This window comes from Spermophilus citellus, assembly GCF_964194105.1.
Source record: "Spermophilus citellus genome assembly, chromosome: 11".
NCBI classification, from domain to species: domain Eukaryota; kingdom Metazoa; phylum Chordata; class Mammalia; order Rodentia; family Sciuridae; genus Spermophilus; species Spermophilus citellus.
Window position 1 is genome coordinate 118470912 of NC_138192.1, and position 137067 is coordinate 118607978.

The 137067-nt window shown below is 46.9% G+C and overlaps 11 protein-coding genes and 1 pseudogene across 34 annotated transcripts in view; 6 read left to right on the forward strand and 6 right to left on the reverse strand.

Moving 5' to 3' along the window:
* Positions 1 to 3326: 3326 nt before the first annotated feature.
* LOC308630541 (histone deacetylase complex subunit SAP18-like) lies at positions 3327 to 3843 on the forward strand (annotated as a pseudogene). Its single transcript has one exon. The product of its transcript is annotated as a histone deacetylase complex subunit SAP18-like (transcript).
* Positions 3844 to 11645: 7802 nt separating this feature from the next.
* On the forward strand, positions 11646 to 14487 carry ZFAND2B (zinc finger AN1-type containing 2B). Of its 3 annotated transcripts, none has more exons than XM_081262332.1 (10): positions 11646 to 11739; positions 11866 to 11938; positions 12217 to 12311; positions 12538 to 12669; positions 12800 to 12951; positions 13139 to 13216; positions 13293 to 13353; positions 13440 to 13507; positions 13796 to 13868; positions 14185 to 14487. In XM_081262332.1, exons 1-10 carry the CDS (start codon positions 11671 to 11673, stop codon positions 14239 to 14241), a joined length of 858 nt encoding a protein of 285 aa, XP_081118458.1. In that variant the 5' UTR covers positions 11646 to 11670; the 3' UTR covers positions 14242 to 14487. The 3 variants fall into 3 exon arrangements, with proteins under 3 accessions (XP_081118458.1, XP_081118457.1, XP_081118456.1); XM_081262331.1 differs by having other exon boundaries at positions 11656 to 11739; positions 13121 to 13216; positions 14081 to 14487; XM_081262330.1 differs by having other exon boundaries at positions 11656 to 11739; positions 13121 to 13216.
* Positions 14488 to 14607: 120 nt separating this feature from the next.
* On the reverse strand, positions 14608 to 21793 carry ABCB6 (ATP binding cassette subfamily B member 6 (LAN blood group)). Its single transcript, XM_081262305.1, has 19 exons — positions 20709 to 21793; positions 20282 to 20419; positions 19744 to 19924; positions 19452 to 19553; positions 19087 to 19270; positions 18438 to 18559; positions 17832 to 17941; positions 17599 to 17664; positions 17313 to 17438; positions 17078 to 17154; positions 16929 to 16992; positions 16750 to 16835; positions 16495 to 16552; positions 16185 to 16289; positions 15724 to 15898; positions 15491 to 15603; positions 15167 to 15261; positions 15016 to 15084; positions 14608 to 14883 (listed from the first exon to the last, which is right to left on the reverse strand). The coding sequence occupies exons 1-19, from the start codon at positions 21255 to 21257 to the stop codon at positions 14772 to 14774; spliced, it is 2532 nt and encodes an 843-aa protein (XP_081118431.1). The 5' UTR covers positions 21258 to 21793; the 3' UTR covers positions 14608 to 14771.
* A 150-nt stretch (positions 21794 to 21943) lies between these two features.
* ATG9A (autophagy related 9A) lies at positions 21944 to 31778 on the reverse strand. Of its 12 annotated transcripts, none has more exons than XM_081262306.1 (16): positions 31614 to 31778; positions 30617 to 30671; positions 30093 to 30224; positions 29929 to 29972; positions 29346 to 29410; positions 28433 to 28594; positions 28096 to 28237; positions 26521 to 27269; positions 26285 to 26438; positions 26001 to 26180; positions 25351 to 25599; positions 24832 to 25010; positions 24502 to 24619; positions 23569 to 23791; positions 23264 to 23409; positions 21944 to 22997 (listed from the first exon to the last, which is right to left on the reverse strand). In XM_081262306.1, exons 3-16 carry the CDS (start codon positions 30193 to 30195, stop codon positions 22992 to 22994), a joined length of 2520 nt encoding a protein of 839 aa, XP_081118432.1. In that variant the 5' UTR covers positions 30196 to 30224; positions 30617 to 30671; positions 31614 to 31778; the 3' UTR covers positions 21944 to 22991. The 12 variants fall into 12 exon arrangements, with proteins under 12 accessions (XP_081118432.1, XP_081118433.1, XP_081118436.1 ...); XM_081262307.1 differs by having other exon boundaries at positions 29929 to 30003; XM_081262310.1 differs by having other exon boundaries at positions 30617 to 30674.
* Positions 31779 to 31933: 155 nt separating this feature from the next.
* On the forward strand, positions 31934 to 53585 carry ANKZF1 (ankyrin repeat and zinc finger peptidyl tRNA hydrolase 1). Of its 3 annotated transcripts, none has more exons than XM_081262319.1 (14): positions 31934 to 32058; positions 32393 to 32576; positions 48797 to 48909; positions 49145 to 49247; positions 49357 to 49544; positions 50105 to 50217; positions 50309 to 50456; positions 50703 to 50931; positions 51119 to 51274; positions 51787 to 52270; positions 52431 to 52542; positions 52675 to 52842; positions 52972 to 53057; positions 53258 to 53585. In XM_081262319.1, exons 2-14 carry the CDS (start codon positions 32423 to 32425, stop codon positions 53379 to 53381), a joined length of 2178 nt encoding a protein of 725 aa, XP_081118445.1. In that variant the 5' UTR covers positions 31934 to 32058; positions 32393 to 32422; the 3' UTR covers positions 53382 to 53585. The 3 variants fall into 3 exon arrangements, with proteins under 3 accessions (XP_081118445.1, XP_081118446.1, XP_081118447.1); XM_081262321.1 differs by having other exon boundaries at positions 32045 to 32058; positions 52988 to 53057; XM_081262320.1 differs by lacking the exon at positions 52972 to 53057.
* Positions 53548 to 64541, reverse strand: GLB1L (galactosidase beta 1 like). 4 transcript variants are annotated; one of them, XM_081262325.1, is made up of 18 exons: positions 64425 to 64541; positions 63664 to 63759; positions 62968 to 63094; positions 62663 to 62829; positions 62256 to 62406; positions 62018 to 62078; positions 56926 to 57020; positions 56660 to 56834; positions 56513 to 56571; positions 56289 to 56410; positions 56157 to 56197; positions 55839 to 55957; positions 55474 to 55548; positions 55267 to 55356; positions 55019 to 55132; positions 54582 to 54713; positions 54138 to 54353; positions 53548 to 53954 (listed from the first exon to the last, which is right to left on the reverse strand). In XM_081262325.1, the coding sequence occupies exons 3-18, from the start codon at positions 63034 to 63036 to the stop codon at positions 53691 to 53693; spliced, it is 1950 nt and encodes a 649-aa protein (XP_081118451.1). In that variant the 5' UTR covers positions 63037 to 63094; positions 63664 to 63759; positions 64425 to 64541; the 3' UTR covers positions 53548 to 53690. The 4 variants fall into 4 exon arrangements, with proteins under 4 accessions (XP_081118451.1, XP_081118449.1, XP_081118450.1 ...); XM_081262323.1 differs by having other exon boundaries at positions 62968 to 63106; XM_081262324.1 differs by having other exon boundaries at positions 64309 to 64462.
* Positions 64504 to 67937, forward strand: STK16 (serine/threonine kinase 16). Of its 3 annotated transcripts, none has more exons than XM_081262327.1 (8): positions 64504 to 64602; positions 64915 to 65154; positions 65705 to 65924; positions 66183 to 66316; positions 66487 to 66607; positions 66731 to 66826; positions 67245 to 67366; positions 67479 to 67937. In XM_081262327.1, exons 2-8 carry the CDS (start codon positions 65069 to 65071, stop codon positions 67615 to 67617), a joined length of 918 nt encoding a protein of 305 aa, XP_081118453.1. In that variant the 5' UTR covers positions 64504 to 64602; positions 64915 to 65068; the 3' UTR covers positions 67618 to 67937. The 3 variants fall into 3 exon arrangements, with proteins under 3 accessions (XP_081118453.1, XP_081118455.1, XP_081118454.1); XM_081262328.1 differs by lacking the exon at positions 64504 to 64602 and adding an exon at positions 64609 to 64752; XM_081262329.1 differs by lacking the exon at positions 66731 to 66826.
* A 1485-nt stretch (positions 67938 to 69422) lies between these two features.
* On the reverse strand, positions 69423 to 73136 carry LOC308631358 (tubulin alpha-4A chain). Its single transcript, XM_081262524.1, has 4 exons — positions 72981 to 73136; positions 71113 to 71335; positions 70668 to 70816; positions 69423 to 70465 (listed from the first exon to the last, which is right to left on the reverse strand). The coding sequence occupies exons 1-4, from the start codon at positions 72981 to 72983 to the stop codon at positions 69494 to 69496; spliced, it is 1347 nt and encodes a 448-aa protein (XP_081118650.1). The 5' UTR covers positions 72984 to 73136; the 3' UTR covers positions 69423 to 69493.
* An 8554-nt stretch (positions 73137 to 81690) lies between these two features.
* LOC308631011 (tubulin alpha-1D chain-like) lies at positions 81691 to 83966 on the forward strand (the record flags this gene model as incomplete). The annotated part of the gene is made up of 3 exons (XM_081261855.1): positions 81691 to 81811; positions 82121 to 82269; positions 82983 to 83966. The coding sequence occupies 3 exons, from the start codon at positions 81691 to 81693 to the stop codon at positions 83964 to 83966; spliced, it is 1254 nt and encodes a 417-aa protein (XP_081117981.1).
* Positions 83967 to 91060: 7094 nt separating this feature from the next.
* Positions 91061 to 98300, forward strand: DNAJB2 (DnaJ heat shock protein family (Hsp40) member B2). Of its 2 annotated transcripts, XM_081260566.1 has the most exons (10): positions 91061 to 91169; positions 91519 to 91618; positions 92165 to 92274; positions 93402 to 93455; positions 93620 to 93742; positions 94606 to 94698; positions 94912 to 95014; positions 95154 to 95224; positions 96071 to 96280; positions 97412 to 98300. In XM_081260566.1, the coding sequence occupies exons 2-10, from the start codon at positions 91554 to 91556 to the stop codon at positions 97420 to 97422; spliced, it is 840 nt and encodes a 279-aa protein (XP_081116692.1). In that variant the 5' UTR covers positions 91061 to 91169; positions 91519 to 91553; the 3' UTR covers positions 97423 to 98300. The 2 variants fall into 2 exon arrangements, with proteins under 2 accessions (XP_081116692.1, XP_081116691.1); XM_081260565.1 differs by lacking the exon at positions 97412 to 98300 and having other exon boundaries at positions 96071 to 97405.
* A 1694-nt stretch (positions 98301 to 99994) lies between these two features.
* Positions 99995 to 119637, reverse strand: PTPRN (protein tyrosine phosphatase receptor type N). Of its 2 annotated transcripts, XM_081262024.1 has the most exons (23): positions 119513 to 119637; positions 118033 to 118083; positions 117707 to 117820; positions 113395 to 113491; positions 112172 to 112430; positions 111732 to 112086; positions 111203 to 111337; positions 110589 to 110623; positions 109655 to 109929; positions 109373 to 109459; positions 108952 to 109031; positions 108675 to 108739; positions 106980 to 107198; positions 106339 to 106539; positions 106092 to 106239; positions 105862 to 105935; positions 105555 to 105632; positions 105326 to 105445; positions 104148 to 104314; positions 101705 to 101758; positions 101036 to 101100; positions 100749 to 100822; positions 99995 to 100520 (listed from the first exon to the last, which is right to left on the reverse strand). In XM_081262024.1, exons 1-23 carry the CDS (start codon positions 119625 to 119627, stop codon positions 100449 to 100451), a joined length of 2940 nt encoding a protein of 979 aa, XP_081118150.1. In that variant the 5' UTR covers positions 119628 to 119637; the 3' UTR covers positions 99995 to 100448. The 2 variants fall into 2 exon arrangements, with proteins under 2 accessions (XP_081118150.1, XP_081118151.1); XM_081262025.1 differs by lacking the exon at positions 109373 to 109459.
* Positions 119638 to 135819: 16182 nt separating this feature from the next.
* The window catches only part of RESP18 (regulated endocrine specific protein 18), a gene marked incomplete at both ends in the record, with an annotated part of 4045 nt that continues 2797 nt past the window's right edge, over positions 135820 to 137067 (reverse strand). The window contains 3 exons of the mRNA XM_081261749.1: positions 135820 to 135843; positions 136015 to 136104; positions 136492 to 136619. Coding sequence (XP_081117875.1) covers positions 135820 to 135843; positions 136015 to 136104; positions 136492 to 136619 — 242 coding nt within the window. The remainder of the gene's footprint in view (positions 135844 to 136014; positions 136105 to 136491; positions 136620 to 137067) is intronic.

Below are 137067 nucleotides of genomic sequence, written 5' to 3' on the forward strand. Positions count from 1 at the left end.
TCTAGCTCTACTTTCTCAGATTCCCAGATGAACCCATTGGGGCTCTCATCAGTACAAGGCCTGAAGCTTCCAGAAACACAATGCCTCATCTTTTTGGAGGGAGAAGGTTGTGAAAAGAAAGCAAAGAACCGGGAGATAGGCGAGCAACAAATGAAAGACGGAAATCAGGTAGAGATACACACGAGAGATTATTTGTCAGACAAATAAAGGCACATCTCTCCATAGACAGAAAGAGACCAAACAGGCTTGGGATTCAGGACTTTCAGGGGGCAGGCTCAGAGATTAGAGCTGGGCGGGTCCCAATGCGGGAGGTGAAGGGTTGGGTAAACTTGAGGGAGTAGTGAGCCTTTCTCAGAAATGCCCTTGGGTTGGAAAGCGAAAATTTTCTTAAAATGGTGGCTGTCACTTAAGATGGCAATCTAGATGCTAAGCAAGGACCATACAGGTGGGAATACTCAGATATTAAAGTTTCATGTCACAGAACATAAAAAAACCCAAGCCAGGTACAGTGGTGGCATACCTCCATAATCCCATTGTTCCGGGAAGCTGAAAAGGAGAATCTCAAATTCAAGACCAGCCTGGGCAATTGAGCAAGACCCTGTTTCAAAATCAAATAAAATAAATTCTAATTAGAATAAGTTATATTCCATGCATTTATAATATAACATTCAAAATAATGCTATTGTTGTGTATATCTAAAAGAACAAATAAAAATAAATATTATAAAATATTTTTAAAAGGTTGGAAATATAGCTCAGAGGTAGAGTACCCTTGAATCCAATACCCAGTACTGGGAGGAAAAACTAAAGAAAAAAATGTCTGGATGTCCCTCACTGCGGGACTTCTCTCTTCTGTTAGTAGCTCTCCTTATGGTTTTCTAGATTCTGTGTGTGTTTTTTTTTTAATATTTCTCTCTCATCCATTTTCTTTCTGCCATTACTATTGACAAAATTTTGAAATCCATGGACCAATAATCTAGTTTTCTGATATATATTTTCCCATTCCTTTGTATTTTTGTTCTATTTTCTAAAATATTTTCTCAGATTTACATTGCAGGGACCGGGGTTGTGACTCAGAGGTAGAGCACTTGTCTAGCACCTGTGAAGCACTGGGTTTGATCCTCAGCACCATATAAAAATAAATAAATAAAATAAAGGTATGGTGTCCATCTACAACTAAAAAATAATTTAACATAAAATTTACATTGCAACCATTCTTCTGAATTTTTCATTGATAAGAGCTTTCCTTATCTTCTGAGTATCCCTTTTTATAGTTTCTTGATCCTGGGTATTAGGTGAAAAATCTGCTCTCTGAAGACATTATGTCAATTATTGATGTTATATTTATCATCATTATTATAATAGTTATATTTTAGCATTTCCTGCATTTTGCTGGTCCCCTCCCCCATTTGTTTCTTGACTTTTTTTAAATATATTTTTTAGTTGGAATTGATTTTTTTGTTTTCTTTATTTATATGTGGTACTGAGGCTCAAACCCAGGCCTCACACATACCAGGCAAGAACTCTACCTATGAACCACAACTCCAGCCCCTGTTTCTTGACTTTGATCTCTTTCACAGTAGATTTACCTCAAACCCTGGTTTCCTCCTTTATACTTAAGCAGAGGCACTTCTTTAAAGGACAACTGAGGGCTGGGGATGTAGGTCAGTGACAGAATGCTTACTGCATTTGAACCCTGGGCTTGATCCCCAGCACCCCAAAGAGAAAAGAAGGAAGGAAGAAAGAAGGAAGAAAAAGGAAAAAAACCACCACCAACAACAACTAAAGGCCAACTGAATGTTCTCTCCAACTTGTTTTTTCGGCATCTTCCCTGCAGGGAGATCCGATAGAGACGACCATTTTGCTGAGAACCCCCAATGCCAGTATCCATGAATCTTTTCTCTTTGTCTGGCAGCTCCCCAGAGAAGAATTCCCCAGTCTCCAGCTTGGGTGGCAGTGCTCTGAAGCCAGGTGAAAGGACCCCCGTCTGGTTTACTCTCTGCAGAGAGTATGCCTCCTGCCTTCTTTGGGGGTAGGAGGGAGAAATAACCTGTTTTCTAAGCTAGAGGAGGGAATCTGAGAATCTAAGTGCTCATTAGACAGACTATACTACAGTCTGAATATGGTTTGTCCCTTCTGAAACTTATGCTGAAATTAAATCCTTATTGGTGGTACAAGTGGTAAATCACCTGCCTAAATGGGCAAGGCCCTGGGCTTGGTTCCCAGCAAGAGAGAGAAAGGGGTGGGGAAGAAATTTAATCCCTATTATGAAATACTATGAGTAGGGCCAAGTAGGATCCTTACCAGCTGATTAGGGCTCTCTCATGGTTGGATATAAGCTCCCAAAACTCCTGTGTTAATGCAGGAATACTCAGAGATGAAATGATCACATTCTGAAATCTGTAACCTAATCAGTCCATCCATTTGAATGGACTGATTGGGTGGTAACTCTTATAAGGTTGGGCATGGTTGGAGGAAGTGGGTCTCTGGATAGATACCTTGAAAGGATGCCCTCTTTCTCTGTTTCCCTGAACCCAACATAAGTGGAACATCTTTACTCTCCTGGGCTCCTTCCCCATGATGTGCTACATCTTGGGTAGAGCAATGGAGTGGGTCATCTATGGACTGAGACCTCTGAAAATGTCAGCCTGATATGAATACCAGAAATATTAAAGGATTATTGACTGTTGATTCTATTAATTAGTGCGTGTGTGTGTGTGTGTGTGTGTGTGTGTGTTGGATAAAAGACTATAAGCAATGTGCCCATGATATAAGGTGAACCGCAAAACTTAGATAAACTGCAGAATTTAGACTTAAGTTAGTGATGTAAGAGTCTACACCCAGGGTGTACACCCCAGACCTCACCCAGTTATCAGCTGCAAGCACAAGTGAACTAGGACTTAAAAACCTAGACTTCTGGGGGGGTGGGAGGGCGACAGGACTAACAGAACCTAGACTGAGAAAGAAGGCCTGTACAGACCCCTTCAGCCCAGATTGAGTTCCAGAGACCCAGACCTATGACACGTCACAAGTGAGCATCTGGGACCCTTGGGTGTAGACTCAGTTAGGACTTAGAATTAGGATGTGTCTTAAGTGTGATGAGTATCAATAAAATGGGTTTGATTAAATCTAACTGCATCTCAGACTGAATCAATAATAAGCGCTGGTGTCACAGCTCCAAATAAACTTTTCCTCCTTTTAGTTGTTCTTGTTGGCTATTTTGGTCAAGGCACACAAAATTGACTAAAACAGGCTCTGTTCTCCTGAATAGATAAATCCATCCATTCATTAAATGGGAATATCTCAAGAGTGGGTCTGCTGGTACTCATGCTGTCTGCCAGAGTCGGAGGCCAGGGCGAGCGTCTCGCAGGCCCTTCAGCCTTCGGAAGATGGAGAATCACGCTTTACCCAGGAGGAAATTAAGAAATAGCCAGAGAAGCCAAGTGACCCAGAGAAGACATGCCCGCTGCTACTTTGAGTCTTTACCACCAGTAACGAGGCTGCCACCACCGAATGGATGAATTCTCCCGCAGAAACGTACCCTCCAGCGAGCTGCAGATTTATACTTGGACGGATGCAACTTTGAAAGAACTGACTTGAGTAGTAAAAGAAGTCTACCCAGAAGCTAAAAAGAAGGGAACACACTTCAATTTTGCAATTGTTTTTATGGATCTTAAAAGACCTGGCTATTAAGGAGAGTGGCAGCACCATGTCAGGCAGGAAGAGGACTGACAATTTCATGACGTTGCAGTTGCATAAGTTCCAAATAGGAGATTATGTGGGCATAATGATTACCCCTCCCAGTCGGGCACCACCTTCTTCAGGGCATATGAGACCATATTAAATTTTATTTACTATCTCTCAAATTTATTTTTCAGCCAGTTATGTAAAATAAATTTATATATTCTTTCCTCCTCTGAGTTTTGCCATTAAGCCTTTAAATTCTAAGCAAATTGTAATGCATCTATTTAGGAGTTAGATTTGGATGTACTGTGGGTATGAATATTAATAGAAAGTCTGTATTTTTCACGCCTCTGTGAGGTATGAAGAAAAATGCTCTTAGCATTCTGTGTAAACCTATTATTAAATATATGTGTACAATAAAAAAAATAAGAGGAGGCCTGTATAAAAGCCAGTTTGGTCTTTCCTGTGCTTCCTGTCTCTCACAGCCTCGGGACTCTGCCAGCAAGAAGGACATTACCACACTGAGTTCATTCCTCAGCACCACATATTGTAAAATGAAGATATTGTGTCCACTTAAAACTAAAAATTAAATATTTTTTTAAAAAGGGCATTATCAGATGTGGGTCCCTCAAATTTGAGCCAGAAATATAAACCAAAATAAACCTCTCCATAATTTACCCAGTGTATTGTGTTATTAGAACTCAAGACTAAGACAAACTTTAAACACCCTTCCTCCCAGCCTACCTTCACAGGTGTTATATTCCCAGTTCCTGAGACTTCCCACCACTCCAATTCCTCAGTCTACACTGGCTTGATACTTAGGGTTCAGTGTCCTTAGATTCCCCAATCAGTTATCCCTCTTTGATTAGCTTTCCAGCTTCTAAAAATGGACTTGTCATACTTCCCTGGATTGTTTCATTTCTGTTCTTCTTACTCCTTTCCTAACATTTTGGTGTGGACTGGGGAGGAAGCACACATAAAATATCTACATTCAATTGGCCATATTTATCAGAATATTTATCTGCCACCTTCGTGGACCAGGTTTCTCTCTGCTCTATATGTGAGGATGAGCTATAACATTTGGAAAGCTCTTGCATCCCCTTCCTCCTGCCAGAATACTTTTTTCATCTTGTCTTCATGCAGAACACTCACTGTGTTCTCCCATCCTCATTTTGGGGCATTACTTGCTCCCATTTATGTCCCATAACCTTCTGCATATCTATTAGAGTATAGTTTTCACACTGGGGGTCATGAAATCAGTGGGTCATAAATTAATTCAGTATACATTAAGCAACATTTATATTTATATTGGTAGGACATATAAACTATTTATCTTACTGTGGGTCAAGGTTGAAAACAGTTTTTTTGTTTTTGGCAGCACTGGGCATTAAACCTGGGAGCATTTTACTTCTGAGCTACCTCCCAGCCCTTTTTTATTTTATTTTGAGATGTTATCACTAAATTGCCCAGGCTGGCCTTGAACCTGTGATTCTCTTGCCTCAGCTTCTCAAGTATCTGGGATTACAGGTGTGTCATCCTAGCTAAGGTTGAAAACGTTTGAAAACCACTGTATTATGCATGTCTCACTTTTTTCTCCCCAGTACTGGGAACTGAACTCAGGGCCCTGCACATCCTAAGCAAGTGCTACATCCCTAGCTCTTTTTAAAAATTTTTAATTTTGAGACAGGGTCTTACTAAGTAGCAGAGGCTAGCCTTGAACTTGTGATTCTCAGGCTTCAGCCTCCCTAATAATTAGGATGACAGACACAGGACCTCCTCACTTTGAATTAGTTGTTTCTGTGTCTTTATTAACAAAAGCTGAATGACTTGGAGCCAAGGATCATAAATTATCTGCTTTCCCTATGCCCAAGGCCTAATATAACATTTGGGTTGAACATTCAAAATCACTTTGTAGCCTGTAAAGTCAGATGAATTTGAACTATTTGCTTAAAGTAGGAGTCTAAATTAATTCCCTAGAGAGCTAGGGCACCTGAGGACAAATGACTGAATATTGTCACAAAGACTGTATACCACACTCCAGAAAGCAAGGCAGACCTAAGCAGAGGCACAGCCATGCTGCCCTACTAATCTCCTGGGACCTGAAGTCAGCTCCAATCAAAGAGCTTCCCCATCCTGGTTATCTCACTTAGATATTTAAGTACCTTCTGCTGGTAGGTGTTTGATTATTGATAACCCATGAAGTGATTTTCTACACTTTAGGAAAATCATAACTTATATGTCCTCTTCCAGTTGTTCAGAAAGTTAAAAGAATAGATTTTCGGGAGATGATGTTGTATAATGGAAAGGCCATAGGGTTTATGTCAATACAAAAACTTGGGTTCAGATCCTAATTCCAGAAGCAAGTAACCTAATCTCAAGCTCAGTATGTGTAGGACTGGGGCCAAGACAACCTTGTTGGCCATCCTCATGTTGACCTTGTCTACTTTAAACCTGCTGAGGCTGAAATAAGAGATGTTTGGCCATGACTGCACCTGCTGATTTATAGAGAAGCTGATGTCTGTTGTTCCAGAGAGAGACTGCAGCTCAGTTATCCAGAACTAGTGCACAAAGCTGCTTAACAGGTCTGGGTATGCTTTGTTGATCTACAATAAAAGAGACTTAAGCACTGTTCAATTGTTAATTGATATCTTTTGGAACAGCTGCACAAATTGCAAAATGTTATTGGATTTCCCTCAGTGTCCTCCTTTATTCCTTTCTTCAGGAGGCAAGGAAATGAAATGTAAACTATGTATTGGGAAATGGAGACTTTGGTTTGTGCATCATTCTTCTTAAATCTGGGGAAGTCAGTAACATCCAGTGAGAAAGCCTTGGAGTTTTTGTTTGTTTTTTGGTACTAGGGATTGAACCTAGGGATGCTTTACCACTGAGCCACACCCCCACAAACACTTTTCCCTTTTTATTTTGAGACAAGCTCTTGTTAAGTTGCTTGGGTTCTTGCTAAGTTTCTGAGGCTGGCCTTGAACTTGAGATCCTGCTGCCTCAGCCTCCAGAGCCGATGGGATTACAGGTGAGCACCCTGGGCTCTCGGTCAACGCAAATAGCTATCTGGACTACAACCCATTAGTCAGAAAAGGTTTTGCAGAGAAGAGATATGTGAGACCTTCACTCTCTTTGGTGGTCGTGGGGTCTCTGAGGTGAGGTAAATTATGGCAGATAAAATATTCTGGCTCCAGAGAAGGGAATGTAGCTCAGTAGCAGAGTGCTTAGAGTGCTTGCCTAGAATGTGTGAGGCCCTCAGTTGATCCCCAGCACTGGGAAAAAAAAATTCTGGCTTATACTCAAGAGAGAGCTGCAAACAATTTTGTTTTCAAGTTCTCCAAGCCTTTGGTTATCTGTGCATTGGTAGCCTGGAGCAGGGAGAGGGGGCAGTGTTTGACTTTATTATGTCTGCTCCATTCCAAGGTCCCCCAACGGGAAGCCTTCAGTTCTAAAGCTGCTGACAAATGTTAAGATAAACAAATGAAGAAGTGCAATTCTTGAATCCAGCTGATCACAGTTTGACTTGAAAATAATTATTTAAAATCTAATATTTGTTTATTAAAACAAAGGACTGGGTGTATGGCTCAGTGGTACAGCATGTGGGTGATTCCTAGCACCTGAGGGGGGTGGGAGGGGGGGGGAGAGAGAGAGAGAGAGAGAGAGAGAGAGAGAGAGAGAGAGAGAGAAAGTTTGCAGTATTTTTTTCTTTCATACCCATATTGTTATATGTTTTACCCATGGGGAATGAGGGCAGTTTTGGCTTAGAACATTTTTTTTCTTCAAACTACAGGTTGCAACTCATTAATGGGAAGGTGAGATGGGAAGTCAACAGTGTATAGCAACCAGCATTTTTATCAAACATAAGGTCAAGTACTAATTTCATGACCATGTGTGTGTGTGTGTGTGTGTGTGTGTGTGTGTTGGAAATAAAATGCAATTTCTAATATGGGTAATGGTTTAAAAAGCTTAAACAACACTAACTTAAATCATTTAAAGACATCCCTGGGGCTGTAAAGAGAGTTGCAAAACATCACTGCTTGGTGTATGATGATTAAAATCAGTGTTTTGTCCTTAGGGGAGGGAGCTGGGAAGTGGTTGCTGGGTTCACAGTGTGCCACAGCAGGATATTGACAAAGTGGCACTGAATCCTGTTGTTCTTATCCTCAAAAACCATGAGCTAACATAAATGCCTTTCACAATTTTGGCTGCTGTGTGACTTTACATGACCTAACACCTTTCTTATTATTTCAAATTTAGGATGGTCTACGTAGCATAAGAGTCATTCTTTAGATGCCTTTATGACACTAGTTGTCTCCCAACTCTGTTTTCCTTCACTGACATAATCATTGAAATTTTACCTGGGCATGAGGCCACTTAGTTAAAGACTCTATTTCCTACTTCCCTGGAGCCAGGTAGATCATATCGACTAAACACTGGCCAGTGCAAAATGTGCAGAAGCGATTAATGCAGACTTAGGGTCAGGCCCTTAAATGAAAGAAGTGTGTCCTCCCTGCACCCCCCCCCCTGCCCATTCTGCTTCCTTATCTGGAACCACAGGTACAAAGACAATCATAGGGATGGAGAAGTAACAAAATAGGAGGCACCTGGGTTCCTGACAGGTATTGTCATACCAGCCCTGGATTATTACACAAGCAAGAAATTAAACTTGTTTGTTGTTAAGCTCTTGTTATTTTGAGTTTCTTTTATAGCAGTTTAACATATATCCTACCTAGTACCCTCTTCTTTTGCCCTATTAGTTAAATAACAGTGGACGTCTGAGGATAAAGTACATAGACACTTAGTATATCTGATTTTTATTTATTTATTTTACAGTACTGGGAATTGAACCCAGGGCTTTATGCATGCTAGGCAAGCGCTCTGACACTGAGCTACATCCCCAACCCCGTGGTGCACGGACTTTTTTTTAATATTTATTTTTTTTAGGTGTAGATGGACACAACACAATGCCTTTATTTTTATGTGGTGCTGAGGATCGAACCCGGGCCCCACCCATGCTAGGCGAGCGCTTTACGGCTGAGCCACAATCCCAGCCCCATTGGACTTTAAATCACACTTCCACACAGAGAGTGTTTTCTTTTATGTCTGCACTCTGATACCCGCAGGCTGAAGATTAGATAGGTCAGAAAAAATAATTCTTGCCAGTAACATATGCTGCTTAGATTAGTTAAACCACATTGGGAAAACAATTTAAGTATAAAAATGGTCAAATATTACCAATTTCATGTTTTAATCTAAAAGAATGGATGCTGAATTTCATATATGAAATATATTTTAAAATGCAGATTCTGGGGCCCAGAGCTTCTGAATCAGGAGGAAGCATGTGAAATAATTCATTTTATTTTTTGGTACTGGAGATTGAACCTAGGGGCACTCAACCACTGAGCCACATCCTAAACCCTTTTTATTTTTTTATTTTGAGACAGGGTCTTGCTAAGTTGCTTAGGGCCTCACTAAATTGCTGAGGCTGGCTTAGTACTTGGGATCTTCCTGCTTCAACCTCTGGAGCCACTGGGATTACTGGCTTTGGCCACCACGGCCAGCACCTGAAGGAGTTCTGACACAGATTACCCATGCACCATATTTGGAAAACACTAGCTAGAATATTCTTAATGTATCTGGAATGTTTCTTGAATGAAGTGTGGGCATATTAGATTGGTTGCTGCTTTATTTTAGGAGCCCCAGTTTGAGTCTTTCCAACCTCAGCATACTTTGCTGTTTAACTGCCTCCGACTCCTCCTGTATGGGGTAGTTGTTTCTCTCCCTCTTAGTTATTATTATTATTATTATTTTGGTAGTTCGAGGAATTGAGCCCAGGGCCTCACACATGCTAAGCAAGCACGCTACTACTGAGAGCTATATCCTCTTCTTTTGAGTTGGTGACTCTATCCCCCCATAAATCTAGGCATGGGGATAAGTTAACAGAGGAAATAAGCTCAAGAGTTCAATTGCCCTCCAGAATGGAGAGATAAGTTAGGCTACAATTGAAAGTGAGGGCAAGGCCAGGTGGCGAATGCTTGTAATCCTGGTGGCTTGGGAGGCTGAGGCAGGAGGATCTCGAGTATAAAAGCCAGCCTCAGCAACCAGCAAGGTACTAAGCAATTCATTGAGAGCCTGTCTCTAAAATAAAATACAAAATAGGGCTGGGGATGTGGCTCAATGGTCGAGTGCCTTTGGGGCTTAGCATAACACACTTGCCTGGCATGTGTGAGGCACTCAGTTTGATTCTCAGCACCACATATAAATAAATAAAATAAAGGTCTATCAGCAACTAAAAAAAAGAAAGAAAAGAAAAAGAAAATGAGAAGCCAGTCTCTTAGTCTTTCAGAAAAGCTGAAGCTGTGCTTTGAAGTGGACTCATGGCCCCTGTCCACTGTAGCAGCAACTGAAGTCAGAAATGGGTCTGGCAGATATGACTGCTGCATCTAGCCAATGAGATTCATAAAGATATGACAACTACAACTAAAAAATAAATACTTAAAAAAAAAAGATTGAACCTGTAACATAAGAGCCATCTGCCATTTAACCACACTGTCATAGGAACCAAGAACCAGGAAAAAAGACTTTTTTTGAGGTGGGTACCAGGGATTGAACTCAGGCACTTGACCCCTGTGCCACATTCCCAGCCCTACATTGTATTTTATTTAGAGAGAGGGTCTCACTGAGTTGCTTAGTGCCTTGCTTTTGCTGAGGCTGGGTTTGACCTCAGATCCTCCTGTCTCAGCCTCCCATGCCGATGGGATTACAGGCGTTTGCCACTGTGCCCAGCTGGAAAAGAGACTCTTATCTACAATACCTCTGACTAATGGGACACTTGAGCTCCATTAAAAAAAAAAAGTTGATATTGTAGCTTACACCCATGGATTTAAGTCATGTAATTATGTGACTCTTTTTTCTCCTCTCAAAGTCTATGAACAAAGCTATGGCTAATCGCCTTCACTCACTGATTTCACTTGTCTCTTTTAAGATTGTTACAAGTCATTTCACTAGATTAATCCTATTGCTCAAGATTTGTCGGAATCTCTGGTCACAACTTGAAGTCAAAGCTAATGACATGCTGGAGACTCTATCTAGGTGTGCACTTAAGGGTCCTCTGCCATGGGGATTCAGCTTTCACACAGGCCCCTTAAAAGGACAATTTCTGGGCTGGGGTTGTCACTCAGTGGTAAAATGCTTGCCTAGCATGTGTGAGGCACTGGGTTAGATCCTTAGCACCACATAAAAATAAATAAATAAAATAAAGGTATTGTGCTCATCTACAACTACAAAATATTTTTTTTTTTAAAAAAGAGAACAATTACTAAAGAGCTCAGTGTTCATAAATTCTGAGATTTCACATACAAGTCTGAAATCTCTTACAGACACTGTTAGGTGTTGGGACCTGACAGAGAATAGACATGGTCCCCAACTCCCAAGTATATTTATGTGTTCAGGGGTTGCAGAGCTGATTACAGTGAGGTGCTATGGGTGCTGGAAGAGAGATGGCATAGAAGGTGCGCCTCGCTCAGAATGAGAAGAGTCAGAGAAGTCTCAGAGGAAGGCATCAAAGCTGAGACCTGGAGGAGGGATCTGTAGTTCTGGAGAGGGATCTGCACTGCAAAGAATTATGAGAGCTGTCAGCTCCTGAAGAGTAGGTAAACCTTGGACATGAATGAAATGGCCAGCGGGAGGGCGTGGAATGAGAATCTGGCCAGAGACCAAATTGTGAAAAGCCTGATTCCAGACTATCCCAGCCAGCCCTTGTCCCCAAAAGAGCATTTGTCCTCGCCGTCACCGTTCCTTCCGCTCATCCCTGAGGACTGAGAAAGACCCTTCCCGGAGTTACAGCAGAGCTCAGGATTCCAGACCGGTGCGCGGCAACCCACGGACCTCAGACTAGTACCCAACTCCTGGACCTGCAGGGCGAGAGGCGGGGCTCTGATGGGTCTCTCCCGACTCTGCCCTGAGACTGCGCGGGCCGCCCTGCGTGATGACGTCATCGCGCCCGCGCGCGCCCAAGGAAGAGTGGGAGCGGTGGACCGGCAGCCCAGAGGCTCTGGTAACGCCGGCTGGGAGGGGGAGAGAAGGGGGCGGGACCGGGAGCCCCCTCCTGAGTGCAGGGTGGTGGTCCGGATCCGGAGTGAGGGTCCTAGGGAAGCTCAGCCCTCGCTTCTTACCCCGGCAGGCTCCGCCCGGCCCGGCAATGGAGTTCCCGGACCTTGGGGCTCACTGTTCCGAGCCAAGCTGTCAGCGCTTGGGTGAGAGGCGGAGCGCGCGGGGAGGCGGGCGGAGCAGAAAAGGGCTTGGGACCGCTGGTGGGATGAGAAGGGAGGGGTACGGGGCTGGCAAAGTCAGAGAAGGGCGGAGCTCGAAGTTGGGGGCGGTGGCGACGGGGCGTGGCAAAAGGTATTGGACTAGGGAAGGGGTGCAGTGTGTTGCCAATAGGGTGGCGTTTTTCTTCCCGAGTGGCAGCCTTGAGTGAGAAGAAAGGACAGCCAGGTCCTGCTAGACCTACAATCCGATCCACTTCCTGCAGATTTTTTGCCGCTCAAGTGCGATGCCTGCTCAGGCATCTTTTGTGCAGACCACGTGGCCTACGCCCAGCATCACTGTGGATCCGCTTACCAAAAGGTGAGGGGGCGATCGTGAGGGTGAGAGGGGGCAGATGGTGAATGCATTCAGAATCTCCAGAATCTGCCCTACATTTTCCCTGTTATTGTCTTTTTGAGGCTCAATACTGGGGAACATTGGGTTTTCTTGTGCACTAGTGGGGGGGGGGATATCAAAGTTATTTCAGGATCAGAGATTTGTTGCACTGGGAGTGGGCCACAGACTGACTCCTGCCCTTTGACTATAGGATATCCAGGTACCCGTGTGTCCCCTGTGTAATGTACCTGTGCCTGTGGCCAGAGGGGAGCCCCCTGACCGGGCTGTGGGAGAGCACATCGACAGAGACTGTCGCTCTGATCCAGCACAGCAAAAACGCAAGGTCAGTGATTGAAGGGTTAATCGTGATCCAGCTGGGATTACCAGTGCCTGCAAATCTAAACAGTGAACTCCAGTGTTGGGGCTGGAGAAGGGGTAGAATCTCAGACTTAAACTTTTCCAACTCACCTCAGATCTTCACCAACAAGTGTGAACGCTCTGGCTGCCGGCAGCGCGAGATGATGAAACTGACCTGTGAGCGCTGTGGCCGAAACTTCTGCATCAAGCACCGACACCCACTGGACCATGATTGCTCTGGGGAGGGGCACCCAACCAGCAAGGCAGGGTAATTGTTCAACTGATTCGATCTCTATTACTACAAATTGGGAAGCTTCAACCCTGTCCTCAATGGCCAAGGGAATCTTTTAGCTCTTTTTCAAACTAGAGTTACTCATTTTCTGATTTCCTGGGTAAGGCATGTTCTTAAAGGCCTGCCAAGACTGTCTTCCCTACAGACTTGCTGCCATTTCCAGATCACAAGGTCTGGCTTCTTCTGCAAGCACCATTCCTAGCCCAAGTCGGACCTTACCTTCCTCTACTTCTCCCAGCAGGTAGGCTTGTCCATTTCTCCCCTCCCCTTTTCCCCCTTCACATCTCTAATCTCAGCCTCTTATCTGTCTGCCATAGAGCCACAACCCAATCTCTGTCCCGGACAGTCCCTCCAGTGATTACTTTGCAGAATGGCTTGGTGAGTTGGGCAAGGTTGGATGGACAGAAGCAAACCCAGGTAGAGAGTAATGTCCAAGGAAACTTGTCTTATATCTTCCTTTGTAGAGTGAGGATGAGGCTCTGCAACGTGCCCTGGAACTATCTCTGGCAGAGACCAAACCCCAAATCCCAAGGTATCTATCTACTCTGGTGAGAGAGAGAGAGTAGGACATAGGCAAGGGTTCAGTCTGGAGGGAGGGGAGACCACTCTGACCCAATACAAGATAATAAGAACTTGGGCTCAAGATAACTTTTGACCAGTTCTTTCATTGCCTTTATATAATGGGGACAATACTGGCATCCATCCTGGATTGCTATGAAGACTGCAGTAATACCTAGAGGTGCTCAGCACCATGATGCCTAGCAGACTGGATGACTGAAATCTAAAATTACTGTCATCCAACTCAAGTTGTTTCTCTTAGTTCTCAGGAGGAAGAAGACTTGGCTTTAGCTCAAGCATTATCTGCCAGTGAGGCAGAATACCAACGGCAGCAGGTATGATAGTGTGATAAATATGAGGCCCTGAGCTAGTAGGGAGTAAGAAGCTGTGTATAGGGGGTATTCCTCCACGTGCTGGGATGATGGTTATCCTTTTGCTTTCAGTGTGACCCCAGCCGGTGCTAAGTTCTGAAATGAGGCCTTTCCTCTTTTTTCCTTGACTTTTGTACCCTCTCTCCTCCTCCTCCTCCTCCCCCTCCTTGCTCCAGGCGCAGAGCCGCAGCTTGAAGCCGTCCAACTGCAGCCTGTGCTAGGGTCCTGGGCTTGGGGAGGGAGGCTCAGCTGAGAAGGACTGTGGCCCTCACACCTCCAGGGTACACAGAGAGAAGAGGCGCACAGCAACCTGGAGTGCAGAGAGAAGCAGAAGTGAGGCGGAGGCCGCTCCCAGGAGCACCAGAAGGCTTGCCGAGCTGAGCCTATGAAAGGTCCTGCTAGCTCTTCTGCTGCAGGAAGAAAGTAACTGAGAACCATTTTCTGGTTGGGCCCTTGGTGGGTGCTAGCCAAGCCCCACTCTCAGCCCCTTTCATCATGTCATCCCTTTGCGTGGGGGCTGCCCCACATAGGTAGTGGGCAGGGAGGGGCCTGGAAGGAATAAAGACCTTGGCAGTTAATAAGATATCCAAGTGATGTGTTTCTTTTCCTTCTCTAACCAAGACAGTAAATGTCAGAAATGCTCTGTTGACTTAAGAACATAGGTCCCTCACAATGCCCCATAGACAAAGCCACAGTGATCTCGCACATTCCACACATTTATTTTCCCAAAAAATACTTTTCTAAAAGGCCCTTTTCCCTCATAACAGCTAGCACCAAACCCCTGACCAGGATGAAATAAGCCAGGGAAAAGGGACACATCTTATTCCCCTGAGTTAGTGTGTGAGAGGGAAGAAACCACAACTTTTGTCACTGAGCCATGGTCTGGGGCTTAGTGTCTTCAGAGGCTTCTTCTTGTCCCTGTTGCTGCAGCTGCCACATATCAGCATATACCCCGCCTCGGGACAATAGTGCCTCATGCCTGGGGTGAGGAAGCAAGTGTGAGCACCAACCATAAGTTTCACTGTAGAGAAAGTGAGATAAGAGAACAAAGGGGACAGCAAGGGACCCCCCCCTCTAGAAGCCCCTCCCCTGTTCATCCTGTGTGTCTCACCGTCCTCTCTCCACAATGTAGCCATCTTTAATTACAAGGATCTGATCAGCATTGACCACAGTGGAAAGCCTAAAAAGTCAGAGATCAGTTATCTGCCACTGTACCAGAAGTGGCCCACACTGCCAGCCACCCAGGTCTGGTAGTCCTGTACCTGTGTGCCACCACGATGGTGGTGCGGTTGGCGCACACTTTGGCCAGAGAAGCCTGGATGGCCCTCTCATTAGATGTATCCAGGGCTGAAGTTGCCTACAGGGAGGGTCTGGGTAAAATGTCCTTGCCACCCAAAGATCCCAATGGGAGGAGGATGCAGGCTGCTTGCTACCTGAGGCTCAGGAAATAGAGTTTGGGCTTGAGAACCATAAAGGGTTTTGGTGAAACAGATGGGTGATGCCTATGGCAGGTGGGAAAATGCCTAGCAGAAGTGGCTTGGGCACAGAGAGGGAGAACAGAGGGGAGAAGGGTGCTGGGGCCTCACCTCATCCAGCAGAATGATGTCTGGAGCTTTGAGAATGGTGCGAGCGATGGCAACTCGTTGCTTCTCCCCACCGCTTAGCTTCAGTCCCCGCTCACCCACCTGGGTCTCGTACCCTGTGGATATGCCCACCTCCCTCAAGTCACATATAATAAACTTAGTATCTGTAACCAGAGATCAGAAGCATTAAGAGGACTACACTGGGCAGGGGAGGGGACTCTGCAGAGGTACCTCACCTTCAGGGAATGTCATGATAGCATCATGGATGCCTGCAGCCTGTGCAGCAGCCTCTACCTCATTGTTCCCTGCTGTGACACGGCCATAACGGATGTTGTTGGCAATAGTGTCATTGAAGAGGACAGTATCCTGGGGCACAACTCCAATGTGGGATCGGAGAGAGGTCTGGGTCACCTGGGGCCAAAAGACTATATATCACACCCTGTGAGATCCCCTAGGCCTGGGAAGTAGAATGGGATGGCAGGAAGCACAAGGGCTAAGAGGTCCAAGATTGGAATCCTGCCATCACCACTGCAAATGCTAGCTGGGTGAGCAAATCATTCACCCTCTCTCACCTCTCTCCATCCATAGAAATAAATATGCCGCCACTGCTTTGCTTTCCTGGACCACTACAGAAGATGTGTATCATGTATTCTATACACAGGCCTCTCAATTATAGTCTTGTCCCCAGCAACCTTACCCGTGAAATGTCCTGCCCATCTATTCGGATACAGCCAGAACTAATGTCATAGAAACGAAACAGAAGGCGCAAAATTGTGCTCTTCCCTGCCCCGGATGGGCCCACCTGTTGCATTGGAAACATAAGGGAAACACTCAGGTCCACTCAGGTCTTTTAAGGCTCCAACAGGCAACCAAAACCCATGAAGTCTATCACATTCATTCCTGTTGCATTATAACAAGGCTCTGACTCCTAGTCCGGGTCATGAGCCACAGGCACTGAATGAGAGAAGCTCAAGAAGTGTGGGCCAAGTGGCTGGGTGTCTTCTCACCAGGGCCAGTGTCTGTCCAGGCATCACAGTGAAGGACACGTCCTGCAGGGTCTCCCGCCTGCAGAGAAGTATGGGAGGGGTCAGCAGGCTATTCCAATTTCTAGAGCCACTACTGGGTGCTGCCCTTCCCCACCTAGGCTCTCTTCCTTGGTAGTGGTAAGCTGCAAAGCCAAGGTTCAGAGCAGGACCAGGGGCAGGAAGGCAGTATGCAAATGGATAAGGGGAAAGGAAAGAAGGCAAAAGAGGAGGGCTCACCCATTAGCATAGCTGAAGTGCACATTCTCAAACTCAATCTGGCCCTTTTGAAAGTGAAGGGGCCCTGCTCCAGGAAGGTCCTTCACCTGGCAGATGAAAAAAGTTCCTTTACCTGCCAATGAAAAAAACTCCAGACACAAGAAACAACCCAACCAAGCCCCACTCCTCTCTCCACTCACTTCTGCCTCCTCTTTCAGCAGGTCAAACATGTTCTCCATGTCAATGAAGTTGGTCTGGATCATCCTGCAAGAAGGGTGAGGGTTGGGGTTCCTCTGAGGAGCTGGGAAATAGCAACACACACATCAAACAGGTGAGAGCCAGCAATTACCTGTAATAGGTGCCAAACCAGTTGAGGGGCATGTATAGTTGGATGATGTAAGTGCCAAAGAGCACAAAGTCCCCAACCTGTGGAGACCCAGGGAAGCCGACAAGTTATAGGGGGTCTGCAGACTGCTCTTCCTGTTGCCCTGCCCACTTCCCATTCATGGGCCTGGAGGCTCAGACACAGGCCCCAGGCCCCTCTCTTCCCTGACCCCACTCTCTTCTTCCAGATTCTGCCTCACCTGTAGCTTCTGCTCACTGACAAAGTATGCGCAAAGGAGGGAGCCAGCAAGGAGACCAAGTCCAATAACCAAGTTCTGGGTCTGATTCAGTAAAACCAGTGAAGCGCTTGACTTCCACTCCAAACCCTGAAGGTAATGACACAGGAGCGAGGAATGTCAAATACACGCTGACCATCACCAAATCCCAAACTTTCGATCTCACCACCTGGACTATACTACTCTCAGCCCTGACAATACCCAGATGACCAGCCTGCTGCTCTTAGGAGGCCATACCTCACATCCTCACCTGATACTTTATGATGGCCTCTTGGTAGCGCTCCACTTCATAACTCTCAGCGTTGTAGTACTTCACCTGATGAAGTCAAATAGCACACAGCACTCAGGTCACTCATCCAGATTCCTAATCCCCCTTCCTGATTCCAAATATCACTAACCCTAGGTCCTCATCACCCCAGTGGTCTTAGCCACCCTCCTCCACATTTCTGTGCCTCTCATCACTGCCCCTGAGGCCTCCCTTACTGTCTCGAAGTTTAGCAGAGAGTCCACTGCTCGTGCCCGTGTGGCATTTTCCTGTGTGTTCATGGCACGGCGAAACTTAGTTCTCCACTCAGTGACCACGATAGTCAGGACTAGAGGGTGACAGGGTAAGGGGAAGGGAGAATAAGTCATCATCCTCAACAACAAAGACTAAGCGTTGATGTCCACTACCTGCCATATATACTAAACCTATACTAGGGCCCTTGGGACCCAGACTCAAGAGGAAGAGAGCCTTAAGCTTGCTGAGGAGAGGAGCTTCGTCTAAGATATCTTTGCAGCTTACTCAAAGGCCTATGAGTGGAAAACGTCTTGAGGTAAAGGCAAAATGCATCTTACTGCATAAATGAGTTTCTCCTTGACCTGAGGTCACTGGAGGGACCTAATGTGACAAGGATGTCCCTCCCTGGTCCTTTATCTAGGGTGAACTGAGGTTCAACGTGACAGAGCAGGAAACCTGCCCACCATGCCAGGAGGAGCCATATCCTAATCAAGTCCACCAATCCTCAGCCTCCCCAAAGTGGGTAGTGATGCTCATGCCAAGGAAGCCCTAGATAGTTCAGAGAGATGGTTTCACCCAGCTGTACTCACTGAGGTAAAGACTCATGCACAGAAACACAATGAGGCCAAACCAGGCATTGAAGAACATGCTGAAGTAGATGATGCCAATGATGATGTCAGCCAGCGTGGGGATGATGTTGAACACCAGGTAGCTAAGGGGGCAAGTCAAGCGACAAAAGGTTGGTGGCTGACACCCAGCAACCCTACCTCTAGGAGTTTTAGTGTAGTGTTTTGTTTTCAACAGCAACAGACTGGAATCAATCTAAATGTCTTTCAAGAGATACACAGCTAAATAAACCATGGCATGCCCAAATCACAGAATTCTCTATAAAGTTATCAGTTATGGTGAGTAGCAGAGATCTTCATGCATGGATGAAAATATACCCCCATGAGGTTTTGTTAAAGGAACTCTAAGAACAACACCTATGTCCTAAAAACCTGATTTAGGAAAATTTTCCACAGTATATTAATTCTGTGAGTCTGCACAGATATAACTGAGATCTCTTCTTGTCTGCATTAAGTTATTATGACAGCAGTGTATATATCACTCTTATGATTTATAAAACAAAACATAAACCAAGTGAGAGGGGTAGCAGGTCAGGCAAGGTCTATTCTGATAGCTCCTCTACCCCGGCTTCAGGGTCCCACCCTCCCAATGCCCTTTCCACTCGTGTGGCACCTGAGCAACCCTGTGACACTGGATGTGCCCCGGTCAACAATCCTCAGCACCTCCCCAGTGCGGCGACTCAGGTGCCAACGCAGTGATAACTCGTGCAAGTGGGAGAAGAGGCGTAGCTCCACACGCCGCGATGTGAACTGCTGCACCCGGATCCACAGGAACGTGCGCAGGTTGCTCACAAAGCCTAGGGAGCAGGGAAGCCTCAATAGGGCTTGAGGCTGAGGGATGTCAGCCCAACACTAAGATATGAAAGGTCTAAAAGCACAGAGGGACCTGGGAAAGGAATCCTCAATGAGGCACAGGGGTAAGGGAATGCCTGTGGGAGGGATTGATGCCAACCAGGATGAGTGCAGGGTCCCACACACCTGTACTGCCAGTGCCACCACCCTGGAGGAACTTGAGGAAGACATAGGTGGTAACAGTCCAGACCAGGGAACTCCAAGGGGCATTCTTAGTCAGCAAGTTCACTATGGAAAAAAAAGGTCACTTGGGCACCCGGGATTTGCTTCAGGCAAAACTGCCCCAAGCTGTCCTTTTCTGACCACCTAGCTCCCACTGTCCCACCTCCCTCTGTCCCATCTCCCTAGGTAAGAGCCACCTCATCCACCAGGCCAAGGAAGAACCAGCAGGCTAAGCTGTATTCCTTCTCCCCCTCACCAATGTCTCTATAGAAGATGGGGACCAACACATTGAGTGCTCGGTCCAAGCCCATGAGCCCCAGACAGATGAGTACAACCAGCTGCAGAGCTGGACTCCCTTTAGGCCATAGGTAGCCACTCAACAGGCGAAGCTTCCTGCCAAAGTCTCGCCAAGTAGACTGTTGGTCTGTCAATCCAGCCTAGGATGATAACACACAGAGGAGAGAAGCTCAGAGATAAAGAAACTCACTAGCCAAAAATGTTCCATGGAAAAATGTATGGGGATATAGCTCCCAAGTGTCTGAGCAATCTCTTATGGGATTAGAAAGCTACTGGGTCACAAATTGATGTTTGGGAAAAGAACTAACTCTTTATGGGGAGAGGGAATGATGACAGGGAATTAAATAAAGATAGACATCTGGATTCAGAGGACTTGGAGATGTAGGTCAGCGGTAGAGCACGTTTAGCATTCAGGAGACCCTGGGATGGAAACCCAGAGTGCATACACGCATGCACACAACACACACACATCTCAGGACTCAGAAAACAAGGTGTACCTGGTTCCTTTCTACATCTTGGTCTTCTTCAATAACCTGCAAGGTGTAGGACCGGGGACGAAGTCCAGGGGCCCAGAGCCCCAGGACAAACAGCCCTCCAGAAACCACATATCTCAGGACCCACAGACCAAACTGAACCTAAAATGAAATGTGCACAGAATGTGAATGACACTAAAATCTCGTTGACTACTTCTCATAACACTGAGCCTTCCTCAGGAGCCCAGCACCTAACAGGCTTTAAAAAAAAAAAAAAAAAAAACACAGTGACTCAGCACAGGCACGCCCCACCAGCTGGCTATCAGCACCCAGCACTCCTTTCTTTTTATAAGAGCCATCCTAAAGTATGGAGCCAGTAAGTCCACACATGCAGTACTTCTTCCCAGGCCCTGCCATTAGTGCTTCCCATTCTCTCCACAAGGTCCCTCACCTGCTGACCCTGGTCTGCCCTTGGCCACCACCACTGCGGGTTGTTCCAAGACACAAGGGCCAAGTTCTCAGCTGCAAACGCCACGGTCCAGAGAAGCAGGAGAGCAGGACTGTGCCTGAACTTGATCCAGACGCCCATTGCGAGACTCTGCCGTGCCTGGCTCCGTTCCTTCACAAGCAGCCACAGGCCAAAGGCACTGGCCACACTCTCCAGCACAGAAGCCAGCAGCAAGTAGCCTGGCAGCCGGGTCCCCCGGGCGGTGCCCACCCGGCCAACCAGGCCAGCCAGTGGCAGTGCCACCTGAAGTGTGGCCAGAAGCAGCTGCAGCCCGTAAGGAGCGATGTGGGTACCAGTCCCCCAAGACAAAGCGTCCGCGCTAACGAGTCGCTCCCGACGCTTGCAGGGAAGAGCCAGCACCAAGGCCAGAGTCCCAAGGGCCATCAGCGTCGAGGACACGAACGTGAAGAAGAAGCAGGGACTCAGGCCCCCCTGAGCCCAGGTCGGACCCACGGGCCCTTCGGCCTCACAGTAGTTGCCCACAATCACCATGACAATATGTGGCTGCTGGTCGAACCTGCAAGCACTGTGGGACCGGAGAACCGGACTGGCTGCTCAGGGAGAGGCACGGACGCTGGAGTGTCTTGGGTCATGGAGTCACCCGGAGCGAAACTGCGGGGGGGGGGGGTCTTGGGAATGGACGCACAAGGACCTGCCACACCGCCCACTCGCTTCGCGCACGCGCCGCCACCACGCACTCACGCAGGGCACGTACGCCGCCTCCGCCCGTGCTCCCTCTGCCCGCAGCCCAGGACCCTCCGGCCAAGTGTTGGCGCACAGAAAACCCAACGTCAGACTCGCACCACCCTCTACCGCAGCGGCCCCTACCCTGTCCCGCCCCATCCCCTATACAGAGTCTCTATTGGCCAAATGTCTCTGGAGGCAGGGGGCGGGGAAGAACGAGGCACGCGAGGTGGGCAAAATAGAGGGGCGGAGCCAACTTGATCCTGTGCTCAGGGCGGGAAATCTGACCGCACGTCCGACGCAGACCTTGACCTCCACCGAACAGTGGGCCAGAAGCAGCCCTTCAGCTTACTCGGCAAGCTCGGTGTATTCTAGCTGAGGCCTGGGCCCACTTGCTACCAAATCCCGCCTGGTCTCCAGGGAGTAGGAGGAATCGCACGCACCCCACTCCTCGTTTCCAGGACCCTAGCTGCACGAGATAAGCCACGACCAGGTCAAAGTCCCTTCTTTATTGAGGGTCATCAAGCTGTACACGGTCCCCACCCCGTTCCTCTGTGAGCGCTGACAGCAGAGATCACCACTCTGCCGCTGCGGACCAGGGTTGGGTGAGGGTGGGACATAGGGTAGGAGCTGAGTCCCAGCATGCAATGCAGCAGCCCAAAGCCTAGGGCGAGGCCATCCCACCTCCATCCCCCTCTAGGGAACAGCGTGATGGGGGCCAGAGCTCTCTTGCTGGGATATAGACGGTTGAGGTCATACTCCAGCCCTGTCCGGTCCATGTGCAGGGGGTAGGGATACAATAAGCAGCAATGGGGGCCCAGGAAGGCCTCATCTCCCAGGGGCCCATCCTAAAAGTTGCAGAGGGCAGCAAAGAATTTCCATACTGCTCCTGCAAGTTAGAAACCTTTCTTAGTGTCAAAAGATAGAGTGAGGGGAGCTGGGAGCTAGGGCCTCCACTCCAACGCAAAGCAAAAGCCAAATGGAAGGGGAGCAAGCGAACAGAATGGGAGCAAGCAGCACACACATGCCAGTGATGTGCAGGAAGCAGAAGAGAGGTGAGCTGGCTGTAGCACTGGGTGAGAACTAGGGATGAGGTAAGGGCCACAGCCTGAGCTGCTCATCTGGGGGTAGACTGCAAAGGTCAAGGGTCCAGGCCCAACCTCCCCACTCCACACTTGGCACAGGTTCTTCCTGCTTGGCAGCTTCTGTGGTAGGCAGCCCTCTGGAGACTTACAGGGGTGGGTGCAAAGGTGGCAGTACTGGGGCTGGGCTGGGGACAAGTTTCTAGCACCACACTCTGAGCCAAGGGGGTCCTGGGGTTGAGGCTAGAGTTCTGTGCGCCCCCAGTTCCTAGGCCACAAATTCTTCTCCTGGGGCTGTGGCAAGCCCAGTGTTGGCACCTCCCTTGGCCAGGCACAGACACACAAACACCACACATGTGGAGCCAGGCAACACTCAGAGGAGCTCTCCCATGGTGAGTGGATGGGATGGTAGGGCAGCGGTGGCCTCCATCCTGGGGCATAAGGACTTTCTCAGCCTTATCTATACCTGTGGAGAGAAAATGGTTGGCAATGGAGAGAGTTTTAAATATCTGCACCATGGGAGCCTAGATATAAAGGAAAAAGAAATTTGATTCCCTGGGAAGATAAGCAAAAGCAAGCCCTGGACTTCAGAGCAGGTGAGTAAGGAAAGGGGAGTATATCTTGGAGGGGAGGGTGCACGGAGTGGGAACACGTTCCTCCACATGGGAAGCTGCCACCTCAGCCTGGAAGTTATTACTTCTGGTAGTGGTTCTCAAGCCCTAGAGCTCTTACCTTGTGCACCTGAGGGGGAAGCTCATCCTCTGAGCCCTCCTCGGGCACAGGCTCCGGGTGCCTTGATGCTGGCTGCCCATCTTCAGCCCACCCTCCAAGGGGCAGGCGGGAAAAGTGAGAGGGAGCCCGGGGCACTGTGCCAGGATCTGGACAGACAAATAAGAACACAAACAGGAAAGAGGAGATGGGTTCAAGGACTGCTCGGAGGACTGGCCTCTTTGGGCCCCATCCTTCTGATCTCTTTCCTCCCCTAAAAACTTATGCTTCCCTGCAACCTTACTCCTTCCATATCCCCAGATGGATACCTGTGATGCCCCCATAGCGCCTCTGGAAGCCCCCATGCAGGGCAGTGGTCTCGGGTGCTCCAGGCCTGGGTGTAGCACAGGGATAGCTGGCAGAGCGAGGGATAGGTTGAGGGGCCCGGGCGCCCTCTCCCCCCTCTTCAGGGGCACTCTCTCCACTCTCATCACTTTCCCGGCGGTGCCACACATGCCGCTCAGGTTCAGCTTGGGTCTGCTGCTTGTGGAGCTGCAGAAGTGAGGGGCTTATTAGTTGAGGGGACAGAGGGTACTGAAACAGCTGCCTCCATCATGGTATCAGCCAGTTCCCACTTGCACCCCCTTCACCTAGAATCCTTCACCCAGGGCACATATGGTGTTAATAGTAGTATATGCCAGATGCCTGATACTCTACAGGTTTGTTCTCAGCAGACTCCTAGAAAAGCCTGTGCATAGGTGGTAAGGACTCCCATTTTACCCATTCATTTGATTCAAGAACAAACTGATCAAGGGTCTAAGTGTCAGGCACTCTTTTAAGTATTGGGACATAGTGGTAAACAAAATAGACAAAGCCAGCAGCCCCTGGTTATACACTGGTGATGGTAGTGGCTAGGCAGAGTATAGACAATAAACAAATAAGGAAAAAATACAGTATGTCATATGGTACCAAAGGCCATGGTGAAATACAGAACAGGAAGGCAGTAAGGGAGGCTTTTACTGAGAGTGGTCAGAGAAAAGTCTCAGGAAGAGGTAATAACAGGAGGAGGAGAAGGGAGCATCTGGATATATCAGGGAATGAACTCTAGGCAGAGGTAACTGAAGGCACTGAAAGTATGCTTGGTTAACACGGTATTAAGATGGTATATGTGAGAATGGAGATTGTAGAACAGGTAAGTTGCAGAGAAGGGATGGGAACCCATGCCTGATTTCTCCTGTTCTGTTTTCCAGCTGCCCACTCACCTGGTGCATATAGAGGGCATGCAGGCTCATCTCCGTGGATGCGTATTCTGACAGCACCAGGCTCTGCAGCTGTCCTTCCCATACGCTGCTTCCGGAGCTGGCTGTCCGGGCATCCACCCTGTCCCTCCCAGCACAGACAGACAGCAGTTGTCAGTATTTTTTTTTTTTGTCCCCAGTACTAGGGATTGAAACCAGGTCCTCACACAGTGCTCTAGGGAAGTGCTCTACCACTGAGCTATATCCCCAGCCCTAGTTATCAACACTCTTTAGGCCCACACAAGTTGCTGGGACTACTATCATACCCTCCCTTCTTGGTCCACTTCTACTCACCCAGAGCCTGTCATGGTGCTGGGAGCCCGGCCTGTGGGAGCTTGCCCAGGCTGCAGAGGGGAGAAGGAGCGCAGGGCAGAGGCAACTTCAGCTCTATGCCTGGAGCCCTGCAGGTCTCTGGGCAGTGGGGGGCCCCGGCAGGATGAGCCAGCTACCACATTTGCAATAAGGCTCAGGGGCTATGAAAAAAAAAAGGATGGGCAGAATTCTCAGAGCAGGGGAGAAGCTTCTAGGTTCCCTAGTATTCTTTTTTTTTTAATATTTATTTTTTAGTTATTGGCGGACACAACATCTTTGTTTGTATATGGTGCTGAGAATCGAACCCGGGCCGCACGCATGCCAGGCGAGCACGCTACTGCTTGAGCCACATCCCCAGCCCCGGTTCCCTAGTATTCTATACCTTAGGGCCCAATGGCCTAGACTAAACAGACAGAAGGAAACCTTCCATTCCATGCCATAGCCCCAATCCCCGAGTCCAGGAGTCCACTCTGCCCATTTCTCAGTCCCCCAGGAACATACCTCAGACTCAGATTGTAAGGACTGGATGGATGTAAAAAGGGCATTCTCAGGGAGCAGACCCCCTTGTGCAATGCCAGCAGCTACTCCATCCCGCTGAACCTGTTCCTTGAGGAAGCCTAGGAAGGCTGTGCTCTCACGTGGTGGCTGCCAGCCAGGGTTGGTGATAGCAAAGTGCATGAGTGACAACTCTGTCTTTCCATCTTCAGCTTGCTGGTACACTGAGGCTTCTGTCTGCCCACCAGATAGCCACTGCACAGGGAAGACATAGTAAGCAAGCCTGTCCTCTTATAGGCACTCTACCTGTACCTCTTGCAAGGTAGGCCCTTCTGGAGGACAGAGACCATAAAGCATTGTCATATCTTGTTCAAGGACCCTAATGCTCACCCCAGGGTAGCAACATGCTGGGTCAGTTGCTTGTGTTGTGCCTTTCTCAAGGGAATTTGGTCAATAGTGCAAAACAGGGCTGAAATCCAGCCCAGGCTGCTGGTTACCAAGTGGTGTCCTAAATAGTACCAAATACTGATGTAGGGCTGGCCAGAGGCAGAGCTGCCTTTTTTGTTGGCTCAGAAAGGGTGACTTTTTGCAGTTTGTCCAAAGACACTATGTACTGGCATCATCCCTGTCCACCTGCCCCTCTTCTCTCCTGCTACCTGGGGGTGACCGTGCTGGCGAACATCCATCTGAGCAAAGGAGCAGGTATCTCCAACACCAACCACCTCCACAGTGAAGTTGCGGAAGAAGTCTATAATCTCCAGGGCCCGTGGGCGCAAGCAGAAGATGAGGATGAGGGGTGTGACAATGGGGCTCAGCAACTCCTCCAAGATGAAAACCTAAAAGGAAAGGGACCAAGGTCATAAGAGAGCAGGAAGGAGCTCGGCCTCACCACCAAGCTACCAGTCAGTCTCTAGCAGGCCCTAACTCCAACTCCACTCACTGCCTTGTACTGGAAGAGCTGGGCAAACTCGTCCCGGGTCTGCGAGCGGTGGGCATTACCCTGCCAGTGGTCAGGCATGTAGTGGATGTGAGCGAGGATCACACGGAGCAGCTGCTCAGGGCAGAACACCATATGCTGGTCTGGGATGAAGGACCTAGTGAGATCAAGCTCATGGTGAGATGCAAACCTTTCCTGGAAGGTTAGTCTGCTTGCTCCCACCTGCTGCCCTGACCCACCTGCACACGGTCACTGTGACTCCCAGGAGTGTGACGGTGGTGAGGACATGCTCCACAGCCAATACATCTTCATCATAGATGGTGAGGGCAATAAGCACAGCCAGGATGGAGCCAGCAAAGAAGGCACCATTCTTGGCCAGCAGTGTCAGCAGAGGTGACAAAAAGCAATTCATGTATTTGGAGGCAGGTTTGTAGCCACGATTGAGGCGGGATTGTAGCTCATGCTCCAGCTCGTTGAAGTGGCGGAGGTAGCAGCGGCCATACAGTGACCAACAGCGTGCTCCCAGGGCCCCTGGCTCGCGCTTCAACACCTCAGCATAGCTGAAGAAGGCGTAGAGGATCTGCCAGATGAGGATAAGGGGGCAGAGCAGGAAATTGGCAATGCCAATCCACAGGATGCGGTTGCTGAGGCGCTGAGCCAGCTCTAGCCGTTGTCCCCCACGTTTGTACTCAGCCTTGAGGCTCCATTCATTGAGAAACAGAGAGCCAGGTCCCCAGAATAGGATCAGCTCAAAGTTGTACTTGAGGCCACGGGTAAAGAAGACAGCCTCTCCAAGGCCAGGCAGGCGGAAGCGCAGGGGGAGAAGGGATTTGTTCACCAGTGCCACCATGTAGTTCTGGAAACGGAGGATGCGGTGGTAGATGTCCAGCTCTGTCAACTCACGCTTGTGGATACAGATCTGATGCTCTTTCTGGGTCTGCACAATCCGGGCCTGTACTTCCTGCCACGTGCAATAGGGCAGGGCGGACTGCAGGGTGGGATGAGGAAGAAACAAGGTATGGAAGGGGGAGTTGTTAGCCCGACCCCTTACCCTGCATAGATGTGGCCCAAGTAGAGCCTTTAATCAGACACTTCCTGACCTATTGCTCTAGTTTGGATCTAGAATGTGTTCCCCAAAGACCCATGTGTTAATGGTTTGGTCTCCCATTAGCTGGTGGCACTATTGGCAAGTGGTGGAACCTTGCAGAAGTAGGGCCTAATAGGAATAAGTTAGGTCATCAGGGGCATTCCCTGGAAGGGGATATAGGGACTTGGGACCCCTGACTTTCTCTTTGCTTCCTGGCTGCCATGAGATGAAAAGGCATCTTCTACCACGTGTCCCATCATGATGTACTTCCCTGCTATAGGCCCCCAAACCACTGGATCAACCAACCATAGACTGAAGCCTCTGAATTGTGGAATAAAATAAACCTTCTCTCTCTCTTTTGCATTCTAGGGATTGAACCCAGGAGTGCTTAACCATGGAGCCATATTCCCAGCCCTTTTTTTTTTTTTTTTGAGACAGGGTCTTGCTAAGTTGCTTAGGGCCTTGCTATATTGCTGAGGTGGCTTTGAACTTGCAATCCTCTTGCCTAAGCCTTCCGAGTTGCTGGGATTACAGATGTGTACCACCATGCCCAGCTAATCTTTTCACTTTATAAGCTGATTATCTCAGGTATTTTGTAACTGTAATAGAAATCTGATTAGCACACCTGCCAATGATGAATCTGGACGGACATGTGATATTCAGAATACACCTCATCCCTCCCATGATGTCTTACATTGTAGTGCTAATGGTCCAAAGCCAATCTTACCATGGGAATGCGCAGAGCATGCAGGTAGAAGGAGTGGATCTCCCAATAGCAGCAAATGTTATAGATGAATTTGATAAGTCGGTGGATCCAGAAGACACCAGCAATGACCAGAATGGTAATAAGGGAGCCATTTTCCTGTATCCTAATGGGGACAGAGAAAGTGAAGTGGGGTGGTCCTTGAAGAATGAGTCTTAGAGACATTCTGCTATCCTAAAAAATTCTGCTAGGCCGAGCCTGAGTCTGCATCTGGGGTACAAGTTGCTGCCTCATACTCCACTCCATTCCCTACCTACTAGAAGAATTGCAGACCCCAGTGCCTTCTCACCTACAGCCTCACCTGGCACTGCAGACTTGGGCAGGCAAAAAGGCATCTGGCAGAGTGACCTTGACGGGCTCAGTAGGGTGAAGACTGTGGTTCACCATCTTGTTGGCAAATAGGATGTCATAGTCCACACAGCTAACCAGGAAGGTAGTGAAGGCAACCACAAAGAGAAACTGCCTAGGGAGTTGGGAAGAGGGATGCAGTCTGAGAATCAGAGAGGCACCGGTAAAATAAAGTGGAACAAGAGAGAGCTTGGAAGCAGCCAAAGAAATCAAAGGCGATGAACTCCTAACAGGCTGCCTCTGTTCAACCTCTTGGGACATTCTCAGGCCCAAATTGGCTCCTATTTTTTACTCTTAGCTTCAGGCACCACAGAATCATTCTGCTTTCTCACTTTATGATAATCTGTCACCACCACTAGACTTAACTTGCAGAGGTTTTATAACTATGGTTTCTCGAATCTAGCCCCTGATCCCTTTGGATGGTAGTTAGAAGCTCTTGGGGGATGTGAACTCTTTTCTCATTGAGAAATGGCTTCTCAGACCCTTCCCCTCTGGCAACACTGTATGGCTCCTCCCCATTAGAAGGCTCCGTGCCCAGCAGCAGGTCTAAGGTACAACTAATGTAGAACAGAGGCTCTTAACTGTCTGCTACCTTTGAGACATCCTGACTGAACCTGGCATATCCACTGCAACTCTGATGATATGATCAAGGTATGAGTTCTTTTCATAGAAGAGACAGGACCTGGAAAGCTCTTCTTGCAAGAGGTGAAGCTATAAGTTTTGGCATCATACCTGGTCTTGTAGAGTTTGGAGCCTGGGCCCCTTCCAGTCTAGGACTATGAGATCTTGGCAAGCAGAGTCAGGGTTAGAGCAAGGAAAGATAGATGAATTCCTTCACGACATCATTCATTCCTTTGTATACTTACATGAGCTCAAAGATCTCCCCAATGAGCATACACGTGAAGCCATTCTTCTGATGAAGATTATAAACGTGTTAATTGTTAAGAAAAGGTGGTCAGTAAAGATAACATTTATACATTTAGACCTTGATGTCATGCACCTGAGCTTAAGTTCCTGGCTCTGAAGGTCTAGACTTTATACAAGTTATTTAACCTCTCTAAACTTTTGTCAACTGTGGAATGGCAACATGTCTCACAGAGTTATTAGGTATAAGAAAATGCATGCAAAGTATTTAACACAGAAATGACAAAGAATGAGTCAAAAGACAGTAATTATTATGATTATTAACATCCCATCAGAAAGGTGGATCATCTTAGAAAAGTTCCTTATAAATTAACACCACAAAGTGCACCTAGGCACGTAGCTCTTGGTAAATGTGGCATATCATTATTTTTAATAATCATTATTTTACTAGCCTCTTTCAGCCTCAGGATGGGCTTCATTTCTTCTTCCAGGGATCAGTTGAACCCACCCCTGCATCCCATCAGTGACCTGGCTCAGAGAAGGGCTAAGGGTCCCAGAGCTCTAACACAGAGACACAAAGGATATTCGAGAGAAAAAGAGGTCAAGGTTTTCGATGTGGTGCCAAGGTGCTGTGGGCACAGGAGCAGAGATGTCAGAGCTCTGAAGGAACAAAAGCCCCTCACTCTCTCAATGTTCCTCCACCCACTCCCCCCTCAGCTCAGCTCTGGCTGTTGTACCCAAGAACTCACACTTGCTTCCCTCAGCAACATGCACCAACAGGTCCTCCTCCCCTGGAGGGGAATCGCTATAAGATGCCTCTAGGCGCTGGTATTCAGTGTCAAACTGCGCCATCACCGCAGCCCCCTGTCCACCTTGTCCACCTGCCAGTGATGAGGAAAAAGAGACACTGGTTCAGGCCCAGGTGCTGCCTGCCTGTTGCCCTGTCTACTAGGCCAGAAGGAGTGAGAAAGAATCCTTGGGTTTTGTCTTCACCACCAGTCTCCTTGGCTCAAAGGCAAAGCAAGAGTAATAACCCAAGGAGAGTAGTAAGCTTAGGGACTGGATGCCCTTAACTGTGGTCAGTCATTCCCAGAGACTTTCCCTGGTCTGAAGCCAGAATCTGCTCCTTTGGTGGGGAGCAGGCTATTTCATCTTCTATTCAATAGAGAGCAAGGTCCCTCCCCTACCCCTCCTGGAATCCCTGGTCTCCCCAGAGACTAGCAGTTTGGAAGCATGTTGTAAACAAAGATTTGAGATAAGCACATGGCCCTACCAGCTCCATGGACAGTGTCTGCTCCACTCCAGCCCTGGATGCCCTGGCTTGACAGCTGCTGGAGGAGAAGGCGTCAGGCCCCAGAGAGTGGGGAATGGGGACAGAAAAGAAACCAACCCTCCCATGCACCCAAGTTCCACTAAGAGGAGGACAGGGAGGCTGCAGTGGGGAAAAGGCCCCTTCCAGTCTAGGACTGTGAGATCTCCTTTGGCTGTACTATAGAGGGTCACTCATCCACCTCTAGAATCCCCAGAAGCAACTTACTGACCCTGTGGAGACTGAGTCAGTACTGGCCAGAGGCTGGGGGCCCCTCTAGATTTTTCCTCCACTGCCCTGTCTCAGTTTAAAAAATTAGATATGGCCCTCAGGGTCCACAAAACCCCCAATAAAAGTGTTATCTGAAAAGGACCTTTCTGGTCAACCCCTTCACCTGCTTCCTTCGCACACAGACATAGCTTCTGGCCAGGAAATTCCAAGTTAGTGTAAACCTCAGATCCCGGGTGAATACGTGGATTCCCTACGTCCCTGGAGCCAGGCATGGACAAGGTGGTGTTCACCAAGTCAGTGCAGACCCTGGGGACTGTGGATCTGGCCCCACCTCGCCCCAGTGGGATTCCCTGGATTAGTGGCAGCCCTGCCTCTCTGCGAACTCACCACTCATCAGGTCAATGTAGACCCAGGACCCATGGATCCCCAGCAGGCAGGGCCTGGGCTTAGGGGTTCCAGCGGATGTTGGAGGGGTAGAGCCCGACCTACAGCTGACGCCCGGGTGGACTGGGTTACCTCCCTACACCCAGCCACCCGGGCCTGAGCCCGACGCGCCCCAGGGTCGCCGGGCCCTAGGCCAAGGGCTCGGTTCCCAACAGCGGACAACCTCACGCGCGTCCCCGCCGCCCGTGCGCGCCACCCCTCCGCGCGCCCGCTATCAAAACATTCTGACTGCGCGCCCCCGCCCCGCCCGCGGCGCCCCTTCCCCCGTTACTCGCTGCGAGCTCACTTGGAGCTCCGTGGGCACTCTTGGCCAGCTCCTGCCTGGGCCCGGGGATTCCAATAACCAGTCTCGCGTGTCACCTCAGGAACCGCGACCCGGGCGATTCCAGGGACTCGATCTGTTCGGCTCTGCTCGGTCCGACCCGGAGCTCTAGGCCCGGCGTCTGCCACTCACCGTCATCTGCAGCCTAATTGGCCAATGAAAATGGGAGGAGGAGACACATCGGCCAATTCTCGAGTCCAGGGGCGGGACGAAGGACACCAGGAGGGTCTTGGAAGTCAGAGGACCAATAGTGCGCTCAACGTAGGGAGGGACTCGGGGGCGGGCGGGGATGTTTGTCCTTTTCGCTGATCCGTAGTGACGGGACTCTTGTGGTGTTGCAGAAATCCGACTTTCAAAAGGTGGCTGTGCTGTTGCGGGGCTCTTGAGACATTTGGTGCAGCTTCTGAAGGTGGGGACAAGTTTACGCGACTCAGTCATGGCTGGAACTCGTCATTCGAGTAACAAAAGAGCGGTCGGTTAGGCAATCTTAGTGATTTTAACTCTTAAATTCGATTTGGAGCTGGATGCTCCCCCATTTCACCCCTGCGGCCCGAGGCTAGGGGTTTGAGGAAACAGACCAGGGCCATGTATTTACCGCCGAGCTGTATCCTCTAGCAGGTTGAGAACCTATGGGCCTTGCGCCATAGAGAAGGCCAATTCAGGCATGAGATGTGGTAGTGGTTTCTGGGGAGTTCAGTTTCTTAATACAACCCCCCCCCCCCATACTCCCTTTTCTCCTCCAGGAGCTGCTTCTAAGTAATTCCTGTTCAGCCATGTCGCCAGCTCCAGCTGCGACTTCGGTTCCAGCTCCGGCGTCGGTCTCCCTCTTTGACCTCAGCGCGGATGCTCCAGTCCTTCGGGGCCTGAGGCTGGTGAGCCACGCTCCCGGGGAAGCTCCGGCCGGGGCTCTGGCTACTTCCTGTCCAGGTATCCCGAAAAGTTTGGGGTAGACACATGTGGAACGTCACAGGGCTCTTCGGAGTGTTAGGAACTCTTTCTTTCTTTCTTTCTTTCTTAAGAGAGAGAGAGGAGAAAGAATTTTTTTAGTTTTTTTGTTTGTTTGTTTTCGGTGGACACAGTATCTTTATTTTTTTATGTGGTGCTGAGGATCGAACCCAGCGCCCCGTGCACGCCAGGCGAGTGCATTACCACTTGAGCCATATCCCCAGCCCAGGAACACTTTCTTAATCGTATTTTTCAGTTTAGGAGTACACGGTGACTCTTTTTACTGCATACAGTTTTTCTTAAAATTCACTAGTCTCTGGGTAATTTCCATCACAGGCCCCTAAGTTTTCTCCAAACAAGACTTTAACTGTTGCATATGTTTGGTCGCATTTAACACCACTGCCTTGAAAACACTTCAAAATACTTAGATGTATTCCAAATTGTACTGAACTCCAATCAAAGTGTTACCGCCCTTTACCAGTGACAAGTCCTTGCTTCCCCGAATGCTGAAGTATAACACCAGAGAAGCACTGGGAGGCAAGTTTATAAAGTAGAAGCTTTATTAAGGACAGCAGAAAAGACTAATACCCGGAGGAAGAAGGGGACCCAAGAGGTGGAATCCATGGAAGGGGGAGGTCTTCTCTCAGCTTTCTCACATTCCAGGTCCTTAGTTCTGTTATCTTGCAGTAATGGAATGTAGGTGGGGAAGGCCCAAAAGATGGGGGACAGGTGGGCCTTATTTCTTTTATCTTGCAGTGATGGAATGTAGGTGGGGAAGGCCCAAAGGGTGGGGGACAGGTGGGCGGAAGGAGTAATCTGGGCTGGAAGGACTTTTGGACTAGCATCTCCACATTTTGCTGGGAGCTGTTTCATTAACATTTCCTTGGGATGGGCTCTGGGCCTTGGGGACATTTTCAATTCCCCTTTTCCTGGACTCCATTCTCAATATGGCCTTCATTCTCTGTTTTACTCGAAATTAGATATTAGACCCGATTTACCTGATTACACTAACTACCTATCTTTAAATCTGGCTTCAAAAGCATCCCTTTGTGCTAAATATTAAACAATTTATTGTCGGTTTCATATGATTGTAGTTTGTCTTTAGCTATGTGTTTTATTACACTTCTCTTTAGAATAACTGCCCTTTTAATTGAACTGTAATCTTAAAAAGTGGCACTTAGGGAGTGACTGTTATTATTTTTTTTGTACCAGGGATTGAACTCGGGGTGCTCAACCAGTGAGCCACGTCCCCAGCCCTTTTTAATATTTTGTTTAGAGAAAGGGTCTTGCTAAATTGCTTACAGTTTCAGTAAATTGCTGAGGCTGGCTTTGAACTTGCAATCCTCCCTCCCCAGCCTCCCAAGCTGCTGAGATTACAGGCATTGATCACAGTACCCAGCAGGGGAGTGGCTTTTGTACACTTAAAAATAAGTTTAAGTTATTAAAGCCTGGTTGTAGCTCAGTGACAGAGTGCTGGCCTAGCATGAATGCACACCCAGTACTACAAAATAACAACAACAGCAGCGATAATAATTCTAGGATTTATGGGGATATGAGCTGAAGCCCAGTCACTTTTAAGGGACCTGGTAATAGTGTTTTGGTTTAGTTAACTTTGTGGAGATGTGGTTTGAGATTCTCCCTGGACTTGTCTTTATGGGTGCATATTTGTTCTTCCGGGGAGTGGCAACTGAGAGTGCATCCACAAGTTCACTAGCAGGAGCAAGAAAAAAAGGGGATGCCTGTTAATCCATATCAGTGGAGTTTGATGAAAAAAGAGATAGGTGTGAATCCAGAATTATCACTATGTGTCAAAAAGTTTGGAGAATATTGATTAAGGGAACATTTTTCTTAATACTAACTTATGGTCATTTACCCTTTCTAGAATGTTCTGCAGTGTTATGTAACATGCAGTATGTAGCAGTTAATGAAATAAAATGGAAAAAAAATTCAAGGGCTAGGAGTGTAGCTCAGCGAAAGAGCATGAATTTAACATGTACCAGGCCCTGGGTTTAATTCCCAGCACCTAAAACAAAAAGAAAAAAGAGGAAATTTTAACATTACCACAAATTATTTTCTACAGAATTCTTGTAAATAATCCCTTTGGCTATTTTATTTTTATTTTTATTTTTTTTATTTTTATTTTTTTTAAATTTATTTATTCTTTTTTTATTGTTGGTCGTTCAAAACATTACATAGTTCTTAATATATCATATTTCACAGTTTGATTCAAGTGGGTTATGAACTCCCATTTTTACCCCGTATACAGATTGCTGTATCACATCAGTTACACTTCCATTGATTTACATATTGCCATTCTAGTGTCTGATGTATTCTGCTGTCTACCCTATTCTCTACTATCCCCCCTCCCCTCCCCTCCCCTCCCCTCCCCATTTCTCTCTCTACCCCCTCTACTGTAAATCATTTCTTCCACTTGTATTATTCTTCTCTTACCCCTCATTTCCTCTTATACGTAATTTTGTAAAACCCTGAGGATCACCTTCCATTTCCATGCGATTTCCCTTCTCACTCCCTTTCCCTCCTACCTCTCATCCCTGTTTAATGTTAATCTTTTTCTCAAGCTCTTCATCCCTATCCTGTCCTTGGTTACTCCCCTTATATCAAAGCAGTCATTTGGCATTTGTTTTTTAAGGATTGGCTAGCTTCACTTAGCATAATCTGCTCTAATGCCATCCTTTTCCCTCCAAATTCTATGATTTTGTCATTTTTTAATGCAGAGTAATACTCCATTGTGTATAAATGCCACATTTTTTTTATCCATTCATCTATTGAAGGGCATCTAGGTTGGTTCCACAATCTTGCTATCGTGAATTGTGCTGCTATGAACATCGATGTAGCAGTGTCCCTGTAGCATGCTCTTCTACCACGCGGCCTGCGCAGTGGTTTCATTAATGAGGTTCTAGGCATTAAGTTAGTTAGAAGAGATCAAAATAAAACACACAAACCAGTACCTTATTTTACATTGCTAGGTCCGAGACGGCTCGCCTCCCTGGTTCCCGCCTCTAGCCGCCCAGCAGGGCAGCGAGGATTACTCTGGGCTAGCAGGAGAGAGAGAGAGCGAACACGCCGGGGAGTAGCCTTTTATTTGGGGGACAAGAGATTCAGGGGAGAATTCCATCCAATGAAGGTTGAGGGGGGGCTGCACTCCAAGGTCAGGGCCAGTGATTGGGTCTCCAGGGTCAGTGGTCACACACACCCCCACACGGATGGGCTCTCTCATCAGGAAAGGGTCGGGAAAGCTCCGACACAGCCAGAGCACCTCAGGCCCTTAACGGGAGTCACCCAATCACGTGTCAGAATGGCTCCCCACATATTCCCCCTTTCTTTTCTTAACAATGAGGCGGCGGTTCACTCTCTGGAGTCCCTGGATTCTTGATTGGAAGAATCGCCATCCTATAGTTACAATACAAAAGAGAATTAACAACAAAGAGAATAATCCAATAATGTACCAAGCGGAGTGTTTAAGAATATTTCCAGGGTTGAATCCATTTAACTCCTTCAATATTTGGTTAGCCAAAGAAGAAGGATCTGAAAAATCAGCTCTATTATTTTGAATGTCTTGGATATGGTGATGAAGTTCCAGAATATCCAAGCTATTATTACTATTTTGCCAAATACCTAATAAATGGTTTTTAACCTTCTCCCAATCCCAGAGAGAAGCATTGTACTTGGCAGCTGTAACACATACATACTTATAATTAGCATGGCATTTAAGCCTTTCCTTAAATTTTAAGGCTGAAAGTTCATTACCAATGTTTATAACAGTCGCATCTAAGGCGTTTAATTTAGTCTCAATCTTTTCATCAATATTTACTTGATTACGCAGAGCCTTGGAAGTATTTTGAGCTAAATTATTAAGAAATTTTGCATGTTGAATATTCTGAGACAATGTCAGAGATGCAGAGACAGTTGAGGCAATAAAAGAGACCAGTGCTAAGACACCAACAATTATGACTCCAATAGCACGTTTAGGTCTTGTTAGCTGGGCATGAATTTGCTGCAAGACTTGTAAACCAGCATCAGCATACCATGGCTCTGAAATATTAGCAGGTAATAAATAAAACAAAAGAGGGTTGATGAAGTATCAGCACTCCTTTTCCTCCATTATACCTAGAAATACAATTGGTTAGGTTGCACTTATTACAAGTAACAGAATATCTATCATCTATCCATTTAACTTTTACATTTCCAATAATTAAAACATAAGGAGATTGGACACAGGCTTTTAAGCCATAGCAAGATCCCTCTTTACAGTTCTTGCCGACAAATTTTGGTAAAGGTTTATCTGTAAAATGTAAATACTCTGAGGCAGCAATTAAACGCCAAATATCTTTTTGAATACCTCCTTCACTATAAGTCAAAATATTACTAACAAATCCTGCAGGTGTCATAGCAGAATTTCTTCGTAATTGTCTCTTATCAATTTTTGGAGACCAGTCTAAAATATACCCACTAGCTTTAGACACCTTATGTTGTACAGGAAAGGTATTTACACAATCCATCCATTTAGGAAAGGTGCCAATTTCAATTGTAGAACTATTTGGACAGTGGGGTATCTGTGGAGGTTTTGCAGAAATGACTGGCTTGTTATGGGAAAGTCCCATCTTAATTACTGATCTAGTATTAGGTTTTAAGTCCCCATAAATAGAATTATTTGTCAGTCTAGGTTTACCAATCGCTGTCTTTTCTTCAAATGATACTTTCAGACAGCCAGCATGTTTATCATGTGACCAACACAAAGGTAATTGGGCACTGTAGCCAGAATAATTAAATCTAGTCACATGATTGGGAGTAATATGAGTATCTGTAAATCCTCCCATCATGAATGAGTCATTAGTAAATACTGGAATAGATTCTCCAGTCCACACAGCTGGGTGTACCAGGGGTGGATCTGGGAAATATATCCAATAAGTGTCTACTTGATTCCCTTTTACCTGACAGCCCAGTAGGGCAATTACTGTTGCTACCATCAAGACTGGGGTCCTGTTCTTTCCTAGGCGTCGAAGTATTTGGGAGGCCTGGGTTGTCAATTTCTTCACATCTTTCCACGAAATCAGCTTCTCGGCTGGTTCAATCTGGTCTTTCTTCATCTTTTTCCGATATCTCCTCCTTCTGGGTAGTGGCTCCTCCGGGTTGATCCTCAGTCGCTTGAGTCTGGGTTCTATTTCCTCCATGTCTGATAGCACGTTCAGGCACCCAAATAGGACGGAAAGCACCTTCTGGAAAAATACAAGCATGCCTTTTTCCCGCATTATTACCGGGTTTGGACCCTTCCACTGACCAGTCTGTAAATCTTTCCACAGAACTCTGCCTAAGGGGCCTGTCACTGAGGGAGACATTTGCCTCTCAGCAGCAGTGTGACCTTCTGTGTCACAGTTTAAAAAATTTAAAACAAACAAGGCATGATTAAGACTATTTTGGGGAGTCACTATCTTATTCCCCCTTTTCAATTTTTGTAATTGAAGCTTAATAGATAAATGAGCTCGTTCTACAATGGCTTGACCTTGGGGGTTATAAGGAATTCCTGTTTTATGATTAATTTGAAACTCTTGGCAAAATTGTTGAAAAGAAGAGCTTACATAAGTTGGAGCATTATCTGTTTTAATCTGTATAGGGCACCCTAAAACGGAAAAAGCTGTTAAGCAATGAGAAATTACATGTTTTAGTATTTTTCTTACTACGTGCTGTAGCAAAAATAAATCTAGAATAAGTGTCCACTATGACATGTACATAACATTGCTTACCAAATTGAGGAATATGAGTTACATCCATTTGACATATCTGATTTGGTTTTAATCCACGGGGATTTACCCCTGATGGTAGAGATGGAGTGTGAATAACACATTTAGGACATTGGCTTACAATCTGACAAGCTTGTTCTCTGGTAATACTAAATTTATAACGTAAGCTAGAAGCATTTTGATGATGCAAGGAATGGGAAGCTAGTGCACAGTCATACGAAGACATCTGTTGACAAAAAGCTACTAATTTATCAATTTTATCATTACCTGTAACTAGAGGTCCGGGAAGGTTAGTATGGGCACGGATGTGTCCAATGAAACATGGGAACTTTCGCATTAGTACTGTCTTTTGTAAATTATGAAATAATTCAAATAACTCCTGTGATGAAGTAAACCCAATAACTGAGGTTTCAATATTTTTGGTAACTCCGACTGCATATAAGCTGTCAGAATAAATATTAATAGGCTCATTTGAAAAATAATCTAAGGCACAAATCAGAGCTTGGAGCTCTGCCCTTTGAGCAGAAGTATAAGAAGTGTGTATTACCTCTGTGTGAACACGGCTGAAGAAACCTGTCTTACCAGAGTTGGAACCATCCGTGAACACCGATAAAGCTCCCTCTATTGGATGAGAACGTACAATCTTTGGAAAAATAAGTGATGTTAATGATGCAAATTGTACAATCTTATTACGAGGATAATGGCTATCTATCTGGCCAGGGAAATCTGCAAAAGCTATCTGCCATGAGGTAGAAGTTTGAAAAAGCCAATTAGTCTGTTGAACAGAAAATGGAATAATTATGATATCAGGCTCAGATCCAATTAATTGTAAAATCTTAGTTCTACCCTTAATTACTAATTGAGCTATAGAATCATGAAAAGGAATTAATGTTTTTTGAGGGGAATGGGATAAATAAATCCATTCAATAACTCCTAATCTTTGCCATATGGCTCCTGTTGGGGTATGCTCAGTTGGAAATGTTAATAAATACATTATTTCTTTAGGATCTATTCTAGTAAGCTGTGTATTTTTAATTGCAATTTCCACTTTCTTTAAGGCTGCTTTGGCTTCTAAAGTTAGTTGACGTGGAGAGGTTGGAGAAGGATTTCCTTGTACTATCTGAAATAAAGGACTTAACTCAGAAGTAGTTAACTTTAAGGATGGTCTTAGCCAGTTAATATCTCCTAATAGTTTTTGAAAATCATTAAGGGTACGTAACTCCTTAACTCTTATCTGAAGATTTTGAGGACGGATTGTACTCCCTTGAATTATCTGACCTAGATATTGAAAAGGAGATACCTTTTGAATTTTGTGAGGAGCTATACATAAACCCATTGTTGTAAGTGAAGTCTCTAACTGAGTAAAAATTTCTGAAAGTACTTCTGGATTAGCATGAGCCAATAATATATCATCCATAAAATGAATAATATATGCATTAGAGAAGCTATTTCTTATGGGATCTATCACTTGATCAACATTTTTTTGGCACAGTGTAGGACTATTATGTATTCCCTGGGGAAGCACCCTCCAGCAGTATCTTTTAACAGGTTCCTTAAAATTAATTGCTGGGACAGTGAAAGCAAATCTTTCACAGTCTTCAGGATGTAACCTTATAGAGAAAAAACAGTCTTTTAAATCTATTACCATCAAGCTATAATCTAAAGGAATGGCTGTGGGGGAGGGAAGTCCTGGCTGTAATGATCCCATAGGCTGATTTATTGCCCTTAAATCCTGTAGCAATCTCCAATTTCCTGACTTTTTCTTAATAACAAAAATAGGTGTATTCCAAGGACTAAGTGTTGGTTCAATATGACCAGCCTGAAGTTGTTCCTCAACTAATCTATGAATTATTTTAAGCTTTTCCCCTGAGATGGGCCACTGAGAAATCCACATAGGCTCCTCTGTGAGCCACGTGATTTTTTCAGCTGTCTTACGGATCGGGGAAGTACTCAGGGCCCCTAGTAAAAATTTTGGTCTGGAGTATTTACTAATCTTTGTCGTGGAGACTGGCTTGTAAACAGATATTCTTCCTGAAAGGTCTTCTTATCATCTCCAGGAAAATACCTCTGATTAACTTTCTCAACTGATCTTATAGAATTTGAAGTAACTAATAACAGTCCCATTTTGGGTAAAATATCTCTCTTAAAAGCCTTGAAAATCATTAGGGGTTTGTACGGAAACTGTGGTTCCGCTCCGGTAAAATTAAAGATGGCGGCCCCCATGGTCGGCACGGAAACTGTTTGTTTTGCTCCGGTAAATCTAAAGATGGCGGCCCCCATGGCCGGCGCGATGATGTCACACTGTGTGACCTCCCCTGGAATTCCCGGGCTCCCACTAGGAGGGAATGCCGGCGGCGGTGAGAAAGCGGGCTGATCCGCGCCATCTGAATTCTCCGCATGGGGCTGCGAGTCTAAGTTCACATTTCTAACTTTGGTCCCTAGTGCTTTTGTTCTTAAACGGCTCAAGGGAAAGGAAATTAACTTAGCCTCAGGCCGATTTTCCATTTGAATAGACTTAACAGCTCCTTGAATGGCTTTTGAAAGGTCTTCAGGGGGCTGCGAACTCTGGCCCATATTTTTAAAAAGACAAACTTTTTTTTCTTTTCTAATTTCTCCCAAGTAAGTAAATTTGGAGACTCTTGGTCACAAAACCAAGGACAATATTCACCTACAATCTTTAAGAATTGTAATAACTGAGTTTTCTTTATCTGTTTTCCTTTCTGATTAATTATACTGTCTAAAATAGTCAGATACATTTCCTTATCCGAAGAAGTAGAATTTCCCATTTTAAGTAATTTAACGTCTCTTTCCTTCAATATCTCCCGGTACTTTTGTGACCCAAATGTCACCTCTTCCTTTATCTTTATCTTTATTCCTTATTTTCCTTATTTCCTCTTTATTTCTTTTTCCTTATCTTCCTTTATCTTTATTTCCTCTTTATTCTTTTCCTTATCTTTTTAGCGCGCGCTCCCACTCAATCTAACTAATTCAGAATGCCCCACGTTGGGCGCCAATTCTACCACGCGGCCTGCGCAGTGGTTTCATTAATGAGGTTCTAGGCATTAAGTTAGTTAGAAGAGATCAAAATAAAACACACAAACCAGTACCTTATTTTACATTGCTAGGTCCGAGATGGCTCGCCTCCCTGGTTCCCGCCTCTAGCCGCCCAGCAGGGCAGCGAGGATTACTCTGGGCTAGCAGGAGAGAGAGAGAGCGAACACAATGGGGAGTAGCCTTTTATTTGGGGGACAAGAGATTCAGGGGAGAATTCCATCCAATGAAGGTTGAGGGGGGGCTGCACTCCAAGGTCAGGGCCAGTGATTGGGTCTCCGGGGTCAGTGGTCATGCACACCCCCACACGGATGGGCTCTCTCATCAGGAAAGGGTCGGGAAAGCTCCGACACAGCCAGAGCGCCTCAGGCCCTTAATGGGAGTCACCCAATCACGTGTCAGAATGGCTCCCCACATGCTCTTATTAGGTCTTTAGGGAATAGACCAAGAAGGGGAATAGCTGGGTCAAATGGTGGTTCCATTCCCAGCTTTCCAAGAAATCTCCATATTGCTTTCCAAATTGGCTGCACCAATTTGCAGTCCCACCAACAATGAACAAGTGTACCCTTTTCCCCGCATCCTCTCCAGCACTTGTTGTTGTTGGACTTCATAATGGCTGCCAATCTTACTGGAGTGAGATGGTATCTTAGGGTGGTTTTGATTTCCATTTCTCTAACTGCTAGCGATGGTGAGCATTTTTTCATGTACTTATTAATTGATTGTATGTCCTCCTCTGAGAAGTGTCTGTTCAGGTCCTTGGCCCATTTGTTGATTGGGTTATTTGTTAACTTATTGTCTAATTTTTTGAGTTCTTTGTATACTCTGGATATTAGGGCTCTATCTGAAGTGTGTGGAGTAAAGATTTGTTCCCAGGATGTAGGCTCCCTGTTTACCTCTCTTATTGTTTCTTTTGCTGAGAAAAAACTTTTTAGTTTGAGTAAGTCCCATTTGTTGATTCTAGTTGTTAACTCTTGTGCTATGGGTGTCCTATTGAGGAATTTGGAGCCTGACCCCACAGTATGTAGATCATAGCCAACTTTTTCTTCTATCAGACTCCGTGTCTCTGATTTAATATCAAGCTCCTTGATCCATTTTTTTAAAAATTTATTTATTTTAGTTCTCAGCGGGCGAACACAACATCTTTGTTTGTATGTGGTGCTGAGGTTCGAACCCGGGCCGCACGCATGCCAGGCGAGCGCGCTACCACTTAAGCCACATCCCCAGCCCTCCTTGATCCATTTTGAGTTAACTTTTGTGCATGGCGAGAGAAAGGGATTCAGTTTCATTTTGATGCAAATGGATTTCCAGTTTTCCCAGCACCATTTGTTGAAGATGCTATCCTTCCTCCATTGCATGCTTTTAGCCCCTTTATCAAATATAAGATAGTTTTAGTTTTGTGGATTGGTTACTGTGTCCTCTATTCTGTACCATTGGTCCACCCACCTGTTTTGGTACCAGTACCATGCTGTTTTTGTTACTATTGCTCTGTAGTATAGTTTGAAGTCTGGTATCGCTATACCGCCTGATTCACACTTCCTGCTTAGCATTGTTTTTGCTATTTTGGGTCTTTTATTATTCCATATGAATTTCATGATTGTTTTATCTATTTCTGTTGGGATTTTGATTGGCATTGCATTGAACTTATAGAGAACTTTTGGTAATATCACCATTTTGATGATGTTAGTTCTGCCTATCCATGAACAGGGTATATTTTTCCATCTTCTAAGGTCTTCTTCTATATCTCTCTTTAGGGTTCTGTAGTTTTCATTGTATAAGTCTTTCACCTCTTTTGTTAGGTTGATTCCCAAGTATTTTATTTTTTGGGGGGATATTGTGAATGGAGTAGTTGTCCTCATTTCCGTTTCAGAGGATTTGTCGCTGATATACAGGAATGCATTTGATTTATGCATGTTGATTTTATATCCTGCCACTTTGCTGAATTCATTTATTAGCTCTAATAGTTTCTTTGTAGACCCTTTTGGGTCTGCTAGGTATAGAATCATGTCATCTGCAAATAGTGATAATTTAAGCTCTTCTTTTCCTATTTTTATGCCTTTAATTTCTTTCATCTGTCTAATTGCTCTGGCCAGTGTTTCAAGGACTATGTTGAACAGAATTGGTGAGAGAGGGCATCCCTGTCTTGTACCAGATCTTAGAGGGAATGCCTTCAATTTTTCTCCATTCAGAATGATGCTGGCCTGTGGGTTATCATGGATTGCTTTTACAATGTTGAGGTATGATCCTGTTATCCCTAATTTTTCTAGAGTTTTGAACATAAAGGGTTGCTGTACTTTGTCGAATGCTTTTTCTGCATCTATCGAGATGATCATATGGTTCTTATTTTTAAGTCTATTGATGTGGTGAATAACATTTATTGTTTTCCGTATATTGAACCAGCCTTGCATCCCAGGGATGAATCCTACTTGATCATGGTGTATAATTTTTTTGATATGTTTTTGAATCCGATTCGCCAGAATTTTATTGAGGATTTTTGCATCTAGGTTCATTAGAGATATTGGTCTGTAGTTTTCTTTCTTTGAAGTGTCTTTGTCTGGTTTAGGCATCAGGGTGATGTTGGCCTCGTAGAATGTATTTGGAAGTTCTCCCTCTTTTTCTATTTCCTGAAATAGCTTGAAAAGTATAAAACTCTGCTGTATACCCATCCGGTCCTGGGCTTTTCTTAGTTGGTAGTCTTTTGATGGTTTCTTCTATTTCCTCTATTGTTATTGGTCTGTTTAGGTTTTCTATATCCTCCTGACTCAATCTGGGCAGATCATATGACTTAAGAAATTTATCTATGCCTTCACTATCTTCTATTTTATTGGAGTATAAGGATTCAAAATAATTTCTGATTATCTTCTGTATTTCTGAAGTGTCTGTTGTGATATTGCCTTTTTCATCCCGTATGCTAGTAATTTGAGTTCTCTCTCCTCTTCGTTAGCATGGCTAAGGGTCTGTCGATTTTATTTATTTTTTCAAAGAACCAACTTTTAGTTTTGTCAATTTTTTCAATTGTTTCTTTTGTTTCAATTTCATTAATTTCAGCTCTGATGTTAATTATTTCTTGCCTTCTACTTCTTTTGCTGTTGTTTTGCTCTTCTTTTTCTAGGATTTTGAGATGAAGTGTGAGATCATTTATTTGTTGGTTTTTCCTTTTTTTAAGGAATGAACTCCAAGCAATGAATTTTCCTCTTAGAACTGCTTTCAATGTGTCCCATAGATTCCGATATGTTGTGTCTGTGTTTTCATTTAACTCTAAGAAGTTTTTAATTTCCTCCTTGATGTCTTCTAAAACCCATTGATCATTCAGTAACCTATTGTTCATTCTCCAAGTAATGCATGATTTTCCTTCCTTCTTTTATCGTTGATTTTCAGTTTCATTCCATTATGATCAGATAGGATGCATGGTATTATCTCTACTCCTTTATATTGTCTAAGAGTTGCCCTGTGACATAATATATGATCTATTTTTGAGAAGGATCCATGTGCTTCTGAGAAAAAAGTGTAACTGCTTGATGTTGGGTGGTATATTCTATATATGTCAATTAAGTCTAGGTTGTTAATTGTGTTATTGAGTTCTATTGTTTCCTTATTTAACTTTTGTTTGGAAGATCTGTCCAGTGGTGAGAGAGGTGTGTTGAAGTCTCCCATGATTATTGTATGGTGGTCTATTAGACTCTTGAACTTGAGAAGAGTTTGCTTGACGAACATAGCTGCACCATTGTTTGGGGCATATATATTTATGATTGTTATGTCTTGTTGGTGTATGGTTCCCTTGAGCAGTATGCAGTGTCCCTCTTTATCCCTTTTGATTAACTTTGGCTTGAAATCTATTTTATTAGATATGAGTATGGACACTCCTGCTTGTTTCCGCAGTCCATATGAGTGGTATGATTTTTCCTAACCTTTCACCTTCAGTCTATGTATATCTTTTCCTATCAAATGCATCTCCTGTAGGCAGCATATTGTTGGGTCTTGTTTTGTGATCCATTCAACTAGCCTGTGTCTCTTAATTGGTGAGTTTAAGCCATTAACATATAGGGTTATTATTGAGATATGGTTTGTTCTTCCAGCCATATTTGTTTATTAATGTTACTAAACCTGATTTGTTTTCCTCTTTGATTACTTTCCCCCCTTTACTGTCCTACCTCCCACTGTTGGTTTTCATTGTTATTTTCCATTTCCTCTTCCTGTAATGTTTTGCCAAGGATTTTTTGAAGAGATGGTTTTCTAGCTGCGAATTCTTTTAACTTTTGTTTATCGTGGAAGGTTTTAATTTCATCTTCCATCCTGAAGCTTAATTTCGCCGGATACACGATTCTTGGTTGGAACCCATTTTCTTTCAGTGTTTGAAATATGTTATTCCAGGATCTTCAAGCTTTCAGAGTCTGTGTTGAGAGATCAGCTGTTATCCTGATTGGTTTACCCCTAAATGTAATCTGCTTCCTTTCTCTTGTAGCTTTTAAAATTCTGTCCTTATTCTTTATGTTGGGCATCTTCATTATAATGTGTCTAGGTGTGGATCTCTTATGATTTTGCACATTCGGCGTCCTGTAGGCTTCTAGGATTTGGGATTCTGTCTCATTCTTCAAGTCTGGGAAGTTTTCTCGTATTATTTCATTGAATAGATTGTTTATTCCTTTGGTTTGGAGCTCTGTGCCTTCCTGTATCCCAATGACTCTTAAGTTTGGTCTTTTAATGTTATCCCATATGTCTTGGATGTTCTGCTCATGGTTTCTTAGCAGTTTTGCTGAGCTGTCTATGTTCTTTTCAAGTTGAAATACTTTGTCTTCATTGTCTGATGTTCTATCTTCTAAGTGATCTACTCTGCTGGTAGTATTCTCAATTGAGTTTTAAAGTTGGTTTATTGCTTCCTGCATTTCTAGGATTTCTATTTGTTTTTTATTACCTCTATCTCCCTGTGTAATTGATCTTTTACTTCCTGGATTTGTTTATGTAGTTCCTTGTCAAAGTGATCTTTCATTGTCTGATTTTGCTGTCTCATGTCTTCCTTGAGACTCCAGATCATCTGAAGCATGTATATCCTGAACTCTTTTTCTGACATTCCATCTGTTGCAGCTATTACCTCTTCTAAAGTTGAGTTGACCTGCATTGCTTGTGGTCCTTTCTTGCCTTGTCTTTTCATACTGCTCGCGTTTCTTTCTGCTTGGTGAAACTGTTGTGTTTTTTAAATTTTCCCCCTATTTATTTATATTGCTCTTGTATAGTTGGAAAATCTCCCTTGCAGGGCGGGTAGTGGCTGTGTTCCTCCTCTAATTAGGGTGATCTGTCTACCACTCTGGTCGGTCGCAGGTCTGCCCACCCTGCGGGCGCGGGTGGCGGCTTTGCTCTGCCCGCACTCCAATTGTGGTGATGTAACTACCACGCCCTTGGGTCGTTGGTCCTGATCCGGATGTGGGCGGCGGCTCTGTTCGGCCCCTACTCCAATTGGTGTGACGTGTCTACAACGCTGGCAGGCCTCTAGGCCTGTTCCGCCGGTGGGTCGCAGGTCTGCCTACCTTGCGGGCTCGGGCGGCAGTTCTGCTCAGCCCCCACTCCCAGTGGGGGTACCTGACTGCCTCTCCAACGGGTCCCTGGCACTGGGCCTTTTCCGGACACCGGCGGCGGCTCTGCTCCACCCCCGCTCCAACCAGTGTGACGTGACTGCCTCGGTGCTACGTGTCCACCACGCTGGCAGGCTACCGGGCCTGTCCTGCCAGTGGGACGCAGGTCTGCCCCACCTTGCAGGCTCAGACGGCGGCTCTGCACAGCCCCTACTCCAAATGGGGTGACTTGGCTACCACGCCATCGGGTCGCTGGTCCTGTTCTAGGCATGGGCGGCTACTCTCTTCGGCCCCAGCTGCAGTTGGGGTGTCGTGATACCATGCCGGCGGGTCACTTGGCCTGCTCTGGGCACAGGCGGCAGCTCCACTCTGCCCCCCTGGTCCCCACAGCACCCAGCAGGACCCGGACCGATAAGCAGTCACCGCAGGTTCCCCAACCCTGGGCCAAAGCAGCTTCGGGAGCCAGATCCCGGCCTCTCCGATCCCGGCTCACGCTCCGCTAGGAGCAGGCTCCAAGGAGCGACCCCCGCGGGTTCCCCTGCCCCAGGCCAAAGCAACTCCGGGAGCCAGAGCCCGGCCGCTCCAAGCTCTCCGAGCTCGGTGCACGCTCCGCTGGGAGCAGGCTCAAAGACGCAGTCCCCGCGGGCTCCCCAGCTCCGGGCCAAAACTGTTCCGGGAGTCAGAACCCAGCCGCCCCGAGCTCAGCGCACGCTCCACTTGGAGCTGTCCTCAACACGCAGTCTCCGCAGGTTCCCCAGCCCTGGGCCAAAGCAGCTGCGGGAACCAGAATCCGGCCGCTCAGAGCCTGGTGCACGCCTTGCCAGGAGCGAGCCCCTAGGAGTATTCTCCACTGGTTCTCCAGCCCCGAGCCTGAGCGATCTGTCTGCGAGACGCAGGCAAATACCAGCCTGAAATCACCCGTTCCGTAGCTGAATGAGCTGAGATCAGTAGAAAACAGGGATGATTACATCAGCTCTCCAAGATGGCGGCTGCTGTCCTCCTCCGTGGTCCGACCGGTGTCAAGAACCAAACTGGACCGCTTCTGTCCTCTGTCTCAAAGCCGGAACTCAGCACTAAGCACGGCCATTGCACCACTGGCAGGAGCCCCCAGAATCCGCATCGCTGCACCCCCGCTCCGGCACCTCGCCGCTTCCCAGCGCGCGCCGCAGACTCCAGCTGCAGGGCGTGACCCTCCGTGCGGAGAAATCGCCCCCGCAGCTGAGCCTCGCGCGATGGAAATCCGTCCACTAGATTCTGGAGCACCTCAATTTCACTGGAAATTACCAACAAGATAGCCTTCAGCTGTTTCACCTCGTCTTTCTCCCGCACAGTGAAGCGGCGCACTGGGGTGATGCACTCCCTTCGCCGCCATCTTCCGAGTCCTCCTTTGGCTATTTTAAATACAACATTTGACATATTTATTTTATTGAAATTTTTAGAAGCCTATTGATTGTATAAACTGATTTCATGATTATTAGATTGTAAATATTTTGAAGGTAAAGTCATACCATCTTTTTTTTTTTTTTTTTTGTACTAGGGATTGAAGGGGGGGGCGCGGGGGTGGTGTTACTACTGAGTCACATCCCTAGCCCTTTTTTACATTTTATTTTGAGACAGGGTCTTGCTGAGTTGCTCAGGGCCTTGTCAAGTTGCTGAGGCTGGCTATGAACCTGCAATTCTCCTGTCTCAGCCTCCCAAGCTGCTGGGATTACAGGCGTGTGCCCATCTCTTTCTTTTGTGTCTTACTGTTGGGATATCAGATATTGACTAAATCCAGGCATTGTGAATTTGAGCCCCTTAGAAGTTCAATTACCCTTCCCTTATTTAGGTTCAGGGGAGAGAACAAGCCCAGAAAGAAAAGGACTCCATGGTCCTGTGGATATTTCAGAGAAATTATTTTGTTCATCCTGTGACCAGACCTTCCAGAACCACCAGGAACAGGTAAAAGCCAGGATATAGGGCTGGATGTTAGGAACAAAAGTAGAGGTGGGGGGGGGGGTGCCTGTGGTGGTAGACATTTGATTTGCCTTAAGTTATTAAAGGTCTGTGCTTTACCACTAAAGCAGTTGGTGTTACCTGGTCCCACTTCTGGAGTTCCATGAGCGGTCTTGGCTAGTACATAGGGCCAGGCTGGGCCATGTTCTACCACCTGCCTCCCGTTTTGCCTTTGTACCAGAGAGAACATTATAAGCTTGACTGGCATCGCTTTAACCTAAAGCAACGTCTCAAGAACAAGCCTCTCCTGTCTGCCCTGGACTTTGAAAAGCAGAGCTCCACAGGTGATACCTGGTGGGAGCAGGACATGGGGTGTAAGAAGGCCATAAGGAGTTTGTAGAAAGGTTAGAAATAGGGTACCAAACTTTTATGTCCCATGTTGTCTGTCTTTAGGAGATCTTTCCAGCATCTCAGGATCAGAAGATTCAGATAACGAAGAGGACTTGCAGACACTGAGCAAGGAGAGGGCTGAATTTGAGAAGCCCAACCAATCCCCAGGCTTCCATGCCCATCGAGTTCTTTTCCAAAATGCCCATGGCCAATTTCTTTATGCCTACCGCTGTGTTCTAGGCCCTCACAAGGCAAGTGTCTGCACAAGTTGTGTGGTCAACCCCAACTTTTTGTATGCTCAGCTTAGTTTTCTCCTTAGCTGGTTAATGTATCACTTCTTCCCATCCTTCTTTTTGGGTTTGGATATCACATGGATAGCAGTCTTTAATTGAAACTGGCCTGAATTGTGCTAGGTTCAAGTATTATAGAATTCAGTTTAGAAACAGATCAGTCTGTTTGAATTGTGGATATACCACTTATCCAAGTGGTATATCTACCACTACCTCTCCAAACTTCAGATGTCCTTCTTTATAAAATGGAAACAAGGCTCAGGGTGGGGGCTGGGGATATGGCTCAAGTGGTAGCGTGCTCGCCTGGCATGCGTGCGGCCCAGGTTCAATCCTCAGCACCACATACAAACAAAGATGTTGTGTCTGCCGAAAACTAAAAAATAAATAGTAAAAAATTTTAAAAAAAGGCTCAGGGTGGTTGTAATAAATGAGGTAATAATTTATTGTGAAGCACTTAGCATTAGCATTTGGTTTCTTGTCCTTGATGAATAAAACTATGTTCTGCTTCATATATCATGCAGGTTCCCCCAGAAGAGGCAGAACTGCTGTTACAGAACCTACAAAATGGAGGTCCCAGGTGTTGCGTGGTGCTCCTGGCTGCAGCTGGGCACTTTGCTGGTGTCATTTTTCAAGGGTGAGGGTGCTGTATGGGGCAAGGCTAGAATGGATCCTGCTAACCTGGGAGCACCAGCTGTTCTCCAGTACTGAGTCTATGCTGTCTACAGAAAAGAAGTGATGATACACAAAACCTTTCACCGCTACACCGTGCGGGCCAAGCGGGGCACAGCCCAGGGTCTTCGAGATGCCCAGGGTGGGCCAACACGCTCTGCTGGAGCCAATCTGAGGCGCTACAATGAAGCCACACTGTATACAGTGAGTTTAGACCTCCCAGATTTGTTGGTCCACTAATCACTCTTTTTGCTTCTCGTTTCAACTTGCTAAATGTTACAGTAGAGAGGTTTGGGATTCTCATATCTTTCCAGTTTTCATTATTTCTGGGTAGACAAAATAGAATAAGGGTCTCCAGGAACCTTAGTTCTTCCTCCTTTTAAAATCTTTGGATGAAGATTTAAAAATAGTAAGTGAATATATGCCAAGTAGAGTTACTCTCTTCTCTAGGATGTTCGGGACCTGCTGGCAGGGCCAGCCTGGGCCAAGGCACTTGAGGAGGCTGAGACAATCCTGCTGCATGTCCCCCGCTCTGGCCGTTCCTTCTTCTTTGGAGGCCATGGGGCACCTCTGCAGAGGGAGGATCCCCGACTTTGGGTTATCCCCCTCACCACCCGCAGACCCACATTCCATGAGGTCCAGCGTGTGTTTCTTAAGCTGACCACCTTGCATGTCTATGGTAAGCCTCCAGTTCCAATCTTTAGGCTTCTTAGACCTTTCAGTACTCTACAGCTCAAACCTTGATTCTCTTGTGGGCATCCAGAGGATTTTTCTAACCCTGAAACTATAGCCCAGGTATGTTTTCACTGAGAAACCTGGGCTGGCTTTTCCTCAAAGTTTGAGAAAGATTTTATGTTTTATGGCAGAAGACAACCCTCAGGAGACAATCAGATTGTACTCACCTCAGACATACTGGAAGACTGTGAAAGAGGAGAGGAAGAAGGCTGCTGAGGAAGAAAGAAGAAAGGTCCCCAGTGATGAAAATGAGGCACTAGGGAAGATGGAGGAATTATCCAACCAGGGTATAGGCACCATCTGGCAGTTATCAAGTCTATTTGTGTGTCTGTCTTTGAAATACCGTGGCAAAATCACTTTTAATTGACCCATAGATGGGTTTTTATACCACATATACCTATCCACATACACCCCAGTATCTGTATAAAGTAAGGTGTGTCATAGCAATCACTGTGGCATGTTTACTTGACTTTTCCAGATCTCCTGTTATCTCTTTTGTTCATGGATATATATCCCTGGTACTTAGAAAATCTTATCATGGAGTAGATATTTCAGCATGTTGCACAAATCTCACATTATTTGTCTGCCTGGCTGGATGCTGCTGGTTTGGGGCAAGGATTGCTGCCATGTTTTCTTCTATGCACAATCGTAGGACTGCTCATAGGAATAGTTCTGGGACAAGATAGAAATTTCATTTTGGGACAGTCTGGATCATTTCTTTATAGACATAAATGCATCTGAACCAGCTCACTCTCTGTTTATTCCTTAGATGGATCTAACCTGTCATATTTCTCCCTAGGTTCAGGGTCAGAGGGAGAAGATGGCTCCCGGGTAGAATTGGAGCTAGTGGAATTAACTCGGGAGACACTGGATCTTCGAGAGTTTGAAGTATTCCCTAAGCGGAGAAGAAGAAAACGGAATAAAGAGAGAAGTCGAGACCAGGAAACTGGGGCACATACAACTCTTCTCCAGAAACCTCAAGAAAATGAGCCCTTCTCTCTGTCAGACCAGACAGTTGAAGCCCCCTTGAGGCCTTTGGTGGATAAGGCCAAGACCCCTGATCAGCCAGAGCTATGGAATGTGCTTCTAGCTGCTTGCCGAGCTGGAGACATTGGAATGCTGAAGCTCCAGCTAGCTGCTGAGCCTATAGACCCTAGAGTTAGGTCCTTACTCAATGCCCCCTTGGGCTCTGGTGGCTTCACTCTCCTGCATGCAGCAGCTGCAGCTGGAAGAGGCTCAGTGGTTCATCTGCTGCTGGAGGCAGGTTGCAACCCTACTGTGCAGTAAGTGTCTCCACTCTGAGCCATTTTGGGTATAGAGAAGATAATTTGGTGGCTCATGTTGCATTCTTTAGTTGACAATATAACCTTAGAGTCTGGTTGGGTGATATTGAGAAAGACAGAAGGCAAGTTGAACCCATTTTTGTGGTTTTTTTGTATGTAGGGACTCCCAGGCCCGCCCACCTTATATGGTAGCAGCTGACAGATCAACACGTAATGAGTTCCGAAGGTTCATGGAGAAGAATCCGGATGCCTATGATTACAAGAAGGCTCAGGTCAGCTAGAAGAAGGAGATGCAGAGTGGGAAGGTGTCATAGGTCCTAGCCAGGTCCTTTCTACTCCTTTGCACTTTTAACCAAGGATAGCTTTTGTGGGTCTTACTTAATATCTTCTGGAAAATCCCCCAGGTACCAGGGCCACTGACACCAGAAATGGAGGCACAGCAGGCCACACGGAAAAGGGAGCAGAAGGCAGCCCGGCGGCAACGGGAGGAACAGCAGCGGAAGCAGCGAGAGCAGGAAGAGCGAGAGCAAGAAGAGCAGTGGAGGTTTGCTGCCCTCAGTGACAGAGAGAAGGTGAGGCCAGGCTCTTCCACAGCGAGACTTCCCTAGAGCTCTCACCCACTCCCCATAGTGCAGCTCTTGTTTCTCAGGCATGCTGTTCACTGCTGGGTCTTGTTTGCAATGTGACTTTGTGTTTTTCAGAGAGCTCTGGCTGCAGAGCGCCGATTTGCTGCCCAATTGGGAGCCCCTGCTCCTCCAATCCCTAACTCTGGAGTTATCAATGCTCGGTATGGGGCTAGGGTTTGAGTCAGAGTGGACTCTAATGTTGTAGGGACTATTTGGGGCAAGTGGAATGATGGTCTACATGGTTTTCAGAGGGGTTGCTGAGGGGATTTGAGATACTCTGGGAACCTTTGAGAGTTGCAAAAAGCTTGGAGTGGAAAGTTTCTGGGGAACCTGTCCTGCCATTTTTCTTCCTCTTGTTCAGACGCTGCTGGAGTTGTGGGACTTCCCTCCAAGGCCTCATTCCCTTTCATTACCTTGACTTCACTTTCTGCTCCACACGTTGCCTCCAGGACCATCGCTGTCGAGCTGGGAAGCCCTCTTCCTGACCTCCTACAGCTTCACCTGGGCCAAATGTAGGCCCTGAGAGGGCATATTGACTCCAGCCCTAGGTTTCTTCTTCCCCATGAAGCCAGAGAGTATTTGGAAGAATAGGGTGAGGGATACTCAGGAACCAGGGCAAAGATAGGGTCACAGAAGTGTATGGAGCTGGTACTGTCTCTGGAATTTTAATAAAAAGTTTGGCAAGAAAACTGTACTTGTACTTACATTCAGAGGCCTTCTGGCCTTTGGTTACCATGGCCAGCACCAAAGGATTCTGCCCACTCCATGTCCCAGGTCCAAGGGTTATCTTTCTTTCAGTGCCCACTTAACTCCATTAGTTCAGAGTCATTTTGTACATCAGGTGAGAGGGAAAGTGTCCTATGTACAGTGCTGTTAAGGATAGGCCTATCCAAGAACTGGATTTGAGGCTGTAAAGGGACATTTTCTAGCTCCAGCAAGGTGATTGTGTTGACAGCTCCCCTAGGTAATAGCAGGGGTCTTGGCACATAGAGGGTGTGTTGTGGCCCCAACTTTGTCCAGTACCGGCCCAAATTAAACCCATTGATCCAGACTTGGCCCTGTGGGGCAATAAGAGAGTGAGAAAAGCAAAGATCAGCTCTCCAAGGGATAGAATCATCCTCTTTGGGGTTTCTCATCAAAATAATAATTTCTGCTCCCCCTCTTTTCATAATTTTTCTTTAGGGTCTGGTTGGGTGATATTGGGAAAGACATCCTCCTCCAACCACCACCATTAGCAATACCTTTGTCCATCCAGGTAGATAGAGAAATGTGTCCCCAGCTGAGCCTAAAATTGGAAACATTGTGGAGTAGAAGGTGGGGCCAGAAGGATCTTTAGGCTGTGGTCTTTTGGGCAACTTGAATGTATACCACCACTTTACAAAATGATCTACTTTCAGAGGGAAAATCATCCACTGGGTAAGGATTGTTTGCCCCAGAATTGGTGGCTCTAACAGGCCCTGTGGGAGGCAAAGGAAAAGTCATTATTTACTAAGCCTGTAAATTTATTTACTGTCCCTAATCAAACTCTAGGATGTAATTGGTGGCCATATTCAGGTCCCCACAAGCCACTATTTCTCTGACTCTTAAAGACCTGGCTGTACCTTACCTTTCGTTAGACTCTGGTCATTCCAGAGGATTTGGTCAATAAGTGTACTGGGATAGACAGGGAAGCAAAACTAACTCACCTTGAAGTCACTGTGGTTAGACCCAAAACTGAGCCTTCCCATGTTCTCTAGCAAGATATCCAGTTTGGTCCCTACTTTCCCCATCAAATATAGTTTGTTATCCACATTTCTTTCCAGAACACCCTGGATCACCTGTGGATAAGAGACAGGATCTATGAAAGGAAGGGCTCAGCATTTAGTTCTTGGCCACTGCATAGAGAACCATATTAGAACACTTATTTGAAGAGTAAGGAAAATGTAGCCAACTGTGAATTACCCACCACCATTCTGGAACTCTATCCTTAATCAAGTTCTTCCTCATCCCAGGTTATAATTCTGTACCCTCTATAGATGTGAGCAGCCAGTAGGAAAGGGTAAAGATGAAAACTTAAGGCTATAGGGTGCTGGGGAAAGGGGGAAATTGGATCTCACAAGTTAATCTGGAATTAGTTTCTCACCCCATCCATCATCACATAGGCACGGTCATGGACTCCATTATTTGGCACCCATAATGGTGTTGGCTCAAAAATGGAATAAGAAAGATAGGTCCGGTACAGCATATAGCCATGGTCCTGGATATGGAAGAATGAGTTTAAGATAAATTGAGATAAGAAAGGACATTAAAGGGAAATTGTAGCTAGGAGGAACTTTTCACTATAGCTGGTGAGAGTTTGTGGTTCCCACCAGATGTAGATATATGTCTTACCTGCTTCACAGCCTCAAAGGTCAATGGCATGACTGAATGGATAGGCCCCTGGGGGCACAGAAAATCTAGGAAACCCAGCAAATCCCCATCCTGTTAAAATAAGAGGCAAGAATCAGAATAAGAGGGAGGTTTCTGGATCAAGGGCAGGATAAGGTAGATATTTAGAAAGTAAAGGTATAGAATCAGAAAAGACGGGGAGGAACTTACCAGGTGCATAGTTAAAGGTCCAAGCATCATCTTGTGGCTGGGGGGAGGTAAAGGTCCCAAGGGAACTTCCTGGAACTGAGCCCAAATTCTCTCAGGAACCATAGGAAAACCACAGAAACAGCCCATATTCCAAGACCCTAGAGCAAGGTTCTTAACCTGGGACCCAGGGAAGGGCTTTGGTCATAAAGACTCTAATTTAGACACTATAATGTTCACTCATGTGTAACTCAAGTGGTACCATTTGAGTGATTGGGAAATGCTTCCATGGGACACTCAACTCTGTGGCCCAGAAAACCACCACCAGTTTATAGGAGGATCCCATTACAATTTGGGCACGACCTTCTCCCCGATTAATAAAAGGGCACCTTGCCAATGACATTTCGAAGAGCAAAAAGCTTAGGTGTGGTATCCCCTGCTTCAGATATGGGTGCATCGTAGTCATAGCTGGTAGTTATTGGAAGGAAGCGTCCCTTCTCATCAGCACCTAGGGTTGAACCAATTTAATTAACATATCTTTCATTCAGAGGATAGGCACTAAGCAAAGAGCTTCATGCAGAGAATTTTGCCATCAGAGCGGGCAGTGGTGGCATATCCAATTTCTAGGCATCCTAGTCCATCCAGCCCTTAGATTCTAATTCCTTGTTACCTTCCTATTTCTGTCCCAGGGGACAATCTGTACTCACCATTCCAGTATCCAAAGTTGGTGCCTCCATGGAACATGTACCTGAATTGGGGGGAGGGGGTAAAAGCTGACGCACTGAATCTTAACTTTCATCCCCATCTCCCAGTAACAGGTTCATATTGTCTTCAGTTACATGTTCACACTGGCTCCCAACTTGAGCATGTTTTCTAGTCCTTTAGCTATAGGTTCAATGGACCGTGTGGAGTGATTCTGACCCCAGTAATCCAGCCAGCCTGTGTAGTATTCAGAGTTCACCTAGAATATGAAGTGAAAAAGCCATGAAAGAGGTGAAAACCAAGCTGGACCTATTCCCATCCATGATTCTTGCTTTGATTCCCCTTCCCTCTGGTCTCTCACCAATGGCCCATGGGGTTCATACTTCTGAAGCAGGGCAAAGATTTTGGTCATGTTGTCAGCTGCAGGAAGGAAGGAAGGGTAAAAGATGAACAGTACAGAAAAGGCACCCCTTCCCCAGACTCCACTGCAAACCCTTGTTCAGGAGACCTGGCCCAAAGTCTATAGTAGCAAACAGTCCCTTGAGGGTGCCACATTTGAGTCCATCAGGCCCATCTGTGGTGAAGAGCAAGATCTTGTCTCCTAGTAGTGCACGGAAGAGCCCAGCCAAGTGTCTCATGTAGTTGACGTCGCAGGCCCAGTAGCTACCATATTCATTCTCAACCTGCCAGGGGAAAGGGAAATGGGAACTATGTGGTTGAGAAGGTTAAAAACACCTTACACCTTCTTCCCCATGCCCAACTTCCCACTTGTACCTGAATGCTAATGATGTTGCCCCCATTGTGGTAGAGAAATGGATATATCTTGGGCAGCAAGACCTTGAACCAGGAGTCCACTGCAGCAAGGAAGTCTAAAGGAAGGAGAGGCACTCTGCTCATTAGGGGCCACCACCATCTCCTGTGGGAAGCCATTCTAACACGTGATTGGGTGACTCCCCTTAAGGGCCTGAGGCGCTTTGGCTCTGTCGAAGCTTTCCCGACCCTTTCCTGATGAGAGAGCCCATCCATGTGGGGGTGTGCCTGACCACTGACCCCGGGGACCCAATCACTGACCCTGACCTTGGAGTGCAGCCCCCCCTCAACCTTCATTGGATGGAATTCTCCCCTGAATCTCTTGTTCCCCAATAAAAGGCTACTCCCCATTGTGTTCACACTCTCTCTCTCCTGCTAGCCCTGAGTAATCCTCGCTGCCCTGCTGGGCGGCTAGAGGTGGGAACCAGAGAGGTGAGCCGTCTCGGACCTAGCAATATAAATAAGGTAAATGAGTTTGTGTGTTTTATTTCGATCTCTTCTAACTTTATGCCTAGAACCTCATTAATGAAACCATTGCGCAGGCCGCGTGGTAGAATCTCCATGGCCCCCATTCCCAGCATCCCTGCTAACAACTTCAGTGCTGCCCTTACTCTAGGCTGCAGGTTCCATCCCACTTGCCCCCCCCCAAAAAAAAAACTCTGGGAAGTAGTGACTCTTAGAACTCTCAACCCTAAGCACGTATATATTTGCATGTCAATGGAAGTAAAACATAGGAAACTTTAAAGTACATGTGTTTGTTTTCATGGTTCTGGGGATTGAACCCAGGACCTTGCACATGATGGGTATAGAGTATTGTTTCTTAAAAATACATGGATGAGGGGCTGGGGTTGTGGCTCAGCAGTAGAGTGCTCACCTAGCACATGTGAGGCGCTGAGTTCGATCATCAGCACCACATAAAAATAAATAAATAAAATAGAGGTATTGTGTCCAACTACAACTAAATATATATATATTTTAAAAAATACATGGATGAGCCAGGCGTGGTGGCGCAGGCCTGTAATCCCAGTGGCTCGGGAGGCTGAGACAGGAGGATCCTGAGTTCAAAGCCAGCTTCAGGAACGATGAGGTGCTAAGCAACTCAATGAGACCCTGTCTCTAAATAAAATACAATGGGGCTAGGGATGTGGCTCAGTGGTTGAGTGCCCCTGAGTTCAATCCCCAGTACCCCCAAACCAAAACAAAAAGGAAAAAAACACATGGATGAAAAAGGCTAAATACACAGTATGGAACTATTATTATTATTACTATTTTAGTTATTGGCGGACACAACATCTTTGTTTGTGGTGCTGAGGATCGAACCCGGGCTGCACACATGCCAGGCAAGCGCGCTATTGTTTGAGCCACATCCCCAGCCCCTGGAACTATTATTATATAATCCACTTATGCCTGAGATTTCTGTGAAGTAGCATGGGAATTCACAATGTAGAGCATCTGACTTGCACCTTCCAGTCAAATGATTTTTTTAAGTTGGTAATTGGAAGATCATTATACTAGGCATTGTGCCTTAAAATTCTCAACTCCTGCTTGTTATTTTTGTGATTCACCCTGAAGATCTTCATGCACAGTGTTTCCTCTGCCTGACACTTTTTCCTCCACCCTCCTTTACCTAACCAACTCATGCTTCAATATTTTTTCTTCTGGTACTGGGGACCGAACTCAGGTGCATTCTACCATGAACTATATTCCCAGCCTTTCTAAGTTTTTGAGACAGGGTCTTCCTAGGTTGCCCAGGCTGGCCTTGAAATTTCTGATGCTCTCACTCCACCCTCAAGTCGCTGGGATTACAGGTGTGTGCCATCAATGTCCTCAAGAAAGCCTCTGATATCCCAGATCAGGATAGATCTCCTGTTAAAACACTCTCACATTATCTCATACTTCTAAGTAACTTGACAAATTATGATTGAACATTTATGTCTGTGATTGTTTCTTGCTAATTTCCCAACTAGTGAATAGGAACCTTATCTGGAGGGTTCCTTCAATGTTGCATCCCTATCATTGAGGACAAAGCAAAAGACAGGGACTCTCAAAGGTGGATTCAATGAAAGACATTTTGGAGGATATTGTTCCATTCTTAAACCATTTAATTACACTTTATGTGTCATATAAAGGAAGCCAAATTTGTACTGCATATTTTAATACAAGCATATATTAAATCACATTCACATATTCAGCAAGTATTTATGGGTGCTGAGTATGCACAAAGCACTGTTCCAGGGATACATAAAGGAACAAAACAGACAAAACATCTGCCCTTGTGGAATTTCTAGTGATGTAGGCAGACCATAAATTAAGGAAATAAATAAGGGAATATATAATGCCAAGAACAAGAACTAAAGCAGGAAAGAAGGTCTAAAATAATGGAGTGGGAGAACTTTATTTAAAGAGTGGCCAGGAAGCACCGCTGAGGTGATTTCAGCAGGGAGATCAAGGGAAGACCTCAGGCAGAGGCCTCACAACCCAAGGCTGGTGGGTCTGAAGAACAGCAATGAGGATAGGGAGGTTGAGGCAGCATGAACCAGGAGAAGAGGGTCAGATGAAGGACATGACTGGGGCCAATTACATAAGACCTAGTAAATCATTTTAAGAAATACATGATTTATATTCTGAATGAGATGAAATTTTATTGTAGAGGTTAAGCAGAGAAATCTCATGATGTGTATTTAAACATCTATTTTAATAGAATCACACTGGCCACTGGATTGAGAAATGACTATATGGGAGAGAGGGCGAACAAAGGAAGTCACTTGGGAAGCTATAAGATAAGTCAGCTGAGGAGAGATCCTCTGGATCAGGGAATGGCAGAGGTGGTGAGAAAGTAGTTAAATTCAATGTTGTTGAGGGTAAAATTGACAGGACTTTCTGATGGATTAAATGTGAGATGTGCAGGAAAGACTAGCATGAAGGATTAACACAGTTTTTATGCTGCTCAGTTGGAAAGTAGAGTTGCCATTAACTGAAATAAAAAGACTAAGAGAGCTGGTTTGGAAGACAATACCAAGAGATTGTATCATTATGCCTTTTATTTGCCTCAATGGAGACGTCACATAGGCAGTTGAATGTATGTGTCGAAATCATGGGAAAGGTCCTGGCTATGGAGATACGTATTTCAGGATCACATCTATCAGATGGATTTTAAACCCATCATACAAATGAATGCAATCACCTAGGGAATGATAATAGAGAAAAGAAAAGCATCCAAGGATAGCTGTGTACACTACAGCATTTGTAATAAAGGAAAACAGAAAAGGACAAGCAAAAGATTAAGTGGTCACTGCTTTGGGAAGCAGGGGCACAGACCAGATAAGTGGGTATCATGGGAGATACAGTAAGAATTCACCTGTAATCCCAGCAAGTTAGGAGGCCAAGGCAGGAGGATCACAAGTTTGAGGCAGGCCTCAGCAACCCTGTTTCAAAATATAGAAAGGACTGGGGATGTAGCTCAGTGGTAAAGTGCCCTGGGTTCAATCCTCAGTTCCAAAAATAAGTGTATTTCAAAGGACAGAGCAACCCAGCTGTGCTGAGGGCCACTCATTGGTCAAGGGGATGAGGAAATCATGGATTTCACAATGTAGTGGTCACTGGATTTCTTTTCTTTTTATTTCTTGGATAAAAGATGTTTAATTATTTCAATATTTATCCTTTTTTTGTTTGAAGTATAATTCAAAACTCTATATATCAATCCTCTGAAGGTTAAGGCAGGTATGTATTTTAAAATGAAAAGGGAAAACAAATTTCCAGCCAGTTGCTGGTTTTCTTGAGCAAAATGGACTGCATGTTGGTGTTTCATTAATAATTTATCATTTTAAATATATTTATAGACAATTGGGTTTGGCATAAAGCTCTCTGGCATCTTAAGTTGTTCCCCTAGTCTCCTCTACCTTCCCTGTGTCAGGAAATAGCATCACCACTTTAATTGGCCAAATGCTTCATTCCTACTCACACTGCCCCACCCATCCCGTTCCAATCAAAATCTGTCAACAAGAAAGTAAGACTGAGTGGTCACTGCCTTGGGAACCAAGGGCAGAGACCAGATAAGTGGATATCATGGGATACAAAAGAAGTGGATTTCAACCAAGCATGGATTTCTATATCCACAGTGTATCTCAATTCTGCTTTCTTTACATTTCCACCACAGTCATCTTAATCCAGGAACTCTCTTCTCTGTTCTAACTACAGTAATATCTCCATTGAGTTCTCCACCCTTGCTCCCCTCAATCCACTCTCCACATCCAGACTAAGTAATGTTAAAACAAATCAGATCTGCTGGGCTTGGTGGCACACATTTGTAATCTCAGTAACTCAGGAGGGTGAGGCAGGAGGATAGCAAGTTTGAATTCAGCCCCAGCAACTTAGTGAGGCCCTGTCTCTAAAATAAAAAGGATGTGGCTCAGTGGTAAAGCACCCCTGGGTTCAATCCCAGGTACAACAAACAAGCAAAAAAATCAAGTCATATCCCTTGCTAATTTTTTTTTAACGTGACTGTATACTGAGAATAAACTAAGAACCCCACAGAAGTCCTATAAGGACTTACACCAATTATCTGTCTCATCTTCAATATCATGTCTTATAACTATCTCCCGCACCCCACTGTACTCCACCATGCTGATCTACCTTCCTCAGACATGAATATTCTTGCCTCGCTCTTTGTATGACCAGTGCTTTCCCTTCCCTAGAAGTCAACTAAAATGTCCCCTTCTCAGAAAAACCTTTTCTGACTACCCTGCAAATAAGAAAATCTCTGTTACCCTCTGTCTTTAACTCCTTGTTTATAGCTAATAACCTTATCTACAAGTGGTGAATTTTTTTTGTTTGTTTGTTTTTTGGTCTGTCTGTTCCACTATGTTATAACCTCTATTGCACAGGGACTAGGTCTGTCTGTCTGGTGCCAGTTTCCAGTGTCCTGCTGGGCATGAAGGAAACAATATTTGAATGAATAATCTCCAAGTTAAGGATGGTCTCTTCTGTTTGAGGCACACAAATGATCCGCCTTTTTGTTTGATTTTTTTTCTGTGTTAAATCTTTTGTCTCAACTCACCTGGATCTGAGGTTCTCAGATTAATTTTAGGATTCCGAAGCAACCAAGATGGGAGACCCCCCTGAGACAAACAAAGACAAAAAAAGCATGTAGGTTTTGCTGTCCTGGGGTGTAGTGGGAAGGTAAGAAAGGAGAGAGTTGAATATAATGCTGGACATGCCCCTACAGTGAGGGCAGAGGGGACTAGCCTAGAAACACATGGAAAGCTTTTGTTCTGTCCCTCCTCCAACTAACTCACCATCTCCCACTCTGCACAGATGTAAGGTCCTGGTCTCAGTATGACCAACAGGTTTGCTATAGCTGCCTCGTTCAGAAAGGTAAAGAGGTCGCGGCTGCCATTAAAGTTATAGACTCCAGGCTCTGGCTCATGAAAGTTCCAGGGCACGTACCTGAGAAAGTAAGAGGTTAACAGGGCCCGAGATGGGGAGATGCCAGGGAGGACTAAGGGCTCAGGCGGGCAGGAATCTCCAGCAGCACTAGGAAGCAGGTCCTGGCCCGCCCCTTAACACCCTTAGTTTAGGAGTCTGGGAGTTCTAGCCTCTTTTCAGCCAGAGTCAGTCTTCAGTCCAGGACCCATCCGAAGGAACCGGTAGGAAAAGTAAATCCCGCCCCCTCCCCCAAGTAGCTCTCGCGAGCACTTCTTACAACTGTACGGCGTTGAGGCCGCTCAATCGCATCTTGAAAAGCCGGTCCGCCCACAGTATCCGCGGTACCCGGAAGTAGTGCAAGCTGCCAGACACGTATCGGAACGGGGTCCCGTCCAAGAGGAACAGGCCACGTTCCCGATCCACTACGAACGACCGAGGGTCTGCCTGCAAAGGGGAAAAGCCTGTGCTCAGCAGACGTTTGGAGTGAGGGTCAGCGTTAGCCAAAAGCGGAGGAAAATGAAACTAGCCCTGCTGGCCGCTTGGTGGTTGACTTTCATCCGTCAGTCAACCCTCTCACCTTACCTGCTGCAGCAGCAGCATCAGGAGCGGCAGCATCAGGAAGGGAAGGCAGGGCGGCTTCTCGGGAGCCATGACGCTCACTGGGCTCCTCTAGTCTGATCCGTCGGTCCGACCGTCACGTGTTGGACTCCTGGGAGGGAACCTCAGTAAGCAAGGGGCGGAGACCACCTCAAGTTTCTAGGAGGTTACCCCGGACTTTGTACCCCGCCTGCAGCCAGCCACCCACACTACTCTATTAGTTTGTAAAAATCCTCTACATCTTACTACTCTAAGTGCAGTTCACGAACCAGCTTAATCAGCGTCACCTGAGAGCTTGTTAGAAATGCAGAATCTCAGGTCCTACCTTAGACCTATAGAATCAGAATTTGTATTTTAACAAGATTCCCAGGCTATCCTAAACATATTCAAGATTGAGAAGCACTGCTTTATTGGACCGAGTTCCCTGAGAGCGGGAGTGTCCTGTCTTTGGATCCTCGGTGTCTGACACAGGGCTTGACATATAACAAGTTAAATCTAGATTAATGGATGTCAGAATCAAGGAACCCATTAGGAAAATCTCCATGGTGACCAGGGATGTGGAAGCAGGGAACCGAAAGTTACAAGACGGACCTTTCCCGTAGAGAGCCCCGTTTCAGCAAAAGACCATATTGAGCAAATAGAGCCATTATAATTTCTTCGGAAGGGCACTCTCCAACTTACCCCTGCTTGTCTAGACAAGAGATGTCACAAACAACTGCTTGGAGCCAAGGCTTGTACTTTGTGAATTTCTATTCCTTCTGCCTCACAGTTCCAAACCTGAGGTGTGAGAACCAGGGTAATAAGCAATGATTATTATTGCTCTTTATTGATACTTAAGGACTGTGTGTCAGATATTGGGCTAAGCACTTTATATCTCAAACAACTCCGTGAAATAATTATTTTCATTTTACAGATGAAGAAACTGGAGGATGGAAATAAGTAGCCCATCCAAGGTCATACAACTAGTTTAGTAGAACTGGGATTGGATTATGCAGTTTGACCTCATAGTTCATACACTTAACCTTAGGTATCATTACATCTGTTTTACAGCTAGGGAAAAGTGAGGATCTGAGAGGTTGTCATTTGCCAGAGGTCATGCAGATAGGAGGCTATTAGGACTGGATTTAGAAACTGTCTGCTTCCAGTCTGAGCTCTTAATCACTGACTCTAGGGTAGTAGGACACATGCCACAGTCCTTAAGGTTGGACAGGACAAGAACTCCAGGGGGCCGGGCCACCAGCACCCGCCCCTCCCTGGATCCCTCTCTGGGCTGAACCATAGTAGGCCACATTCTCCCCCAGCGCGCGGAGGTGTGAGGCCCCCTACCTCCGACATTGGGAGATGGAGGTCCTGGGGGCCTCGGGCAGAGCCCAGCTTTGCCCCCCTTTGGCGCAAGTGCCTGTGTCTTGACCCCTACTGAAGGCCAAGTGGAGAACCCTCACCCGGGTCCTGGGACCCGTCGGCCCGTAGGTCTGTGCGGCCCGGGGCCTTTCAGCTCCGCGCCCTCACATCCTCCGGATGCTCAGCAGTTGCTAAGATATGGTGGACCGTTACTCCGGCGCGGACTGATGATGTAATCGTTACTTCCGGTCCCTGGTGCTTCGCTCCGGCCCGAGCCAGGTCAGTGGGGAGTCGCGGCTGGCAGACCCTGGGCTCCGCAGCCCGGGGTGGGCTCTGCCGGAGGTGGGCCCGAGCCTCGCACTTCCTCGGGAGCTACCCTGTGCCTTGCCTTTGCGGCCCCAAGAGCTTGGGAGCGGGATCCGTCCAAAGGTGGGCCGGGGTTGGAGGAAGCGACCTGGTAGTCGCTGCGTGGCCAGAGGCTTTAGGGCACCTGACTCAGCCTCTGGAGCTGCTGTCGCCAGGGTCTGTTTTCTTTAGACGGGAATGTAAGTTCCGAGACCTGGGCCTGATCTGTCCGCAATTGTACTTCAGGGCCATCTGGATTATGCCGGACCCGCGACCTGCGGTCAATTTCTTTCCAGCATGATCCGCTGGGCCCCCAGGCCATCACCTAGAAGAGCCCATTCACTCTGGACGAACCTTTTGGCAGCCAAAGTCTGTCCTTGAGAAGGATGACTGAGACATTATGGGACACGCCCTGTGTGTCTGTTCTCGTGGAACTGTCATCATTGACAATAAGCGTTACCTCTTCATCCAGAAACTGGGGGAGGGGTGAGTGTTTGGAAATCACTTAGCTTGCCCCCAGGGTTATGGTCACTGAGGGACTACATAGGGTCTGCACATGATAGGGGCACAAGGATTTTATCCCTATCTACCTCATCTGACCGAGCCTTAGCTGAATGGGTCAAGAAAGTGGATTCTGGACCCAGGCCTTCTAGATCCACCTTGTGTGACCCTGGTGAGCCATGGTTCCTTCATCTACCTAAAGGAGATGATTATCATACCTCACTGAGGTAATTGTGAGGATTAAATTAGATAATGTATATAGGTGTCCCACCCAGTTCATAAGAACTTGATATACATGTTGGCTATTATTTTATATTTATTGAGCTTCTATCATGTGCAGAACATTGTTAGGACCACAGGACCTCAACAATTTTTGTGTTCCTGCTCCTGAGGAACTCATTCACACTTCTCTTAGAGCCACATCTTGGGAGGGTTTCTACGCAATGAGAAAGGCACCCCTCCCCAAGGGAATTCTTCTGGGTCCAAGCTGTGTGGGAGATGATCATGGTCCTTCACTGACCCCTTTGGCCCACAGTGGGTTCAGCTATGTGGACCTAGTGGAGGGGTTACATGACGGACACTTCTACGCCCTGAAGCGAATCCTGTGTCACGAGCAGCAGGACCGGGAGGAGGCTCAGCGGGAAGCAGACATGCATCGCCTCTTCCACCACCCCAACATTCTTCGTCTCGTGGCTTACTGTCTGAGAGAGCGGGGTGCTAAGCATGAGGCCTGGCTGCTGCTACCTTTCTTCAAGGTCAGAAAGTCTCTTGGTTATGGAGGGGGTTGCAGCAGATACCTACTGAAGACTGTGAGCAGTCAAGCATGTTGGGAAACAGGAGCCATGTCCAGGGTTTGACCACTTTGGATTTGGAGTTTAGAAGAGTCTAAGTGGGACTGTGGGTTTCAAGGTATGTGTGATGAAAGGATTGGTGGGCTTTGACACACAGGACAGGGATTAGGCCCAGGGAACAGAGACTTCAGAAAATCTCAACTGAGGAAACTTGTGTTGCAGAGAGGTACGCTGTGGAATGAGATAGAAAGGCTGAAAGACAAAGGCAACTTCCTGACTGAGGATCAAATCCTTCGGCTGCTGTTGGGTATCTGCAGAGGCCTTGAGGCCATTCATACCAAAGGTTATGCCCACAGGTCAGTGGGAGGGCCCCAGGTACATGCTGAGCTAAGAGGAAGAACCTCACTAAGACAACCAGGAGGTCTCCACTCTCCTCCCAAGGAAAGCCCCCTTGATATTTTTGCTCCCTGGGATTCCAAGTCTTCCTGTCCAGGAATGCTTATTTGTCATTTTCACTTCACTCCAGGGACCTGAAGCCCACCAATATCTTGCTTGGAGATGAGGGACAGCCAGTTTTAATGGACTTGGGTTCCATGAATCAAGCATGTATCCAAGTGGAGGGTTCCCGCCAGGCTCTGACCTTGCAGGTAAGTCTCCAGGTTCCTTTGCCCACCTGTTTCCCATTCCCAATTCCTTGTGGTGCATGCCCAAATTCAGTCACATTACTGTGGCCTGCGCCCCACTTTTGAGCTCTGGGACCACTGTTCCAGGACTGGGCAGCCCAGCGGTGCACCATCTCCTACCGGGCCCCGGAGCTCTTCTCTGTGCAGAGCCACTGTGTCATCGATGAACGGACTGATGTCTGGGTGAGAAGCAACTGGGTGGGACTCTGGGTGGGAGGGGTGCAACTCTGTACCTGCTGTGGAGTGGGGAGGGGCAGTAGAAAGTGTTTGGTTTCTGTTGCATGAAGCCCCAGGAACCACAGTGTGTCTCCATACCCCTCAACTTCCTTCCTGGTAACTGTCACTGATACTATACTCAGTTGCTCAGGAAGTGGTATAATCCCTCACACTGAGCTGGGTAGTTACTGCTCCGTGCTGAAGGCAGTATCTGAGCAAGGACTGCAGAGGCCTCTGGCTAACTGGCAGTTTCTCTGGGCCCTGGGAGTGTCACTGGCTCAGGTTGGAATATTCTTTTTAGCTTTTGTAGTCTTTTTTCACCACAGAAGGGGAGAGATATCACTTCCATCAGTTCCCTTCCAGGGACTAACCACGTTGTGCTCAGTCCCTAGGTTGTGTGCTTTATGCCATGATGTTTGGGGAAGGCCCTTATGACATGGTGTTTCAGAAAGGTGACAGTGTGGCCCTTGCTGTGCAGAACCAACTCAGCATCCCACAAAGCCCCAGGTGAGCACTTAGAGGAACACCAAGCATTTCAGAATTCCCCAGGGTAAGCTGAGTTGGACCTTAGCAAGGGGGCTAGATGCCCTCCCTTCACCTTGCCCTCCTCCCTCCACAGGCATTCTTCAGCACTTCGACAGCTGCTGGCCTCCATGATGACTGTGGACCTGCAGCAACGCCCTCACATTCCTCTCCTCCTCAGTCAATTGGAGGCAATGCAACCCCCAGCTCCAGGCCAGCACACCACTCAAATCTGAACTAACCAGTAGCCACATTGAGATGGCTCCATGTGCCTTGGAAAGAGGCTCTTATCCCTCATTGGAAGTTCATCCTTTCTATCCAGGGCTGCCCTTGACAGCTGGGTACCAGGGATGAGGATCGTTATCTCAGTCCTCTCTCTGCTCTTTTACCCCAGTACATAGGCAAGGGGCCTGACCGGTGGTGAGGCTGGGGGAGAAAGTGAAACAGAGAAAATATGGTGCATAACTCTGAGCTGGACTGCTGCGCTCACATCATGTTCTGCTTTCAAATCTGGAAGCAGGAGAATGTATAAACAGGAGAATAAAGTGAAAGCTGTGTGGTGGCTTGTGATTCTGTGCCAAGCCAAGACATTGGCACAGGTTGGTGTGGATCTTATTCCCAGTGTGTCTAGAGGCAGAGAAGAGATGCAAGGGGCCCAGAGTCTGGTTGCCAGTTCCAAGGGAACAGCCTGGAAAGAGGTACTGGTGTAGTCAGCAAAGGTGTTTCTGTATTATTTAACAGGAGGCAAGTGTCCTTTTCTGATATGTGGGTAGTTTTTTTCCTAGCTTGTTTTAGTCGTAAAATTAAAGCTCTGACTTGAGCTAGTTTCTGCCTTTGCTAAGAACTGGGATCAGCACCCCTAAAAGCACACTCAACTATTTCTTTTCTTCTTTCACTTCCAGGGGTAGGTTACTTAGTTAAAGTAGCCCAGCCGGTTTGCCAGGCCAAGAGCCTCTGGGTGGAGACACCTGGGGAAGCTTTCAGACAGCTACCTAACTGGTCTCCCATCCTCGGCCTGGGGCAAGGGGAGTGGAGCTGGCAACCATTTTGGCCACATCTCCCTGATTTTCCTAGCTCACACATAGTTAATAATTAATGAGACTAGTGTGGTGTGGCAGTATTCAGCAGCCATTTCCTGTCTGCTCTGCTGAGTAAACAGGGGCCCTGCCCTTAGCTGGGCTTAAAACCTGTTCTCCAGGGAAGGGCACAGTGTCCCTGAATCACCAGGGAGAGGCGGCAAGGGCAGGTTGGCATCTCCTGCTCCTGAGATTGAAGCTTCCTCCCCCACCATGTCCACCATCAGTGTGGGTCCTGGGGTGCCTATTAGCAAAGTTTGAATTTTCCCCCAGGGCCCTGGCAGGAGGCTCCCACCAGCTAGTGTTAGGCTGAGGCTGAAAGAAAGCACAAACAGGGAGACTACCTGACTTTTAATGGCACAGCCCTAGCTCCAGCAAAGCAAGACAGACAGTAAGCTATGCAAAGCTGCTGAGAAGTGCAATGGCAAAAACAACTCCAGATCGCTCTTGTTCCCTCCCACCCCCCAAGCTTATGATGTGACTCCATGCCTGGGAACTTCGGGCCAGCTCAGCCCCATTCCCAAACTCTAATAATGCACAGCAAAGCCTTGCCCAAGTCTTGCTTCCAGAGTTGGTGGATGCAGAAGCAGCAGGAATAATAGGGTGGCAGTCCATTCTCCAACACAGAAACTACTGGATTTAAATTCCTACTTGTAAGGAAGTGAAGACTCATATCCTTCAGTAGTTTGTGACAGGATAGACAGGTCCAGGGGGATTTGGTCCTCATTTCCTCCCTATTTTTGGATCCTCCTAGGACCTAATATCAAGGTCCCTGGGGTCATGATTCCTGGGCCTGGAAAGAGCCCCTTGGCAAGTCTCACCTTCAGCCATGGAAGGGAAAAGTGTCATGAGCAGCAAATAGTGGGGGCAGCAGTGGTAGCAGTAGCAGCAGCAGCAGCAGCAGCAGCAGCAGCAGCACAAAGGGGAAGGCAGCAGAAGCTCAAGTATTCACAGAGGGGACAAGAAACCGTGCAAGGAAACTTTATTTTGAAAGGATTTTGCAATAAACATAGTAAGGAGGCTCCAGGCAGCTGTTCTATTCTTCTCCTTCATCTTCATCCTCATAGGAGTCGATGCCCACCTCCTCGTAATCCTTCTCCAGGGCAGCCATATCCTCTCGAGCCTCAGAGAACTCACCCTCTTCCATGCCCTCACCCACATACCAGTGCACAAACGCCCTCTTGGCATACATCAGGTCGAACTTGTGGTCCAGGCGGGCCCAGGCCTCGGCGATGGCGGTCGTGTTGCTCAGCATGCACACAGCACGCTGCACCTTGGCCAGGTCACCCCCAGGCACCACAGTGGGAGGCTGATAGTTGATGCCAACCTTGAAGCCTGTGGGGCACCAGTCCACAAACTGGATGCTGCGCTTGGTCTTGATGGCAGCAATGGCGGCATTCACATCTTTGGGCACCACGTCTCCACGGTACAGCAGGCAGCAGGCCATGTACTTGCCATGCCGGGGGTCACACTTCACCATCTGGTTGGCAGGCTCAAAGCAGGCATTGGTGATTTCTGCCACCGACAGCTGCTCGTGGTAGGCCTTCTCTGCAGAGATGACTGGTGCGTAGGTGGCCAGGGGGAAGTGGATGCGCGGGTAGGGCACCAGGTTGGTCTGGAACTCCGTCAGGTCCACGTTGAGGGCCCCATCAAAACGCAGGGAAGCTGTGATGGAGGACACGATTTGGCTGATGAGTCGGTTGAGGTTGGTGTAGGTTGGGCGCTCGATGTCCAGGTTGCGGCGGCAGATGTCATAGATGGCCTCGTTGTCCACCATGAAGGCACAGTCAGAGTGCTCCAGGGTGGTGTGGGTGGTCAGGATGGAGTTGTAGGGCTCCACCACAGCTGTGGACACCTGAGGGGCTGGGTAGATGGAGAACTCCAGCTTGGATTTCTTGCCATAGTCCACAGAGAGCCGCTCCATCAGGAGGGAGGTGAAGCCAGAGCCGGTGCCCCCTCCAAAGCTATGGAATACCAGGAAGCCTTGAAGTCCTGTGCACTGGTCAGACTGAAAGAGAGCAGAAAGAGAAAGAGAGCAGTATAAGTAGGGGAAGGACCCAAGGAACTCTCTCTTGTAGCTATATGTAGCCTAAAGTATCTGAGAAGTCAAGGAAAAGACCAATCTGTATTCCATAGAAGCTCACATTCTGCAACACATATTTTCTGAAATGGATGAAAAAAACTCCCTCCCTTCCATGACAAATTCTTACCAGCTTGCGGATCCGGTCGAGGACAGGGTCAATGATTTCCTTGCCAATGGTGTAGTGACCACGGGCATAGTTGTTAGCAGCATCCTCTTTCCCAGTGATGAGCTGCTCTGGGTGGAAGAGCTGTCGGTATGGGCCATTTCGGATCTCATCTGGAAAGGGATAAACCACATTGTTGGAACAAAACCACAAGGCTGCATTCTTCAGGGACCTTCCCCTTGGGTGGTAGTTGTGGCCAGATATAGAGAAGAGCTAGCTCATCCTTCTGCCAGCCTAAGATACCATAGTGTGAGAGAAACTCAGACCTGCTACAGCCCCGCCTGCTTGAGGTCAGCTTGCCTTCTTTAGCTTCAAATAGGGATAGGAGTTTTCAGGACCAGGAAAGTCAACTCTAGACACCCTCTCTCGGTCACTCTTCACTTTCCTCAAATTTGCCCCCTCTACTCACCAATTACAGTTGGCTCCAGGTCCACAAAGACGGCCCTGGGCACATGTTTTCCAGCACCAGTTTCACAGAAGAAGGTGGTGAAGGAGTCGTCCCCTCCACCAATAGTCTTGTCACTGGGCATTTGGCCATCAGGCTGAATCCCATGTTCCAGGCAGTAGAGCTCCCAGCAGGCATTGCCCATCTGGACACCTGCTTGCCCCACATGGACTGAGATACATTCACGCTAGAGGGATAAAGAGAGGGGGTAGGCACATCGTAAATGCCACATCCATGAATCCTCACCTCATGTTCCTCTCTCCCATCCTATAACCAGCTGGGATGATTCAGTTGGCAAGAAGGGAGGCTTAGGCTGGCAGCCTCCCCAGGATCTCCTACACAGGACTCCCTAGTTGGAGGTACCAGGGAGGGCAGGCAACTCCTGAGTCTATTTCACAGTGGGAAATTTGTCAAGTGAGAGCTGTGGCTCAGCATGACCCTGTCACATTGACAGGACACTGAGGACAGAAAGGGCATGTGCATGAGACCAGCAGAGGCTGCAGCTTCTCCCAATCCCTGCTAACCACAACCCGCTTCTCCAGGTTTTCCAGAGTTAGCCAGAGGCCTCCCCACTTAATATTTTGATTTTGGGAGGAACTTGAATTTCCTATAACCCTTTCCCCTTCTTTATGGTGGAAGCAGAGGTCTTTCAGCCTTTGGATCAGCTGACCACCCTAGTCATCAAAATGCCCTCTCTCCCCACCTTTAAATCCCATCTGGCCCTGGGGATCAATCCCATCTGGCTCCTCTCCCCACATCCACCCCCGCACTCTGCATGTCTTCACCACCTTCATCCACCGCGACAGCCCGCACGGAAATAGCAGCGATAATGCTGGTGAGCAGACAGTAAGGGCGGGCAATTAGGGTTGTGGGCACTGGGGCATTCGATGCCTTAGGTATTGCCACTAAGTGTCCGAAATTTAACCCTTGCAGCACAAATTCCGCGCACCTCCCTTCCGCAACGAAATGGCGGGGTGACAGTTTCCAGATACCCAGAAAAGGAAGCGGAACCTGTGGTGAGGCCCCAGAGGTAACCCACCTTGCCCCACGCAGGGTGAGCGCCATCCTGTACCCAGGCCCTACATCCGCTTTCCCCCAGGAGTCTTTCCAGTTACTTCCTAGCCGAAAGTGAGGATTGAGTTTCGGCCCCCAGCTCCTAGGCTATAAATACCACCCCCACACACACACACAGCTTTCCCCTCCCCCCAACCTGGCCTCTGTCTGGGCTGTCGCTCAATGCCAGCTGTCTCTGCCAGTCCTCAGCGCACCCGCAGGAGAGAGGCTGGCTCGCCTCTAGAGGCCGAACCCCATTCCCGCCACCCCTCCCGGCTCAGAAGCGGGGTGCTGAGTCACCGGAGGGGGGTTGTGGGTGCGAGAGATGCACCCAGGTAGGAAAAGGGGATGCGGCACCAAGTAACTTGACCCCTTCCACCTTCTTGAGCCAAGCACGTGTTCTGTCAGTCGCAGCGACTGGGGATGGGGGGGGGGGATTGGGGGCAGGGGCAGCCAAGCGGGTCACGGTGGAAAGGACGTTTTGGCTCCCTTCAGGAGGATTGGGGCACAAACGATTGGGGAGACAGGAGGGCATTGCTAGGAGGGCTCCCCTCTGCTAGTGGAAAATCCCACCCGGCCGCCCCCGCATCTTCAGCCTGGTCAACTACCAGGCCAAAGTCACCCCCGGAGGGGGGCTGGGGGTAGTGCAAAACCCCTGTACCTCCTTGAGACCCGGAACGCTGGGCGTAGGGTCCCAAGTATCCCTGGAGGAAAGTTGCCTAGAAGGAGAAAGACAATTAGGGGACAGGACGGGCGCAATCCCGGCGAGGCCCACTCACCATGGTGAGTCCGGGTGGTGCGTCTCACGTAGAGTCGGGGTGACGGGTCTCAGTGAGAACTGCGCTAGCTGCAGTGCCGCACCGTTCTTATAGGCAGGGGGCGGGGCCCGCGAGTTCCGCTCGCCCACTAGGGGCTGGGTGACCCAGAGGCCACGCCCTCATAGGGTAGGCGGTCCCAAAGGTGGGACTACGCCGGGTGCCCGCCCCTTGCCATTCCTGGGTACCTCACCTGTCAGATTTGGGTTAGGACTAGCGCCCAGACTTTAACCCTTCGATTCCCGTTCTAAGCTGACACCCCAGGCTCCAGAGAACCCGCGCAGGGATGCAGGGTGCGGTGACACTGCGCGTCTCGCTTGCACCTGCGTCATGAGGGCGCTGGTCGTTCAGCTGTTCTGACTTAGGTGTAAGGGGTGAAATCTTCTTGGCTGCAAACGGCAATCAAAATCGCCGAAGGCCCTTTCCGCCCCGCCTCCCTGGAGGCTCCTTTCAGCTGTACCCCTTCTAGTCGCACGCCGCCTGCTGGTCCCGGTGGTGACGACCGGCCTTGGCCCACACCTATGGGAGGCCCAGGACTGGAGCTGCACAGCCTGAGTCCCAGGGTGCCCAGTCCTTAGACTTTCCCGCAGCACCGAACCCGCATCCTGCAGCGAGGATCGACCCTGGGGAATCTCCTGAAATTTTCCGGCCGCCAGCTGATCAGTGGCCCCTTCATTAGCGTGGTCACTATTGGTGAGCAATCACTGTGGCCTCCAGAATCCTGGAGCGCTGGACCTGAAGCCCTCTGGACCTGGAATCTTATTCAGATTGTGCTGTGTGACTTTGGGCAAGTGACTTAATCTCACTGATACCTTAGATTTTCAGCAGAAGACATTCCTATTTTGTACACTTCATTTCCATTTTTACAAGGTCATGTCTTTTCAAGTGATTTCTGCTTTCCCTGACTTGCATTACATTTTTCTGTCTCTCGCCATTGGGGAATTTCCTCAAGCAGTACCCATGTGCTGGTTCTTAAGAATCCATCTCCCAGGACAAACGATTACTGCCTTTCTTCCTATCCTGTTTTCCCAGGGCCAGGACTGTCTGACAATGCAACACAATCCCATAAAATAACTAGTGACAGAAACTTTCTATCAACAAAATAGTTAATTGGCATTTGACTTAGGCAAGGCGTAGAAAAGAATACAGTGAAATATGACAAAAGTCTCTCTTCCCAGTGGACTTGCCATCTAGTTGGAAAAAGAAGTCTTCTTCATAAAAAGAAAGCCAACAAGGGCTCATAGGAGGGCTCCTTGGGAAATGGGGTCATGACCTCTGCAGATGATTGGTGATCACGGGACACAGATCTTGCAAGCTCTCCTTCACCCTCTTTCCTCCTTCTGTACTCCATCCCAGCAGAATGAATACAGTGAGACCTGCATTATCTCAGGCAAAACTCTTAATATGTTTGACCCATGGTAGGGTTAAAATGAGGATAGAACTTAAGAAGACAGAAGTTGAAACTTGGCAACTTAGAGACACAATTCCCTCTCAGAAAAGTTTTTTTCTGGCCTTTATGTTGTTAATCACCATAGCATTTAGAATAGGAGAAGATCAGGAATTACTGTGTTGAAGGATACCCTAAACCACCCTCATGTTAGGATATTCACTGGAAGAACTCACAGGACCCCATGTATAGTTGTGCTCACAGCAAAAGTTTATTACAGCAATGTAGTAAGGATGAACAACTGGATCATAAAGGAAAGATGCAGACAGAGTCAGGAATCTGTGTCCTCTCTCTCCCATCAGGCTCACACAAAGCATACTCTTCCTCCAAAATATAAATGCAGCAACATCTTCCTGCAGTGATTCTGCCTAAGGAAACTCAGTAGAGACTCAGTAGTCAAGATTTTTTTTAAAAAGTTTTGTTACATAGACACCTCTGTCTAGCATATACCAAAATTCCAGACTCCTAGAAGAAAAGCACAATGAACCATCCTTCTTTCTAAGGACATCAGTCTCAGGCCAATTGTGTTAACTTTTTTCTGTATTCATATCAAATCCCTGATGTCCAGCCTATCTTGAAAAGAACTGGAGCCTCTGGTCCTACCAAACCTGCATTCCCATTTAGCAACTGCAATAGCAGAATGGTGCACCCCACTTCCAAGATACATACTAATTCCTGGAACCTGTTACTATGTTTTCTTATAGGAAGAGATATTTTGCAGATGAGATGAAGGTGAGAATCTTGAGATGGTGAGATTAGCTTAAAGCATCCTGGTGGACCCACTGTTATCACAAGTGTCCTTATTAGTTAAAGAGAGAAGCAGAACGGTCAGAATTAGAAGAGGTCAGATGCAGAGACTGGAATGACATGATTGTTGGCTTTAAAGATGGGCCATGAGTTAGGAATGAGAGCAACTGGTAGAAGATGGAAGGCAAGGGACAGAGTCTTCCCTAGAATCTTCCCTTCTAACACCCTTATTTTAACTACATAGACCCATTTTGGACTTTTGGTCTTCATCACTGTAACATAATAAATTTTTGTTGTTTTAGGCACTAAGTATGTAGTAATTCATTGCAGCAGCAATAGGAAACCAGTACAGTAACAAATGGAGTTGATGGTGATTATCTTCTTAGGGTAGGAGATAAACTCCTACCCTATCCAATTCACCAGTCCTTTTCACTTTTGATACCTTGCTGACACTGAAAATGATTAACACTCAACCCACGTTATACTGGGTTATATTATCCTGACTCCTGAGGTAGGAGTTTACAACCCCTAAGCAGTCCCCTCTAGCTGGGAAAATGGAGAAACAGGAGGCAGGAAGAAATGTTCAAGGCATGTGAGTAGAATGCTGACGCTGCTTCTGATTGTGTGTGTGTTTGTGTGTGTGGGGGGGTGTGGGTTTGTCCTCTCAGGATATATACAGATCTCTTGAATTAGGGCCATAAGCTCTGTGACCGTGAAGGTAATGGTCCAAACTATTTAGACATTCACATGCATGTACAGAATGTAGAGTGTTTCTTCACTCTTCCCATCAAATCACATCTCAGTCCATCTACTCCAGGTGGATATCCATTGGTTCTCTCTCCCTCTTTCCTAACCTGCTGTTACCTCCATCATTTCTAACCCCTTCCCATAGTCTCATTTTCACCTTGGATCAGAGCAGCAAGGTTCTTGAAGTTTAAACTGTCTTCACCACCTCCATCTTGGACAGGTGGAGCTGTAGTTTTGTGCAACGTTAAGTTTGTCGTGACTGGAACTTCTACCAGTTGTCCTCCTTCTTATATAATAACCACTGAGAGTGGATGTCCCTATTGTCACCATCTCCATATCTTCACTCCTCAACACTTGCCAGAAGCCTTGGCTCACATGCTCCACTCAGATGTTCTTTCCAGGGTCTTTAGTGATCTCAATCTTACCAAATCTCCAAAGAATGTGTCTACATCTTTATCTTAGCTTCTCACAGCATTGTTTGACATGGTAGAACATCCTTTTTCCTTGAAATTATTTTTTTTTAATTTTTTTTAGTTGTAGATGGATACAAGTTTTATTTATTTTTTTATGTGGTGCTGAGTATCAAACCCAGTGCCTCATGTGTGTGAGGCAGGCATTCTACCACTGAGCTTCAGCCCCAGCTGCTGGACACTCTTTCTTGGTAATCTCTGGTAGCTTACCTTAAACAGAGATTCCCACAGCCCAGTCCCAAGTATTCTTATTTTCTTTTAAAAATTTTCTCCCTGAAGGAGTACTTGTTGAATCTCAGCGATAAGTATATAGAATTTTATTGTATTACTTTCAGTTTGGGGTATGTGTTTAAATGTCCATAATAAAAAGTTATTGTAACACTTCTAGAATTATTCAAAAAGAAATAGAACTGCTGGGTGTGGTGGTGCATGCCTGTAATCCCAGCAATGTGGGAAGCTAAGGCAGAAGGATCAAAAGTTCAAAGCCAGCCTCAACAACCTAATGAGACCCTAAGCAAATTAGCGAGACCCTGTCTCGAAATAAAAAATAAAAGAAGGGCTGGGGATGTAACTCAGTGGTTAAGTGCCTCTGGGTTTAATCCCTAGTATAAAGGGGGGGGGGAGTAGAACCAAAGTGTATAAATTCTCATGCAACAGTGAAAGAAAAGGATAAAAAGAAATGGATATCTGGGGGTGTCTCAGTGACACAGCACTTGCCTAAGACATGAAAGGCCCTGGGTCCAATCCCAAGGACCACAAAAACAAAGAGAGATGGATATCACAGATATCCTGATGACTCTCAGATGCGTAACCCATTTTGGACTTCTCTCTGAACTTCAGACTCACATGTCTGTTTGCCTTATTGATATCCCCACTCGAGAGTCCATCAGACATCTCAAACAGCATATTCACAGTGGAGCTCTCAATTTCCTACCCTCACCTGCTTCCTGCCAAACCCTCTTCTGTTCTGGACATCCCAGTCTGAGTGAACAATATTGCCCTGCACCCAAGTGCTAAGTTAAAATCTAGCATCATATTCTCTCCATTGCTACCCTCATCTTTATAAGAGGTTTTTTTTTTTTTTTTGGCTGCAAACAATGGAAAACATAAATAACCATGGCTTAAACAAGGAGGATATTCATTATCCCATTACAAATTGGAGTGTAGGGCAGTCCCAGGGTTGGTTCAGTGATGTCACCAATAACTCCGGTATTTCCAGCTGTCTGCTCTTGCATCCTCAGGGCTGGTGGTATTTTCCTGTGTGATCATAAAGACGGCTGCAGCAGCTCTAAGTATCATGGTCTCATAGGATACTTTATTAAGGGGGGTTTCTTCCCACATTTCTTCTTATCAGAAAGAAAAGCCTTTCTTTAAAGCACCCACTGAAGTAGAAAAGAAAAACAGAGGGAGAGAGGGAGACAGACAGACAGTGTTGAAATAGGGGTGGAAGGGGAAGGGGAAGGGATGAAAGAAGGAAAGGAAGACAGAAAACGCACCCTAGCAGACATCTTCTTGTGTCTCCAATCGCTGGAAGGAAGGAACAGAATAACCATGAATAGTTTCCACTGATCTCCACTTACCCATGCATTTGGAGGAAGCCATTTTTCTTGAACAGTGAATAGAAGGGTGAATATTAAAAAAAAAAAAAAAAAAAAATCAAGCCCCTGTCAGCAAAGATGTGGGGACAAGGGCAGGCCAGGTTGCTGGGGAGGTCTGTCATACGCTGCCTTAACAAGAATGGCTTTTTTTTTTTTTTTTTTTTTTTAGCTGTAGGGTAGTGAGTGCTCTGCCATGTGGAAAGGAAAGCACAGCCGGAGTCTCAGATGAATCTTAATTTCACTGATAATGAACCCCCATGTGACCTTGCGCAGACACCAGAGACTTCAATTTCCTTTTCTTCATTATGGGAATAAGAGGACTACCTTGCCTACCTCACAAAGTTGTTGAGAGACTCAAAGAAGGTAAGGTACAAAGCTGCCTTAAGAACTATAAAGTAGTAGGCACTGGCCTAGCAGGCACCAGTCCTGGGTTCAATCCCGAGCACAGGGTTGGGGGAGCCGTGTATAAAGCAGGAGGTACATGCTAGAGATTGATGTTTTTTATTTCAGAATTTTTCCCAAGGCAATACAGAGTCTCCTGAGGGGACATAAGGGCTAGGCTAGTGTAGCCATGACATGCAGTACACTTAGGAAAACATTTAAGAACAGCCTCGAGACTCATCTTGCTTTGCCTGTAGGGAGACTAAGCACCTGAGAGAGTTTATCTCCTTTGAGATAAACTCTCTCAGGTGCTTAGTCTAGGATTGCTGCTGTTCCCTAAACTCCTAAAACTCACAGTCTTACAGATAAGAAAACTGAGGCCAAAAGAAGTTATGAGCTAGTAGGTATTCGGCACAGGGTTCCCTATTTGACCCTAGTTCTCTATGTTCTATGATATTCAGACTTTGCACCCAGAATGTTCCAGTCTTGATCTCCTGCCTAAGGACTCATTATTTCTGGATGACTGCAGCTGTCTTCCTAGTCCCACCCACACTACTTCAGGTCTCACTAGTCCTGGGGGAAGGGAGGCAGTGGTGGTGTTCGAGTTCTGGGGGCTTACTTTCTAAATCCTCTCCAACCTGTGAGAGCTGGGCTGTAATCAGAAAAGGAATAAAGTGACTGGCAACGGACCCAGGTACCCAGGGACCTGGATACCTGTGCGGGGTTCCTAGTGCTGGCCCCTCCTCTGCTCACCCTAGCTGGCTCCTGTTTGGGCGCAGGCTCAGTGCCTGCCTACTGTGCTGTAACCAAGTCAACAGGCCAGCCCTCCTGGGGCCGTTTCTAACAACACTCCCCCATGAGAGCAACCAGAGAGTATAAGAAGGCCGCAGCCCTGGGTTTCTCACAGATCCTCCCTGCCTTCTACCAAGCAGCAGCCACACAGACAGAGGACCCCAGGCATCCCCCAGCCAGGCAACATGGTGAGCAGGCCAGATGGCTGCTGTGAGGGAACTTTGGGAGTCCAGGTATCCCCTGGGCTATAGCTTGAAGTGAAGCGGGGAGATAGAATGAGACTTCTGGGTATAAGTGTGGCCCCTAAGTGTGCTGGAATGTACAAGGGTGAGGAAAGAAAGGACAACAGTTTCCAGGGTTGCATCTGAGCCTTGCTCAGGAGCAGGGTTGCTGAAGGGCTCTGAATTTAGGGGTGAGGAGCATGGGGTAAGGAGGACTTGAGGAGAAAGCATAGGTACTTTCCATATTGGCTGAATCTCCAAACCCTGGGTCTTGCCATAGATTCCCTTTTGGGCTCTGGTTCCCTTTCTTTGCTGTGGTGACATGTTCTCCTCAGAAGCTGCTGTTTTCAGGATTCTCTCTTAGTTCTGCTACCTGTGCCTTTGTTCAGCTCCATATTTCAGCTACAGATCAATGGGAGAGGGAGGGAGAAGAGGGAGGTGCTCCATCTATCTGGAGCTGCTGTGCTGTGCATGGGGCACGTTTGATATCTGCAACAGTCTCCCTGCCACGCAGGGTAGAAGAGCAGTTAAGAGCCAGGATGTCTCTGCTCTGAAAATGCTACTTTCACTCTTGACCTTAAACATGTTGCTTAATTTTCCTGAGGGTCAGTTCCTCATTTGTGAAATGAGAATAATAAAAGTACCCACCCAAGGCTATTGCTGTGGGGATTAAAGGAGTTAATGTATGAGGAGGGAATAACGCAGTGCCTGACATCTAACTTGTGCTTATTAAACAGGCACTAAAAAACACACCAAAGCCTGCAAGGTGGGAGATGGTCCCATTTTTATTATCAAGAAAAAGGAAGCTGGGGAGGGTGGTGCATGCCTGTAACCCCAGCTGTTCAGGAGGCTGAGACAGGAGGACTGTGAGTTCAAAGCTGGCCTCTCAAAAGCAAGGCACTAAGCAACTCAGTGAGACCCTGTCTCTAAATAAAATTCAAAATAGGGCTGGGGATGTGGCTCAGTGGTCAAGTGCCCCTGGGTTCAATCCCCAGTACCAAAAAAAAAAAAAAAAGGAAAAGGAACTAGGAAGCTGAGATGAAGTAACTTGTCAGAGGCCATCAGAGAGGCCAGGTCTGTGTAACTCCAGAGACTGAGTTCTTTGTCCCAAACCTGCTGCCCCAGAGTATGAAGCCTTGTTCCCTAAGAGACACTCTGTGTATACTGGCAGTTTTGAGGGCCCGGGTGGTGTTTGGTTTTGTGGACAAAGTCTGGGCAGCCTCAGAGGTGCAGTAGCCATGCTAGTCTTACTAGTGACAGGCAACTGAGTCAGCCTTCTCTCTGGAACCTGGGACATTTCAGAGTCATTGAATCCCTACATCAACTTATTCCCTTCTTTTATCATGAAACCAGGAATTGGGGGTGGGAAATTAAAATATAATGGCATACCCTAGCATGTATCAGGCAATGGGCCAGGCAGTCTGCATGAGTCCTTCCATTCAAACCTCTTTCTTTCTAGGAGTCAGTTTTTGTTATCATCCCCATTTTACAGGACAGCATGCCAACAAGGAGCTAAAGATTTTTGCTCAAGACAAGTGGAGAATTCATAAGGCTGGGATCCAGATTACTTATGAATTCATTCCTGTCATCTGAAAATCCTAAGTCAAGGTCCTTATTTCATATTTTAAAAGTCAGTGATGTGTTAAATTTAAGGAGAAAGCATCCTCATTAAAATTATGAAATATTCCAGATATGCAAAAATATATAAATAACATAATGTAATGAACACCAAGCTTGACCATAGATTCCCTCTCCAATTGCACTCATTCCCCACTCTGCCAGAGAGTATCAAACTTAGTCTTCATGTTTTCCCTTGCTTTCCTCACCAGTGGCTTCTCATTTCTTTCTGAACATGAGTGGACTGACTATCATGCTCTGCCAGACTCATCTGATCCAGTCCATGTTCCTTATTGAGAAGCTTAGTCACTGAGCAAGGCTGTATAATCTTCAATCTGCCCACATCTGCTTCCTTTGAGAGTTTTAGCCCCACAACTATTGCCTGGTGGTCTTAAATGCCACCAATAAATGCATAGATATGGGAGGTGGGGCAAGGGTAGCAGAGTCCAGGAACTTGGCTCTCAGCCAGAGAACCATTCAAGGAAGATAGGGAAGAATGGTGTCCAGGCACCATACACTCCTAAGGTTGTTCTCTGCCCTTTGCCCATTCAGCGTGAGTGCATCTCAGTCCATGTGGGGCAGGCTGGTGTGCAGATTGGCAATGCCTGCTGGGAGCTCTACTGCTTAGAACATGGAATCCAACCAGATGGGCAGATGCCCAGTGACAAGACCATCGGGGGAGGAGATGACTCCTTCAACACCTTCTTCAGTGAAACTGGGGCTGGAAAACATGTGCCCCGGGCAGTCTTTGTGGACCTGGAGCCCACAGTGATTGGTGAGTGATGATCAGTCCCTACCATAGCCTATTCCACCACTGGAGAGGACTGGAGTTAATGGTTATAGCTTCCCAGCTGCTGTAGCCAATTAGAACTTCAGATCTACAGTTCCTGAGTTCCAAGGCCACCGCACATCCTTTTCCATGTCATGGGAAAGCATTTTCAGGGAGGGTAATCTCAGCAGCCTGGATGCAGCTCTTCTGGATTCTAGGGTAGAATCTGGGACCCCACCCCATTCCCTATGAGTACCCTGGGACTTGGGAGTTGGACTGTAAAGGAGGTGGAACCTAAAACTCTACCCCTTGCAGATGAAGTTCGCACAGGCACCTACCGCCAGCTCTTCCACCCAGAGCAGCTCATCACAGGCAAGGAAGATGCTGCCAATAACTATGCCCGAGGCCACTACACCATTGGAAAGGAGCTCATTGACCTGGTGTTAGACCGAATTCGGAAGCTGGTAAGGAATGACTGAGGGCCAGGGCAGGCGAATCTGGATCCCTGTTGTGAAACGCTCTGGAGACCAGACTAGGGAAGGACAGCTTCATCCCCTGGGAGAGCCTCCTAAACAAAAGGACTGGGACTAATGAGGAAGGCCCCTGCTCTGATCAGTGGAGGCCAACTGTAGTTCCAGCCTGGAGCTGGGGTCTTCTTTATTTTCCATAGTGACTGGCCCAGTGCTAGGCAATGACCCCTAATGCAACATGTCGGTGGGTTGCCTGGCCAAGTTATGGAGACCCATAAGCATTCCCAGAATATCATCATGAAAATCATGGGTTAAAAGAATGTTATCCCAAGGCTCTGTGATTTGCTTTGGCTTCCACCAAGGATGGTCCTGAATTATTGATTCATTAGAAAAGTCCTCCAGAAACATCTGAAGTTAAGTCAGGGGGACATGGGTGTGAAGCTGGGTGTATTGGTAAATTATGACAAAAATGACTATGTCACAAGATTCAAGAGAGCTGTGTATGAAAGGCCTCAGGAGACTGTAGAAAGGAAGAGGGATAAAGAGGAGAAAGAGGGAGGACTCTCCACATGGATCTCTCGTGGTTTTGGAAAAGTCTTCCAAGGATTTCATGAAGCTTTTGGGGATTTTGAAACAGCACAGATGGGTCTTTCCCATTTGTCAACGGTGCATTATACCCCACATTTCTCTTCTTCTTCACTGGACAGGCTGACCAGTGCACAGGGCTGCAAGGATTCCTCATCTTCCACAGCTTTGGAGGGGGCACCGGCTCTGGCTTCACCTCCCTCCTGATGGAGCGGCTCTCTGTGGACTATGGCAAGAAATCCAAGCTGGAGTTCTCCATCTACCCAGCCCCTCAGGTGTCCACAGCTGTGGTGGAGCCCTACAACTCCATCCTGACCACCCACACCACCCTGGAGCACTCTGACTGTGCCTTCATGGTGGACAACGAGGCCATCTATGACATCTGCCGCCGCAACCTGGACATCGAGCGCCCAACCTACACCAACCTCAACCGACTCATCAGCCAAATCGTGTCCTCCATCACAGCTTCCCTGCGTTTTGATGGGGCCCTCAACGTGGACCTGACGGAGTTCCAGACCAACCTGGTGCCCTACCCGCGCATCCACTTCCCCCTGGCCACCTATGCACCAGTCATCTCTGCAGAGAAGGCCTACCACGAGCAGCTGTCGGTGGCAGAAATCACCAATGCCTGCTTTGAGCCTGCCAACCAGATGGTGAAGTGTGACCCCCGGCATGGCAAGTACATGGCCTGCTGCCTGCTGTACCGTGGAGACGTGGTGCCCAAAGATGTGAATGCCGCCATTGCTGCCATCAAGACCAAGCGCAGCATCCAGTTTGTGGACTGGTGCCCCACAGGCTTCAAGGTTGGCATCAACTATCAGCCTCCCACTGTGGTGCCTGGGGGTGACCTGGCCAAGGTGCAGCGTGCTGTGTGCATGCTGAGCAACACGACCGCCATCGCCGAGGCCTGGGCCCGCCTGGACCACAAGTTCGACCTGATGTATGCCAAGAGGGCGTTTGTGCACTGGTATGTGGGTGAGGGCATGGAAGAGGGTGAGTTCTCTGAGGCTCGAGAGGATATGGCTGCCCTGGAGAAGGATTATGAGGAGGTGGGAATGGACAGCCTGGAGGGGGAGGGAGAGGAGGAGGAAGGAGACGAATATTAGAAGATCCTCTGTATCTGTCCTAAATAAAGTACTGTGGCCTTATTGTCTCATAAATGTCTTTTTCTCTTGGGAAAAACCACAAGGGAGGGGGGGTTTCTCCTTCAAGAGAGAAAGGAAGGCTGATGTTTCAGCCTGGGCTCCCCTGAAGGCAGATCTGATTTTAGATTTCACTAGACTATAATTCCAGTGAGCAGAATGGGGGCCTTGGGGAGTGTGGCAGGAAAGGAGGGCAAACCTGGCCTAGAGAAGATGCAGTGATGTAAATGACATCTCAGGCCATCCTTAGGGGAGTGGGCAGGTGAGGGTGGAGGAGGTTATGAATTGCTTTCTTTTTTCTGTGAGTTAAATCTTCACCCCATCAAATATCAAGTTCCCTGTACTTCTGGGCTGTACATACTTGGGCTGCAGAGTCAATAGGAAACTCTGGGGGAAGACATGGTGCTGTGGAGCATGCGATATGAAGTCCACCCAGGGCTTCAACAGAAGCTGGGCCACTGGAAGGCCCAGAGCGATGCAGAAGAGCAGTCAGACATGGCTGCAGCTCAGTCTGGAGGCCTTTGCCAGGAGGAGGTCAATGTACAGAGAGTCCAGAAGTTGGCAGTCAGGCAGTAACATAGTAGCACCAACAAAGAGGAAATGGCTAGCAGAAGGGCTAACCTCTGATAATCTCCATCAATACTCATCACTTTTCATAAGACATGTGACCAGCCAGGTGTGGTGGTGCACACCTGTAATCTCAGTACCTCAGGAGGCTAAGGTGAGAGGATTACAAGTTTGAGGCCAGTCTGGGCAATTTAGGGACACCCCATCTCAAAATGAAAAGGTCTAGGGATCTCAGTGCTAAAGCCTCCTGGGTTCAATCCGCAGTACTACAAATAAACAAATAAAATAAAACAAGTGACCTTTTCTTAATCCTATGCTATGTGTTATGCAAGTACAGCTTCAAGTCCCTACTTCCAGCCCGATGGTGGTCCTTATGTCTTCTCATATGGACTTCTTGGATCACCTTCTGGGTTGAGGGATGGTTTAACCATTGGTGATGTTGGAACTAGAGTCATCCACATGTCACCCTAACAAGTGGATATTCAATTCTCAGTGTCATCCTCAGCTTCCTGTCCCAGGCTTGGTGCCACCTCCCAAAGATGGAAGGCTAGGAGGATGACTTCAAAATTAGTGACATCAGGAAGGTACTGTCATCTCTCAGGCTAGAGGAACCAACAGATGAGATATAATACCAGGGTCTTGAAGCTGGGACTGCCAGGTGGGAACTGGAACCACAGCAGGGATACTGGCTTCTTCCTTCTTCCCATCTTCAATTTCCAGCCAGTGGTTTCCATTGGCTAAAACTAGATGCCATTTGGCAAGGGGGACAAAGGTCATGCAGCCCTGTGAGGTACAGAGCAGGGTAGGGAAGGTGGGGAAATGGAGAAAGCAGGTGAATCACCAACACCGACTGCCATGAGGCCCGGCACCAGGATGCCATTCAAGGAGTAGCTCCTTGCTCTCCTGTCCTTGTCATTTTTGTCCCAACAAGTACTTTCTAATAATAGAAAATGGAGTGAAAGCAACAGGATGGTGGGGGATTTAGAGGAGAAAATGGGCATGTCCAGCCCAGTGGCTTCCTTTCCCTCTGGGAGTTACTCAGAGGCAGCAAGTGTCCTCAACTCATCTTCCATGATTTACACTTAAGGGGCTCTGTTCTCAGAACAGAGAGGCTGCAGTTGTGTGTCATGTATTGAGGTGGGGGTAATTTAATTCAGAGAGCATATTTGGAAACCCATTTTGGCTGAATAACACAGCTATACCCTCAATCCATTTTTTTCTCTACTAAAAGAGCTGATTTTTAGTGGACTGGAGCTGTAGCTCAGTGGCAGAGTGCTTGTCTTACACGTGGGAGGCACTGAGTTCTATCGTCAGCACCACATAAAAAAATACACAAACAAAATATAGACATGCTGTCCATCTACAAATCTACAACTACAAAAAAAAAAATGCCGATTTTAAAATCTCCATCTGACTCCTGTGTCTTTCCCTCACCTAGCTTCAAATTTGGGATGGAAAGGAAGGTTACTTTGGGAGTCCTTCAAACCCCAAGAAATTGCTGCCATCTGTTGAGCACCCAGTATGTGCAAGGCCCTGAGTCCATACTGTCTTGTTGCATTCTGAGATAGGTACAGTTACTATGTTATCAAAAGGGGGACTCCATGGGAGCAAGGCCTTGTTCCTCATTGACAATATTAGACACTCAGTATTGTTGAAGGAACTTGTTACTTGAATAGAGGTGGGGACTAAAGCTCAAAGAAGTGATGTGACTGGGGCTGGGGATGTGGCTCAAGCGGTAGCGCGCCGCCTGGTATGCATGCGGCCCGGGTTCGATCCTCAGCACCACATACCAACAAAGACGTTGTGTCCGCCGAGAACTAAAAAATAAATATTAAAAAAATCAATCTCTCTCTCTCTCTCTCTCTCTCTCTCTCTCTCTCTCTCTCTCTCTCTCCTCTCTCTTAAATAAAAAAAAAAAAGAAGTGACTTACCCAAGTTTACTCAGCTAGTAAATGCAAGGAGGAGGAATTCAAACTCAGATCAGACCAAGCTAAAGCTTGTGCTGCTGCCTACCTTCCCTCAGATGTTTTCCCTCCTGCCCACAGTGGTTCCTCTGGCCTGCCAGGTGCCTGATGCCCAGACAGTGACTCAGGCACCTCCAGGGCAGGGAGGGAATGATGCTTGACTCTGCCCTGCCCAGGATCTGGGGGTGGGGAGGGCATCAAGGGAGGGGGCAGGAGCCAAGTTTCTGGGCCTAAATTAGGACAGATGCTTCTCTGCGGACAGGTAGCAGGGCTTTTGGTATCCTTTGGAAAGGGTCCTCTGACATCTCATAGGAGGTGGGGTAAGGGCCTGGGAGAGATCAGGAGGGATGGCTGAGAGAAAGATGGGACTGTCATCTGCCAATATGGCTTGGTATCCAGAGAGGCAGCCAATCTCCCCTCCTGTCTACTGTATCAGCCAACCCACCCCGGGCAGTTGTATGGCTATCTCTTCTTGTCAGACTCCGAAAGTCATCCCAGTGTATGCATGCTGGCAGGCACTGGCAAGCCTGGGTTAGATTGGGTGTGGTATGGGGAGGTGGCAGCTGGGAGGGCCACCCAGCCTGGCTCCTGGGGACTCTCTCAATGCAGGGGAATGCTTTCATCCCTGATACTTCTAAAGCCAGGATACAATTACCTCCTGCAGACAGACACAAGAGGCAGCTTCCCAGCATTGGATCCCACCCAACAGATTTATTTCCTCACCTCTGCTGTGTCAGGAACATGTGTGCCTCTGGAGCTTCGTCCTCACCATTTCCTTCTGGACTGCCACCTTCCCCTCCCCACCTCACTGTTGCCATTCATTCCAGCTTAGGTCACAGCCATCCGGAACCCATGCAACCCCCAGTACCTCTCCCTCCTCTGGATTCTGCCAGCCCCTACCATCTGTCTCCACCACTGATTTGGCCCTTGGCATGGGCTGCCTTGTACAGTAGCATGTGGCTTCTTATTAATATCCTAGTTCCCAAACTAGGGTTTTAAATTTTATATGTATTTGAATAGACATTATGTACACATCCTTCAGGATTCAAAGGGTACCAAAGAAACCTGTGAACTGCAAGGATAAATCTCCTTTGTCTTGTTTTCCTCTTGGAAGACACCACTGTTAACTTTTTTGATAGTGTTTTCTTTTAGAGACATATAAATACCTCTCATGTGTATATATAACATTTAATATACACTGTGTTCTACACCTTGTTTTTTCATTTAACAATCTAGAAGATGGTCTTTATCAGTACATGTAATGATGCCTCATGCTTTTGAAAATATTCCATCACACAGTTTACCATTGTCATTTTAAACAGTTTGCTAATAATAAGTGTTTAGGTTATTTCTAATCTTATCCTAATAAAAAGAATGCTGCAATCTTGAACATACTTCTTTGCACCTATATACAACCATAAATTCTTAGAATTGGAATTGCTGGATCAAACACCACACACATTTAATTTTGTTGTACCCCATATTGCTCTTTAGAAAGCATACCAAAGCCTAGAGACATGGCTCAGTGGTAAAGCACCTGTGTAGCATGCACAAGGCCCCGAGTTCAATTCCCAGCACCACAAAGTGACCAGGAAAAAAAAAGTTAACAGAAATTATACCAAATTACCTGCCCTCCCACTACCAACATACGAGAACATCTGAGCCTTGCTCATATGATGTATTTATACTCTTTGATCCTTGTCAATCATTCAATAAGTAGCTGGATGTGGTGGTACTTGCCTGTAATCCTAGTGACTCTAAAGGCTGAGGCAGGAGGATTCAAATTGAAGGCCAGCCTCTGCAATTTAGCAAGACCCTATCTCAAAATTAAAAAAAAAAAATAATACAAAGGCTGGGGATATAGCTTTGTGGCAGAGTGCCCCTGGGCTCAATCCCTGGTACCACAAAAAAAGTAAAGTAAGGTATTTTGTTACACTGTTTGGTTTATTTTAGTACCACGGATTGGACCTAGGGTGGCTTGGCCACTAATCCGCATCCACAGCCCTTTTCTTGTATTTTATTTTGACACAGGGTCTGGCTGAGTTGCTTAGTGCCTTGCTAAATTGCTGAGATGACTTTAACTTGCAATCTTCCTGCCTCAGCCTCTAGAGCCCCTGGGATTACAGGCCTTTGTCACTGGCAGCAGTTTTTGCTTATAATTCTTTTGTTATGAATGAGATTGAGCATCTTTTCATGTATTTTGAAGCTAGTGCTTCCTCTTCTGTGAGTTGTCTGTGCCCTTTGCCCATTTTCAAAATTACAGTGGAGACCTGAGGATGCAGCTCAGGGATACAGCACTGCCCAGCATATGTGAGGCCCTGGGTTCCATCCCCAGTATTGAAAAAAATTGCAAAAAATTGCAAAAAAATTTTTTTCTTATTAATTTGTTGAATTTGTGGACAAAGGAAATTAACCCTTTGTTTGCTAGATGCATTCAATATAATTTCTCTTGGTTGTCATTTGTCTATGTCCTTTGACTATGTTCCAACTAGATTTTCATCTCCCTGAGCACAGGGACAGGAACTGAAACCTTTTGAATTTCTACCCTTGTATCATGTCACATATACGGGAGGTGCTAGACAAATGTCTGTTGAGGTGAGAGAAGTAAGAAGATAAAGACAATGGCTTGGAAGATTTTCAAGTGACCCAGCCTACATTTTGCTTTTATACAAAATCTGAGTCCTCAGTCTTTGGATCAGTCAAGACTCCTGTTGTAAACAGCAGAAAGGAACTCTGATAAATTTATAAAATCAACAAAACAACACCCCTTCCCCACCTCCACAAATGTAGTAGCACACAGAATCAAAGCAAGAGCTTGAAAACAAGGCTCAGCAAACAGGCAAGCACCAGGGCAAGCTTGGCCACCTGTGTAGGAGATACTTGCCCCTCCACCAACTTCAGTGCCCATGCCTCTCTTATAACAGATAATTGAGGCTGACAGTTTCTTCGCCAGACACTAGAGGCCACTGCAGGCCCCATGGCAGTCACCACCAGGCAGAAATGGATTGTCATCTACCTACATCTGCTGTTTGGTGACTTGTTCCAGATTTAAAGTCCCAGTTACAGCACCTGCTTGGCAGACCTTATATCTTTCGCGTGCCCTTCCCACTGTTAGAGCTGGGAAGTCTGAGAGAGCAAGCCCTGGTGCTTTTGTGGCAGATGGCCATGTGGCAGGGACTGTGCAATGGAAATTCCCCAAAGGTAGATGGGAATTCCCCAAATGTAAGCAGAAGATTCTGGTGATGGACAGCCAGGAAAACTGGACAAATGCACACCACCTTCTTCCCTCATGTCCAGCTCAAGCCCTTATCTTTGATGAAGCATTCCTGGGTCACCCATCTGGAAACACTTTTCTGGACTTATTAACAGTTACTCCTTGAGCCAACTGTGATGACAGAGATGGTTGTACTAATGATACAGAATAGGTACTGTGACCCATTTGACTTTCAAACAACCCTAGGCATTACCTATATTTAAAAGAGAAAAAAGTGAGCCCACAGAGGTTTCCTTAAGTCACAGAGCAGTGCCAGGTTGCAAACCCAGGTCTGTTTCCAAAAGCCCTGGGGATAGGTTATCACATCAAGTTTTAGTCTTCCTTCTCCTTTCCTCTCCCTCTTCCTCTATTTCTTTTCTTTTTTCTTTCTTTCTTTTTTCAGTGCTGGGTACGGAACTCAGGGCATCATGCATGCTGCGCAAGTGCTTTACCACAAAGCTATGCTCCAATCCCTGTGTTCTTTATACATGCTGGTAGCATCTAGTAGTAGAAGATCTGCTTGTGGATTGGCTGTATAGTACCTAGTAAGAGCCATTTCTGGAAGGTTCTCTAACTCTCTCACAAAGCCTGAACCCGGGAATCATTTTTGAGGTGGAACAGGGCTATTCCAACATTGGTTTGAGAAGAAAAACCTTGAATCTGGGGAGTTTCTTTTTACTGTCTCCTATAACCTCACCTCTCCCAAATGTGTCAAACTGTCACCAAGGGATTTGCATCTGTTGGTTATTTAATTATCCAACGGATCTTTTGGAACACTGACTACTGCCCTATTTACTAGTGAAAAAAAGGACACAATCTCTGCCCTATGGAATTTACATTCTAGTGGGGGAGGTGACGGTGACTCAAATAAGCAAACCAATAAATGCTAATTTGTGGCTCTGACAAGCGTGCTGAGGGAAATGCCGCGAGACGCTCTAAAAGGCAGGTCTAACCTACTCAAGGAGTGTTAGGGCAGACTTTTTTGAAGGCCAGGGCTTGGAACACGGATCCGAAGAAGGGGAGGAGTTAGGCGAGTCGGTGGGTCTTGGAGGCAACCGTGACCTCCGGGTGAGTTCCAATGGATTACAGAGTGTTACAGCCGAGAGACATCGGGACCAGGGCCAAGCACCTTGCTCGTGGGCTGCTTTTGCCTCGGTTTGCGCCAGTGCATCACGCCTGGATGGGCTGCCCTGGCCTCAGCTTCCCAGGTCGCACCTGGGGATGACGTAGCCGCTGTGCTTGCCCAAAATAGCAAGCTCCGCCCCCATCTCCCAGCAGCCCCTGCCGTCGCCCTCCCCTCGGTGTGACGGGTGGAGCCGGCCTTCTCCCAGTCTCTAGTAGTTTCCGTGCAGCTGACGCATGCTTGTCGCACAGCTGGGCCGGGTGCGTCCTACGCAGCAGCCGCGAGCCGTGCCGCCCGTGCCAGACGGTTCCCGGCGGGGGGCTGGGGCGGGACTCCGGCACCGAGGTGCTGCCGGGCCCGCGTAAGGCGGGGGCCCGACCCAGGGTGCTGAATTTAGGGGGCTCTGATAGGGCTCCCCGGGCCTGCGCATCCAGATAGCCCTGGGCACCGGCTTGCGGGGGCAGATAAAGCAGCGGAAGGAGTCTCGCTGCGGCTGCAAGCACCGCCCCGCGGGCTCCGCTACCACCTCCGAGAGCCTCCCTCCCCCGGGGGTCTCCGCCATAGGGAGGGGCTGCTGGTACCCTTTGCCTGACTCCTTCTTTCCTGCAGCCCGGAGAGGCCTGCCTGACGACTGACGGGTTGCCATGGCATCCTACTACGAGATTCTAGATGTGCCGCGAAGTGCATCCGCTGATGACATCAAGAAGGCGTAAGTGCCTCCGCTGTGCATCAGAAAACCTCCCACTCCCTGCCCCACCCCCCACCCCCAGTGCCATGGGGCCTTTCAGAGTGATACCTGCAGGACCAAGGAGACCCCTGCAAGAATAAAAGGAGGAAGTTCAGAGAAAGACCAAGTCGTTCTGGAAGCTACACTGTGGGTCCTTCTCCAGTGCCTCTCTTCCGTCCCTTCCACTCCCCTCCTCTAGATGTGGGCTTTCTCCACATGCAGCTCAAAGATGCCCAGATTCTAGGAGGAGGGTCAGTGTTCTTTTATCCTCTGTGCTGATCCAGTTAGGGTCAGGGCGGGGGCATTCTCACTCTGGCATTAATATCTGCTCATCATGTGGTTCCAGCCCTGGCACAGAAGGGAGAGAGAAGAGCTCCATGAAAAGATGGCAACAGAGCAGCCTCTGCAGCTGGGGTGGGCTGGGGTACAAGCTGTGAAAGGACAGTGGTGGGCTAAGGGAGAATGGATGGGTGCTTCAGTTCCCTGGTGGGAAGAGCCTGACCCTCCCCTTGCACCCACTTCCTGCAGGTATCGTCGGAAGGCTCTACAGTGGCACCCAGACAAGAACCCGGATAATAAAGAGTTTGCTGAAAAGAAATTTAAGGAGGTGGCTGAGGCCTATGAAGTGCTGTCTGACAGTAAGGCCCTGGGTCAGGACAGGGCCCAGCACATCCTCTCTCTCTACTCATGCCCATCAGATTCCTTCCCAAAGCCATCCCTCTGCCACCTGCCTCCATTTTTCAAACTTGGCATTTAAGTGCCCCCTTCCATAGGAAGAGCTTTGTCTCCTCCCTACTCTCTGGAGAGTGGCATGGGTCCTGACCAGGGAAGGGAGCAGGGCAGGTGACCAATGTATTTGAGCCTTCTCCGTGCCAGGCCTTGATAATTTCCATGGGTCCTCTCAGGCAACCTGTGAGGCAGGTTTTCTTACTCCCATTTCATAGGCAAGGAGTCTGAGAGAGGTGAAAAAACTTGCTCAGGGTCTCACAGAGCATGAATGAGTCCAGGTGTGCCTTTTATGTTTTATTCTGTGGTGCTGGGGATAAAACCCAGGTCCTTGCACATGCTAGGCAAGTGCTCAACAATTGAGCTACACTCCTGACCCTGAATCTGTCTTTTATTCATTCATTTGAAAACTATTGATTAGAATTTTACAGTGACAGGCACTAATTGGGTACTGGGGCGGACAAGCAGGCATTGCCCTTGTCCTGAGGTCAGCAAAGATAGATAATAATTGTAGCTTGTGAAGAGCATTTTGAAGGAGAGTACCAGGGTGCTGTGGTAGGGAATAATGAGCACCTGGTTTGTTATGGTGGTCTCAGAAGGTCTCTCTAAGGAGTTGACATTCAGGCTAAGTTCTGACTAATAATTACATAGTGATAATTAGCTGATATTTATTTTTTGCATTGCTGAAGATTGAACCCAGGGTGCTAGGCAAGCGCTGTACCACTGAGCTATACCCCAGCTCCTACCCAACATTTATTGAGCGCTCGTTATGTGTCAAGCATGGTGCTAAGCAGTTTACATGAATTATTTCATTTAATCCTTGCAATAGCCCTAGGAGGTAGTTGCTATTGTCCGTTTTACAGATGAGGCACCAGCTGTGCCAAGGGCTAAACCCATAGCCTGTGTGCCCTGAACACCCTCCTGTACTCTGCTCCCCAAAACTTCAGTCTCTGGGCAATCTTTTGAGGGCTATGCTAGCCTGGAAGGGTGGGCCTGACATCCCAGAGGGAGGGAGAAGTAATCAGGTCTCTTTTTTCAGAGCATAAGCGGGAGATCTACGACCGCTACGGCCGAGAAGGGCTGACTGGGGCAGGTAGGCTGGACCTGGGGATGGAAGTGGGTCAGGGAGGAAGGGGGAGGGCAGACTCCTGCCATGAAAAGCTTTCTGTGAGGCTCCTGGCCATGCCATTGGTGGCATCTTTGTCTTGAGGTGAGACACACACCCTAAGCTTCCCTCTCATGCTGTGTCTCCTCCAGCATCTGGTCCCTCTCGGGCAGAAAGTGGTGGTGGTGGGCCTGGCTTCACCTTTACCTTCCGAAGTCCTGAAGAAGTCTTCCGTGAGTTCTTCGGGAGTGGAGACCCTTTTGCAGAACTTTTTGGTGAGTGGACCCAGATGTGCTCAGAATGGCTCAGCTTCCCCTTTCAGGCCTGATCTCTGTCAGCTGGGAGGCCCTTAGCCAGGAAGCTGACAGACAAGCTGAATTCCACAGGCAAAAGATCTTGTGCAGTGGGTGTGTGTCCAGTGAGAGCTGGGACAGAACCTTACACATGCCAGAACTCACGTGACCCACTAGTGACACTTTACAGACTGGTCTTATTAAATGACAACAACAGTAACACATTGTTAGACTTCCACAATAACAGCCATGAGAGCAAGACTCAAAGCATCATGTGACAATAATAGTAGCATTACCCATAACAACATATACTAGGTTTTGAAAGATTAATGTCAAGTATTTTACATCCCCAGTTCTCTTCTGAACCACCTTAGAGGTGAGTAATTTTAATCCCCATTTAAAGATGTATAAACTAAAAAGAAAGAAATAAAAATTGATAAACTGAGGCACAGATAGCTTGTTTAAGAGTCACACAGCAAATGGCAAAAGCCAGGACTCCCTGCTGTTCCTGCCTATCATCACATCATCCTTAATTGCCTATGTGGAAGGAGCCATCTGCCCTTCCTTTTATGTTTCTCCCTTCCTTCTTTCCTTTTTTCCTTCATTCCTTCCAGAACTGGTTGTTCTGGAAGGAACAAAGGAAGAACAGAACTAACCACTGAGGATATTCATATACTACCTTCAAAAGGAACTTATTTTGTGAAGAAGTTCATCCAAAAACAACAAAAAATCAGAAAAGTACCCAGTTGCTTAGCAGTTTGTATTTCTGGATTTATAAGCTAAGTTCACACATTTTGGGGGGAAATCTGCTCCCTAGTAATGGTTGATCTGCTTTCTTGTTGCAGATGACCTGGGCCCCTTCTCAGAGCTTCAGAGTAGAGGCACTCGACACTCGGGCCCCTTCTTTACCTTCTCTTCTTCCTTCCCTGGGCACTCTGGTAAGTGTTGTCTCTTCGCACTTTTAGAAGCTCTGAGTCTTGGAATCTCTACCTCATCTTGTCACTTTTTTAAGCCTGTGCCCTGTATGTAGAGTCCTGCTTCTGGGCAGCTGTATGAGAGGCCTAAGGTCCTTGGCCTTTGGTGTTTTTGTGGCAGTCAGGGCATAGCCTCCCCTAACAGCTTCTCCTCTGCCTCCTTCATCCCAATGCCAGATTTCTCCTCCTCGTCTTTCTCCTTCAGCCCTGGGGCTGGTGCTTTTCGCTCTGTTTCCACATCCACCACTTTTGTCCAAGGACGCCGCATCACAACACGCAGGTGAGAGCTCCTTCTAGGGCCATGTGGGTGAGAGGTCTGAGATTGAGGGGTGGAGGTGAGAGCTGTGTACACCATAGAAAATCTGCCCTGTCCGCTGTGGTGGCCAGAGTCTCTACCAGAATTGTGCTGTCTCCCACAGAATCATGGAGAACGGGCAGGAACGGGTAGAAGTGGAGGAGGACGGGCAGCTGAAGTCAGTCTCCATCAATGGTGAGGAGTGGCTCCACCACCCAGAACTTGCAGGAAGATCAGCTCAGCCCCTACAGCCCCCTCCCCATATGGCTCTTCTCTGAACTCCTGTGCGGGCTGGGCCCTAATGTCAGCCAAAGGCCAGATTTTCAGGATCAGAGATGGCCATGAGAGGGGGAAAGAGTAAACAGATCTCAGCGATACAGCTAATCACTATCACATTAGTGGAGTGCCTTACATTTATAGAGCACTTTATAGTTTTAAAACATTAGCACATATCCAGTATCTCCTGTATTTTTTTAAAAAATATTTTTAGTTGTAGATGAACACAATACTTTTATTTCATTTGTAGTGCTGAGGATCAAACCTAGTGCTTCACACGTGCTTAGAAAAGCACTATACCACTGAGCTACAACCCCAGCCCTCTCCTGTATTCTTAAAGCATCCATGAGAACAAGCAGAGCAGGTGGTATTTGCCTAATTTTATTTGAGGAGACCAAGTCACAGCATAGTTAATGACCCTGACTTTCAAGTAGCTCCTTGTGCAAGATTTCTTCCTATCAAACAAGGGATAAAAGGAACCAGTAACCAAACTCTGGGTGCAGGATTCCTAGAGCAGACGCCACCAACCCTGCTCCCCTCCTCCCCATTGTAACCCCATGCTTGTTGTCTTAATTAATCACTGGAATTATTTGCATATGTACGCTTGATTGCATTCCCATTGCATAGGTGAGAAAAGGGAGGCCCAGGGAAGTTTCATAACTTGCTCAAGGCGAGCCCTAGGGGCTGATGCATGGTGCCCAGTCCTCACCGTGTGAAGGGATGGGCCCCGAGTCTGGAGCCTCATGTTGGTGGTGACTCTTGCAGGTGTCCCAGATGACCTGGCCTTGGGCTTGGAGCTGAGCCGTCGGGAGCAGCAGCAACAGTCAGTCACCTCCAGGTCGGGGGGCATGCAGGTCCGGCCAACCCCTGTATCACGTCCCTCTGAGAGTGACCTCTCTGAGGATGATGAGGACCTGCAGCTTGCCATGGCCTACAGTCTGTCAGAGATGGAAGCAGCTGGGCAGAAGCCGGCAGGTGGGCGGGGGGTGCAGCAACAACGGCAGGGGCAACCCAAGGTCCAACACCAAGATCTGGGTGTGGGGGGGACCCCTGAGGGTGCAAAGGGTGAGGCAACCAAACGTAGCCCATCTCCAGAGGAGAAGGCCTCTCGCTGCCACATCCTTTGAACACCAGGCCCAGCCTGACTTGACTCAGGTCTTGACTTGAGGTCCGGCTGTCAGGAGAGCTGAGTGGAGCATGGCCTGAGTTAAAGCAGCCCATGTCCCTCCACGTTTCCCTCCCAGGCCTGCTGCACTCTGGTGTTGTGGATTTGGAATTTATTTGCTCAGCCTGGGGCTGATAGGTCCCTGGGTGAAGCCCAGGGTCGGGGCATCAGGGCTGTGGAAGGGGCTGAGGATGAGCCCAGATGCACTTGCTGAATGGGGAGTTTCTGAGTGGCATTAGTAGTTTGGATTGGGCCTTTTGTGCCCAGGTTTTCTGCCACCTGTGTTGCCAACTGTATCAAGGAAGGAGGACTTGGCCTGGGGTGCTCTGAGCCGAGTTGGCAGCTACCCTGGGGAGCAGTGCAGGCTGAGCGGCGTCTCTGCTCTGTGTCCAGCTGCAGCCCCCGCTGGTTTCTGTGCAGTGTTGAGCTCTGACTGTCTCTGTGCTTCCCTTCTGTGCTGCTCTCCTTTCTCCTACTCTGCTTTCTGCAACTCCCTGCGGGCCACATCGCTTGCTTTCACTGCCGTCTGGCTAGGACTCCCTTCTTCTTCCTTCCCCGAGAAGCCTCAGTGTGCCCAGGAAGATGCTGGGGCCAGTGGGGCCATGAGGTCTTCTGGGGAGGCTAGCGGGGTGGGGCGGGAGCCTCTCAGCCATCCAGATTTGGAACCGGAGTCCACTCCTCCTCCCTTCCTCTTGCTGCCTCAGCCTGCCCCGGCCCTGGGACTAGGCAGAGGTGAGGCTGGCTAACCCTGGAGAGGTGGGGTAGGGCCAGGTGACCCAGGGGGAGGCCTAGGTGGGGACTGGATCCTATACTACTTTCCCACCATGCATCAGGGCTCAGGGAAAGGCCACAGGGCCAGCCCAGGTGTGCATGCTTGGCTCCATCCTCCACAGCTTGCTGCTGACCCTCTCTCCTGTTACCCGCCCCCGCTCTCTCCCCAGATGTGTTCTGAGCTGGATGTCCAGGATCCACAGTCGCTGCACAGTTCCAACAGGACAGCATCCTCCCCCAAGCATTGGGAGGGGACACTCCATTCCTCTCCCTCACCCATCCTGAGTGTAGAACTGGGGTCTGGGTAGTGGGTGGGGGTCGGGTGGGAGGCATCAGTAGTCTTAGCCTGTGAACTCTCTAACCTGAGTGTTTGCTGCTGTCTCTTGGGGACTACTAGTCCTAGAATGCAGTGCACTCGACCATCTTCCTGCTCAACATAGCCAGGGGAGGTGGTGCCTGGTTACAGATCTGTGCTTCTTGGAGTATGTAGTTCTGGCGCTGGCCAGCTTGTCACTCGCTCTAGACTGGGAGATCTTGTCTTTTGATTTGTTCCTGGCAGGCTAGAATGTGGATGAAGGGGGAATGACCTGAGCCTCAGTTCCCCTGACACCTTGCTGGCCCCGGGGTCGGAGTGGGCAGGTCAAGGACCTGCAATGTCTGAAAGAGGTTCTTTTTCTGCAGGCAGACTGGGGTCTGAGGAACAAGCCAGGGGGGGCAGCAGACTGAGGAAGCAGGGCATGGCCATGGAAGGCTGATGGGCGTGGGCTGGCAGAGCTTGGAAGGGGAGGCCACCCTAGCGGCATGTGACAGGAACTCCAGGCATGCTGCTGCTTGAATGGCTTTCTTTGGCCTCTAACCCTGCTACCCATTCTTTCTCTCCAACATCACAGACGAGCTGCCTCTCCTCCTCCCTGCCTGGGGAGCCCAAGGCTAGGGAGGGGACTGCTGGAGTGGGGTATCATCAGCCCTTGTAGCACTGAGCCTCAGAGACCTATCAAAGCCAGCTGGGCTGAGCTCAAGACAGGAGGGAAACTGGAAGTCAATAAAGCTGTTTTGAGAGCTTGGTAGTATGCTGTGTTCCTTCTTTCCTGGGTGGCTCATGAGGAACCCTGTGGGACGAATGGGTGACACCTCAGGCCTCACCTCCTTTTTGCCCAAACAGCTGCAGGTGCAAGCCTTGCCAGTTGGCAGCAGAAGTCTCCTCCAGGTTGACCAAATTGCCCTCCCCAGTTTGTGGTGGGGCCCTGAGAAATGCTTACATTCTTGGCCCTTTCCTCTTGAGGTCCCACAATCAGTTTTCCCCATGGTGGATATTCCTCTTACAAGGGAGCCACCCACCAATACTGCACAACACAGGCACAGTTAGGACCAGATTAAGTTAAGACTGGAAGCATGAGAGCCTCAGGAAGCCGAGGACTTTGGTGAAAACTTTAAGCCAGATCTCCAGGTCCCTTTACTAAGCCCCTCAGCAGGGTCCTTGCCTCACAGCAGAGGTGTGAGCCAGGGCATCTAGAAGAGTAAGAGTCCTCCCATGCAGAGCTCAGGCCCCAAGCCATCTGGGTCCAGGGAGCAGAGAGCTGGCTACCCTCCCCATTCTCCAGCCATGGCACAAGCACCTTTGCATTGTGGTGCAGGGCAGTGTGATCCGCCTCCATGCATTCTGGGAGAGGCTCTTAGCTTTAACTTCAATAGCCCAAGGGCCTATGATGTATTTTCTTAAAGAAGTAGCCTCTAAAAAAAAAAAAAAAAAGAAGAAGTAGCCTCTATCCTGAAAGAGTGCCAAAAGTTTGTGAAAGTGGCTGTTTTCCCTGCTTCCACCCTGAGATGTTGAGCACATTGGGTTGCACCTTGGTAGAGTGGACGGACAGCAAGGGCCTGTGTTGTTCTGGCTGGTCCCTTCACTTCCCACTCTGGCAGATGGTATTTGCTCTGGGAGACTGAGCCTCTACATGGGTAAGTGGTCCTAACTCCTATGTGGCCCAGGCCTCAGGCTCTGTGTCCACCATCATTGTCCAAGGGCACCTCTTGGCACACAGGTGAGGATTGCTGGGAGAAGGAATGCCTCATAAGGGAGGTACCTGGAAGCTGGGGTGGGACAGAAAGGGAGAAGAATCCCCCCTCACCCCACCCCCCAGGTAGAGAGGTCTTCCTGGCACCACTGTCAGAGTTTGCTATAGAGTGACCTCCACAGGGCTTAACCTCAGTCCTGTACCATATGAAAGTTATTCCCCAGGACAAAGTGCACAAAACAGCTGCCCAGACTTGAGAGGGAAGGCAGCAGGGAGATCAAGCTGCTGGGTCTGGTCCTAACTCTACCACTTACAAGGATGTACCACCTGGACCAGGGCCATGCTGCAGCCTCTTCATCTTCGAAAGAGGCTAATCCTGGGTGGTGGCTTGTGAAGATCAAGTTAATAAACGTGAGACACCTTGGAGACTGCCAGCCACCTAGAAACAGGGTAAACAAGGACTGCCTGGTGGTTATGTACGCCTAACACACCACTGATCAGACGGAGGGAAGCGAGCCTCCAGGCTGCAGTGTCCCATCCTCTAAGGAGAGATGGAAAGGGCTCAGCTGGGACCAGGGCTGAGGCTGGTCTGGAAGCAGAGCAGACAGAAACACGAAGGAGTCAGGGTTGCAGATGCACAGACAACACTAACTTTATTCACATTGATACAAAAGTAGATTTTTCTAGAAATGCTCTCTTGTGCCAGAGGGAGAGAGGTTGACTGGCACATGGTGGGAGGGCAGAGAGAGGAGGCCTGGGGGCAGGGAGGAGAGTCCCCTTGTGGGGTTCAAGGTGGCAGGCCAACAGCAGCAGGGCTGGGAAAGCTGGTGCACCCCACCCCGCTCTGTCCACACAGCAGGCCAGGGAAATACACGGAGGTGTCGGGAGCATCCAGAACCACAAAGAGGGGCCAGGGAATTCAGGCAGGAGAAGGCTCTGGGTAGGCTTGCTGCCCACGGCCTCTCCTCTCCTCCTGGCCACTGCCAGCTCCCCCAGAAGCTACCCCAACTCCGGCATGTGTGAGGCTGGACAGGCCTGCCCTTCCCACTTCTCCTCCCTTGCACACTGCTCTTGGAAGGGCTGGGTGGGCCCAGAGGGACCAAGGTGGTGGGCTGGGGTGAGGAGTAGATATACAGATAGATGCTCACACAGGCAGAAGGAACTGAGGCTGGGCTGCCCACTAGGGGGCGTGGGTGTCTCACTGGGGTAGGGCCTTGAGGATGGCGTTCACCTCCTCTGCCACAGCTGTCAGGGCAAATTCAAACTGGTCCTGAGGAAGGGCAATGACAGGAGAGTCATGGGGAGACCTGGTCTATGTTTTTGCCCTGGGGTTTTCCACAGATGGGGGTACTGGGCAGGTTTCTTGGGAGGAGGAGAGCCTCCTAGGGAAGTCCAGAGGTAGAAGGGAGAAGCAGGCTGCTGCTGCTGTCCCCAGGGTGGCTGACATGGCTGCTAGGGAAGGGTGGCAGCTAGAGTCAGGGCAGGAAGGCACAGTCACCTTAGAGCGGACAAGGCCAGGTCGCTGGTCACGGACATGTTCCAGGGTGGCAGCAATGTCAATCTCCTTTACTCCTGGAAAAAGGGTAGAACACCGGGCTGCAGGGGTGTCCAGAGGAGGCTAGGGCAAAGAAATCCCGGGGCATCCAGAGGTGGGGGGTGGCATGGAGGATGGGGCAAAGCCTGGAAGCCTGACAGACTGCTCCTCCATGAGCTCCCAGGCACCTGGTGCTGGGGAGCCTCAAGCCACCGCCCTAGAGCTTCGAGCACTGTGGGGATGGTCCTTACCTTTTGCCATGCGGTTCAGTACCATGTCAATGAGGATGTAGGTGCCAGTCCTCCCTGCACCATCACTGAAACAGGAGGAATTGTTGACAGGCTTAGCAGAGGGGCCCAGCAGAATGGGGGAGAGGGGTAGAGGAGGCCTGGAAGTTTGGGTTGGAGACAACACTGGTTGATCCATTAAGGTGGGCCCGGGGAGGGCGCTAGTGAGCCACGGATAAGAGAAAGGTCATAGTGCCTGGGCCCTGGGCTTGGGCCAAGAGAGGGGAGCCTGTGAACTGTGGGGTATCCCTGGGCACTGGAACAACCCAAAAGGAGAGCCATGGGTCAGTCCTGTGGAGGAGACACCAGCGGGTGGGGGGAACAGCCCTCCCTAACCAGGGGCCAGGCTTTTGTTTGGCCAACTTTCTGTGGAAAGGGTCACAGAGAGTCTCTGTCACATTCTTTTTTCCCCCCTTCAACCATGGCTCATGGGCCACTAAACAACAAGACTAAAAACAGGCTATGCCAGATTTAGTCTGTGGACTAGAGTGTGCCAGTCTTAAGGGGACAGGCCGGCAATGTGCATGGGAGATGTACAGAGGGAGCAAGGCCAAAGAAGGATGGGAATCAGGAAGACTCCAGCCCGGGGACTCTCCAAGCCTGGGCTGCCCTGTACTTTTTGTCCCCACCAACCTGCAATGCACGATGATGGGGCAGGAGCGGCCCCGGTAGCACTTGTTCACCTTCCTGCAATGAGAAATGGCTGTGAGCGCCACTGGGCACCAGCAGTGAGGAAGGGAGCCCAGAACACACCTGTTGGCCTTATCGTCTGCCTCCTCCCACCCCACCCCATGGCCAGGGCAGTGGGAAGAGGGTTGGAGAAAGAAGTCAGGGCTGGAGGCAAAGAATCAAGAACTTGTGTGGGTGGCACTGGGGTTGACTTGTCACTTAAGAGCTAGTGCCCAAGCTATGTTCCTGGATTTAACCTCTTTGAACCTCAAATTTCTTACCTGTAAAGTGGGGGATATAATAATAGTAATCTTTTCCTTAAGGTTCTTATGACAATCACAAGAAATCTATGTAAAGGACTAAGTGCAAGATATGGCACACAGTGGGTGCTCAATAAATGATAGCTACTAATCATGACAACACACAATAACATTAATAGCTGCCTCTGCCAGAATCCAAGGGGTGACTTCAAGGGCATTATTCTGCTCATCCTCTACAAACACCCAGACCACGCCCCTCCTCATTCAGACTCCTAATAGTCATCACCAGCAGTGACGTCAGGTCACACTGGGCACACACTTCCTCTGGCCAAGGGAGGAAAACCACTCATCTCTGAACACTGGGTTGTCGCATGTCTCCCTGAATCAACCTCACCTCTGCCTGGGCATTCTATGTCTCGGTTATATTCAGACTTAGGGTCCACTTGGACTTTGGATGCTTCTCTCTACCCTTGACCACAGTTCAGCAAAGAGCAGGGGTTTCTCCCTCCCTCAGTGGCCTTATCTAACCTTCCATCATCCCTTATAACCTTCCATCTTTGAGAGTCACTGGCAGACTCCTAATACCCCCAGGATAGGGAGGAACTTCTTAGGGGTCAGATTGTTTCAGGAGGAACTTGGGACTTAGTGATCCTCCAGCTAAGGGACCAGAGGACTTTGAATGGTTTTACAGGAGTCCACGTGGCTTTCTAGCATACTGGTGGGTGCATCAGAAGGCTGGGGTTGAATGGGGGTCACAATGATGGTTTTCAGCTGGTTCATAATAATGATCATAAATAGTATCTGGAATTAACTGAGTCCTTGCTATGTACAACTAGATTTTACATGTTTGATCCTATTAAATCTTGTAACAGTCCCCTAAAGTATGTGTCATCAGCCTCATTTCACAGGTAAGAGAACAGAGGGAGGCCAAGAAACTTGCCCAGGGTTACTTTCTAGGACTTCCTTTATTAATTTGCCTTCCCTCTGGTGGGCCTTCACCAAAATGATTAATTTGTTCTGGATGTCTCATTCCAACTGAATTTGCATAATTCTAGCCTAGCTTACAAACCTTTAGCTTATATATGCAGCCCTAAAACAGATCGATGTAAGGTCCTATCAGGATTTTTAATTTTTTTGGCAGTGCTGGGATGCAACCCAGAGCCTCACACATGCTATGCAAGCACTCCACAGCTGAGCTACACCCTCAGCCTGATCAGGATTTTTAAAGGTCAAAAATGGAAATAGCTCCAACACTCTGGCATTGCTTTTTAGATATGCTCCCATCCAGGGACTCTAGTTGTCCTCATGTTCAAAAAGTATACCCAGGTCCCCACCCTAACTCTGATTCTCTGCCCAGAGACCCAGGCCAGCCTGGCAAGAGACTGGCAACACACAATAACTGCAGGGCAGAGAGGCCCTGCTTCCCAGCCACCTGCCTGGCTGGGGAAGGGCAGGGGACGCTGGAGTTCTGGCCTGATCTTGGTTCCAGTGTCACAATAGGTTGAGTCCCTCAGCTTCTCTCCCTCTCCCCCATTCTGGGGATTGAACCCAGGACCTCACACATGCTAAGGCAAGTGCTCTACCACCGAACTACAACCCCAGCCCTCCTCAGTTAGCTTCTGCCCCTGCTCCAAGGAGTTCCCAAGACAGACACCCTACTGCCCTCCCTCTGACAGTCTCAGTCCTTTCTGTACTCTTGCCCTTGGCTTTCAGCTGCTTTTCGGCTCCCCTTGTAACTATGCATCTAGAGTGAGAATACTAGCTGCAGATCACAGAATCGATAGTGGCCACGAGGGAGGGATGGAAAGAAGGAAGGTGGGAGAAATTTGCAGGGTGGCAGGGCAGGAAGCAAAGCCCAGTGGAGGAGCGGAGACAGGGAGGGCAGCTACAAACAACGTTTGCCCTTTTGCAGGGAAGCTGGGAAATTAGGAGGCAGCCACAGAGAGGCAGGGAGAAAGAGAGGGTGGGAGAAGCACACAGCTGGCCAGACTGAGACCAGTCACGGGCTGGGGATGGCTTTGGGCGAGAGGGTGGTGGGCGGGAGGCAGGGGTCAAGGGCCGAGGCTCCAAATTAGACCTGGGGCTCCAGGAGGAGCTGGATGGCCAAGGGGACACGAGGGAGTCCAGCCCCTCGTCGAGCTTTTCACCTGCGGAAGTCCAGCAGCGGCCGGGTGGAGGCCGGAGTGCCCTCTGCCGGCCAGCTGAGGAAGTGGAACTGCGTGAGCGTCCGCGTCTCCTGGGTCTGCACGTTCTTCAGGTAGAAGCTTCGCACCAGGAAGTCTTCGCACCAGATGTGCTCCGACACCAGGTTCACCTGCCCGGGACCGCGGGACCTGAGCGCCGCAGGAACGCTCCCGCCTCCAGGCTGTGCACGCATCCCTCGCACCCCGGGCCTCGGGGGTCTCCACCTCGCTCCAGAAATTCTTCAGGCAATGTACCACTCCACACCGCCCCACCTGTCCCAGCTGTCCTCAAGAACCCTGGCAGCCTATGTCGTTTATCTACTGCTCAGGACAACTGGTGACTTTTCCATCCAGAACAACTATTACTGTGAGCTTCCAGAGGTTGGAGCCTCTCCTTGCTCCTTCTCACAGGTCTTCCAAAGTGTGCTAGTCGATCACAAACCTTGATGAAATTTCATAATATTTCTATTCAATTTTTTCCTTTACCCATGAGCAGGACCGACAAAAGGCTTATAAAGAACAAAGACTATAGAGTACTCATTGATAATGAAAAAAGTACTATCCGGGATTATCTGGCCATGAGAAACTTCTATTGTGTTCTTAAGATCCCTTGTCTTACAGGGGATCACTGTCTCCCATTTGTCTGGAATCTCTGCTGCCTTCCCCTGCTTTGTCTCTGTCTCCTCCCCCCATACCTATCTATCTTCTCATCCAATGAGAACACATTTTTTTTTCTATTTTACATAAGCAACATGTGTGACTGGTGATATTTCTTTCTTTGCTTTGGCCATTGGGAAACTCAGAGCTCAGTTAGGCTCAATTAAAGTAGGTCTTATTCTCTGATTTTGGGTATACTTATTTTCTCTGTCTCACATAATCATGGCTCTTAGCTTCTTATCTCAGTTTCAGTGGTTTTATTTCTATACTTTTATTCTAAGTCCCTATAAACACTTTTTTGACCCTAGACAGGACATACAGGCAGATATATATGTATATGTAGGTATGTGTATGCATATATATATAATGTACATATATGTGTCTATGCACATATATTCATATAAATACATGAATGACTAGGCAGGCCATCATTCATCTGCCCCCCTCCACTCTTGTCTTCTCCTTGGTGTGGGGACCCTGCTGACCTCATATACGTGATACAGAGAGGAGCCTTCATCTGGCCAGTAGCGGTCACACTGCTTGACACCATCCTCCACCAGTGGAGTCAGCATGACGATGACAGTGCAGCCACTCTCCCATACCATCTGTGGACAGAGACCCAGATAAACTGCACTCTAACCTCCCACTGTAACCTGACTGGCCCTTACTGACCACAAAGTCCCCTGGTCCCTAGAGGTCATTCCAAGAGCCCACCTGCCAGAAGTCAGCGATGGTATGGGACAGCGGACCCTGTGTAGCTATGTAGGCTGGCATCCGCGGGTCATGTTCAATCTGAGGGCAGGAAGATACATCAAGAGCCAGAATGGGCACTGCTACTATGGAGAGGCTTGGTCAAAGAGACCAGGCCAGGGAAGACAGAGAAGCCCTTATTTCCATACTAAAATATCAGCCCCACAATTCCAGGGACTTGGGTGAGGTAGGAGGTGACCACAGAGAATGAAGTCAAGAAAGGCAGGACACAAATGGGGCAGAGGAGGAGGATGGAGTCAGGGCCACTCACAATGGGGCTGGCGTTGATGTAATCACTTCGAGAAGGGCTGCTTTCCACCTTCAGCTTGATGCGGGCATGATCATCTGCACAGACCCGACATCCCACCCCAGATGACCCTCTGGTCACTGGGGTCCTGGCACCTCTGCCACTCAGCCTAAGCCAGGAGCCCAGCGCTTTCCTCACAGCCCTTCAGAGGTCCCAGCAGAGAGCGGGGGCCAGGCTAGTCAGGGCTCACTTACAGGGCAGGAAGTCTGGATGGCGGTTCTTCTTGATGTTGCCCTCTCCCTGGGCAGTGGCACAGGTGTTCGGCTCTGCTTGGTAGGCACACAGAGCTTGCCACTCCTTGGCCAGGCGGTCCCGGTTCCGCAGGTGGTCCTCCATGTACGCCTGCAGGGGCACCACAGCGAGGCTCTGGCCTACACCGCCAGTCCTAATTCTCCCACCATCCTGTTCCCTCCCCTTTCAGGACCCAAGCCCTGTCCTGACCAGAATCATGTGTCCCGTGGAGATGTCCATGTTGGCCTGGGCAGGCTCCTCGCACCAGGATGGTGTGCTGCTGTGGGAGCTGGGGCTGGCCTGAGCCGCATCACTGAACTGGGAGGACACACTGCTCACCCTCGAAGGCTCTGGTGGACCCTCTGCCCGGTTGAACAGGGACTTTGTGGCCATGTGCTGGCGACATAGGTCCTGCAGAGGAAGAAGAATCAGGTGAGGCCTACGGGTCCTCTGAAGCCTTTCAACAGGGGCCTAGGTTCAAGTCTAGGTCTCTAGGCACACCCTTGAACCCAACTCCTCTGAGGTAGAATCTTCTACCCTGGCCCTCATCCTTGTCAGAGTTTTCTGCTTGCGTGTGGCTTATAACAACCTCAGATATTACAGGGTGAAATCCTAGACCCTCAGAATCATAGCATTGGAATGAATTTCTGGAAATATCTGCTCCATGTGGGAATTCCCATTCATTCAGAAATTCCCTCACAACACCTGCTGGACCCTCTTCAGTCTCTGCCTGGACATTCCTAGGGATGACAACTCGCTCGCCATTGCACTCCCACCTTCACTCCAAGCAAGACCCAGACTCCTCAGCCCCTTGCTCTTCCTCCCCTTGACAACCTTCTGGGATTTCACACCTGGTACTCAAAAGTAGTGTCACCATGGGCTCCCTCAGGCCCCAGGGCTGCCAGGCGCTCCTTGTCCCGCTGTCTCGAGTGCTGGCGCATACACAGAGCCACTGCCAAAGCCACTAGTAGCCCAGCAACACCTGCCAGGGCCACCAGAGTAAGCAGCACTGAGCGCATGGGAGAGGTGCTGTGGGCTGGTCGGGGAAGGACTGCGGCTGCCTCCTCCCTCTGTAGGAACAAAGCCAGAATCAGGAAGGGAGGAAGTGGTGTGTGTTGGGGGGTGGACTTAGGTGCTGCTTGTCACCCATGCCCCTGTCCTGATCCTTGCTAGGACATTTCCTGGGGCAAAGCTGTGAGGTCAGAATGGCTCAGATACTCCTTCTCAATCCCCATCAGACAACTCAAGTGCCAGAGACACTGGGGGTGACTTCCTTCAGAAAGATTTCCATATAAAGACAGAAAGAAGTGGGGAAGGAACTAGCAGAACGGAATACTGGAGTGTGAGGCATAAGTATTAGATGTTGACTAGAAACATATTTTGAGTATTGTGTTTCTTCTGTGCCAAGTTTCCCCTTAGAATTGAGAGACTTTGTTGCAGGAGACCAAGGGCATCTCAGTTCTTCCAAGCATAGGCCTTTCTTTAAAAGGCTGGTCCCACTGCAAAATGGTGCAGCCAATTTGGAAAGCAGTATGGAGATTTCTTGGAAAGCTGGGAATGGAACCACCATTTGACCCAGCTATTCCCCTTCTCGGTCTATTCCCTAATGACCTAACAAGAGCATGCTACAGGGACACTGCTATATCGATGTTCATAGCAGCGCAATTCACGATAGCAAGATTGTGGAACTAACCTAGAAGCCCTTCAATAGATGAATGGATTAAAAAAATGTGGCATTTATACACAATGGAGTATTACTCTGCAATAAGAAATGACAAAATCATAGAATTTGGAGGGAAATGGATGGCATTAGAGCAGATTATGCTAAGTGAAGCTAGCCAATCCTTAAAAAACAAATGTCAAATGTCTTCTTTGATATAAGGGGAGTAACCAAGGACAGGGTAGAGACGAAGAGCTGGAGAAGAAGATTAACATTAAACAGGGATGATAGGCGGGAGGGAAAGGGAGAGTTAAGGGAAATTGCATGGAATTGGAAGGTGAGCCTCAGGGTTATACACAATTACATATAAGAGGAAAGGAGGAGTAGGAGAAAAATTATATAAGTGGAAGAAACGATTTATAGTAGAGGGGATGGAGAGAGAGAAGGGGAGGGGAGGGGAGGGGAGGGGAGGGGGGACAGTGGAGAATGGGATAGACAGCAGAATACATCAGTCACTAGGAAGGCAATTTGTAAATCAATGGAAATGTAACTGATGTGACACAGCAATCTGTATACGGGGTAAAAATGGGAGTTCATAACCCACTTGAATCAATCTGTGAAATATGGTATATTAAGAACTATGTAATGTTTTGAACAACCAACAATAAAATAATTAAAAAAAAAAAAACAAAGGCTGGTCCCACAGGGAGGAGGAGCCACTGGGGCCATCTGCTGGCCATAAAAGGAAATGCATGGGGAGGGGCTGGTTGGCAAAGGTGGGGTGGGGGGCTGGCCAGCCAGATAAATGAGGTTTCTGCTCAGTTGTACTATCAAAGTTTGCCTCCATCTCTTGTGGACAACGTCAGCCCCCTGGGATAGTGCCTACCTGTCCCACTCCTGTCTGTAATATCTGGAGCCCTGTCTGTTCTTCCAGTTCAGACTTCACCAGCCCTGCAGAGAGGACACAGGTCAGGCTCTCTTCAGTCCTATATGGTCTCCATCCCATGTCAAACTATGCCAGGTGGCAGGTAGGGCCTAGATGGCATGTGGGCCGGGGATATTTAAAGGAAGCATCAGCCCCGGGCCTGGATATTAGGACTGGGTCGAGGGTCAAGCCTGGGCTTGAGGTTGTGGTTGTATTGAGGTTGTGAGGTTGTATTTACCAGCTTGCTGGGTCACATCCGCCAAAGACAGGTTCTGTTCATTGTGCCGGATGCGGAAGGTGAGGGCCGGTCCCACCACACTGCCAAGTAGGTGCTATGTTACTGCCTCACCTACCCTAGACACCAGGTTCTAACAGAGAGGCCAACTCTGGCTCTCTCCCCATTAAAGGATGGGGCTGGAGCAGGTCAGGGATGCCCCCACAGTGGTGTCTGATGACAGGCAGATAATGAATGGAACCAGCAGCAAGGATAGGTGTGGCTGTACCTTCAGTACAGCTGGGAGCATCTCTGACCCCAGAACTTGTCTTCCTTTCCTCCCCTGAGTCTGACCCCAGAACTTGTCTTCCTTTCCTCCAGCCACTGTAGGGCTCAAGCTGTCTTCCAGACCCCTGCCACTGCCCCATTAAGATAGCTGCCCCACCTGATGTTGATGAAGCTGCCTGAGGACATGTGCACATGCTCAGCCAGGATCTCCAGCAGCTTCACTCCTGCAGCCAGGCTCAGGGGTCTGGAGGCGGGTAGCAGGCAGAGGAAGGAAAGTGGGGATATTCTCAGTCACTTTCTTAAAACAAGCCACCTCCAGGGATGCAGAGCTGCTACCACCTCCCTGTCTTTCACATTTGGATTTCTGCTTTTGCTTCCCGCCATATGGGCCAGCCCAACCCCAAGGGACTGAAAGGTTTCTCTGAGCTGGAGCCCTTACTTCTGGTCAGTGACGATGTAGCCATACTCTTCTGCTGATGGCCGAGCTAAAGGTTGTCCCACCACTGTGGGCTGGATTTGGCCCAATGAACTTTTCTTCTCCAGCAGGACAGGTGTAGCGGGGAGACTCACAGCTTTGGGGGACTCAGAGGAGGCAGGGCTCAGCAGCTGCTGGTCTTTATTGGAGATAGGGCTGGCAGTGGGGTACCCAGGCAGGGAGGGGGTGGGGGGTGGAGGTTCTGCTCTGTCTCCACCCTGCACCTGCTCCTCCATTGTCTGTTAGAAGAGAGAATGAAGGTGTGGACTACCTACAGTGGAGGGGTTTGTGGGAGGGGGGCCACACCCTGGACTCTTGAGCTTTCCACAGTGGAACTTAAGCCAGGGCCTGGTGCAGCGCTGGGTATAGATAGTGCATCCAGAAATGTGAGCCAAGTGGATGAAGGAATGAATAAAAGATTGAATGAGTAAACATGATTTGTAATTATCCATGGGATGGAGTTGGAGGAGTGGGAGGAACTTCTGAGCCAGAAAAGCTGGGGTGAGGTTAAAAGATGAACAGCAGGCAATGTTTTTAAGACTTTTTGTTCAGCTACAATATCTTGGAAGTCTGACACCTAAAATGGAGAGAAGCAGAGCTCCTCCAGCTACAGATGGTCAGAGCCTGCCTTCTCTCAACTCTTCTCTTGCTGCAGGAATCCCCAGAGAATAGTCTGAAAGGATTTTAGTGAAAGAGGAATGAATCAAGAATTCTGGTTTCTAATTTCAGCTCTGCCAACAGCTTGATATAAAACTACAGACAATGACTTGAGCTCTCTGGGCCCAAGATGAGGGACTGGAGGATACAGATTCTAAGTCCTGATTCTGAGATTTAGGTTTCAGCAAGGGAGTGTACTGCCATGGGACATTTACAGGTCAGGGAGGTGCTGGGAACTTACTTTCTTGACATCAGCTCCAACATTTACAATCCCTCCTGTAGAGATAGGAAAAACAAGAGTCTGGGGAAAAGGGCCAAGAACAACATTTATACAACAACACAGGTGGGAGAAGGGGCTGGAGCCCCTGAGCCTGTTCTATCTGCCTTGATCTTGTTTTAGTGACCAAGACTCTATTGATGGCCTCATTCCTCTTTGGTTCGGCCTTATAAGGCACTGCTTTCTTAACTTCTCCTTTCATCATTGGCCATATCTCTCTAAGCTATTCTTTGTTCAGTTCTCCCTCTACCCATCAATTTTTGGCCTCTACTCACAGGCCACGCACTCCTCGTGTCCTCAGCAGCATTGACCCACCCTTCTTCATGTCTCCCCCAGTCCCCCTGCCCATATCTTCTTTTCCATTACTTCCATCCTTTAGTCTTTTCTTGATCAAACTCCTCATTTCATCACCCTACCACTTGCTCCCTGCTGTTTGCTGGAAATTACTCTGTGTCTGAAAAAAATCTCTCTTCCCCTGACCTTGACTCTGACTCTTTCCCTTTGGGCTTCTCCCTGTGGTCTTGACAGGTGGGGCTAGAAGCCTCCTTGGATTTGGGAGTCGCTGCTTGGACACTCACCTGGATTTCTTCCTGTGGCCTTGGGAAGCAGCTGCAGCAGGGTCGAGAGCGTGGAAAGCTGCTCAGGGGTCAGTTGACGCAGCTCCACTCCATAGCCCGCCAGGACAGTGGCCAGTCTCTGCAGGGCTATATCCGCTGGGGGCCAGACACAGAGCTTAGGGCAGATGATGGAATGAACTGACTGGGAGGGTGGACTAGCACATTTAAGTGATTCTTCTTAAATAATAAGACACTGATACTATCCCCTTCCCAGCCCTTGTACACACTTTGGGGAAAAGAACTCTCTGGAGCCAATACCAAACTCTAGGCCCTCTATGGGCATTTCAGTTCTTCATATGAAGAATAATATCCAGTTCGCACCCCACAGTACTCCCATCTATGCTAGTGCCTACATGGATCACCTTGTCAGTAGACACTAGTTAAATGTATGGATGACACTTCAACAGATGCATGGGTAGTCAGGAAGGCACCCCATGGTTCTCCCAAAGCAGCTTCCTTGGTCAGGGAGGTGGATGCTGAGGTCTGTTACCTGGCTGCACTGCTGGGGAAGGAGGCTTCTCCCCACGATCCACTCGTCCTTCCTGCTCATACCCCTCTGAAGAGTCTTCTGCCCGACTGCTGCCCCCTTGCTCTGGTAGCCTTGGTGTCCTAGCCCTGTTGGGTACTGGCAAATCCTGGGCCAAGTAAAGCAACGCTGAATCCTGGAAAAGCTGAGCAGGTGAGGGCCCAGGAAGGTCCCCATAGGAGTGACCAGAATGGGCCCCAAACATGCCCTTGGATGCAGTTCTGCTGAAGAGGGGAGGAGCTTCGGCCTTGGGTAGGGGGCCAACACTGACCATTCCTGATGAGCTCTCTGGGCTCCGGGAGCCATCTCGGGAGCCAAACTGTGGAAATTCAGAGATACCAGTAAGGGGAAAAGTTAGAACCGAGGGATGGAAGGTACGGAAAGGGCCAGAGTCAAGGGCTCACCTGGTGGAACAGGTAGGGCTGCAACAAGGTAGGTTCATAACTCAGGGCAGGGTGGGGAGCCTGCGGGGGCAGCAGAAGATGCTCCAAGAGAGGAGGCAGCAACTCAGCCTGCAGAGGGGACAGTGGGGAGCCTGCCCCAGCTCCACCCCCACCCATGGGAGGTCGAGGAAGCCCCTGGGCAGCAGGGGAAGAACCAGTGGGGGTGCCCTGTGAAAGCAGCTCCCCAGCAGGACCAGGTCTCCTGGGCACCAAGCCAGATCTGGGGAGGAAAGCAAAGTGTGTGTGTGATGGTTTATGCAGCAAGGGGATAGAGAGCTTACGAGGAAGAGATGGGGGCAGGGGGTCAGACAGGTCAAGTAAGCCTGACCTCTTAAGAAATGAGGTGACCTCAGGGGACAGGAGATGCACCAGAAGGACTTGGGGAAGGTCAGAGAGACAAGCCTGGGTTGAGGTATCTGCCTCCTTGGTAAGCATGCCTAGGTCCCCAAACAGAGCTGCTGGGGCCAGGGAAGCATATGGCTAGGATTGGAGGAGGGCAGAATGGGAGCAGGAAAAGCAGCTTGGAGCCTCTAAAGATGAACTGTGGCTGCAGTGTGCCTAGTTGTCCTTGTGTGCTGGTTTTATGTTCAAACATTCAAGACTGCCCTGTCACCCCCACCCCTGCCGCATGCTTTCTTCTGAGCTCAGTGAACCTCATTGCTCTTCTTCCGCTTTGCTGGGTCTGGACACTGCCTTAGAGGTCCTAGCCATGGAAAAATGGTGATATCTCCTGCCATAAACAATTCCACATAGTGATGAAACTGAATGTTAAGTGACTTCAACAAAATTCTAATCTGCCTAAGATGACTCTTTTATGATTCTTATAAAATATCAAATAATGACTTTTTTGGTGGTACCAGGGATAGAAAGCAAGGGCACTCTATTGCTGAACTACAACCCCAGCCCTTCTAATTTTTTTTTTTTTTTTGAGTCAGGGTCTAAAACTTTCAAATAATGTTTTTGAGTGTATTTTTAATACTTTTTTTTTTTTATCCCCAGGGTGCACCCAGCTCCTACTGGGCATGTGAGCATGTCAGAGAGTGACCATTCCTGAATCTCTTTTATCTGTGTTTCAGTCTGATGACCTTGGTACCCTCTTCTTCCCTTCCCCTCCCTTCTCACCATCAAGAAGACCACACACCACCAGCCTCAATACACTAAGGTTGCTGAGAAAGGCTGCCTACCTGTCCCTTGGCCGGGGCTCTGGGGGGCGAAGCCTGGGGATGCGCTCCATTTCCTGGGAGATCACATACTGTGTGAGGTCATCATGCCAAGATAATCCTGTTGGGCAATGATAGGTGAGAGTGGGTGAGGAGTCACAAAAAGCACAGTCACAAAAAGCACAACCCCTACACTGCAGTGCATTGAGTTTGGCAGAGCAGAGAGGCAGTGGAGGAGGCTGGAGACCCACAGGGTGATATGAGCTGCTTTTTCTCACCCTCCGGTCCAGCTTTTGCAGTCAGACTGCTTGGGTTTGAATCTGCCTCTGCCACTGAGAAATTCAGTGATTTTGGGAAGTTTGCTGAGCCTCAATTATCTCAATTCTCTCCTCCATAAGATGGGCATTTATATCACCTAAGATATATATATATATATATATATATATTATATATATAATATATATATTATATATATATTATATATATATAATATATATATATATATATTTTAGTTGTTGATGGACCTTTATTTTATTTATTTGTATGTGGTGCTGAGAATTGAACCCAGTGCATGCTAGGCAAGCACATTACCCCTGAGCCACCATCCTGGCCCTCTCCTAAGATTTTTGTATTAACTAAAATAACATATATTAAATAGAATAGTGCCTGTCACATAATGAACTTTCAACAACGCTATTATTATAGCTATTATTATTATTTTCCTGAACCTCAGTTTCCATATGGGAATATCACATAGCTCACAATGTGATTGTGAAGATCAAGTGTGACCATGGAAATGAAAGTGCTTAGAAAACTCTAAATCAGTGGACACTTGCTTTAAACCTCTACATCCTCTCCTCATCAGGGTTGGCATCATTATCATTCTCATATTTGTTATAATCATCATCTTACCTTGAAGCAGATCTTCTGTTTGACCCTTTAACCCCATGAAACTCTGCTCTTAGGAAAGACCAGCCACCCATTCTTAAAGAAAAATCTCCCACTCTCTACCCTAATTTTTTCTTCCATGTTCTGGGTTTATAATCTATGGTGCTCTTGACAAATATTCTGGGATCTACCAACATCTCTATCTGCCTTCTTGCCTTTTAATATTTGATTAACTACCTGTGCTCCTATTTAAACTTAATTCCTCCACTTGAGCACTAGATTCTATTCCCTCTTACCTACTCCAGAACACCCTCCCTGAAATTCTCCCCTATTTCCTACTTTATCCTCTTCTCCATTTTCTACTGAATTGTTGCCATCAGCATAAAAACATGATGCAATATTTTTCCATCTTAAAAAACTACTATTTGGCATCACATTTCCCTTCAGTTATGATCCCATTTCTTTGTAGCAAGATTCCTTGAAAGACTTATCTACAACACTCTATCCAATTTCTTTCCTCCCATTCCCTCTCAATCTACTCTATTCAGGATTTTATTTAATTTTTAATTTTTTTAGTTTTTTTTAGTTGTAGATGAACACAATACCTTTATTTTATTTATTTATTTATTTATTTATATGTGGTGCTGGGCCTCGAACCCAGTGCCTCACGTGTGCAAGGCAAGCGCTCTACCACTAAGCCCCAGCCCCAGCCCCTCTATTCAGGATTTTACTACTACTTGCCAAAGCTGCTCTCATCAAGGTCAGCAGTGAATTATGCTTATCTAAATCCAATGGCCAGTTCCCAGATCTCATTTTTCTTAACCTGTCATCATCATTTGACAATGTTGATCTCTCCCTCTTTGGTAGATTTTCACTTGGCATCTGGGACATTGAACACTCCTCCTACCTCACTGGCTTCCGATTCTAAGTTTCTTCTTCTCCTTCTTCTCCTCCTCCTCCCCTTTCACCTTCTTCCTCCTCCTTCTTTCTTAACCTAAATAAGCTCAGCTTCAAAGTCTCTTTCCTTCTGTGGCTGAGTCTGGGTCACAGTACCCCCTAAACTTACATGTTGGACTCTAACAGTTAACAAAGTCTGCCTGGTAACTGGCCATCCACCTAGGTCCTAACAGATTCCAGATGATACAGCCCTCTGAGTCTGAGGACTGGACCTGCAGAGCCATACACACAGAGCAGTTGACTTGGAGAATGTATTTTTGGCCTTAAAGTCCTGGCAAACTCTTCCTTCTCCTTACAGTCTGTTCAAAATTTACATATATTCAAAAATGTACACTGCAGCTTTCTAATTTGCCATTTATATTTGCACTAGAATATCAAATGTTTTTTTTTTAAAGAGAGAGTGAGAGAGAGAGAGAGAGAGAGAATTTTTAATATTTTATTTTTTTAGTTCTCGGCGGACACAACATCTTTGTTGGTATGTGGTGCTGAGGATCGAACCCGGGCCGCACGCATGCCAGGCGAGCGCGCTACTGCTTGAGCCACATCCCCAGCCCTCAAATGTTTTATGTTTAATCAAAATGTGTCATACATTTAAACTATGAATGGGAACATTGAGACTACTCCCTCCTTCCATCTTCCCTCTCCCTTCAGAATTCGGGCCTTGTATTATGGGACACTTCATAATGTAATTCAGGGAAAAGGTTATTAGAATTCTCCAGGGCTTGCCAGGTGCAGTGCCTGCCTGTAATTCCAGTGGCTCGGGAGGCTGAGGCAGGAGGATCTTGAGTTCAAAGCCAGCCTCAGCAAAAATGAGGCACTAAGCAACTCTCTAAATAAAATACAAAATAGGGGGGCTGGGGCTGTAGCTCAGTGGTAGAGCACCTGCCTCACACATGTGAGGCACTGGGTTCAATCCTCAGACCACATAAAAATAAATAAATAAAGATATTTAAAAAATACAAAACATGGCTGGGGATGTGGTTCAGTCACAGAGTACCCCTGAGTTCAATCCCTGTACACTCCACTCTCACACACACAAAAAGAATTCTCCAGGGCTTGATCCTTAGTCTTCTTCTTTATATATACTCAATCCTTTGGTTAAGCCATCTACCTTATAGATATATTTGCCATCTCTATGCCAAAGAATCCCAAATTTATAACTCTATTCTGGTCCTCTCTCTCAAAATCCTATCTCACAGGTTTGAATTCCATCCTACCTGCACAGACATGTTAAACTCAACATATCAAAAACTAAACATCCCCCAACTTCACCCAAAGTTTTTTTTGTGTGTGTGTGTGCAATTTCCCCCATCATAGTTAATGACATCTCCACTGATTCAGTTGTCTGGGCAATACAATGTGGATGTCATTTCTGACTTCTCTTTTTACAGCCATATCTAATATTTCATCATCGCCCTAGTCCAAACTACACTCATCTCTTACCCAAGTTATTATGGCAGCTTTCACTGGACTTCCTGCTTCAAACCTTGATTCTCTCTACATTCTGTGTATTCTCAACACAGCAGCAAGAATAATTCTTTTAAAATAGAAGTTAGATCATGCACAACTGTGCTAAAACCCTGCAATGGTTTCCTCTTGTACTCAGAGTGGAGCCAATGCCATACATTCCCTTGAGTCCCTACAATGACTACATTCCTTCCCCCATTACTTACCCAAATGTGACTTTTATTTTTCCTTTCTGTCACTTTTCTATCAGTTGCAGTGGCATCCATGGTGTTCCTAAAATTTGTTCCTGCCTTAGGGCTTTTGACCTAGCTGTTTGGTCTGCCTGAAACACTCTTTCCTTGAATAACCTCCTGGCAAACTCTCCCTTCTTCTTACAGTCTGTTCAAAATTTAAATATATTCAAAAATGTATAGTGCAGCTTTCTAATTCACCATTTCAGGTCCCTTTATTCTGCTGTAATGTTCTATGGCACTTTCTAGCCTACCCTAATATCCATTTATTACCTTCTAGCATACTACTTATTTTCTAACTAATATAGTGTTTCTTCCCCTTATCTTCCAAACATAAACCCCAATAGACAGAGATCTTTGTTTTATTCCCTGTTACATCCCCAACATCTAGAACTATGCCCTCATCCTGCCCCCCCTCACATAGTAAATACTCAATAGATACGAGCTGAATGAATGAATTGAATGAGTGGGGTGTTCTCTTGCCTAAGGACCTTAGAATCTGTGGAGAACACTCAGACAGTCCCAGTGAGTAAAACTGGACCTAAAGAGACAGATGCTGGCTTCTTCCAGTGCTTTTAGAATCCAGAGTTCAGACGTGAACAGCCAGTCTTTAGGATTTTATCACATCCTTTTCTTGTCCCCTTCTCCAGCAAGATCTAGGAAGGTGAGTTTCCAGAAGTTGGCATGACAAGAATATTTCAGAAAGAGAAGTCTTTGGGTCAGGTGGTCCCTTACTTCCCCACTCATATCTAACCAAGCTTGAATCTCTCTCCTCCAGTGCATCCAGATTTTACCTTGAGACATGAGCTGTCGGAGCACACCTTGTAAGCGTTGGAGAACTGGGGAGGTGACTTGCAAAAGGGGCCGTGCCTGCCCCACTCCCACCTGGCACTGTCCAAACAAGCCATCTAAGAGGACAAAAGTGGTATCAGAAATCTTGAACAAGAGACCTATCAAAGTCCAGGTTGCCAATGAACAGCACTTTCTCCACCTTCTCTCTTGTTCCTTAAGGTCAGGGCTCCTTATCCCAAGACTGTCCCCTCTCCTCCCTTCTGGGACTCCCACTTGTTTTTTGTTGTACCTCTCTGTCTTGTAAGTCCTATGCCTGGGTCTTACTCACCCTGAATACATACTTCGAGGTGAGAGCAGAGTCTACGATCAAATAAACAGCCTGTAGAGGGACAGGTAAGCAGAAGCTCAGACACCCCCACACAGAATGGTAGGATGGATGGAAAGGCAGGGAAACAGGAAAACCAGACGGGGCCCATTCTTTCATTCTAAGAAAGCCTTTAATCTGGGAGGAGAGTAGGGAAGAGGCCTAGAATCCTGAAGAGAAGAAAGCATGAGATCCGGCTCTGGATTTTAAAGTCCGAATCCTTAAGAGCCTCCAGTCACTTTACTGAGAGTTGAGAAGCAGCAGCCTTTCTGCTTTAGGCTGCTTGAGCACAGACAGGAAAGCAACTTGCTCAAGGCAAGGGCGGGGGCGGGGACAGTCGTGTTAGAGGATCTTGTTGTTTTCATAAAATTACTATGGGAGAGTTTTTGGCCAAATCCAGAAGGAAAATTTACTTCCCCAAATCTTCGAAAGCCTCCTAAGCTTAATATTAAGCCTGGAACTCAGACGAGGCGGAAAGTCTAATACACCTCCCCCGCGTGGGGGGAGAGGGTCAGGGTGTTCCTGGCAAGCGGTTCCAGACCCGTGCCGCTGCGCTGTCCGTGGTGCTGAAGCCTGGAGCCGCGAAGGGCTTGTCAGGAGGGAATTGCGGGAGAGGGAGGGGTTGAGGGGAGAGGAGTCTCCAGAGGACCTGACCCCTCCGCTCCATCTTGTTAACCCACAGCGTCACAGGAAGAACCCCTGCGGGTTGGTCTCCAAGCCCGGGTGGGGAAAGAGGGCGCCAGATGGTGAGGCTGCGCCCCTTCCCCCATGCGCCACCTTCCCACCCCCACCCCCGGCCCGTGAGTCAGCGCTGACAGCCTCTGTCCGCACAGATGTGAGTCAGCACCAGGCCTGGCTGTGGGGAGGGGTACAGAGAACGACCCTCCCCTCTTCATCCTCTTCTGCTCCCTCTCCCAGCTGGCCCCTCTTATAGGAGATTAGATCTCAGCAACCGGTCTCTCTAGACTTAAAGAGAAATCCAGACCTTTTCCCCAGCCCAATCCTCTAGGGGTTGCCTAAGGGCCCCAGCTCTTATCGCCCAGAGATCACCGTTACCTCTCCCTCTTCCTACCTCCCTGCCCCCCCCCCATTTTTCACCACGGGTCACCACCTCCCTGGTGCCTCGGCAAGACCTGCTCCCGAGGTCCTGTAGCCCGTCTAAGCCCCTCTACCCCCATGCACGTCCATTTCTCCTCCTGAACCAGCAATTTTCTCCTGAGCCCACTTCTCTTAGGTCCCGCCCGCATATTCCCAGCCCCACCTCCAGGCCTACGCCCCTTTCGTCCCTCTCATCGTCCTCGTCGCGCTGTGCCTCCTCCACCCCATCCCATACACATATTCTACCCGGGCTTCTTACCTTCACGACACTTTCCCTCACCCCACCCCCGCACCGAGTTTTGCTCCCAGCCCCATATTGCCCCCACCCCCCAAGTTTCCTCCTGACCGTGGGCACTAATGGCGCTGCAGCCTCCCGGGTGGCTGCTCAGCAGCAGGAGGCAGATGAGCAGCCGGAGGCCACCGGATCCCCCGGGACCCCCAGGCCGCCGCGGGCGCCGCATCCTTCTAGGCTCCAAGCGCTCGATCCCCCGCCAGAGTCGCAGCGACGCTGGCGGGAGCCTTCCAGCGGAGCCAAGGCGGGGCCTGCCACTTCCCACCCACCTCCAAGGCGGGGTCTACTTGCCCCTCTCAAGGCAACTCGGCCAACCGCAGGCGGGTGGTGACGACATCTCCACCCCCGGCTCTTACGCTTATTTGCGTCATACGTGACGTAAGAGCCCTGTCTTAGCGGGGTACCTAAGCAACCTTCACCTCCTCCACCAAATAGTAGGAGCCACACTAGAATTCCCACTTGGCTTATCCCCTTTTGACCTAACTATGCTCCTCTTCAAGGACCACATCCACCTCTCTCTTTTGCGCCCAAGATTGGCGAAATGGGTTACTCATAGTTCCGTGGGGGCCAGGGAAGCTACGTGGGTCTGGGAATATAAATCCTAAAACAAGGAGCATAAAAGTGAATAGAAAGAAACTCTTACGTGTGTCTTCATTAATAGTTCTGGCGTCATTCTTAAGGCCAGGGATGGTTAGGCGTTCGTGCTTGGATTCCAATTCCAATGGTGCCACCTACTAGGGGTATAACCTTGGGCAAGTTGTTTATCTGTCTGTGCTCAAGCAGCGTAAATCAGAGAGGCTAATACTAGTAAGTAATTCACAATGTGACGGTGAGAATTATATGAATTAAATTCATGTGGATCACTGGGAACAGGGACTGGACGAGCACGTACTGAACACAACATATTATCTTTTTTTTCTCTCCTTACAATGCTTACAAGGTATTTATTGTCTTTTGAACTTTTTCCTTTGTTTTAAAACATTTATTTACTTTTAATTGATAAATAGTAATTGAACATATTTATGGACTACAGTGTGACATTTCAATACATGTACACAGCGGTTAATGATCATACCTATCCCTTAAACATTTTTTATACCTTGATTTTATTTATTTAGTTTCATGTGGTGCTGGGAATCGAACCCAGTGCCCCCCCCACGTGCAAGCACTCTACCACTGAGCCACAACCCCAGCTCACCTTAAACATTTATTATTTCCTTGTATTAGGAACATTCAGAATCCTCTCTTAGTTTACTTTGAAATAGTTAATTAGTTTGTCAACCGTAGTCATCTTTCTGTGCTACAGAGCATCAGAAGTTATTCTCCTATCTATCTGCACCCTTGTAGGTAGTAATTTTTGTTATTAGTGTTGACTCTCTGACTCTTCCATCTGGAGCCTATCAACAATTTTATGGTTAGTATGGCAAAGTGTATCTCATATCAGCTCACCTCTCTTCCCCCTGACTACCCTACCTAGACCTCTGTGCTCACTCATGGTGGATTTTGCAGTAATCATCCCACTGGTCTTTTGCTTCCATTCTTATCTCCCAATAAGCTATGGAGTGAGCTTTCTAGGGTTCAAATTTGATCATTTTACTGTCTTGCTTTCTAGTAAAATATGAGAAAGAGAGAGAGAGAGAGAGAGAGAGAGAGAGAGAGAGAGAGAGAGAGATGTGTGCATAGTGAATACTCATACCATCTCATCTAGACTTAACAGTTATTGGCATTTTGCCATATTTGCTTCTTCTTAGTATTTAAGCAAATTATAGACATCATAATTCCATTATAAATATTTCAATATGTATCTCTAGAAAACAAGGACATTTTCTCACATAACCACAGTAACTCTCTTAATATTATTTAATACTCAATCACATTTAAATTTCTCAAACTATTTCTCCAAAATTCCTTTTTCAGCTATTTCTGCTCAAAATGGGAGTCAATCAAAGGCCATAATTGCATCTAGATTTCTTTCTTTTCTTTCCTCCTCCTCTTCCTTCTTTCTCTTTCCCTCTCTCTCACTTTGATACTGGGATTGAATACAGAAGGGCTTCATCACTGAGCTGCATCTCTAGCCCTGCTCCCCAACTTTTAAATTTTGAGACAGGTTCTCACTGAGTTTCTTATGGCCTTGCTAATTTACTGAGGCTAGTCTAGAACTTTCGGTCCTCCTGTCTTAACCTCATGAATCACTGGGATCACAGGCATGTGCCACCTCCACTGGTTAGATACGTTTCTTAATTCTCTTTAAATTAGCATTGATACTGATCCCCTCCCACATTTTTGACACTGTCTTATTGAAGAGATAGGTCACTTTTTCTTTAAAACTCCTCACCTTTGAATTTGTTTGATTGTTTCTTCATGGCTTATTTCCCTATATTCCCCATGTGTATAACATTCATATCCCCTGGATTTTCTGTAAACTAGAAGCTACATCTGAAACCTTGATTGGATCAGGTTAAACACTTTTTTTTAAAGAAAAACACCTTCAGTTGCATCGTTTCCGAAGGTGCATGTTGTCTGCCTGTTCCACTATTAGTGATGCTGAAATTGATCACTGATTTGAGGTAGAACCAGCCATATCTCTATTAAATTATGTTTTCCTAACATAACAAGCATATAATCCATGGGATAATAGTTTCACATGAGAATATCTAGTTCCCCATCAACTTTTTCACCTAGTTGATCAGTTTTGACTAAATTATTTCACCAGAGGTAGCAAAATAGTGATTTTTCTTACTCTTTCCTTCCTTTTACATTTATTAGCTGATATTTCATAAAGGGATTGACATTATTAACTAGGCTTAACTTATCTGAAATGTAATCCCAACTGGAAATGTAGAACATATTCTTAGCTTTCACTTTTCACCCATTTTCAGAGTAATAAGTTGCTATAATAGTTATAATAGTTACCCCTAAGAGTGGATAGTAAGTTTTAAAAAATACTTTCATGATTTTTTATTGAATATTATTATTTATATATTTGATATGAATCAATCACAGCAATTATTTTCAATATTAAAATTATCCTAGAATAAGCCAGTGAAAAATCTTTTAAGATGGCTCCATTTTTTTTTTTTTTTTTGGTATAGGGAATTGAATCAAGGGATGCTCTCTGAGCTATCTCCCAAGCCCTTTTTTTTTCCTTAAATCTTTTTTAAAAATTCTAATTTGTTATATATGACAGCAGAATACATTGCAATTCATATAACATATATAGGGCACAATTTTTCATATCTCTGCTTGTATACAAAGTATATTCACACATTTGTGTCTTCTTCATACATGTACTTAGGGTAGTAATGTCCATCTCACTTCACCATTTTTTTACCCTCTTACCCCCTCCTTCCCCCTCCCTCCCCTTTGCCCTGTCTAGAGTTGTTTAATCTTCCCATGCTTCCCCCTCCCAATCCCACTATAAATCAGCCTCCTTATATCAGATAAAACATTTGGCTTTTGGTTTTTTGGGATTAGCTAACTTCACTTAGCATTATATTCTCCAACTCCATCCATTTACCTGCATTTTCTTTATCCATTCATCTACTGAAGGGCATCTAGGTTGGTTCCACAGTTTAGCTATTGTGAATTGTGCTGCAGTAAACTGATGTGGCTGTGTTCCTGTAGTATACTGTTTTTTAGTCCTTTTCTCCCCATCCCTTTTTTATTTTTTATTTTGAGACTGAGTTTCACTAAATTGCTGAGGCTAGCCTGGAACTTGTGATCCTCCTGCTTCAGCCTCCCAAGTCACTGGACATACAGGTGTGTGCCACCATGCCCTGCTCTGATGTCCTTTTGAAACTTCCCATTAATCATTAAAATCCACCTTGATTTTTGCCACCCCAAAATGCATCAGGTTCATATTTTTTTATTCCCTGTCTGGACATGAAAGCAGCCATTCCTCCAAAAAGACATTATAGATTTTATTAAGGGCTGATTTTAGAAACCATAATCTGGGTGGATGGGGTGAGGGACTGCTGCTTCCAGTCCCTTTCAAAGACCAGAGATGGAATATTAAGACATAGACACAGATAGACACATAGACACGCATGTGTGTGTGTGTGTGCGCGCACACACACACACACTCACACACACATATTTACAAAATTTCACCATGATTCTTAATGAACTCTGGATTTTTTATGAATTTTTTTTTAATCCTACACTGAAGATTTGGGTTCCTACTGACATTAACATAACTCTTGTATGTTTAATCCTACAATATGCAATGATTTACACCTAACCATACAAATGTTACTCTACTAATCAGTGAATGCTTAAGTTTTTTGGCAGTTTGTCTTTGTCATTAAATATAACCCCTAGGGATATAGTGTCAAAATACTGTGTTCTATTTCTTTTTTTTTTTTTAAGAGAGAGTGAGAGGAGAGAGAGAGAGAATTTTTAATATTTATTTATTTATTTTAGTTCTCGGCGGACACAACATCTTTGTTGGTATGTGGTGCTGAGGATCGAACCCGGGCTGCACGCATGCGAGGCGAGCGCGCTACCGCTTGAGCCACATCCCTAGCCCAAAATACTGTGTTCTAAAGTCATTTGAAATAACTCTTTTGTTTGACCAGTTACAACTACCAATTTGACATGTAATTAGGTCTGTTTCAGTTTGTTTGATATTTTAGGATGCTGTTTTTCATTTTTCATAAAATTTTACTTTTGAGTTTTATTTGGCATTGTCTTGTTGAAGAGACAGGTCACTTTTCCTTTAGAAAAAGGGCTCTACAAGTTTTATTCAAAACTCAAAGTTCTAAAAAAGAAACAACAAAAACCCTTTAAAACTCTCACATATACTCAGGGAAGTCTTCTTTTCACTCTTGAAAATTCCCCCTGCCATCTTTGTCACTTTACCCCATTTTTTCCACTTTTTGAAACTTTGTAAATTGTGAATGTGCAAAACAAACAAATAAAAGCTTAATACATTACCACAAAACCCCATGTGACTCAGGTCAAGCTCTAGAACTTTTCCAGCACCCTAAAAGCCTGATTGGTTCCCCAGACATGGCCTTTTTCTGAGGGTAACCATTATCCATTCTTTTGTGGACTGAGTTTCTTTGTTTTTCACTATGATGTTATAACCTAAGAGTGCATCACTAACTGATGGTGAAATTTTGATTACCCCTGGTCTTGGGTTATTATGGTCTTTTTACCCTAGTCAAAGGGACTGGATGGGATTTTTAAACTAGTGGGCTGAGAAATAAATCCTTATTTCTGCAAGATCTGATATTTGACATCTCTAACTTTATTTGGTTTCCACAATTTTCTATTGAGCCAGTACTGTGGGGAAAGAAAATATAAAGAGTCCAAGTGAATTCCTTTGGTTTCGGTAGTTATCATCTTTGCCTTCATTTTATAGCAGTAACACAGCTTCCCAACCTAATAATTAGAGTCAATTACTGTGGTTAATATAATGGCATCCCTATCAGCCTGTGGGTTTGGTGATATGAGGAACACCAAGTGGCCAGGTGTTAGTTAATCTCAGCTTCCAATTTAATATTACCATGAATGTGGTGAAAGCCTTTTTGCCTTGGGCAGTAGGACCTTGAAAAGTCATCATTCAAGAGATGGGACGCAAGCATTCCTTCAGAGGTTCTGAGGTATTATAGTGAGAGGGGCCACTTTGACTTTCACTTCTTGCTTTTCTTAGGGATGATAAAAAACATTCTGCAAATTCACTAATGATAAGTTAGTACTATGTACAGGAAAGACAAATCCATTTCTAGAATATAAATCCCCTATTCCTTTTCCTGGTGGAATGAATTCAGGATGAAAATATATTACCAGGTTGCTTATATGCAATTTTGGGAAATCAACATTGTTCTCTGCTGTTGGCAAATTAGTATCCAGGGGTAGCTATAACCAGATAATTCTTGGGGAGGGAAGTCATGTTGTTAATCCCTGACACCCTATCCATTAGTACATGGGCTCATTAAGAAAGTCCCAGAGTTGCTGGGGAAAGATGACTGGTATGTGCAAAACAGATAATTTTATACTTTTGACTATTGACAGTCTTCTCCACACTCTGCACCTCTGATGGTCATTTACTCAGGAAATCATGACAGTAGTCATACTCTGGATCCATTCCCAGTGATCCATCCAAGACCTTGTTGTTGCAGATCTTCAAATGTGTTCTATTCAAATCCCTGATCAGTCAACCAACCTATTAGCCATAAGCTTTGTATCAGTATAGATCCATGCCTCAGAGATCTTCTCTTCTTCAGTTCTAAGTGGAAAGCCAGATATATCAACAAAAGTTCCCACAAAGAAGATTTCTCTTCATCAATGTAATTCACAGACGCTTCTGCACTGGGCCATAATATAGCAGTCTTCTACTTCTGGCTGATGCCTGCATTTTGTGCAGATGTCTCTAAATTAGGCCTGTGTTGTTTCTTCCCCTGTCATCTGGTCATAAGAAATTCCCCAGGAGGCCATAAATAAGATTGTGGGAGAGGTGATGAAGCAGTAGGAGTCTGAGTTATCTGCTCATGCAACTTGTTCCATCCATATCTTCTTGGGCCCCCTCTTATATGTACCATTTCCATTTAGTAAGGGAAGGCTGTGATGAACCTCCAATTCTATGACTTGTGGGTCAGATAATAATTAATTACTCATTGTCCCATGACCAGGTGTGTAGTCTAAAACAAGAGCATGGTAGAAAACTAGGAGCTGATTTTCAAATGGAGAACAGCTGGTAGAATAAAGAGGAACGGCCTCACTCCAAAATATTAGGAGAGTACACGATAATAATCTGACTAGGTTTTGCCAGAGGATTCATATAACATCTTGGTCTGCTGTAGACACTTCCAGTACCACTGGGATCACTGATTCATAATAATTAAATAAAATACTGGTTGCATTAAAACTTGGAACCACTGCAAAACATTTTCTTGCTTCAGGCCACATGAAAAGTGTGTTGGTTCACTGGTAAATCAGTCTGAGTAGCACAAATGTGCTGTATTGCTGAGAGCCATAGCTGAGTCCGAATGACGCATGGCATTTTTGCCAGAACGGAGTGATTGAGAGGTGACGCCAGCAAGCCATTGAGATGATAATGGTTATGTTAAACTGTGTATATTAGACCCCTGCTGTCCCCCTCGGCCTGCTACTTTGGAGTTCTCGCGGGGATTCCGGAGAGTTCCCATTGGTTGGGGAAGTGCCAGAGGAGGGATTTCCGGTTGGTGTGTGGTATGTCCGGAGAGAAGGCCGTGTGCGTGGCGTTAGCACGAGTGCGGAGAGTAAAGGAGTTCCTGTTTTGAACCTACAAGGCTGTGTGGCGGCTCGGTTATTTTGTGCCCAGCCAGACTGCGGCACTGTATATTTCCTCAAATACCACTGAGGACCATACTTTTCCACAGAGTATTGTTTCTCTTTTTAATCATGATAATTGTCTAACATGAAGTAACTTATTTCACTTTACTGATTGATTATGATTCAGAGGATCAAACCCAAGGCCTGTGCATGCTAGGCAATCACTTTACCACTGAAGTACACCCCATTCAATGTATCTCACTTTAAAGAGGGGATCTCAACATGTCACAGACAACTGGACCTCTAGAAACTTCATTAATGTGGCAGGACTCTGAAATTCCCTGAAGTTCTTCTTCCATGCATGTGTCTCATGGTATCTAAAATCCTTGCTACATCCTGCTTAGCATATCCAGTTAGCACAATATCATTAAAGTAATGAACCAGTGTCATTTTATGTGGGATATTGTCTTACTTCAGGCTGCTATAAGATTACTATAAATTAAAAGGCATCTAAGCAATAGAAATTTGTTTCTTATAGTTCCAGAGGCTGGAAGTCCAGGATCAAGGTACCAGCTGGTTGAGATTCTGGTGAGGGCTCCCTTCAGGTTGCAGACAGACAACTTCTTGTTGTTATTCTCACAAGTGGAAAAAAAAGAAAGAGAGCCTTTTAGATCTTTTATAAAGGCACTAGTCCCTCAGGACCCATTTACCTCCCAAAGGCTCACTTCTTAATACATAGTTTGGATTTCAACATATGAATTTGTCAGGGGTGGGGTGACACAAACATTCAACCCATTTTAGATATCAAAGTAAAAGCAATCTTTCCAGATCACAATTTTAAAGAGAACAGGAGGGTTGATATAGACTTCAAAAAAGACATTTTTGGGACATGGTGTTTTTCTCTGTCATATGAGTGCAAAGTGCTTCTGTTTTTCCTAATAAAAATGAGAAAGAAAGAAGCTTTTCTAAATCAGTGTTGTCTAATGTAACTATAGTTGTAATTATACATGTAATTTTAATTTTTCTAATAACTCATTTAAAAAGTATGAAAAAATGGTTGAAATTAATTTAAATGTTATATTTAACCCAATGTATCAAAATATTAGTTCAGTGTATTCTCAGTATAAGAACTTCTTGAGATATTTTGAATTTGTTTTTTCATAATAAGTTTTTGAAATCAAAATCAGTGTATCTTTTACTTTTACAACATATTTCCAGTTTGCACTAGCCAAGGTTGTTATAATCTATAATTATTCTCCAAGATTCATCTGTCTGTTTCAAAGCATATATGGGCAAATTAAATGAGGATGTGACAAGAATAGTTATCTCTGTATCTTTCAAGTTCTTTTTTTTTAAAGAATTTTTTTATACTTGTAGAGGACAGAATGCCTTTATTTTATTGGTTTATTTTATACATGGTGCTAAGGATTGAACCCAGTGCTTTAAACATGCTAGGCAAGCGCTCTGCCACTAAGCTATAATCTCAGTCCTCAAGTCTTTGATAGTGGTATTAATTTCTGAAATTCCTCTAGGATGCAGAACTGCTTTTGGTGCATACTTTTGGAAGGGAGAATGTTATAGTCCATTTTGTATTGCTATTACAAAATACTCAAGGCTGGGTACTTTATAAAGAAAAGAGACCTATATAGTTCAAGAGGTTAAAGAACTTGGTATCAGCATCTGCTTGGCTCCAAGGAAAACCTCTGAGTGGATGGCAGCCCAACGGTGGAAGTATACATGGAAGAGTTCACATGGGAAGAGAGGATGCAAGAGACAAGGCAGGGGTCAGGCTTGTTCTTTTTTTTAACAACTTGCTCTTGCAGGAACCAATCCACTCCTACTAAACCTGACTCTCAAGTAACAGCATTAACCATTCATGAGTGTTGAACCCCCATGACATAATTATCTGACACTAGTCTCCACTTCTTTAAGGTTACATCACCTTATCGCCACCAAAATGGGGACTAACTCTATCACAAGAACTTCTGGGGGAAAAGCCATATCCAAACCATATCAGGGAGGTAGTTCCAGGTACTTTCAGTGGGGATTTCTGCTAAAATAATCCTTAGTTCACAGGTAAGAAAATCAAAGATTCTGCCAACTATTAAGTATGTCTATTCCCATCATACATTCAGAGACAGGACATGACTACAGGATGGGTCCAAAATTCAAGTAAACTATCATAAGGCAGACTGTGACCACAACTCCATTTATTACCTGACATCCATAGATTCTTACCTTGATGGTGTTCACAATGGTATCTTATATTTTTGTGGATGAATCTCCATTTAGAACTGGTTTCTAGTAGCCTGGAGCGTTTGTGTATATCCTTTGCTCCTGTATGATTAACTTTGTAAATGGCTGTGGGTCCTTTTGGGGAAGACTTGGAGGAAGATCCACTGTGTATACTTAAGCCACATTGCCATCCAGTTAAGGAGCTCCATATCTGTGAATGCCTTAGCACTGGGACCTAGGGAAAAGGCTGAATTCCTACTGGGAAGAGGCAACTATGACACACCATCCAATTGATTGTTTTTTTCTAAGAGTTCCAGTGCCAACCTCCAAGGTTCTGGGGCTTTGATGGTTTTAAGATAACAGCATTTTTTTCATTGCTGTCAATTCAAGTTTAGTAGTTATTCATTTAATTTAGTTTGACTCATCCCACCCTGATACCAACTAGAACGTGTGGCCTATTTGCATCATATTTCTTCCAAGTCAAATGACTTGCCTAAATTAATGGAACAACAACCCCTTGTCAAAGACTAATTCATGTATTCAGCAGTGCTGTCTGGGTCATGCTGCGCCTCAGGGTGTTGCCATGTTTATTCTCTGTGGCATCTCTTCTTGAATGGAAAAAACTGGATAAAGGCCAAAAAGAGATTTTTATTCAGTCCCCAAACTCCTGAATATGGTCCAGAAGAGGTAGTTTGCCTATTTTAAATCTGTATATAAATGGGATTATATACTATGTATTCTTTAAAAAAAATTTTTTTATCCAATTTTATGAAGCCATCGAACCCCTGGTCTTGAACATGCTAAGCAAGTGCTGTATCACCTGGTCCTCTCTTTTACTGTTGATAGATATATAGGCTTCCAGTTTGGGACTATTGTGTATAACACAGTTTTGAACATCCTTATACATGTCTTCTGTGTACCTATGTGTGCATTTTTTCTAAGATGGTGGTTCTCAAAGTGTGGTCCTTGGACTAATAGCATCAGTATCATCTAAAATTTCTTTAAAATGCAAAGCCTCAGGTTCCAGACCTACCATGAGTACAGTGGCACCATTATTCTCTCAGGTAGAATATATCTAAATTCTCTCCAACGAAATCCAGCCATTTGTATTAGTTTTCTAGGGCTGCCTTAACAAAATGCCATAGACTGAGTGGCTTAAGCCACAGAAATTTGTGATCTCACAGTTCTGGATGCTGGCAATATGAAATTAAGGGGTCAGCAGGGAGAATCTGTTCCAAGCCCCTCTCCATGCCTTGTAGATGGCAAACTGTCACTTTGCTCCAGTGATGGAGATGTAGGGAAGGCCAGTTAGAGGTCACAGAGGAGAACTTAGATTTTTAGGATAAGATTGACAAAGTTTGTTGGGGAGGGGGCACTTGTAATATAGAGAGAATGGCATATACTGGGATCCTGGAGCATACACCCTCTGGGCACATTTGGGAAACACAATTAGGACTGAATTGCTGGTACAAATAGTTGACAGAATGGGGTAAAGCACCATGGCAGTGAGGAAATTGATAAGACAAGAACCTGAATGCTCCCTGGACCAGATAAATTGCTTGAATTTTTCCCTGATAACAGATGGTTAGAAAATGATTTATAAATAAACTCCATGGCGGTGAACATTTTGCCTTATTCCACAACTGTATCCCCAGTGTCTAGAAGAGTGTCTAGCATGTAATAGGTTTAGTTTGGGTTGAGCCAAAATAAATAAGAAGTTGGATTCAGGTAATTTGTGTGGGAAATGATCCCAGAAATCACTTTCCTTTGAGGCAAAGAAAGAAGAAAAGTCAATGAAATTAAGTGTGAGGTTGAACAGGTTACAGGAGTGGGCAATGGGGCTGAGTATCACTGTGGACCCTTGGAAGAATCAGTATTGAATACCCCTCAGAATTGTCTGTGGAGGGCTGGATAACAGTCCAGCGTGACTCAGTTGCACTAAGTTTTGTTCTTTACTGGTTGAGAGTTGCCTCTGGAGGTATTAAATCCCAGGGACTCCAGGGTTGTTTGGAGCATAGAGAGGCACACACCTGGCTTTCTAGAAAACTTGCAGGATGAGAAGCAGAGTGTTCCAGGGCATGAGATGGGGTGGTGGTAGCACTGTCCATCGTCAGCTGTGGATGGAGAGATGTGAGCCGGGGGATATGAGGCAGGGAAACTCCACCCTGTGATTACCCGAATGGAACTATGGTTAACTTCTTTGATTATTCTTTGAGGTTTCTGTGTTGGGGGGATGGTACTTGGGGTTGAACTCAGGGCCTTGCACATGCAGGCAAGTGCACTACTGCTGAATCCCAACCCCAACCCTTTCTGACTATTCTTTCTTTTCCTTTAAAATAAAGGCATTAAATATACATATTTTAAAATAGACGATGTATGGTTCTCCTTGAAAGTAATTAAGATCATTAATTGGAAAGAAAAAAAACTATACAATGAAATTTGGAACTGCCAGGTAATAGGAGCTGCTTAATCCCGTACTGTCCCTGTTCCCCTCGATGGCACAGCACAGAGATGGCTTTCCTTTCATGGTTACAAACACATGCTGTAGACAACAGAGAGTACCTGTAAGGATCTGTAATGTGGACAAAGGACCCTCTTCAGAATGAGCACTGGAAATAGGTCGGTTCACTCTCTGGGGACGGTGTCTATACAGCCTCTAACAAAACCAGGCTGTCCCAAACCCCTGGTAATAGAATTGTTTACCTTTATACAAAGAAAGTTGGGAAAGCACCAAAATCTGTATGTGGTGTGTGCCCAGACAGACTTCGAGGGGTTCATGCTGTGAGACGTAAAATCCTTATGGGATTGTCTAAAACAAACAAACAAAAACAAACAAAAAATATGTCAGCAGGGTCTATGATGGTTCCATGTGTGCTAAATATGTCCGTGACAGGATCAAGAGTGCTTTCTTTATTGAGGAACAGAAAATTGTTGTGAAAGTGTTGAAAGCACAAGCCCAGAGTCAGAAACTAAATAAAACAATGAAGCTTCTTTGAGCAATAAGAAAAAAGAAAGAAAGGAGTAGTTCAGCTCGTTGTGCTTGGCCTTGTTGGTCTTGTAGGTGAGCAGGGTCAAGGGGCTCTTCTCATGGGGGAGATTCCTGAACACCCACAAGTGCATGAAGTTTTTACCACCAGTGTTCACCTTGATGAAAAAGTTTGTGCCTGCCACCACCTGGCTCTTGAAGGACACAGCCTTAAAAACAGGGAACTTCTGGTTTTCTTTTTCTTCCAGCTGGGACTTCACCTGGTTGGTGATGTCCTGTGTCTTTGCTGTGGCCATCGATGTGGCTCTGGGAACCTGGCACATACTGGTGGTGGAGCGTACAGCCAGGTGAGAGTATGGAACCAGGCTGATAGGACCAAATGGCCCTTCCTGACTATTCTTAACAATCTTTTTATGAAGACAGGAACCAAATACACTCATAGAATCAGGCACAGTGGAGCATAGGCTTACCAAAATGCAAGAATGAATGAGAAAGAAAGTTGTAAGGGGGAAACACGGATGAGTGGCTATGGTTAGTTGATTCGTTGAGAACTGGGAACAAAGGGATATGACTGGTCTAGTAGTTTTGGGTTTAGCTATGTCCTTGAAGTGAGGGTAGGCACAGCGGTATGACTGAGACTCTGTGTTACCAAGAACTAGTCAGTAAATTTCTCTGGGTTGTTTACCTGGGTGAGATGTGGTGTGGCCATGTCCCAATTCCTTAGAGCAGTCCAATCTTTTTTTTTTTTTAAATGAAAGCAAAGGACTACAATTTATTTATTTTATTTATTTTTTTTTTAAGAGAGAGTGAGAGAGGAGGGAGGGAGAGAGAGAGAGAGAGAGAGAGAGAGAGAGAGAGAGAGAGAATTTTTAATATTTATTTTTTAGTTCTTGGCGGACACAACATCTTTGTTGGTATGTGGTGCTGAGGATCGAACCCGGGCCGCACGCATGCCAGGCGAGCGCGCTACCGCTTGAGCCACATCCCCAGCCCCGAGCAGTCCAATCTTGATACCTGCCTGTTTGCTTACATCTATGAGTATCCAATGAATATGAAAGTGCTTTGAGGAAAATAAAGTTTTGTAAATAGGACCTTCTCGTGTTCGGTTGGGCTGAGCATGGGTCATCAGATTACCCACTCTCTTTTCCTGTTCTGTTTTGCTTTGGTACTAGGGATTCAACCCAGGGGTACTTTACCACTGAACTATACCTCCAGCCTTTTCTCTTTTGAGACATGGTCTTTCTATGTTGCCTAGGCTGACCTCAAATTTATAATCCTCCTGCCTCAGCCTCTCAAGGAGCTGGAATTATAGGCATGAACTTCTATGCCTGGCTTCCATTCCCTTTTATTGAAAAAATTTATTTATTGATTGATTCTGAGGATTGAACCTAGGGCCTAGAACATGCTAGACAAATGCTCTACCACTGGACTACATCCCCAGTCCTCCCACTTCTTTTTTTTTTTTTTAAAGAGAGAGAGAGAGAGAGGGGAGAGAGAATTTTTTTAATATTTATTTTTCAGTTTTTGGCGGACACAACATCTTTGTTTGTATGTGGTGCTGAGGATTGAACCCGGGCCGCACGCATGCCAGGTGAGCACGCTACTGCTTGAGCCACATCCCTAGCCCCTCCCACTCCTTTTTAAGATGTTAAACTATCAGAAGCAAACCAGCAATTACCCTTAAATGTTAAATGTGTGCATACTTTGATCTCAGCACTGCTTGGTTAACCCTTGGGGGCACAATGGATGGGAAAGCTCTGTCAGGGCTGGAGGTGAAGATCTTCATAAGACTGCAGGTCTAGGCCTGTGTGGCATGAGGGATGGAAGGATGACTGGTGGCAAATATGGAGCCCATTTCCCCATAACTTGAAGGAAGGACAACCGGACCACACAGCTTGGCTAGGATGTAAGTGGGGAAGGCTGTCATTCCAGCTGTGTCCCACCTTCCCTATTTCAGGAATAACCAATGGAAGGAAAACCAGACAGAAGCCAGCCTTCTACCAGCCTCAAGGACTTACCCCCACTTCTCTCTCTGGAGAGTCTTTGACCAGTTCCCGCCCCCAATTCTGCTTCAAAACAAGCTCACAGAAAGAATAACATAAAGATCCACTTTAATGATATTTGGGTCATCAAAGAACTGCCCCTCTGAAGGGCAATGGTGAGGGCACTGAGGAAGGAAAGCTTCATATGAGGTCTCAATCAGCAACAAGGCTGTGGCCTGCAGTAGGAAGTGGCCCAGAGTATTCCTGAAAGAGAAGAAACAGGGATTAACCTGGAGTGTTAGTCCCTCTCACATGTCCTCCTTTTCCAAATGCTTCAATAAAGTAGGATTTAAGGAATTCTTTTTTGCAATGACTCAGCCCAGCAAGTGACAGCTTGATCCTTGGCTCCCACATATAGTTCCTCTTCCTGCTGTGATTCTCCCTCAGGTTGGGGGCTGGAGAAGAATGGCAGCACTTTGTTTGCATTCTTGAAAGTACCACGGCAACCAATTCCCCACAGGTAGGTCCTTGTCACTTATCTCTGATTATGTTGCCCTGGCAACCAATCCAGGTTTAAGAAGCCCAGCTGCCACTTTATGGGAGTAGAAGCCGGTTTCCTGGGAGAACATGAAGGGCTGAAATGCAGGTGGCCTCTAGATGAAGGGTGTGGCCAGTGGAGGGATGGTGCCTGGATCCACTGCGACCACCCAAGTCCAAGCTACCTCCATCTCCCTGGGCCAGGTCAGCTGGCCTCTCCATTTTCATTCTTATTCTTCTCAACACTGATTCTCCAACATCACTAGAGTGGCCTTTTAAAATCATATGTAATGTTACAATATTCCTCTCCTTAAAATACCCCAGTTAACCTCCTATTGTACTTAGAATAATATCCAAACCTTTCACTGTGATTTGTGAGACCTCAAGTGATCAGTCCTGGGCCTTCTTCTCCAACTTCATCTTATGATAGTGACTTTTTTGTCTGTTCCTCTGATATACCTTAGTATTCTAGTCTTAGGGCACTTGTGGTTGCAATGATTTCTGCCTGGGATGTCTCTCCTTTATATCTTCTTCTGGATTTCACCTTCTGATAGTTTAAGTCTTAGTCCAAATAAAGCACTATGGAGGCATCTGATGTTTGGAACAGCTCCACCCCTGCTACAGTCCTTGAGAGGAAGAGCAGGACCTATGTAGGGGAAAGAACTGGAAATCATGAGACCTGGGTCCAGTCCTGGCTCTGCCATGAACATTTTGCAATCTTGACTAAGTCTCATAACCATCCTGGGCCCCAATTTCTCATCTATAAATATAGGTGGGAATACTAGATGGGTGGTTTCCAGTATAGATTCTGAAGAGTTCAAAGATCCTAAGGATCTTTGACAAGGAGATATCTCTGAACCTTACTCAGGTGACTTGCCCAGGCCACAGAGTAGAGCAAGGCAGGGACTAAATATGAAGCCTCAGGGCTGTGTTTCCCACTTATCCAAAGGAGCTTTGCTATCACTTGATGAATACAAAGGAGTATATGGTAAAAGGAGGACCCTCTTATCTAATTTTGAGAACTCTGAAGATTTCAATGCCTATTGTAAATTCAATGGCCAAGTGAGTTATGGTGGCTTACACCTATAATTCCAGCTGAGGCAGGAGGATTGTTAAGTCAAGACCTCAACAACTTAGTGAGACTGTCAACAACTTAGCAAGACACTATCTTGAAACTTTAAAAAAGTAAAAAAGGACTGGGGATGTTGCTCAGTGGTAAAACACCTCTGGGCTCAATCCCTAGTACCACCACCACCACCACCACCACCAACAACAACAACAACAAACTCAATGGTGATGCATGGTCTTGTAGTTCATCTCCTTAGAAGTTCTCAGCACCTGCACCATGTCCCATTCCTCACCTCTCATATGGATGCCTTATAGGTAGTCTATGAGAGATACAGGAAAGCAGAATTACCCTTTGTCAGGGAAAGGAAAAAAATTTTTTTCTTCACTTAGTTGTTATCACCCCAATACCCATTGTCTCTTTCATACCTGCCACTCTCATTTAAACAAGTCCTTGATGATTCCAACTTCCTTAGAAAAAATGAGTCCCTCACCTTGATGGGATTGGTCACCTCTTGTTTTAGGGCCTTTGGAACCACTTTGGAGGTAACGCACTGATCTCTGTTCAACTTGGACACTGGGCTCTATAGGCAAGAAGGCAGGAGTCAGAAAGGAGGCAGAAAAGGATTAGAGGATCCCAGAGGGAAAGTGATGGGTTCAAAGTCAGGGATTCATAATTCCTGGGAAGATGCATGAATCTCACCTTGGGAAATAAGAGTTGAAGCTTTTCCTCTTGCTTGCCCCTAGAAGACACAAGAATGACAGTGGGCCGAGGCTTGCTAACCCACCAACCCCCTTTTTCAGGCATAGCTAAGTATCATGGGATTATTCCCTGATGGTCCCCAAAGGGACTTCTGAAGCAGCCACCCATAGTACTCCTGGTAGCTCCTACTCACCACTTTAGGACTGTTCCTTCCCTGCTCTGTGTCTGCCAGATAGCAAGGGCCAACCACAGGCCTCACATACCTCATCGCAGTGGTTTTAGTGGGGAAAACTGCCTTTCCATCCTTCATGCATGCATCTTGGGGGTGAAGTAGGCTGATGTGCTTCATCTTTTGGGTCATCACATCCTGGGTGGTGTCATCCTTCCAAAACAGACCTGCAGGGTGAAAGGATGCAGTGAGTTGCCACTTGGAACACTGACAGGGATCATGGAGAGGTTTCCCTCAAGTATACATGGGATCACATTGTGTGGAGAAAATTAAACAAGACGTGTATAAAAGATGCTTAGCTTAATGCCTGGCATGTAATATTCAATTAAAATTCTGATTAGTTTCTTTGCTGACTCATTTGATGCTACCGTGAGGATTAAATGAAATTAGGAATGTAAAGAGTATTTAGAAAACTCAGAGGCAGTAATTCTCAAGCTTTAGGATACATCAAAGTATCTTTCAAGGCTTATTAAAACTCAGATTCCTGTTCTCAAAATTCAGAGTTTCTGATTCAGTAGGTCTGGGATGGAAATCAAGAATTAATATTTCTGATGAGTTCCCTATTGATGCTAGTGTTGCTGGTTTGGGATGCACTTTGAGAACCACTGCTCTGAG

Excerpts from the sequence above, each read along its gene's own strand:
- ZFAND2B (XM_081262330.1), top strand. The coding sequence starts at position 11,671 with ATGACGTCATCGCGCCCGCGCGCGCCCAAGGAAGAGTGGGAGCGGTGG. Across the intron at positions 11,939-12,216 it reads GCCAAGCTGTCAGCGCTTGG|ATTTTTTGCCGCTCAAGTGC; the intron begins GTGAGAGGCGGA and ends CACTTCCTGCAG. Across the intron at positions 12,670-12,799 it reads CAGCACAGCAAAAACGCAAG|ATCTTCACCAACAAGTGTGA; the intron begins GTCAGTGATTGA and ends AACTCACCTCAG.
- ABCB6 (XM_081262305.1), bottom strand. The coding sequence starts at position 21,257 with ATGGTGATTGTGGGCAACTACTGTGAGGCCGAAGGGCCCGTGGGTCCG. Across the intron at positions 19,925-20,281 it reads AAGATGTAGAAAGGAACCAG|GCTGGATTGACAGACCAACA; the intron begins GTACACCTTGTT and ends TTATCATCCTAG. Across the intron at positions 15,604-15,723 it reads TATCATGACATTCCCTGAAG|GGTACGAGACCCAGGTGGGT; the intron begins GTGAGGTACCTC and ends GCATATCCACAG.
- ATG9A (XM_081262316.1), bottom strand. The coding sequence starts at position 30,195 with ATGGCGCAGTTTGACACTGAATACCAGCGCCTAGAGGCATCTTATAGC. Across the intron at positions 26,439-26,520 it reads GTCACAGTGACCGTGTGCAG|GTCCTTCATCCCAGACCAGC; the intron begins GTGGGTCAGGGC and ends TGATCTCACTAG. Across the intron at positions 23,792-24,501 it reads ATGCCCTCTATATGCACCAG|CTCCACAAGCAGCAGACCCA; the intron begins GTGAGTGGGCAG and ends TCACTTCTGCAG.
- ANKZF1 (XM_081262321.1), top strand. The coding sequence starts at position 32,423 with ATGTCGCCAGCTCCAGCTGCGACTTCGGTTCCAGCTCCGGCGTCGGTC. Across the intron at positions 51,275-51,786 it reads GGAGGAATTATCCAACCAGG|GTTCAGGGTCAGAGGGAGAA; the intron begins GTATAGGCACCA and ends ATTTCTCCCTAG. Across the intron at positions 52,843-52,987 it reads CCCTCAGTGACAGAGAGAAG|AGCGCCGATTTGCTGCCCAA; the intron begins GTGAGGCCAGGC and ends CTCTGGCTGCAG.
- GLB1L (XM_081262325.1), bottom strand. The coding sequence starts at position 63,036 with ATGGCTCCCGAGAAGCCGCCCTGCCTTCCCTTCCTGATGCTGCCGCTC. Across the intron at positions 56,198-56,288 it reads TTGGGAGCCAGTGTGAACAT|GTACATGTTCCATGGAGGCA; the intron begins GTAACTGAAGAC and ends CCCCCAATTCAG. Across the intron at positions 55,549-55,838 it reads TTCGAAATGTCATTGGCAAG|TTCCAGGAAGTTCCCTTGGG; the intron begins GTGCCCTTTTAT and ends ATTTGGGCTCAG.
- STK16 (XM_081262327.1), top strand. The coding sequence starts at position 65,069 with ATGGGACACGCCCTGTGTGTCTGTTCTCGTGGAACTGTCATCATTGAC. Across the intron at positions 65,925-66,182 it reads TGCTGCTACCTTTCTTCAAG|AGAGGTACGCTGTGGAATGA; the intron begins GTCAGAAAGTCT and ends CTTGTGTTGCAG. Across the intron at positions 66,608-66,730 it reads GCCAGGCTCTGACCTTGCAG|GACTGGGCAGCCCAGCGGTG; the intron begins GTAAGTCTCCAG and ends CCACTGTTCCAG.
- LOC308631358 (XM_081262524.1), bottom strand. Across the intron at positions 70,817-71,112 it reads CCTGGAGCCAACTGTAATTG|ATGAGATCCGAAATGGCCCA; the intron begins GTGAGTAGAGGG and ends ATCCCTTTCCAG. Across the intron at positions 70,466-70,667 it reads TCGACCGGATCCGCAAGCTG|TCTGACCAGTGCACAGGACT; the intron begins GTAAGAATTTGT and ends GCTCTCTTTCAG.
- DNAJB2 (XM_081260565.1), top strand. The coding sequence starts at position 91,554 with ATGGCATCCTACTACGAGATTCTAGATGTGCCGCGAAGTGCATCCGCT. Across the intron at positions 91,619-92,164 it reads GCTGATGACATCAAGAAGGC|GTATCGTCGGAAGGCTCTAC; the intron begins GTAAGTGCCTCC and ends CACTTCCTGCAG. Across the intron at positions 95,015-95,153 it reads CGCCGCATCACAACACGCAG|AATCATGGAGAACGGGCAGG; the intron begins GTGAGAGCTCCT and ends TGTCTCCCACAG.
- PTPRN (XM_081262024.1), bottom strand. The coding sequence starts at position 119,627 with ATGCGGCGCCCGCGGCGGCCTGGGGGTCCCGGGGGATCCGGTGGCCTC. Across the intron at positions 110,624-111,202 it reads GGCCACAGGAAGAAATCCAG|GAGGGATTGTAAATGTTGGA; the intron begins GTGAGTGTCCAA and ends CTATCTCTACAG. Across the intron at positions 109,032-109,372 it reads GGCAGCTTCATCAACATCAG|TGTGGTGGGACCGGCCCTCA; the intron begins GTGGGGCAGCTA and ends CCTACTTGGCAG.